Below are 111697 nucleotides of genomic sequence, written 5' to 3' on the forward strand. Positions count from 1 at the left end.
ACAAATTTTATGGATTTTTTGTCAAAACATTTAAGATATTCATTGCTATCGGGATGTTAACAGCATTCCATGGATATAACAACAAGTGTTTCTGATATAAATTACCGACCCAACCTTTAATGGTCAGGTTCCTAGAAGAAAAAAAACAGCAGCAAAAGAGAAAGACAGGGGCAAAGGCTACCTGTCAAATTAGAATAAATATACAACTTAAGCCAGTGGTGGAAAAGAACTCAGATCCTTTAATAAGTAAGTAAAAGTCCTACATTTAAAATGTTACTTAAGTAAAAGATCAGGCGGATTACCAGCTAAATGTACTGAAAGTATAAAAGTAAAAGTTGTCCTTATGCAGAATGGCTCCAAGCGTCGCATTCATTTTAATATATTATTCGGTTATTAACACTTAAAATTACATAAAATAAGTGTTCTAATGTTGTATGTGTATATCTATGAATGTATAAATTTGGAACACATTTTGGTCCAACCCAGTATATTAGTATTGTGTATTTTATGTAAAAAGTTACATCTAACTACAGCTGTCAAACACATGTAAATATTGATCTCTGATAAGTAGTGAGTAGAAGTTTAAAGTGGCACAGAATAGATACTTGAATAATAATGATGAAATTAATGCTTTAATTAAAAAACAAGTATCTCAAAGTTCAGACTTTCTTTCAACCACTGACAAAAGTCCTTTTTTAATGAGAAACAATGAACTTAAGAAAAGAGATGTTACGTAATTAGTCTTACAACCAACCTGATCATTCTCTACACATGTATAAAGAGGTAGAAGGAAGCACTTGCCCAGAGTTAGGAAAGCGTTAAGAGTTGTGAAAGTGATGAATATGTGCTGTCGTCATGGTGCTCTGCAGCGAACCACTCTGCATACCTGCGCTAACCTCCACACTGTCTCCCTCTCTTAAGTCTCAAGCACGTGTTCAACTGAGAGAACACTTGACTGCATGACTGTGTTCTGCAAACAACATCTTGAGGTAGCAGAAGTCTGCCTGGGAACGCACAGCCTCTTCATATGCATCAAAAAAGGGAAACTGAAATGCCCAAAAATAAAATGATGGTACTAAAGCTTGGTCGACTGGAACACTCTTTTAACCCTCCTGTGGTCTTCGGGTCAAATCTGACCGATTTACTACTTTCATAACTTTTTGGTTTTACATTCGATTGCATTTAGGCTTTATGATATCCTTCACAGTAGACCGTTAGTATGCTGTCAAATGTATTATCTCTTCGATTTACACACGGCATCTATTGCACGTCTGTCCGTCCTGGGAGAGGGATCCCTCCTCTGCTGCTCTCCCTGAGGTTTCTCCCATGTTCCCTTTAAACTGTGGGTTTCCTCTGGAAGTGTTTCCTTGTACGATGTGAGGGTCTAAGGACAGAGGGTCTAAGGACAGAGGGTCTAAGGACAGAGGGTCTAAGGACAGAGGGTCTAAGGACAGAGGGTGTCGCTTTTCTCATACTGATATTCTGAACAATCTGTGCTCTTGTATTTGCTGTAAAGTGTCTCTACTGTAGGCTATTTTTATTACATGTACAGCACTTTGGCTCGACCAAAAATCGTTTCTAAATGTGCTATATAAATAAAACTTGATTTGATTTGATTTAGACATTTGAACATATACAATTGCTGATCACCACTTTCATTGGATTTTGGATGATTTAGTCAACTGTGTAACTCCCATGGTGTTCCCGGTCAAAAATGACCGCCACAAAGAAAAGGAATTAGTAACCACCCGGATCAGATAAAACACACACACACACACACGCACACACACACACACACATAATAATTAATAATAATAATTCCTTATATTTATTATAGCGCTTTTCCAGATGCTCAAAGCGCTTTACAAATACACATTACACATATTTTGTATACATGCAATGGTCATGTACTGTACCATGTAAACATCACTTCAGGGGACATTACATTGACTTACATGCATTTCCTGGAGACTTATCCTAACCTTAACCATAACCAACACATGCCTAACCCTAACCAAGTCTTCACCCTAAATTAATGATCCCCCTTATGGGGACCTCCAATTTGTCCCCATAAGGGAGGCGAGTCCCCACACGTGACTGTGTAAACAGATTTAGGTCCCCACAAGTATAGTAATGCTAGGCCACACCCCCCCCCCCCCCCCCCCCCCCACACACACACACACACACATACTCTAGATGTGTTCCCCCCCATTATGTGCCCATCCCCCCACATGGATCACACCTGGCACATGCAATACATGTTCAGTGTCTGTTCTTTGTATATTAACTGCAGTTGTTCATGTATACCAGTAGTCTGATACAATATGTACAGTTTGAAAGGGCGTTAAATGAAATGTGGTGCTGATTAATGGTTTTAATGGATTATGGTGTTAATGTAATAGCAGTTAAAACAGGACCGGTCACATTTGAACGAAGACAATAGGAGCGTTAAAGTCAATGTGGATGCACTTTAGTATTTTAGCGCAGAATGATCTGTAAAAGTATGGAATTCTTAATATAAAATATAGCATAGAAATTCAGTTGGATCTAGCAAAGGTTTGAAATGTGTGTTATGTAACCTTGTGTTGTTGTGTATCTAGTTTACATGTGCATAGCCGGATCTGAGCATATCGGTCAAGTTACACAAGGTCTGTTTGATTTAATCTACATTCAGGGAATAAATGTTCACGGAAACTGAATGAACCCTCACTCCTTTTGGACATACTGGAACTTGTGACTTTGTTTAAGCAGAGGATCAGATTCTTGTTGCAAGGCGCGGACGTACATGTGAACCTTAAACCTTGTTATATATGTAACTTCCTCACGCATACACATAGATGTATCTTTTCATCTTATCAGTCTTTCCTAGTATGTAATCATGTATGAGAAGCATGATGCAATGCACAGCTCAGCAGAACGGCTGATAAAGTAAAAAACAGTTTTACTTTACATTGTGTTTCATTGAGCTGATGCTTTTGTCCAAAACGACAATAATAAAGCATGAAGAAACGCAACAGGAAAAGCAAGACTCCTGCAGGTACATGAAGCGCTACTGCATTGGCTTCAAATACACCACACCTTTCCAAGTGCTATGAGATTTATTTATTCTATTTTTTTACTTATTGGCCAAGGTGCAGACAAAACAGAGGGTCTGCTAAAAGTGTCCTGAAGCTTACACCAGTTTATCAAAAAGATCTGGCCCTATATTTTTATAGGGCCTATATTTTATATTTTTATTATATATTTTTTTGATAACAATAGGGCGTAGTGAAACAGTCTGGAAGCAACATATCCCCAAAAAAAGCGTATACTTCTACTTCAACCCTATAATGCGGTGTATGTGTGAGCCCAAGTGTATATCTAAATCACACAATACAATGTTCTTACTATATGTTTGTGTATTCCTTGTGAGCTGGAGATTTACCTTGAGACTGCTTGTTATTCTAATATATCATCATTCATGAAAAGCATCTAAGTGGATTTTAGCAGAATACATTCTTTAAAAACATTAAAAAGGGTTCTGATACTGATACCAGTATATCAAAAAAGATGGGCTTTATAATACTCTCCTCGCACATAATGACCATTATTGTTCGACATGTGGTCAAAATATGACAAACTAAGAATACTTTTACCAACAGAGTAGAGTTTCCCATATCAACAGGATGTTTCTCAATCTGGAAACAAAATATACAAAGAAAAGTAAAAGACTAGGAGTGTACTTCAACGTACAGTTATATGTGTGTGTAAGTGTATATCTCTTAAGCAAACGGAAGCATGTTCTGACTGCATGTATCGATGTGAGCCCTGTCTGTTTGCAGCAGTGATCTGGAGCACAGCGCCCCACAGTGGCCGGCCCGGGACAGTTTCTCTCCCGGCAGCATCTCCTCCTCTCCGCTGCTCCTCTGCTCTAGGTGGACAGCACATTTCCATAAAGGTGCAACCCCTTTCCTCCAGTGATCATCAGCACTGTTTATCGTTTGATCAGCTATGATTGATGCTCTGTTAATACAAATGTAACTTAGCGTATTTTCCCTGCCAAGGGACCCATGAAGAGGTTCAATTACAAAGCAATCTCATTCATTCGAGGGCTTGTTACGGAGAGAGGACAGCAGGCTTTTTTTTAATTCTGGAATGCAGATGTGTAAGGGACATAATTAGTAGATAAGAGTCCTAATTGGATCCTGCTGTGTGGCTGCAGAGGGTGTAGCCCTCGCTATGTTTTACAAGTTCCACGGTGTAGAAGAACACTTTTCTATAACCTGCTCGCACACACGCACCATCCGTCACACACAATGTGGGAGGGGACATCTCGTCCCTGGTCATGTTAGCTGAGGATCATCTCTGCAGACCTGTGATACCTGACAAACTTTCCCTTTGGTAGTTGGATCTACATAACTGCCATTTGCATGTAATGGAAGTACACTCTGCTTATAAAAGAGCCTTAATTTGAGAGGTTTGTAGAGTTGAGCAAAGTAATAGAAAATACAGCACCGAGTCAAGTGCACATGTTTTTCTGGTTGACAAAGAATGCAGGGTGTAAACATCAAACGCTCCTGTGCCTGCTTCGCAGCACCGCTGTAACGTTTTTACGACACAGGTTCTTTTTCCCGGCCTCCTCTCCTAGGCCATGTAAAATGTCAGAGAGGTGGAGGGCTCCGCAGAGGGGAATCAAAAGGCCGACCCCCCCCCCCCTGGTCCAGCACAAATAGCCGGCTTCATTGCCCTCGTTATGGCCGTGTTATTTAAGCATGCCTGTCTCTTGGCCTCTGTGGGGGCAACCAACGCAGCCGCCCTTCTCTGAGGGCATATACGAGCCTCAGCACGGTGGTCCACCCACGTCTGGAACTCCCACTCTCACCTCCCCTTCTGCCAGGAGTGAGCGCTGAGCAGCAGTGGCACAGCAGGACTAGGCAGGAGCAGGGGAGGAGGAGGCGGCAGCTGGGTGGAGAAGGGGGGGGTGTAACTTCAGCTCTGGGTGGCGGATCTCCCCCAGCTGTGCCCATCTGAGGGGAAAAGCGGCCCAGAGGAAGCTCCATTAGTTACAGGGACGGGCCTGAGTGGCCGATGGCAGCAGCAGAGCAGAAACGATCCCTCTCCTCCAGCACCAGCCACCCTCCACACTCAATTACTTCTCTGGGAAAGAGGTCCAGGGACAATGAACACAGCCTCCTGAGCACTGATTTACACTTTACACAAGTTTCTTCTTGTTCTCAATGAAATAAGCTTTAAGGGAAAAGGTGCACTGGAATTGTACCTGAGACGTGATTTACTTACATGTTTCTCTTTCATGTAGGCCACTGACTGTGAACGGTGTCACGCTTGTACTTTGTTCAAAGTATTGTATCACTAAAAAAGCAATCAGTGGAGGAAGTGTTGCCACATGTCTACACAACAGTGAAGCTAAACTAAAAGTATCTGATGACTTTGTCCTGTCTTCTGCAGGGCAACACCATTACACGTGTTTAAAGCTCATAGTTACTACTTACTTTGTATGTATAAAAAGTTTAAAAACACATACTTTGCTTATATTTGATCCAGTACTGCACTACTAATCTACCCAGTATTAAACAAAAGAACTAAAGCGGTTTGACTACTACAATATTTAAAGGATATGACGTGTATTTGTTGGTGATATAAACTGAAGAATATCATATATTTCTCTAATACTGGGAAAAAGCCATTCTGCATTAGAAGTACTTTCACTTTTGACACTTGAAGTACATGTTACTGAGTATACTTGTATTCTTCTACTTAAGTAACATTTGTAATTTGTACTCAGAGTATTTCAACACTATTTCTACTTGAATAAATGATCTGAGTACTTCCACTACCTCGAGTATTATGAAGCTGATCGGTATCAGTATTATCGAAGCAGTCAAACTTCTGGAGGACAACATTTGTCGCGCCCACTTTCATAGAAAAGGATTGTGTTAACATCAATGCTCTCTGAAGCCCCCTCCCCACCTTGCCTGCTTCTCCAGAGGTTGATTCATTCCCATTGGGGTGTTTCTTTAGATGAAACAGAAATGTGTGGAAGATGAGACTTCTCTTCCGAAAAGCAAAGGAGGAAACAGAACAACAGAAAGGTCCAGTTGGCAGGCGAGGCCTCTGTTGCTCGCTGACCCACATCTCTGTTAATTACAGATGGAGTTTATCTCTCGCACCCCCTGTGTCCTCCCCATAAAACTGGACAAGGAGACAGATTTGTGTGAGCTCCGTGGCCTCACGATGACACACAAACAACTTTTATCTCACGTCTATCTGTCGCCCCCGGAGATGTTGTTGCAGTGTTGTACATGTGACGCTGACACTAGAGAGCGTGTTTTCTTTGTGCTAAATATCATATTTTCGCAGCATCTCTTTCAGCCTGATGTTAATGATTTAATCCTGATTTTCTTCAAAGGAGAAACGCTTTAAAGTCAGCGGAAATTGATTAATTGTTTTAGTACTTTACATGCAACCAATATTATGATCTTATGATAAACATCTTTCAAGGGGTCAGGACATTTAACCCGTGTTCCTTTGAAGGCAAATCACTCCAGCCATCTTCTTGGTTTTATTTGTCCGTTGCTCGTTTTTTTTTCCTCGCGCTTGATACCCCCTGCTTTGGCTTTGTGTCCGTGTCTCCATGCTAACTCGGTTTGTGTGTGTGTTTGTTTATGTGTCTCGTAAGTCTTGGCCAAGCAATCTTGGCCTGGGTTCCTGCTGTGCTGTCTGTCATTCTCGCTGCCATTGACATTCAGACTGAGCAGCTGTGCCTCTTCATGTTTTTCAATTAGACATCACTTCAAACCACCCTGTTTGGAATATAAAGGGCTCACGTTGCTTGTGTGTACACCCGAGCACTGTCGGAAATACAAATCTGCGTTCTTGTGGAATTGTACTGTACTCTGTTTCCTGATGTTTGCCTGCCTTTGGTCTCGGGAAGAAAATATATTGAGACACGCGTGAATTACTGAAGATGAGCTTTGGCAGTGGGGAAAAAAAGCACATGTGATTTGGGAATTTATTTCTAGAGGTAGGCTATCAGTGGCTCCGGGTCGGGGGTTAATATGCTAATCTGCCAATCAGTGGTTTGATCCCAGCCCTTGCGGTCAGTCAACATGTCGAAATAATCTTTGGCAAGATATCGAAATCCAAACTGCTCTCAAGATTCAAAGGCTTTATTGTCATAACGTGCAATAGTTTGTTTTGGCAATGAAAATCCACTCCTTCCACAATGCAACATAAATATATATAAAACTATACAAATAATATCAAGAAGAATCAGAAAGAGAAATAAAATAGGGTAAAAGATTGTTGCAAGTGACTATGTTCAAGAAAATGTGAGTTATTTTTTTTAACAAAATTTAAAGAAAAAAAAAAAGATTTAAATTAAAAACTGCTTGTTGCAATAACAAATACATATGTAGACAGATGTATAAACATGTGAAGGTAAAGGCACCTATCGTAGCTCAGGAGTTTGGCAGTTGTATTGCCTGTTGCTAGGTACATGTAGTATTGGAGTGTATGTCGCTTTGGGCAAAAGTGTCAGCAAACTATCATGTAATGTAAAAAAAGTGCCTTGTGTTTAACCACTTTTCTAAAGAAAGTAGCAGCAGTTGATCCGACTCATCTCAACAGGTGCCCTGGGAAAAAAGGCACCCAGAAGTGGGACTAAAGAACCTAAAAGTCTCACGTTCTTTTCCCAATCACAACAGAGGTGTCATTTAGGTCCCCGTCACCAGGCGTGACCCGGCCCCAGACTGAGCCCTGAGGAGACACGCTATTGATCCACACAGCCAAGAAAGCCAGCTGCCATTAAAGCCATGACAGGGGAACTGTACGGCATCGATCGCCAGCCCCACCATATTATTTATAGAGGAGAGCTCCATCCACCACTCTCTTATGTCTGATAATTGATGGCAAGTGGGGCCTTGCTTCCTACCCTGACCCCGACAAACTGAAAGTCAGATGGATTACACCTAACACAATTATGATTGATATTATCAGATTACGCCGTGCACGGCAAGGCATGCCGGGTGAGCCGCGCTGAGGTATTCACTCTTTCGGGTTGTCTCACTTAATTCCTCCTGTGGGAAAATGGTGTGTGAGCGGTGGAGAGGTGAAGGTGCACGGGTTGTTTGTGTGTGCAGGCAAGTAATGACTTTGTTAGAGGTCATGATGAGCAGAATTAAGTCCTAAATATAACCTTATCAGCTTTCTAACTAAAGTATGGAAGTCCTAGAATATATTACAACCGTGAAGAAGATATGCGTTATCACCGCTTAGAGTTTCCTGGTCCGAAAGCGTGGTGATGATCTTGTCTGCAGAAGGTGTGAAAATATCCTCGCTTGACTCGAGTAAATAAATAGTCTGCTGAAATCTTAGTTGGTGCATTCATTGATTTATTTCCACCACATATGAACTTCCCAAGTGTAATGATTGAGCGCTTAACATTTTCTTTCAGCTCAATACGTTAACATTGTTTTATGGTTTTGTGGTTTCCTTTTACTGTAAGGAAATGAGAGGTCTGACCAGGGGCGCCGTAAGGGGGTGAAAAGTTAGGACGATTCTAAGGGCCCGTGACGGACAGGGGCCCAAACTATTTTTAGAACATTAAAGGTGGGGTAGGTAAGTTTGAGAAACCGGCTCGAGATCGCTAGAATTTGAAAATACACAACCGGAGAAAATCTGCCACTTCCTTACAGAGCCCCTCCTCCAACACACACGAACGCGCACATGACCAATGAGGGCACGAGATCAGTTTGTGCCCCGATGGAAGGCTGACAGGCAGTCCAGTTACTTTAGCCGGGCCGGCTCAGATGATTGGTCGTGCTTTTTACAGCGCCACGGCTTCCTCAGATACATTTTTTATGGATTTTTTGTCAAAGCACTTCAGATATTCTTTGCTATCGGGATGTTAAGAGCATTCCATGGAATATAACAAAAAGTGTATCTCGAGCCGGTTTCTGAAACTTACCTACCCCACCTTTAAGAAAAAAATGTTTAAGTAACCAATGTGATATCTTTTCATGGGGCCCAAAATCGCTGGCGGCGCCCCTGGGTCAGACACTCTTGCATCTGTAATATCATTTCCTAATTTCCCGACTTCACAATCATAAATAACTGCTCTAATAATATTAGTTTAACTGGAACTCGAGGCTGTGAAGGAACAGAGTCTTTCACACGCAGAGCCTGAAGTTGACACTTAATTCTGTATGTTTTTGCTTACAGTTAGAGTGTGAGGGGGCTTGTCCATGCTCATTGTAGACGAGGCCGGCTCAAAGTGGCACATTCAGAAAGCTGCAGACACAGAGCCTTCCTGTCCCATCAATGACCAGCATACTGCTCTCAATCCATTTCTTTATATGTTATTATTACGTGGTTTACTTGCATTTTTCCTCTAATCCGATTACTCCGGATGACTATAATGCAATTTAGACATTGTTTATTATTCAATTACAGGACATATCTCTCCCTCTCAAACATGCAATGCTTGCCCTTAAAGCCTCTCTTTATGGTTCAGAAGTTTCTGGAGATCATCGTGATCGGGAATTGAATTAACGTGACAGAAGGAGGAGCTCCTTATGAGGTCTAAATTGTAACGACAAGCCAGTTAAAATTCATTTTCCACTCTGATTGGATTTAATGTTATCGTCAATGCTTCACAGATATGTCTGTTATTCATTCATATTTGAGAGGAGGGGAAAACATGAATCCCACAAATTGGCTGCTGTCTCTTCTTGTTAAAATGATGGAGATTTATGGCTCGAAAGTCTGGACCTTCATAAATACACCAACGGAAATATTTCATTCTCCAACATCCACGGCAATTGTACCCAATTAAATTAAATCTGCATCTGTCTCCTTATGATTTTATGTCCAATTAATTAGCAAAACTAACATTCTCATTAGATACGAGAGGGGAGCACTTGACTAAATGTCTGCTGAGTGTTTTAATAGGAAACATGTTGAGTGTTATAATAAGCACTTTCAATAAGTGCTGGCCTCCCAATTATGGACTTATGGATATGTGTGTTTTCATTTCACTACTTCCACACTTTTCCAACGGGATCAGTTTAGATTTTAGGGTCCATTTTATGGAAATTAATACTTTATGGTAAAACCCAGTTTAATGATTTTCGGTAATTTATGCGCTAAACTAATCGCTATCGTAGTAAATCAAATGTTTGTCTTTTCATCTAGGATGGAAGAATAATACCAACTTTTAACTTAAGTTAAACAGCAATACTACATTGTACAAATACTCTGTTAAATGTAGAAGTCCGTCATACTCAAGTTAAAGTATGAAAAGATACTTTAAGTACTTAGAGCAAAAGTGTCAGTTATGCAGAATGGCACATTTCAGATAAGTTAATGTTACATCACTTCAAAGGGGCCTTATTCTAATAATGTTCAGGTTGATATCAGTATGTAGTGTCTCTACTTTAAAGAGTCCTCTCCTGCTGATGTTCAGGTGTATATCAGTATTTACTTTAAAGAGTCCTCTCCTGCTGATGTTCAGGTGTATATCAGTATGTAGTGTCTCTACTTTAAAGAGTCCTCTCCTGCTGATGTTCAGGTGTATATCAGTATGTAGTGTCTCTACTTTAAAGAGTCCTCTCCTGCTGATGTTCAGGTGTATATCAGTATGTAGTGTCTCTACTTTAAAGAGTCCTCTCCTGATGATGTTCAGGTGTATATCAGTATGTAGTGTCTCCACTTTAAAGAGTCCTCTCCTGCTGATGTTCAGGTGTATATCAGTATGTAGTGTCTCTACTTTAAAGAGTCCTCTCCTGCTGATGTTCAGGTGTATATCAGTATGTAGTGTCTCTACTTTAAAGAGTCCTCTCCTGCTGATGTTCAGGTGTATATCAGTATGTAGTGTCTCTACTTTAAAGAGTCCTCTCCTGCTGATGTTCAGGTGTATATCAGTATGTAGTGTCTCTACTTTAAAGAGTCCTCTCCTGCTGATGTTCAGGTGTATATCAGTATCTAGTGTCTCTACTTTAAAGAGTCCTCTCCTGCTGATGTTCAGGTGTATATCAGTATGTAGTGTCTCTACTTTAAAGAGTCCTCTCCTGCTGATGTTCAGGTGTATATCAGTATGTAGTGTCTCTACTTTAAAGAGTCCTCTCCTGCTGATGTTCAGGTGTATATCAGTATGTAGTGTCTCTACATGTCTCCATGCTTTAATGTTCAAAAAGTTCTTTATTCTTCTCATACTGCCTGTGCTACAGCACCTCTTTTCACCCTCTGTCTGAAACCAGAGCCCAGTCTGCTCTGATTGGTTAGCTGGCCGGCTCTGTTGTGATTGGTCAAACGCTTAGAGATGTTCCACCTCTTAGCCTATCACGTGCAATGTGTTGGAGCGCTAGCCAATAGGAGCGTGAGTGTTGCGTAGTGCTGTCACTATGTAGAAAGCTGTGAGATAAATGCAGTGAAGTATAAAGTACATTATAAAACGGACAAGTCAAATCAAGCAATCTGATTGGTTCTTAGCCGTGACATACTGAGCGTATACCACGGGTAGAATTGTAAGTTACTTTTCACAACAAGTCAGTATCCCTCCGCGTCTGAGAAAAACAGTATCTGCAGGCAGTTTGCTTCGCTTCGCTTCGCGTCGCACCACGCCCCTTAGCTGTGATATAATGAGCATATACCACGGCCTGTCGTGAGCTATTGCTTAAATATTTGCCAACAACATGTTGTGAATACACGTGTAACACTGCATGAGTTGGAAATACTCAGAAAAGTAGTTCAGCTACATCTCCGTGTTGTGCATGACTGCGTGCTGCGTGTGAATGTGTGTGAGTTTTGATGAGACAGCATTGCATTTTAACCAGGTTTTACCACCTGGAGTCCTGGCCAGGCCCTCTCCAAACACCCCACTAAAATGACTTGTTAAATATCTCAATAGAAGCAATTCACCTGATGAAAAAGAGAGAAGGAGGGGGGGGGCGACATTTGAGATATTAAGTGTGAGCCAAACACAAAAGTCCCGTTCAAAGGGTGGTGTGTGTTACGCTGCCGTTAGTCCCTATCATCTTAATTTAATGGCCTCTCCTCATTTGTGATATTTGATTTCATTTTTCACTTCAGCAAAGAGAGGAGATCTTAAATGTATGGTCAACATATGGCACATATTAGATTACTCATATATTGTGTTTTGTTTTGGCAGTATCATCTTTCTCACCCAATGGTTTCATGCAACATATGTTCTCTCCTATTCCTCATATCACACCAGCTATTGAAGACTATCTGCTACCTGACACCAGCTATTATAGTACTTAATATCTGCATAAAGGAACACTAAGCTCTGAGTAACTAACAGGTGGTTTGTATTTCTATTAAAACGAACAAGTTGGCTGTGAACTTGTCATGAACATGGGGGCTAGCTGCATTCAACTATCCTCTCTCACAGTGTGGAGCAATTAGGCAAATTAACTGGAACTACTGGGACTCCGTGCTTTACTAAGGAGCACTTGAAAGGTATTCACGGAGAAAATCTTCTTAACAGTTACTTTTAAAAAGTTGTAGTACATTTATGCTAGCAGCTTTGAGGCTTAGGCAATGCTAAGAACTGCACGCTAACCGTGGACATAGTCTCTGTGATTTCACTCTTAAAGGGGACCTATCATGCAAAATGCACTTTTTGATGTCTTTTATACATAAATATGTCGGGGAACTCACGCAGCGTCAGAAAATAAAACCCTTTCTCTTTTCCTCCGTACCCACATCTTTTAAAAACAGGGGTACAACCAAGCCCCCAGGAAGTGCGCTGGACTCAGATGAAAATATTCATGGTGGCCAAACGGCGGTACTACACTTCCGTTTGGTTGCCAGGCCCGGAAACACTTTTTCCCATTGACTTACATTGGCCAATCGAATCATATGCCAGTACAAGCTCTAGCCAATCAAACCGCGTGCTTGTGTGTCTGGGGCGGGAGATTCATGTGATTGGTTGTTGGTCGAGTTTCAGACACGCCCGCCGGCAAGCGTCAACGCACGCCGCTGTGTGGACGGGCCGTCAGAGCTAACCTGTACTGGAGAGCACATGTGTTTAAAAAGCAGGAAATTCAAAAAAAGAACTCACCTTGTGATAAACCCGCAAGAGAAAAAGCATTTGAGCTCCATACTGTTTCAGAAATAATCCTTGATGTGGTTTAGAACAGGATGGTGTTTTATCACAGCAGAATTTAACTTTATCTCCGGTAGAATTCTGATCAGGCATTAGCTCCGCCTCCTCTTTTTTCTCATTTCAAGCTAAGGACCCAAAATCTAACAGGGCTGAAACAGAGGGATATGAGGGATGTCTAAAATACATGATCTGTTTGTATTTTGAGAAACATCATAGACATGTTTTTGTATATATCTGAGACCCATAATATATGCCTTAAAATAGCATGATAGGTGCACTTTAAAGTTTCTTTCTGCAAAGCTGTTGTGAAGAAGTTGTGAAAAGTGGGTGGTTTTGGTCGTCGGCATAATCTGAAAATGGCCAAAGAGGAAGATTGGTCGACTAAAGGCGGGCCAAAAAGACGCAGCATAGCACAAAGCTAGCAGCTAGCAAACCTTTGACCGTACCAACCTGCTACTAAAAGTGGCCACACCCTTAATTATACATAACTAAAGGCCTTCATATAATTAAACATGTTTCTTTCTGCTGTAAAGTTAAGCATTTTAACATCAGGGTTCTCTGGGACTCAATTTTAGCCCCCGGTGGCCATTCAGGTGACTGCAGTTTTTAGCACTTCCACGTTGGCTTAATTTTCTGAACTGGAGATTGCTGTTTGATGCTAACATACTACTCATAATTAAAATGCTAACATGCTGATGTTAAGTAGCTATTCGGAATAATGAAAGAAAAATCTGATTTTTAAATCTACGACTTAAGGTCATTTGTAGCATTGACCCATTTTCTCGTACTTTACTAACAAAATGTACGAGTGGTAAATCCAGTTAAGGTCATGTGACCAAGACATGCATACTGTTCTTCTGATTGCACTTTAACATGGCAACCTTAAGTCTGAATAAGAGATTCTTCTCAGATCAGATAAATCATTATATTTCACCGCTGTGGTGTCTGCTGGATAAAATGACAAAGCCCCTCTGCAAAAACTCTGATCATCAATCTCTTTTTAATGTTCATTCAGTGAGCATCAAATGTGAGTCCCAACTGAACGTCCTGTCATTCAAGCTTGTGCACTGTCACACTTTATAAAATAGGCACCAGATGTGCTCTCTAATGATGAAAGGCTACAACTATAAGAGAAGATTCACTGTGAGAAGCGTCCCTTGTGCTCATGGTTATTAATTAAGACCAGGTGCCAAATATTGTCCAATCAAGCCGTGTGCTCTTTGTCCTGTCGTGTCTTCATAAAGCCATCACTTAAAAAGACAAGTAAAGCAAACAGTGTTATGTGTCCAAGTCTGAAAAGGGCTATAAAAGGAATAGTATGCCTTTCTTCGGGGAAAAACAACACTGATTTGACTTTAAAATCCTTATGGCGTCATCTAAATGAATTTCTAGTTTTAGTGGGATAACGCTTTTAAAGAAATACAGAGAGGTTTAGGATAAAGCATGACAAAGTCTAAAAAGGGCACTGGGGCTTGAAGGTGACATCATCCTGACACCACGAGCTTCCTGTTTTTTCCACTCACAAAACATAATGACGGTCTGTCCAGTCTTTGTATCTCTCCTCAGGAACAGGAAATCCATGCTGAAGGCGAGCTGTGGCTCTCCAAAAGAAAGTGATGACTGCAGAGAAACACACACACTTTTCACATGAACACTGTCATCGCTGGTTACGGTGGAACTGCTGTGACGTTGTCGAGCAGCATGTAACAAAGAAATATACTCAATCGTTCATCACTATGATTATCTTTTAAATATTGAGTTTGAATTTTAAATACTTGTTTGTATCATTAGTGAGAAATAACATTATGTTTCTGCGATGAGTTTTATTTTCCCTCACCGTGTCTCATGCTCGATGAATCATCAATTGTCTCGTGTCTCTGTCTTTATCTAAATTGTATTATAAACTCAAAACGCAGCACTATACATCTTCAGCGCTGCTATCACTGCGAGTAATTGAACGTATCAGTTCACAGAAGCTAATAAGCCCCAGTTTTTTTAATGTAGGAAGTGTACATTGACAAACGGAGTGCATTTATTTCTTCCTGCCTTGCTTATTATCAGTAACTTGTAATATAAATATGCAAATCCACTGCTTGAACTTTACAATCCTCCCGCTGAGGCTATTCATCTCCTTTAAAGTGTTCATTTACATGTGGAGAGCCCCCATGCATCAAGCCGTGTCATTTTGAAAGCAAATATTAATCAATTTTGCATTGTGGATTGCCCCGGAGCAGTGTGTAATACATGCGGTGTCTTTGCAGGGATGGATGTGTGCAGACTGCTGGTGATAACTGGAGAGGCTTCACTGTTACGAGGACAATCACTAAGCTTTATCATATTAGGAGCACACATGGCCTCCTCTGACCCACGCAGGCGCCCCTTTCTCATATCTTTATTTACTGAGAGAAGCTAATTCCCCTTATCCCATTTAGATGCGCCCAATACATTCGGTTTTTCTCAAATTCAATTTAACATTTAATTTATTTCTGCATTTACCTGCATAGTATTCTCATTCGCACAATTCTCTTGCACTATTTTACATCTTGTGTTTTAAACATATTATATGTTGTAGTGTTGGATGAGTCTGGGCCTTAACCCTTAGATGCACGAGGGACCAGTGTGCGAAATACCCGTCAATAATCGGGGGGGGTCCCCATCTCCCGTTTATTGCGCAATATACCGGTCGAAGATTTCTCAATATGTAGTAGGCCTCCTATACAATATTCCATGGATGCAAGCCAAGACAATCAGGAGTCTATAGCAGCGTTTCTCAATCGGGGCGCCGTCTGGCGTCTTCAGGGGTGCCGTCAAATAATTCTATATTCTCACGTTCATATGAATGAACGAATACGTGACCGTTAAAGAGCCGTCTGTTTTGGATTCTATGCGAGGAAATTCTTTTGCCAGCCAAAATAGAAGATATTTGTGAATAAATGTTTTGAATTATGAATACTGGACATAGGAAGCTTAAAAACATTTTAGTGACCATTGCAAGTGACGAATACATATTATAATTTGAGACCCCGCTCAAATTTAGCTGTTGAGACTTTCAGGGGGGCTCAGGTGTTAATCAGGGGGGTTGAGCTCCCCCGGACCCCCAGTATTTCGCACACTGGACTGGACCCAAAAAGGACCCGTATTAGAATAATATGTGTTTTTATGCCATTTTGGTCATTTTGGTTAACAAAAATCACTTATAATATTATATTTTAGTTCACACTAGAAATATTTGATGTTTAATTTTTCACTATTTATAATTTTAGAAATGTTGTTTACATTTTGAAAAAAAAACTAGATCCGATAGGAAATGCATGCGAGTCATTTTTGACCCACTTATGGAAGCTTGCGGTAGTAATACAAAAACTACAATTTCTTAAAATTTAAATTTAAAATGTGAATGGCACAATATCCAAACATGTTTTTTGAGGAATAGCTGGAATATGAAATCATAAACAAATGTAATTACAAAGATACTTCAAGAAAACCACCTCACCGGGTCAAAAAAGACCCACTTGTGCATCTAAGGGTTGAAGGAACCCTAACCCTATTTTAAATCACAACAGAGCCGGCCAGCTAACCAATCAGAGCAGACTGGACTCTGGTTTCAGACAGAGGGTGAAAAGAGGTGCTGCAGCACAGGCCGTATGAGAAAAATAAATTTTTGAACATCAAAGCATGGAGACATGTCCCAGTAGAGACACTACATACTAACATGAACCTGAACATTAGCAGGATAGGGCCTCTTTATTATATTCATTTGCGAACTATGCTGTAGCCAGAGGTGGAATAACTACACACATTCTTTACTTAATAAAAGTAGAAAACACTATGGTCTTAAAATATTTCATCACAAGTAAAAGTCCTGAATTGAAAATGTTACTAAGGTAGAATTGCAGAAATATTATCAGGTACCAAAAGTAAAAAGACGCTACACAGTGGCAACATTTCTATAGAATATGGATTTTTGGTGTTTTTATCAACAACAAATAAATGGAAAATCATTTAAATGTGTAATGCTGTTTGTACATTTTGAGCCTTAAAAAAAAAGATACTGGATAGATGAATTGTACGGTACTGCATCGTATTTATCGTGTGATTTTTTTTCATGTATAAAGGAACTAGTAACAAGCAGGGGCGGACTGGGACTAAAAATCAACCCGGGAAACTCGGTACCACAAGTCAATTGTCAACAGGGGGCCCACCGGTAAAAAACTCCCGGTATTCCCAATGGCCAGTCCGCCCCTGGTAACAAGTAAACAGTACAATTCTATCCTACAAAATGTATGGAGTAGAAGTCTATTTAGCACGCAATGGAAACACTCAAGTAAAGTACAAGTATGTCTAAAACAGTACATTACAATACTTCAGTAATTCACAGCGAAACCTTTTAATCTTTTAGAGTCTTGAATCCATGTCCTGTGATTTTGCGTGTACGTTACAGGAAACGCTCTTTTGAAAGTTCCAGATATGACTTTTCTAATGGATGTTAACAAAGAGTCTGCAGAGCCAGCTGGCCCGTCGGCTTACTGGCAGCGGTGCATGTGTTAACTGACATCCAATCATCCATATCGCCTCACCAAGACTGGCACTGCCTATTTAGTACATAATACCTGCTGAGCCACTCGCGATAATCTTTCATACACAGGCTGAAGTTTGTCTGCGTCATGCAAACCGGTGTGTTTCAGCCGACATGGTCTGTAACTGTTAATACCAGTCAGAAGTCATTAACCTCACTCCGCTGGGCCGCAGCATGGCTATTCAGTTTCACAGGAAGCTCCATCAGTTTCACTTGAGTGCAATGCGTTGGGATAATACTGTGACTTCTTGTATTCTGGCTCGTCGCCCGTGTGATTTGCCTCTCAGCGTCATAATGTTGCACTAATGAGCTCCCAATGTTGTGTCATGTTTTCATATGATGCTCATATCTTTGGTCTTGTTAGAGAGCTTTAGAAGCAGAGATGGATTGAAGTTCGTGTTTGTCCATCTGCTGGTGCCGTATGCACTGAGCTCCTCTGATAATGGCTTAGCTTGGAAATGTGTGAGTCAGTTTTGGGCCTATCTGTTGTGAGTTGAAAGATCTTTTGAATATGGTAATAGCACTTTTTGTGTATGTAGGGACTTCATTGTAACTACAACTGTGGCCCAGTCAGAGTATCCCAACCTCTTCAAGGTGGATTTGTAAACAATTTTGTATAGAAAATCATGGTTTCCAGATTATTCATTTGAGGTTAACATTTTTCTTTTTTGTGTGAAATGTCTTTTAACAACTATTGGATAAATGGTCTTGTTATTTATCTTACTATACATAAAGAATAATATCCAAGGTGAAATAATTATGTATTTTATCTTAAAGGTGGGGTAGGTAATTTCGGAGAAACCAGGGCTGCAGTCGGATAGTTTAAAAATCAGCTCCTAAGTTCTAACCCTATCGTCTATTCCTTGACCTCTGAGTGAAACGTCACGGGGTTAAGGGATAGTGGATAGGAGAATTTAAAAGGACTTAGGAGAAGAGACTGCGGTACTTTAGAGAATCCGAATGCACTTTCACTATCCGACGTGTTTATGATGCGCCAGCGGACGTCATTGTGTGCGTCTGCTGCTGTGGGGAAACTATGGAAACCACAATTTTCTATACAGCGGACTACAACATGGATGTTCAATAAGAACGAGGGACTACTGTGAACTCATCTGGAGACTCTGCACCGTGCTCTGATGCTGCTGCTTTGCTTTATGAACGTGGACAACAGAGAAACATATTCTTCAGGACCAAAGTTGGAATTGAAATAAAAAAGGAAAGTGAAACTTATGCTCGTCACCCTCTCCCTCCGGTCCACATTAATACAAATGATCCCAATACGTATGATTGTATGAACTAAAGATCTTAAAATCAATACAGATGTATTTTTTATAAACGTTAGTCCTTACCATCTATCACTGTGTATATCACCATTCAAACATCTTTTAAAAGTTGAACAAACCCCACACAGCTCAGTAAAGACTGAAATGTTGACTTTATTTGATAATTTCAGTGAAAACTAACGTTCATATTTCTCTTTTTGATTATAATACTGATGAACGTTCAAAACAAAGCACTTTGGCAACTTACCACCTATGTTTTAAAATGCTTAATAAGCACCGTAACTTTCATGATATCATTTCTCGGTCATAATCGGTTGTTTCCGTGAACGGCCGAGACTCGAGTGACGGCAAATGCTGCGGCTGCAAGGCATTGTGGGGCAGCATTTTCTCTCTCTTTCGGTTAGTGAGGTCCAGTGGTTCCTAAGCTAAAGGAGGTTATAAAGGAAGTTTGAAACCTCCTTTCCTATCATTCTCATCATTCTAGAGAATTCGAACGGCACTTATCATGGCTGCCACTGAGGGACTTCCGGGTCATTTCACTCCTTTAGGAAGGTTCCTAAGCTAAATGGACTATTCGACTTCAGCCCAGCTCGAGTGCGCTAGACTTAGAAAATACTCAACTCAAGCCACTTCCTCACAGAGCCCCTCCTCCAACACACACGAACGCGCACATGACCAATGAGGGCACGAGATAAGTTTGTGCCCCGATGGAAGGCTGACAGGCAGGTAGGCCATCCAGTTACTTTAGCCGGCTCAGATGATTGGTCGTGCTTTTTACAGCGCCATATTGTCAAAGCACTTAAGATATTCATTGCTATCGGGATGTTGAGAGCATTCCATGGAATATAACAAAAAGTGTATCTCGAGCCGGTTTCTCAAACGTACCTACCCCACCTTTAAGCGTCTTTGAGCATTAGGAAAAGCGCTATAAAAATCCCATGTATCATTATTATTATTATTATTATTTAACAGTAGGCCTACGTATGCAACACAGCAAACACATAACTATCATAAACACGGTTGCACTGCATGTTTGGCCAATCAAAGTGCTTTATGTTCATGTTTTCTGACTGAGTGTACATGCAGCCAGGCCTCACAGAGCAGCCTTGACAAGCCATCATACTGACTAATACCGCATGAGTCCATGCTGCTGTTTTCATAGACAGCCGTGTAACAAACCTTACCAAGCGATTTGACAGGCTGGAACAACAACGCTGATAAAGCCAAGCTAGCAACTAAGTAAAAACTGAGCATACAGCAAATACAGCAGCCTGCCCCCATTTCCCTAAGGGCTCCCTCCTACTCAATAGCGTCAGGCGCGGCAGACAAACGATGATAAAGTGATCCTCTCATGACTCTGACAGGCCGACAGACAGCAGCAGGCCGCCCCCCGCAATAACGCCAGTCAGCCCGGCTCAGAGCACCGGGACACGCGCCTCATCTGCAACAATGCAGTCAAAGTAAACACCTACGCTCACAGTCATGCTCCTAATTATTGCCAACAGCTTGTTAATAAATAAAGGCATATTGCTGCTGTCAGATCAGTGGCACACGCCCCGAAAAGGCTTCGAGATTAACAATCCTGTGTTTCTGAGTTGTTTATTGTGATTTCAAAGGATTTATTTAGGGTTATGAAATGTTTTGTTGATGTTCACAAACCTCGAAACCCAAATAAAATGGATTGTTCCGGGTTTTAATCCCAAATCTTAGTTTTAAACTGTCACTAAAGCAGTTACCTTGTTTTTTTATATGTTCTGATTCGAACACAAATCATGCTTTTTTTTTTTTTTTTCTGCAATTGAGAAATACAATAGGTTCTTAAATGTAATGTCATTCTTGGACACAGTTAAAAAAAGGAAAGTGAAAATATGCAGCTACAATTACACTGCGATTCAGGACAGTCTAGTTTTTCCATGGCTTTTGTTTGATATCTAACGACCTTTTTTATGTAAATCTGACTTTTCCTCCATTGTTTCCATGCATACTTTGAGAGGAAGCCAACAACAACCGCACAAACCAAACAGTATTATCCAAGGTGAAAAAGAAAAATATGAAAATAGTGTTTTTGGGTCCAATCTCTGTCTCTGTTGGCCAAGGCCACCTGAAAGCAACATATTTGATTTGAAGACTCTCAGGAAATGTAACAAGGCCACAAGGAGACCGGTACAGCCCAAAAAAGGTCAAGCAGGCAACATAAAGGAGAGGGCAAACAGCCTCCATTTCAACATGCGCCTCGTTTAATTCTAGTCATATTGCTGTGTCCAAGTCCAGCGTTCCTTAACATATTCTTTGTTTTGAGTCCTTTTTGTCTCAGGTAATGGAATGTCAGCTCGCTGTGATTCCCGCGTGTCGCAGAGTGTTGATCAAAGTGACCTCTGCACCCCTCTGCTCTCACAAATCAATACACACAGCCAACGGGAGCTGACAGGGCCGTGCACAACATATAATACATGACAATTCGCCATCACAATGGCAAGAGCATATCTGACAACTTCTGCTCATGGCAGTAATTTCCATGTGATGCCAAGCTGTTATGTTCGAAGTGGGATTCATTTGCCAGGACTGTCTCACACAGCTGCTGATATTACAAGGCTGACTTGTAAGCACCTCATCCCCCAGTCATACGTTCGGACCGAAGCTGTCCCGGCCAAGTGCTGACAGAGGCTCCGGCATTACAGTTGTTTCTCTTTTATTGTTGTTGTCTGTCAAAGGGAGCTTATATTGAAAGCAATTTTCCTCTTAAGGCAGCAAATTGCTCACAGAAAATTGTAACTGCCATCGCTTGGAGATGATTGGCTGCATCTTTTGGTGTTGGCAGCCAGGGATGGAAGGATTTTATATGCGGGAGGGGGGAGGAAGACGTTAAAAAAAGGAGCAGTGCATGCATATCAAAAGATGTGTTGTGAAAAATGAGCGTGAAATGTCACACGCTCCGGATGATGGAAATGGCTGTTGTTGTGCCAGGTGGAGGGGAAATAGAAATGTGATGTGTGATGTGCAAAGAGGTAGAGGCGGTGTGCTGGGAGGTTTGGAGATGCAGGTTTTTATTATAAGCTATACGCTGTGGGACTGTCAGAAAAAACTGACACTGTCCATTTCCCTTCATGTTTGGCAGCTTTGTAAGGATCAAGAGGATTTGCTTTCTGCTGGCAGCTTGCCCGTCACCTGAAACAGAAAAGCCAACTGAAGGAGAGGGACTCGTTGGGCCTCGTCAACCGAAACCATGCCAATCAATCAATCAATGTGTATCTATATAGCCCAGTATCACAAATGTTACACTTGTCTCAGTGGACTTCACAGTGTGTACAGAATATCAGTATGACAATACGACACCCTCTGTCCTTACACCCTCACATCGTACAAGGAAAAACTTCCGAAGAAAACCCACAGTTTAAAGGGGACATGGGAGAAACCTCAGGGAGAGCAACAGAGGAGGGATCCCTCTCCCAGGACGGACAGACGTGCAATAGCTGCCGTGTGTAAATTGAAAAGATAATACATTTGCAACATAGGTAGTCCAAATGTTTGGAAATGCATGCGTGTATAATAGGAAGATGAATCCAGGACCGATGATCCAGGACCACAGCCACGACTCAAGATCCAGGACACAGGACCGCAGCAACAGGATCATCCATGACTCCGGATCCCAGCGTATATAGACACCAAAGAGAAAGACATTTGGGGAAGCTGGGTTAATCGGAACATGAGAGTACACAGGTACAGACAGAGAGAAGGAAGAAGTAAGATGTCCCCCGACAAACTAAGCCTATATCAGCAAAACTAGGGGCTGAATCTAATCAGCCCTAACTATAAGCTTTATCAAAAAGGAAGGTCTTAAGCGCACTCTTAAAAACGTTTTTTTTTTGTGTTTTTGGTTAGATACTTTAAAATAATGTCTTACAAGTAAAATGAGTGTTCATGTTTATGTCAGTAAATACCTCACTGGTGAAGATCCTAAGCTTAAAGTGGGTCTTTAAAGTTACTAAAGAAGACAACGTCATCACGGCGAACATTAGCCGCCTTTAGCTTAGCGTTAGTGAGGCACACCCATGTGACCTCGTCTAATGTTAACTTTTCACTTCTGCTGGCTACATTTATGCTTTAACTGTTCAATTAAGTGGTGTTAATATGTGGAGATGATCCTGCTGAACAAAACGTGTAAGTGTCATAAACGTGGGATTGTTACAAATCTAATTTACTGCTAAATTCCTAAAATTAAAGGAAAGATCGTATTGCTTTGAGTCAAGGGAGTCCTCGCGGTACTATCTGCAAAACGACGTTATCACTGTCTAACACTCTCTACTTCTGCATGAATGTGTTTTATGATACAAGTTTACCTTCCACTGTTCAAGACCGCGGGACATCGCCACCACTTTTGAAATATAAGCAAAACCAAAAAGTTCCAACAAGTCCTCCAACTCATACGACTAAATGGGCCGATTGTTCAAGCGCTTAATACGTCCTATAATTATGTTTTAAAGTGTTCGCCCTCTGGTGCTCCCGTTGAATGCAAACGTTGCAGATGGTCGTTTATTCACAAATAACCCTCTCTGTAAAATCCTAAATTGTAGGATAGTTTGGCCTTAAAACGCTTTTTGATTAGATTTCTAGCGAGAAGTGTATATTGTACTTTTAGAATCCACGTCTAGTCGATATGTAGGATCTATAGTTTGATAGATATTACGAAGATGATTTGAGGTATGCAGGGTGAAAAGTTACGGGGTGAAAACAGTATTTCCGGTCTCGACGTTTTCATAATAAAACCAATGATCAAATGATTTAACAGTGATATCTGCACTACTCGTCAACTACAACACATCAGTTTATCCTAGTTAATTATACGACATTTATTGGTTTAAATTCTGTACAATGCTTTTGTGTTTTTCCCATAGGTTTTTCTCTTTCGATTCTGAGAGACACATTTCTTCTAATTGTGGGAAATACGAAAACGTCTTATAAAGACACGTGCCATAGAACATGTTGCGAAACACACAATAGCCAGCAAGTGTAGTTCTGGGGGGGGTGGGGGGCTGGACCCGTCCAAGTCCAGTTTTGGATAGTCTGGCGTGGTTCCATTCCATTTCAAAGAGCTGTTTGACGCTCAGCGTAACCTTGTCGCACTGCCACTCCAACATCCAATCACAGAGCTTGATGACTGATCACGGGGTTTGTAAAGCAAGGCGGATGTTGTAGTCCGAAACGATAGCTGGGGATTCTGGGTAGTGTAGTGTCTTCGGAAACTGTCGTGTCTTAACTCCAAAAAAACGATTTGTTTCTCTGAATCGAAGGTTAAAAACACAAAAGCATTGTACACAATTTAAACCAATCAATATTGTGTAATTAACAAGGATAAACTGATGTTTTTTAGTGGATGCAGATATCACTGTGTAATCATTTGACAGTGAGGGGAATACTTCCGGTTTTATTATGAAAACGTCGAGACCGGAAATACTGTTTTCACCCTCGCTAACTTTACATGGAAGCTGCCCACGTTCTCCTGGCGAGACCTCAAATCATCTTCGTATATCTATCAAACTATAGATCCTACACATCGACTGGACGTAGATTCTAAAAGTACAATATACACTTCTCGCCAGGAATCGAATCAAAAAGCATTTTAATGGCCAAACTATTCCACAATTTAGAATTTTCCAGAGAGGGTTATTTGTGAATAAACGTCCCTCCGGAGCGTTTGCAATGAACGGGCCGCGAGCATGTTGTTTCTTACACGACCACTAGAGCACCTCTAGTGGTCGTGTAAGAAACAACATACACTTTAAAACGTGTCTCTGGGTCGTAATAAGGGCATGAACAATCTGGTCGTTTTTTGCAGGAGGACAGGCTGCTCTCTCTGTTGCTGGAGTCTCACTGTAGTTGTTTCTGCTCCATCTCTGTCTGTTCTCCAGTAAGCCCCCCCCCCCCCCCCCCCCCGCCCCCCCTCTCACCAACAGGTCCCTGCAGCTGCAGCTAATTGCCCAGAGCCTGACATGTCTCTTACTATGGACATAATGAGTTATGAGTGTCAGACCTCTCTCTCTACACACACACACACACACACACACACACACACACACACACACACACACACACACACACACACACACACACACACACACACACACACACACACACACACACACACACACACACATTCATACACACCTTCCAACACATCCCAATAAACCTATTTGTTTAGGGGCTGGCTTTCCCCATCCATTAGTTGTTATTGTTTTCTCTAAACATGACATTGATTCAATTTACCCCCAATCAATTTCAGATGGTTCTGACATTCAGATATGACCTTAAAGCAGGCAGGCCAAGAACTATGGTTAGGATTAAACTTTAGTTAATGAGGTGATTTCTCTTCACACAGGGGGCGTGTGACACGATTCAACAGGACTGGTCAGTAAAAATTAGATCAATTATTGTGAACGAACCCGCTTTAACTCGATTACCCTATGCACCCGCTTGTGTAATTAATAACCCCCCTCTCAGCTGCAGAGCAGTTTATTAATAACAGTCTGTATCTGTGCTCCTTAATGAAATGGCAGGCGCCGGGCCATCCGTTCTGCAGGTAATGTCATAATCAATGGTGTCCAACACACATGTTAATTACCATAGTTATTAATTGTTACAGTTGGATCTGAATGCTACATGCTGTCAGCCCCTTTGTCGCGCTATGTATGGCAATCAGTGGATTGAAAATGGCAAATCTAATTAGCCATTCAGCGAGCAGCCTGGGAATCCAAATGAGACGGTATCAGCAGTGACAGCTGGCAGCCGAGGCGCCGCTCACACTGGGCCGCGAACAAAACCAGCATTATCCACTGCCCCGGGAACAACAGGAAAAGGCATGTATCGCAAACTAATAAATACATTCACAGCAGCGGCCTGCCATATCACACAATGGTCTAAAGAAATGCCTGCTTGATGCCTTTGTTTGGGTACAAGGAGTGTTTATGCATTTATCTGTACAGGGCGCCCTCCAGCAGGCAGAGGAGAGTCATTTCAGAGACACATTAGAACAAAGATTCAGGATACACATATGTACAGTAGAGGGATGAAATGCCTTCTTCTAATTGTTGTTATAAAATATTTTACTCGAAAAAAGATCCAGATTTCTATAAGGATGTTTAAGATATTATAACATGAGGTAACCAAATGAACGTCATGCACACATGTCAAATATGAGAGTATTTTATTTAACTCTTATTCCATCTGCTTGTATATCTTGGAAGTATGAATTCATCCTGTTTTAGCATATCTCTTAACGCAAGCTAAATAAAGCTTCCAGAATAAAATGTTCCCCTCAGAATTGAACTGTCCTTTGATCCACATGATGTTTTGCTCCAGATAACTTCAGGTCCCTTTGAACAGATCTGTCCAATCTGACTCTCGAGCAAAGGGGGGTTATTAAAGGTCATTGAACAGGACGTACTTTTACTTAAGCCTAATCACCCTCACGGTTGTGTTGTACTCATTACCGGAGACTATCATAGAGAGTACAATATTTAGCTTGAATGTCAAAGGCCACATACTGGAAAGATTTGATCTGGACTTAGTATTTCTGTGAACATTACGTGCTGCATGATATCCCAGCTGCCATGGGATCTACAGCGTTAGGACATCAAATAAGTGACTATTCATAGGTAGAAGTTCTCTGTGCTGTACAGCCTGTAGAAAGTGCAACACACACACACACACACACACACACACACACACACACACTAAAATAGGTCTGTTTTCAACTTTGTGAAGCTGCATTTTCTTCAAATAAGTCAATGCTTTTTATTTGCAAAACGTATGGGAAAAAAAAGTATGGCACTTTAATAACATTCATTCTACCTGTGAGTATGTGTTTATTTTAAACCTGCCTCTTCAGGGCAGGATAAACACGTTGTGAACACAATAGTTACTTGTTTTACATCCAGCCGTAGAGCAACATTATCATTCATTCAGAGTTGTGTTTGTGTCCATCTGCTGAATATAATTCCTGTGTTCACTTTATTTGTAGCTCTGTCTTTGGTCTCCTCCAGCTCCTGAGGGATACGTGTGGCTCTTTAGGAGATTAATGCTCCACCGTGTTCTCGGCTCGTCTCTAACTGCCTGTCTGACGCTCGGACTGGTGTCCAGTGTTTCAAGAGGTTTCATCTGGACACAGTTGCTTCTCTTAGGTTTCACATTTTACGATATACTGTAAAGTTGATTAGTCAGGTTAGGGCTTTTTTCTTCAGAACTGCTTTTATTCTTAGATTGTGTTGAAATGTTTTGGATTTTCAGGATAGTTTTAGATTTGAATCTTAAATATCTTACCTCCAACATCGTGTGACTACGTGGGAAATAAATGTTCACTTTGACATCCTATTCTTTAAATACTTTCTTTCTTTGTAGGATAATCCAGACATAAATACAATCAATATTGTGTTTATAAAAACATGAATAATAACCACTGGAAAAAGCAATATTAGTAGCATGTTAGCTAACATACCCTAGCTAATTTGATGACTACTACCAATCATCTACCAATCATACTGTATCTGTAAATGCACGTTTGAAAACTGATTGGCAATACCAAATCACAAAGTTAGTCTTAATAACAACATTAAAAGATAGATGTTGTCATTTCTGTTGCTTGGAAACACTTCACCCATGTTGAATTCAATCTTGATGGGGTTTATTTTCCACTCAAACTCACAATTACGGCTTGACGTTTATCTACTTTAGAGTCTGGTTTCGAAAAAGAGAGTTTTTATTAGTGGAAAATGTCTTAGTTAGGATGGAAGGCTAATCTGCAAACACACACACACACACACACACACACACACACACACACACACACACACACACACACACACACACAACCATCCATATTTAAATCAGACAGCAGCTTGTGTCTCCATCCAGAGAGCACCTGTAAATAATGCAGTGTTAAAGGTGGCAGCCAGGAGAGAATTAGAGGGCGAACAGGTGGAGATGGGACCCCTCCAAATCCACCCCCCCCCCACACACACACACACACACACATTCTCTTCCTCTCTTCCTCCCGTGCACCCACCCACCACGACACACGCCCCGATGCCAAGTCTCTCAGTCCTCCGCAGTGTGAACACCACAGGTGCTGAGCCACAGCGGGCCCTGGGGGGCCGCCGGCCTTTCCTCTCGCCATACTCAAAGCAGTGATGGGCAATAAAAACACTTCACACCTTAAGTGAAAGATACGACTTTAAATATTTTACACACATTCTGCATATGCAATTTATCCACACCTGGCTCTTAGCAGCAACAACATCTGCTAGCTGTTGCTTTAGAGGCAATTAATTTCTCATCCGAGCGGCCAGGGTCCTCTCGGAGAATCTGGGAGAAGGACTTATGGTTTCCTTACTGTAGATGAGCACACATGTAAAGATTACAATGCAGTTAGGACTCGCTTCCCACGGGACAAACCAAACTAAACTTTCGGCATTAACATTTAGTTTTCCAGCAGAAAGTGTTACATTGTGTCATTCAAATGAATACATATTTATAACTTGTCTATTCAAATGCATTTCGTTACATTTAGAGGGTACAATGAAGTAAAGGAAGTGTCTTGGTGGATGTGGCTCAGTGGTGTAGTGCACCGATCTTTGGATCAGGGGAGAGCAAGTTCGAGTCCCACTGCACTCAGCATGTTGTTGCGTCCATGGGTTGGAGACACATTGCTCCCGTTGGGATGACCGCAGCACCGAATGGATGTTAGTCGCTTTGGATAAAAGCGTCTAACAAGTGACACGTAATGTCAAGTTTTGGGGCGGTGGTGGCGAAGTCGATAGGGACTTGGCTTGGCAACTGGAAGGTCACCAGTCCCGGCAAGACCAAGTGCTACCGAGGTGTCCCTGAGCAAGGCACCGTTCCCTACACTGCTCCCCAGGCGCCGTTCAAAATGGCAGCCCACTGCTCCTAACACTAGGATGGGTCAAATGCAGAGAAACAATTTCCCCACGGGGATTAATAAAGTATATCAAATCAAATCAAAATCAAGTCTTACTGTATCTGAGTGCTATTGCCTATAAACACATCAGAATGCTTTCCTTCCTGATACTTAATCGTATGTTAACATGAGTTTTATTTCACAAAGAAATTGATAAATATCATTGAACATTATTATAAGTCGATCAAATATGAATTATCGTATGTTTTTGCTGGCTTCTTGGAGTGATAACATCTATGGATGCCTGCACACACAGATTTAAAGAAGTGAGCGACAGCAATGACAGCAGACAGAAATGCTGATTGTGTGTCCTGACATCGTGAAGGCCAGAAGCGTTTGTGTCCCCTTTACTGACGAATTGGGCAGAAAGCTAAATCTGTGTGTGAACGTCATCTTGGACGGGCATTTAGAAACAAGACGGATCTGGGTAACGATGAGAAACAATTGTCTGCTGAAGCCTGCAGAGAAAAACTTTTGATTATCAGATCGCTCACAGAGAGTAACTGCTGACTTAATACTTTTGGCTATAAACATTTAGGTTGATTACACTACTTTGACTTCATCAGAAACTGACCTTTGAAGACAGTAAATACGACTGGTTATCATGATGGAGTTAAAACAACACCTAAGTAGTATATTGAGTTAGGACTGATTGGCTTAAAAGCGTTTATTCTCCGCTCTTTTTCATCTTCAGTGCCGGAAATCACTGCCTTCCTGTTGTCTTAATGACCTCAGACATTTACCTCCCCTCCGCACTGATAGGATTCCTTTGTTTAGTGCCGTCTTTTCCCATGGGAATGAAAGTAGGTGAGAAACTGTCCTGCATTCTCATAGTGGGACACCATATCAGTCTCCAAAAACAGTTGCCTCTCTCTTTCATGCAAGCAACCAGTCGTGGGAAGTAAATAAAGTACATTTACACACGTCTTAAGTAATGTTTTGACATATTTGTACTTTATACTTCTACTCCAGTACATTTCAGAGGCTAATATTGTACTTTTAACTCCACTATATGTATTAAAACTCACAATTGCTTTATATAAAAACACACAAAATGCTATTATTTTGTATTACACAGTTTGTGGTGAATTTTGGGGGGATTTCAGGGTTGATTGTTTAATATCTCAAATGGCATTCATCTGGGGAGATCTGCTTTTTTAAGTCACTTTGAAAAACCTTATTGTTTAAGAAATGCTTTTATAAGATTGTATTTATGTTTTATTATTTCCTATTTGTTTTAATGTGTATTTGATGTGTTTAGACACTCTTGTTCGGTTATTTTGTTCTTATTTTTTGAACTAACTATGTTTAAAAGGTGCTATGTAAAAACATTTATTATAATGATTTGAATATTTTTGTTTCTTTATCTTAACATCCATAAATCAAATCCATAAATCTTTATTTAAAATGTTTTATACAGCGATTAAAACCATACACCACAAGTAGTACATTAGCTAGCTTACCCTAGTTAAGCTAATTTGGTGAACACTTCCATTCATCTGTCCTCATCTAACATGTCACAAAGACCTATGACATATATTCTTATATATACGGCTGTCTTTTCCCATGGGAAGCAAGTGAGAACTGTCCTGCATTCTCAACGTGGGACACCGTCATGTGTTTACTATGACCATACAGCCTGTCTGCTGCATGGATGTGAGAACCACAGCAATGAAATGTTGACAAGGATATAAAAGAACAAAACAGTCCTCTGTCAGTGGGAAAGAAGAGGGAAGTCAGACAGGGAAGTGTTTCTGTTTTGAGAAGATTTCACAGTTTAAGGTCAAGGAGGTAAAACGTGTTGTTGTGTAGAATCAGCATGTACATTACGGTGACTCTGGGTTATAATGTACTTCCTGTCTTCTATTTGTTTGGGTTTCCCTTCTGTGTGGGTGAAAGGAGAGCGTTGCAGGTGAGGTTAAACCACTGTAATCCTGTTTCCTGTCAGTGTGTGGAGGGCGGGGTTAAGGTGTTAGATGGACACTGGTTGTGCTGGCTGTTTATCATAAACACAGCCTAGCCCAGAGAGGTCCATCTGCTTTGATTTTATTTAGTGATTCCCCCCAGGGGCCCTGAGCTGGAGCGGGAATAACAATACTGGAGCCCATCTGTTCCTGTAGAACCAGCCCCGGCTAAATTACCACACGCTACGAGCGGCTGGCATATGCTGTGGCATAAAGCTACAAGAGGGCATTGTGTGCCAGCTGTTCTGTTGACAAATACTTATCAGGCACTTCTGAAGTCAGCTTGATAAGCTGGTTTCAAGTTTGACTCAAAACTAAACGGGGTAAGGTGTGGAGCGGGGTTCCTGTGGGGGAGACGCATGCATAACACACACCGATGTGTCTGTCGTTGTCAAGAGATTGTCTGGGGAATTGGGTCACTGTGTGTGGATGTAATCTGGATATATAGGCCAGATACCAAGTGGTCACAACAGACCGCGGTAATCTTGCTTCCTGTACGCATAACAGACTGTGATCATTGTGTTTATAAATCAGAGGATGATCGCCGTGTCAGGAGCTACATTGGGCTCGATCATGGTAATCCTCTCAGGAAACAATACGATCTGGATAACACACAGATAAACACTGACAGTCACACCAGAAAGCCAGGTTTACAGGGATTTACTGCTGACGCCTCTGTGCACTCAGGAATAAGAGCTACTGTATATGATAATAATAATTATGATATTTAAATGATGTCGTATACAGTGTCATTTTTAAGACATGCACTAGAAAAGGACACATAATACTTTAGCTTTCGACTTACTATACTCTGACTTTATGAGTTCTTATTTTAAATCAGATATTTTTGACATAGTATCATGTAACTTTTTTCGACATACTATACTATAGCCAGGGTGGCGTGTGGCGCAGTGGACTAGGCGTTGGTGTTTGGCTCAGAGGTACAGGTTCAAACCCCACTGCAGTCAGCATGTCGTTGTGTCCCTGGGCAATACGCTTCACCCCAAATTGCTCCAGAGGGGATTGCCCAGTGTTGAGTTTGTAAATCAACATGTAATGTAATAGCCTTTTATCTGATATTTTTTCACATAGCTTAATATTGCTTTTTTTCCCAACAGACTATACTGTGTTGTTTTTCTCTGATCTTACATATCTTTCCGTCTTTTATCTATTTCTTATCCTTTAAATCTACAGGTAACCTCATTGAGAACAGGCTCCTTTTATCAAACCTGTGAGTTAATGTTAAAGCAATATTATATAGATAGATAGATAGATTCAACTTATTGTCATTACACAGTACAGGTACCATTTAACGAAACGGTTTCTCTGCATTTGACCCATCCTAGTGTTAGGAGCAGTGGGCTGCCATTATGTACGGCGCCCGGGGATATGAATACTGCATGTAGAAGTTGTAGCTTAGCATCACAAGTTGTAGCTTAGCATCACACAAAAGGCAGTTTCTAAGTTCCTTTCTCTCTGGTGCCTTCAACCCTCATGTCTCAGCATTGTGTTATTTCAAATGAATGTATGCCTTTCTCTCAACATTGCTCTTTCATCACACCACTCACAACGTGCACCCTTCAAAACGGGCTTTATTTTGTTAACATTTACAGGAACATCACTGACATTAATTTTCCACCCGTTACATATGTAGATACTGTACAGATGCAACAGAAAAAGGAAAACAAAAATCAAAACCGCGAGGCTCCAGTCAGAGACGAGCTTCAGCAGAAGGAGTTCACACAGGAAGTCCCGACAGTGGAGACGACCACAGAGCAAAATGGAAGCGTCAGCTGGAACCTCATTTATTAAAAAAACGCCCGCATACTTCACACTTTAGTTTTATACTCACAACTACTTCAATTTTCAAGTTGTGATTTGGAAAAATATATATAATGCTGATGCCAACATGTGCAGTTTCTTGGTTCAATCCAATGGTTTGTGATATATAAAAACAACTACTTCTCATGGTATGCTTTAGGTACTTTTAAATTGGATTACAATGGAATATGTAAATTTCTTTAAATACTTATATATTACGCACAAGGGTTACCAGCCTTGTGCGTCATCATTTCAATCCTTTGTTAACTTTACACTGTTCAACGTGTTACCATTAACTTTCAGTAGTTGCTTTGAGAAAACTACAATAAGTCCTTCCACTGTGAGAAGGGACGAGCAGTACCCAAAGCAGTATCACCAACCCGGTTTCATGTCCTTAAAAAAGGGATAACACACAGGTTTATATTAGGATTAGAATATAATAAATAATATTGTTTAGTTATCTGGTGAAACATTGCATGTCACATCTTCATGGAAGGCAGCAAAAGTCAATACTTGCCGTGATGGGCAAAAGAAAAAAGGCTTTGTAAACATAAAATATAATTTATATTTAGTCATCAACACAAAGAGACACTTAAAAACACTGCATGTGAAATTCCTCACATCATCCTCCCTTAATTGAAAGAAAACAGCCAGGCTCTTTCCAGGACTTCACCTCGTTGACCCCGTGAATGCATGGAGTGCTCTACAACGGCAGCCATTGTACGAGTCTCCCTTCATGCATTTATCTGGCATCTCCGGGCCATTTGCAATGCAGAGCGCTCTTTACCGGGGGAGAAGCACATTGGTATTCTGCAACACAAAACTCTGATGTCTCCCGACCAACAAATTAGCACTCGGTGTGACTTCCAATGGGAGGGGAAAACTAAATGCTTCCTGATAGGTCCACGTGGGGATGGAGCAAAACGTGCAGCATTGTTAGAGCGAGATGTGCAGTACGACACTTCTGCAATGGCTACTGCTATCTGCAAAGAAACATGTACTGGAAAGACATCTACACAGCATGATTTGGGACACACACACACACACACACACGTCTCTAGTGCTGATGGTACTACCTCAGGAAATCTATGCTACTAAGAGACGCTTTCTGAGCAGAGCTGGACGAGGCTTTGCGCGCTGCATGATGTGGAGAAGCCCCCGTGTGTTACAGTGATTAAGAAAAGCACGACTCCTCTTATCTTAAGGTAAGTGAGGTGGAGGAGGTCATCCCACGAGCTCCACTTGTTTTCGTTGCACGTGTTTCGTCAGTCGCGGCAACGCAAGCATGCCCAGTGCGCCTTCATAAGGCCTCGCTCCATCGTCCACCCCCGACGCTCAGCAGGGAGACGCAGGGAAGCTACGTATGAAGAACACAACGCTCCACTGCACAGTGCAAAGAGGCTTCTCCCCCCCTCTCGGTTTCATCTCTCCCCCCGTCAGAGAGGAGAGCTGGGCTGGAGAGGGTTAACTTTGTTCTGGGAATCTCCTGCCCTTGGGGAGGGGGAGGGGGAGGTGGGGTGGCTGGGGGAGAGGCGTTCTACTTGTACAGGCTCATGGTGGGGCTCTGGTACATGCACATGTAGGCGTCGCAGAGCAGGCGGCGGGCCTGGCCCACGATGCTCTTGGGGTCCAGGGAGTGCAGCTCCTCGGGGCTCATCTTCAGGTACGCCTCCACCTCGGGGCAGGGGGACACCTGCGGGATGTTGAAGCCGTTCTGCCCTCCTGCAGAGACACCAGCACGGGCATTAGACACATCTGGAGCTCTTAGTGAAAACCATGTGAAAAGGATTTGATGCGCAAATCAAAGCATTTCCTTTTTTTTAATAAACTCCTTTTTCCAGCAATCATCACACACACACACACACACACACACACACACACACACACACACACACACACACACACACACACACACACACACACACACACACACACACACACACACACACACACACACACACACACACACACACACACACACACACACACACACACACACACACACACACACACACACACACACACACACACACACACACACACACACACACACACACACGAAGAACAAATATGTTATGCAGTCTCTCAAAGTCTTCACATGTAGCACACGATGATGAATTTGGTGCTTGAATATTTCTGTGTCTGATTCACGACTCCAGCATCTTCCTCAGCGAGGTCTTATAAAACCATCAGTGTGAAACTCTGTCGCCTCTGTAACAAAAACAATGTCCTGTCCCCGTGCGAATCCACCGGGTCTCGTTGCAGGGATTAGTTTGGTGTCATAACAACAGTTTCACGCCACAGGCCATAAGACTGTTACACACGTGAACTTTGGAAAGAACATCCGGAACATTCATCCGTTTGCAACTTATATATATATCAATATTCCAATTACTTGTAGATAGACTTTTCTGCACTATTTCTATTCTATTCACTTGCACTGTTGTATTGTGTTGCTCTGTTGGAGGAGGAGCCTGTGACCCAAGATGCTCATTGTGATAACTACACTGTAGCTATGTACGCATGACAGTAAAAGCCTTGAACCTTGAATTCATGATACAAAGGTTTCATTTTCATACGCACAAAAGCAGCAGTGTAGTTGTTGGCAACGGAAATGCCAACAGTGCGACATTAACACATCAAGAAAACATAAAGAAAGAAATAAGGAAGTAAAGTAATGCAAGTACCTCCCTCCTTTTTCTTATTTGTTTCATTTATTTTAAGTGTATTTGCACCATTGTACAGACAACTAAATAACCCTGGTCTGACTAGCGAGATATCATGCGTCAGAAGGCCGTGATGACACCCACCGTCGCGGTCCGCCATGCTGTCAAAGAAGAGCCAGGAGGAGTCCGCGCTGCCGTACTTGACGAAGGCCACGTAGTGACTGGTCTCGATGCACAGCACTGCGAACAGCTCCATCCTCTGGCGGGGGAACGAGCCCTGCCGCCCCGAGCCCTCCTGCAGCTCCTTGGGGACGGACAGCTTCCCGTGCCGGTGGGATTTCCTCCTCGGGTGGAGATGGACCTGAAATCAGTAAAAAAAAAAAAAAAATAGCATCGCACTGTCACGTATGAGCGGTGTATGTCTAACATGTAAGGGATTGAGTAGAATCACTGTAAATAGAGGGGGGGGGGGATAGAAGCATGTGACTGAAGTGATAGTATGAACTATACGTCTCTCAAAACTCACTTAGCTCAACTTAACTCACACTTGGATTAGGACTACCGTTTGTGGTTTGTTTTCGTTGTGCTGTTTCGTGTAAAGCGTCTTTGAGCACTGGGGAAAGCGCTATAAACATTTAATGCATTATTATTAAAACATGTAAAAGATAGAGGAGAGGAATCACTGTAAATAAAAGCTTTGAAGTACATGTGAGGCTTCATACCACCAGATGGGCTATTAAGCTATAAATCCAACAATATTTCAGTATATTATTATGTGTTTATAAATCAAGGCAATGCATAAAAAATACATTCGTCTCAGAAAGAGAGAAGAAGCCAGATTTTGCTTTCCATCTGTAGTCCTCGGGCACAAAACAATAAAAAAAACAGTAAAAGAATGGTGTTGTCACTAGCACACTTAAAACATAAATATATATAAGAAATACAAAACAGACGAAAGTACGGATGTATAAAGTATTAAAACTGGCTTTATAGCGGAATAATTATAATCAAATAAGTTATTTCCACTCAAAACTGTCAAATGTGTGATAATCAAGCCGCTTAATATACTTTTGTTTGCACTATATTGGTAAAAGAGTGGTAGTCCGTTCATGTTTTAAGTTGGAAGCATATTCCGATGCTTGATGGCCGTAAATCAGAAAGCATGAAAGAATGTGTTGGCAAATAAAATGAAGCACCATGTGTTACAACCTACTGTAGAAGCTGCAACATAACTGCTGCTCTGATTCCTTTGGATGTGGCGCCCCCAAGTGGACGATTTTAACTAACGCTTAAAGGTCCCCTATTATACGGGTTTTCATCAATATATTACAGGTCTCAGATATATACAAAGCATGTCTCTGAAGTGTTCCAAACACCAAACAGATCATTGCAGCATTACCCATAATCCCCTCTGTTTCAGCCCTGTTTCCAAAGAGCTGATTCTCTGTCTGTTACTTTAGACCAGGGGTGTCAAACTCAAGGCCAGGCGGCCAAATCCGGCCGCGACTTCATTTTATGTGGCCCTGCAAGAGCTTGCAAAGAATATAATACGTTTATTATACGGTTACACGCCACTTTACAGAAGCAGGTTGGCCATAAACTACATGTCCCACAATGCATCTTGTTTTGTGACATGCGCACTGAAGAGACTTGCAATTATTTGCCCTGGACTTCTGCTTTCAGACGTAGTTCATTACCAAGTTATTATCCTGTCCGATAATAATCAAATTCAGAGGCAATAATGTCATATATATATATAATACATTATTTTATATATTTATATTATATATTTTATTTATATAGTTACAACCGGCCCTTTGAGTGCAACCTTTAATGCGAATGTGGCCCGCGATGAAATTGAGTTTGACACCCCTGCTTTAGATGAAAATAAGGAGCCCCTCCCCACGCCCCTCTGAGAGATATTTGGTTAAAAATAACACAATGGTGCTCTAGGAGGAGATTCAGGTGATAAGGGGGGGGGGGGGGGGTTACCTTGGTGGTGATTGGCTAATGGTTACTCAAGCCAAAAAATCGTTATGACATCACAAAGTGGCCAAAATCTGATCAGCTCATTTTCAGACAGGTTTTTATAGAAATGGATCAAAAAGAGAGAGAATCTTTATTCCTGAAACTTTCAGAGTCTCTTTCCACAGAGGGGACACATGTTGATGTAGAAGAGACATGAAGAAGAGGGGACACATGTTGATGTAGAAGAGACATGGAGAAGAGGGGACACATGTTGATGTAGAAGAGACATGAAGAAGAGGGGACACATGTTGATGTAGAAGAGACATGAAGAAGAGGGGACACATGTTGATGTAGAAGAGACATGAAGAAGAGGGGACACATGTTGATGTAGAAGAGACATGAAGAAGAGGGGACACATGTTGATGTAGAAGAGACATGGAGAAGAGGGGACACATGTTGATGTAGAAGAGACATGAAGAAGAGGGGACACATGTTGATGTAGAAGAGACATGAAGAAGAGGGGACACATGTTGATGTAGGAAAGACATGGAAAAGTGGATTTTGCATGATAGGTGAGCTTTAAAATGTCAGCTTCCGTTGAGCTGGTGTTGCAGCAATGCTCCGTTACTTACCTGCGTATTGCACTTTTCACAGAACTGTTTAATCTTTCCTGCCGTGATGTCCCCGTCCTCATAACAGTCTCGACACTCGTACAGAGCCAGGCCTCCGCAGATTCGACATTCCCTCGGAGCTGGATGACAAAGACACATTTATTCTGGCTGCACAAAAGTACTTTAAGACACAAGAAAGAAAGAAAGAAAGAACGAAACAAAGAAAGAAAGAAGGAAAGAAAGAAAGAAAGAAAGAAAGAAACAAAGAAACAAAGAAAGAAAGAAAGAAAGGTGTTCCTTCATCTCGGGTGAGTAGCAGCGACAGCTCAGAGGGATTTCATTACCAAATGCCACGCGGCTCTGAGACGCCATCGATCGGAGAAACACTTCACACTTAGACACTGGAAAAAATGATCAGCCACAACTCACTGTCTTCAAGAAGGTCTGTGATGTCCAACTCGAGAGACGGGAAAATCTTGTTGAACATTTTGAAGTCTTTGCCAAAGCGAGGCATCTGGATGATAAGGCAGGAGGGGGCCTGAGGTCAGGAGACACAGAGAGGAGAACACTTTACTTGGACATCATCATAGTGGATTGGATACATCAGAAGAGCTCAGAGCAGAACACTATGGACTGATGTTAAACATACATTCCAAAAACTCACAGTACGATATTATCGCGATAACAAGTCCACGGTACGATATTTATCGCAATATTGAAAAATAAAAAGGGAAAAACAATTATTTTGACTTTTTTTTTTTTTTTTTTTACTTGAGAAAATGTTCTTTATTAAATAATAAATCTGATTTCTACAGCATTTTAGTAGGATAGTAGTATTTTAAAAAGTGTCAACAATATAATAATCAGACCCGGCAATTAAATAAATCAAGTTTCACTTTAGTCTTTCAAGTAACTCAACTCTAACTCACTCACTCGGCGTCATCAAGGTTATCTTTTAGGAATATGAGCACGTCCACATTTCGAGGTAGAAGCTGGGATGTTTGGGCGTTTGCAAAATCCCCTGCTGTGGAAACAACTCTCTTGCTTGGTACTGATGTTGCTGGGACAGAGAGCTATGCTTTGGCCATGGGTGACAGCAGTGGGTCAAACTGTGCATTGTCCCTCCACCACTTCAAAAACAATACAGTTGTTGCCAAGAAGGTGAGGCTTATTGACGGGGCGAGATATAAATATACTGTTGGTACTTGTCAATGTCATGTCGAAGTCGAATAGTCCATTTAGCTTAGGAACCTTCCTAAAGGAGTGAAATGACCCGGAAGTCCCTCAGTGGCAGCCATGATAAGTGCCGTTCGAATTCTCTAGAATGATGAGAATGATAGGAAAGGAGGTTTCAAACTTCCTTTATAACCTCCTTTAGCTTAGGAACCACTGGACCTCCCTAACCGACAGGAGAAGCGAAAATGCTGCCCCACAATGCCTTGCAGCCGCAGCATTTGCCGTCACTCAACAGTCGGCCGTTCACGGAAACAACCGATTATGACCGAGAAATGATATCATGAAAGTTACGGTGCTTATTAAGCATTTTAAAACATAGGTGGTAAGTTGCCAAAGTGCTTTGTTTTGAACGTTCATCAGTATTATAATCAAAGAGAGAAATATGAACGTTAGATGTTAAGGACTAACGTTTATAATAAATACATCTGAATTGATTTTAAGATCTTTAGTTCATACAATCATACGTATTGGGATCATTGGTATTAATGTGGACCGGAGGGAGAGGGTGACGAGCATAAGTTTCACTTTCCTTTTTTATTTCAATTCCAACTTTGGTCCTGAAGAATATGTTTCTCTGTTGTCCACGTTCATAAAGCAAAGCAGCAGCATCAGAGCACGGTGCAGAGTCTCTAGATGAGTCCCTCGTTCTTATTAAACATCCATGTTGTAGTCTGCTGTATAGAAAACTGTAGTTTCCATAGTTTCTCCACAGCAGCAGACGCACACAATGACGTCCGCTGGCGCATCATAAACACGTTGGATAGTGAAAGTGCATTCGGATTCTCTAAAGTACCGCAGTCTCTTCTCCTAAGTCCTTTTGAATTCTCCTATCCACTATCCCTTAACCCCGTGACGTTTCACTCAGAGGTCAAGGAATAGACGATAGGGTTAGAACTTAGGAGCTGATTTTTAAACTATCCGACTGCAGCCCTGCAATAGAGAGGCGAAGTCCCGCCCATCTACTTCCGCCCCATGGGACCTTATTTCGGAAAAATTATGTATTGAAGTCAATGGAGAGAGAAGGATTATCTTTCGATCCCGTTTGAATTGTGCCACGAATTCCACATATGATGTTTGTCAATCTTAAAAAATAATTTCCATGTCAAAAAAGTCACAGTTTTGTCGTAAAAACTGTTGAAATATAAGACTATGAAAAATACGTAACTCGAAAGACTACAAATCCCAGAGTCCCGGTCCCGCATGCTGGCTCTTAGGAACCGACTAACTCCCCTTGTGTGTGTGCACAGCTCTCAACGCGCCCAGACAGAGTGATTTTCACCTCTTTTAATACTTTTCACTTCATTCTGAAAGAAAGAAGTGAAATGTTCAACGTGACGGCCGTCTTGGTGTGTGGTGCGAGATGGGAGATGTAGTTCATTGAGCGGTTTCACACAAAAAAGTGTTACTTCAGTTTTACGACACATTTGAATTTGTTTGACTCGTAAAATCATCTTTTAAATTGACAAACATCATATGTGTAATTCGTGGCACAATTCAAACGGGATCGAAAGATAATCTGTCTCTCTCCATTGACTTCAATACATACTTTTTACAAAATAAGGTCCCATGGAGCAGGGGTTCCCAACCTTTTTTCCCAAGAGCCCCCCCAAATGACTCGCGCCCCCCAGGTTGGGAACCACTGCCATGGAGGTCCCCCGGAAAGAGAGGGACTTCGCCTCTCTATGTAGTTTCGTTTTTTAGAGTTGTCTCCCTGCTCAAAATCTCTACTCCAAGTCTCTCTCAACACCAAAGGATAAATCTATTTTAATACACTTTGTTTAAAAAAGGAACAATAACTAAGGCACCTATGTACCCTGATAAAAAACTAATAACATGCTATTAACACAAGGGGGAGCCATTACCTTTTCACACACTTGAAAAGATAACAATTCCGTCGGTGCATTTTAAGATGAATTAGGTGTAAAATGTATTTATTTTAGTTTGATAAGAGTAAGACCCCAAAGCCATCCAGAAGTTAATAGCTTATAGCACACTATGTATTTAAATATGTACAAAACCAGGTCTGCTTTTATTGAATAAATACATTCAAACATTCAACATAATTAATACTGCAACTTATCGAACGAGACTTTGGTATTATATTCGACACACAAATGATGCCTTGAAGACATTTATTTTAAACTCTTTAAATTAAGATAATGTTATATATATTACTTTATGGGACAGTTAACCTCTATATTTAAAGAATCTCAGTGTGTTGTGATTAATCTTGATGTCATATTTTATTTTGAAGGGAACTGCTACTTTAAGTCTAACTAAAAACATCGGGTATTCAAAAGGAAGCCATTTCCCCATGAAGTCATTTTGTAGCACAACAACTTGGGAACACAACCTGGGTGGCGTCTTAACTTTGCGTAGATTAGTGTATGCTCAGATTCTTATAAAGGGTTAGGCACCAAACTAACAAACTGTAGCAAAGATAATCAGACAAATCACACCACGACATCACCAATCGTTCTACTCAAATCAACTCACCTCTGCAAACTTGAGGTCGCTGTTGATGAAGGACCACTCGAGCAGCTGCTGGATTGTGGGAACTCCCACTTTGTCCTTCTTGTCCATAAAGATCTGATAGAAGTAACAGTCCTGCACCTTCTGCCCGGCTGACCTGCAGAACAACACGAGGCTTTGTTCAAGTTCACATCCTTCTCAGTAGATTAGGATAAAACAACAACTACAGTCTGTGCCGATATTAAAAGCATTTCCTGTTGTAACCAAGTGATAAGTATCTCCAGGGACGTGCACAGACATTTGGAGGGGCTATTGCTCTCAACTGGAAAAAGGGCCTCCCCCCGAAAAAAAACATAAGACCTTTTTTTAATGTAAAAGAAACCAAATGATTATTACATCAACTAAATTGACAGTAATTCACATCTCATAACAAAATAAGCTAAGGCGACTACTTGCATTCGGTGACTTAATTTAAAAAATGAAAATCAGGGACATTTTTTGTTTTACGGCCCATATCTCATTCAAATATCTAATGTTAGTAACTATTAAAAGACAAAATGGGGACAATTCTGTTCTAATGTAGTTTGACCATTGTAACTGCTGTGCAGTCCAGACATACTGATAAAATAGGGCCTCTCACCAGGGGTTAAATTGGCACATAGGACGATGCTCTGACGTCATCGCCCTTGCTCATTTGTTTAAGCCATAATGTCAAAACATCTCTCGTTCTTAATATACACCATCAGGGCCGGTTCTAACCAATTTGCTGCCCTAGGCAAGATTTTAGCTGGCGCCCCCCCCTGCCAGAAAATCGTTCAGTAGAACAAATAAAAGTATCCAAGGAATACACAATAGAATATATAAAAAATAAATGAAAAATCTCTACAAAAGACCAATGCACTACAAAAACAGAAACGTATTGACATAGGTCATATACATCAAAAAGGCTTCAAATGTATTCAGTATTATATGAACATGTTTTAATTGGGGTGAGGACATCACATCCTCTAGGGGGGTCCAGGGGTATGCCCCCCCGGGAAGAAATGTTTGAACATTTAAAGTAACATGCTTCAATCTGGTGCACTTAGAGCACACATTACTAGAGACCTGGTCTAGGGGGTACAACTCTAACGGCCGTCCACACAGCGGCGTGCGTTGAAGCTTCCCGGCGGGCGTGTCTGAAACTCAACCTACAACCAATCACATGAATCTCCCGCCCCTGACATACAAGCAGCGGTTTGAACATTGCTCAACTTTTGCAGCGAGCCACACCAGCAAAGTGACGTCACCCCATTCAAAGTGAATGGTGAAGCTTGCAACGCACGCTGCTGTGTGGACGGGCCGTAAAACACCCATATGAAAAAGATTGGTTTACATTTTAATAATCAAATAAGTATGTGAACATAACCAATAACCTACCACAGCTAATAACAAATAAATGCAACTTATTTTATTGTGGTTGTTCATTCATATCTTATTTTACCTAGTTAACATTTATTTATGCATATTTTTGTATCTCTCAAGTTTTAAACGATATTTTTGGTTTACTGTCCTATAGTATACATTGAAATGATTTCAAACCTGTTTACCCCAATAATTATAAAAGAGTGCCTTGGAAATATTTGTTTACATAAATTGCATTTATCTCTCTCGCTCGATCCCACACCCACTTTGGCTGTGAGCTGCGGACGCCTGATAAGCCAACACCCCCCACTTTCATCACTTACAGCGCCCATCGTACAGGGGAAATGAAAAGTGTAACCGGGGTGAAAAGGGTGTTACCTTGACTTAATTATGAATGTTGTTACATCAAGGCTGAAAATTAGGATGAGCGCAAACAGTCAAAATGTTTTTTTCCCTCCCAGAGCTGCCAGCGCAGCGCGCCCCCCCCCCCCCCCCAGATCTGGCGCCCTAGGCAACCGCCTATGTCGCCTATGCCGATAACCGGCCCTGTACACCATGCTAAATGTATGTCTGCATGGCCATACTCACGCAGCCCTACAAATGAATTGAGATTTCCACACAAATGTTCTTTAGCAAGTGTGCAGAGCAAGTTGATTTAAAAAAGCAATTTGAAGGTTGGATATTTGTAAACCTTTTTTTGTGTATATATATTCATAATTTAATTTAAATTTGAATTCCAGTTTATTTGTAGTACTTTCTATTTTTATTGTGACATTTGGTGGCATCAATGTGTGCATTTCATACAGATAATGGAGCAGTTGCTTTAGGGCCACAGTGTAGGCCTATATCCCTTAAGGTCAAATAATGAGATCCTCGACCTCCCCCCCCAACTTAACCCCTGCTTCTAACTAATTAGGCTACCTTAAATAATCTCACTAATTAATTAAACCAGTTCAATACGCATTATTCTTATCATTATGAGCGCAGCCAGTAACGGTAAGGTATATAATTACTTATTTATTTAGTATTCCGTAACTTAATAACAGAGATGGTCAAACTAAAGTGGTAGAGACATGGCAGAAATTCTACAATGAAGCGGGACAGTGAAGTATTCACCCATGAGAAGGCGATCAAGAAAAGAGAGCGAGCGGCCCGTTGAGGGAGTTTACAGATGAAAAGACACACAATCACAACAAGTAGCTATATTTAGGTGTTTTTTTGTAAATAACCAACGGTATCGAGAGGAAGTAAAGTCCCCTGGTTTGTCCCTTATTCCCTAACTGCCATGAGACAACTCAAAATCAAGTTCCCAAAATCCGACACTGAGGTGGTCTTAACGCACCGGAAGATGACAGCGCTGACAACAACGTGTGTTTTCCGCAGCGAGACGCTTCTAATTGTGGGCTTATCGTGTTGATTCGGCCACAACAGAACAAATACAAATAAACTCTCGCTCTCTCCAGAGGGGCAGGTCAGCCAAAAAGGCCTAACGGGCCGTTGCCCAGGCAACATTAGCCCGTACCTGTGCACGTCCCTGTGTATCTCACTGGAATAAAAGCAGATCTGTTCCTAGCTTATTGTTACTAGTGTGCGCTTGTGTGTGTCTCTCTCTCTCTCTCTCTCCCTGATTGTCTCCAGGTGCAGCCTCTCCCTCAGGTGCTCCCAATCCCCAATCAGGGCCTCCATAAAGGACCTGAGGAAGGCTGCAGTGGCTCTCTCCTTCTCCTCTGGCTGCATGTGTGACATGTGCATCATGGTGTCTGTGGCCGTTTCTCAATCGTGAGTACACATACTGCAGAGCAACTATCCTACGTCATAGAGTGGCGCAGAATGCTGGGCATTTAACATGCATTTAGGCCCAATCCCAAACCACTCCCTCGACCCTACCCCTCCGTGACGGAGTGAACTCCATCTGTAGCCACACTCGCAGCTCAACGAGGCTCCCTCCTGTCAGATGGAGGGAGTAAACACAGCAGCAAGCTTTGGGACGGCCTCCCCTCTCCGGCAGAAACAGGAAATGCCATAACTGTATGTAACAACGGTTCAAATCAGCATCTCTTAGACAAAAAGTTTAAATGAATAACTCAAATAAAACTCCAAACATCTTTCATTGTGTTTCAAAGCTCTTTTAGTTTTAAACCTGATGTTTATAAGCTTCTTAGTTTTTGCAACGGTCTGTAAATATACACAACTTTATAATAGAATGCACACATTTACCTTTTTCTAGACTAAACACAGGTTTGATCCTAAGTTAAAAATATATGAGGTTATCCTGAGGTTGTTAACATCGCAGTTTATCAGTGGATGTTTGCTGGAACTACTTGTAAACAGCGTGTTTCCTGACGGACACACACAGCGTGACTCCGGTCAGGTAGAGACCCGGGCTGCAGTCGGATAGTTTAAAAATCAGCTCCTAAGTTCTAACCCTATCGTCTATTCCTTGACCTCTGAGTGAAACGTCACGGGGTTAAGGGATAGTGGATAGGAGAATTCAAAAGGACTTAGGAGAAGAGACTGCGGTACTTTAGAGAATCCGAATGCACTTTCACTATCCAACGTGTTTATGATGCGCCAGCGGACGTCATTGTGTGCGTCTGCTGCTGTGGGGAAACTATGGAAACCACAGTTTTCTATACAGCGGACTACAACATGGATGTTTAATAAGAACGAGGGACTACTGTAAACTCATCTAGAGACTCTGCACCGTGCTCTGATGCTGCTGCTTTGCTTTATGAACGTGGACAACAGAGAAACATATTCTTCAGGACCAAAGTTGGAATTGAAATAAAAAAGGAAAGTGAAACTTATGCTCGTCACCCTCTCCCTCCGGTCCACATTAATACCAATGATCCCAATACGTATGATTGTATGAACTAAAGATCTTAAAATCAATACAGATGTATTTTTTATAAACGTTAGTCCTTAACATCTATCACTGTGTATATCACCATTCAAACATCTTTTACAAGTTGAACAAACCCCACACAGCTCAGTAAAGACTGAAATGTTGACTTTATTTGATAATTTCAGTGAAAACTAACGTTCATATTTCTCTTTTTGATTATAATACTGATGAACGTTCAAAACAAAGCACTTTGGCAACTTACCACCTATGTTTTAAAAAGCTTAATAAGCACCGTAACTTTCATGATATCATTTCTCGGTCATAATCGGTTGTTTCCGTGAACGGCCGACTGTTGAGTGACGGCAAATGCTGCGGCTGCAAGGCATTGTGGGGCAGCATTTTCGCTTCTCCTGTCGGTTAGGGAGGTCCAGTGGTTCCTAAGCTAAAGGAGGTTATAAAGGAAGTTTGAAACCTCCTTTCCTATAATTCTCATCATTCTAGAGAATTCGAACGGCACTTATCATGGCTGCCACTGAGGGACTTCCGGGTCATTTCACTCCTTTAGGAAGGTTCCTAAGCTAAATGGACTATTCGACTTCAGCCCGGCATAGATATATATATAAACACTAGATGGCTCATGGGAGATTTTCCAGCGTAGCTGACTGGCCGCCATCTTGCTACAGTCAACAGTTACTCTGATTCGCGTTATGGTAGCTGTTGTCAGGTGAGTGATCTGCACAAAAATACTCTTAACTCGCTGAAATCTTGACTGATTTACAAACGGTTTGGTTTATTATAAACATTATTGACATGTTGAAATTGCAGCTTTTCTTTGTGTATGTGGTTGTATTTATTAGCTGGCTAATAACAAGAGGCTGTCAGTGAGACCTAGTATTACAAAGTTCACCCAGCAACTTTACACCAGTGGGAGAGGCAGAACTGCTCTTTCTTTTCAACACAACTTAAGTTACACATGATTTCTTCCAAGTGGTTTGGCTTGTTAAAAACATCTTGCATTATGATACAGGAATTTGCTGGCTTTGTGTTTACAGAAGTACCTGACTATGCCGGACTTTTGTGCAGCCTACGGATGCTCTAATCACCGCAGTCTGCAAACAAGAACCCGTGGGATCACCACATATGTTTATGTTTGCTCAGTCTAATAAACCCATAACATGGTTGTGAAAGAATACCAAAGCTGAGGCTGGACGATGATTGATTGTTAGTGTGCCATGTGTCACTGTGTGTCTTATTGGTTTTGTGGTATACTGTATTTTATTTTATTGTGTGCAAGACACATTTAAAACAAATAACCTTGAACCTTGAAGCCCCATCTCTCCCCACCTGCTCCTGCTTCCTACATCCCCTCCACACCACACCAAGTTGTTCTTCTTAATAATAATAATACATTTATGTTGGGGGGCCGCCTTTCATAACACCCAAGGACACCTTACAGGGGCATAGGGGCAATATAGGGAACAATTTAAACAGTGGATTTTGTGATATATCAGCCGGGATGAGACCACAAATGGACTACAGAAGGACATATGGTACAGTTTATATTATTCTTGGTCTTTTTTCAATAACATATTTCAAAGGTTCTGGATTTGTTTACAAATCTAGAAACTAAATACAAAACTAGGATGATATGAAGATCTCATGTCAAAAATAATTGTGATAGATTAGACAGAACTGGCCTGTCTGTGAGCACATTTTATGTTGGTTTGGTTCTTCTGATAAAGGTGTGAATATCTAAATAATATACCAACATATGCTATTGTCATTAGTTGTGTCCCTGTTCTTCAAGCTAAGGCATTGCTCAATTAACAAATCTTGGTTTACAGAGTGGTAACATGAGACCGATTTTTATATATAAAATATAAATGTATTTTAATTTTATAATTTATTTATAATTTATTTTAAATATTGACAATATAATAAAATAAATGGAAATATATACACCGGCAAATATTTAATATAAATACCTTGTGTGTGTGTATAGCTATTGCTTTATCTGATTAATGTTATTTTCATATGAAAGTCCATGATTATAAGTATGCAGTATCATAACTACATCTTTGATGTTTATAAAAAACCAAACCGTTTGAAAATCGGTTGAAAATTGAGCAAGCTATGGTTATTTAAATAGTAAACCATAATGTTATGAATGAGAGCACTGCCTGTAGCAAGATGGCGGCCAAGTGGCAACGTCGGTCTCCATTGGCCAGCAGCGCGTGTGAGCCATCTAGTGTTTATATATATCTATGGAGACCGGTCTCAAGTCAGCACCGCTGCAGACTCGCTGTTTGAGGGCTTGATAGCCCACTCCCCCTCCACATCCGTTGCTTTGGAACAGCCCTCAATATGGCGGACCCTCCGCGTGAACGCGCAAACGTAGGGGTAGGGTGTCGGGGGCGGTTTGGGAATGGGCCTTAAACAGTCCTTCGTCCCCACTCGATGACGTATACTTGAAATAGTTGCTCTGCAGCAGTTTTACTTGCGATTGAGAAACGGCCTCCGTCTCTGTGTGAGGCCTAGTTTAACGTGTGTGTTGCTCATGTTAGGAGTACCTTGTTTAATGTAGTCACTTTCTGTGTAAAGAAAGTTGGCAAGCTGGCTGGTGAGCCCTTTTTCTTTGTTTAATTAGTTGTTCATCTTGTGGCTTCACAAACCGGTTTCCTCTCCTTTTTCTCTTGCCCGGTTGTGTTTTGTTACTTCTCTTTGGTTCCCCTAGTCCAGTCGGGAACGTAACACTTATCTTTTAGAAATTTGATACAAAAGAGTACCCTATCTACATTTTGATCAAACCTGTAAATTGATGTACAGACATTTTCAAAAACGACATTTCTAAATAACTTGTTTGGACTTATCTAAGAATTGGATATACAGTACATGATCTAACTAAATAGCTTAATCAAAAGCAATCTGGTGTTTTATTTTTTTATTTTCAAGCAGTTAAAGTCAACCTCACATAGTGATGAAAACAGGCCGCTTAATTTAACAGCTCGAGATATGATCACCACAGTTTCTGTCACATCTGCATCCTGTCACTGATAAACTGTTGCGCCAGATTTCACACTGCTCAAGTATTTATTTTTAAACGAGGTACATGTTTCAGAGGAGTCGTGTTAAATGACAGTTTTAAAACTGTCACTGCTCGGCTTTGGCATAAAATAATTCCTATTAAAACACTAATGCACAACCTTTTAATTCAGTAGACCTGCTTCGGCTCATCTGAATGGCAAACATCCTGAAACATGACCTTAGAGGGAGTTTTTATAACGCGATCAAAGAAACTCCTACAGTTAAACCACAGTCTGCCACTCCATCTCCATCTGAGCTCTGCAGCAGAAGTGAAACTTAATGCCCCGGTTAATCTGCATACTGCAGATTTAAGAAAAGGTCTGGTTCTGTGGTTTAGCGCTGATGTGTTTGTAAATATATTTGCAGAGTCTGCAAAGCAGCGTAAAGCAAAGAGATTTCTTCATTACGCCATGAGGTACAGGGACTGTGTGTATCACATGGCTTCTTCTCGGGTAAAAAATGCCAACATTATTTCTCTTTTAATTTAAAAAGTGCACCTATCAAGCTATTTTAAGGCATATATTATGGGTCTCAGATATATAAAAACTAGGGCTGTCAGTCGATTCAAATAGTTAATCGCGATTAATCGCACATTTTATCTGTTCTAAATGTACCTTAGAGGAATATTTTTCAAGTTTTGAATACTCTTATCAACATGAGTGAACAAATATGCTTTATGCTAATGTTTATTATCATTTGAACAATGACAAATATTCTCATGAATATTAAACACAACAACCTGGAACCTCTCTCATACAAAGTGTATGTGTGTGTGTGTGTGTGTGTGTGTGTGTGTGTGTGTGTGTGTGTGTGTGTGTGTGTGTGTGTGTGTGTGTGTGTGTGTGTGTGTGTGTGTGTGTGTGTGTGTGTGTGTGTGTGTGTGTGTGTGTGTGTGTGTGTGTGTGAGTGAGTGAGAGAGATGGATCGTTGGAGCTATGTGCAACTCAAGGCATATGCTCGAACCGGAGCTGTCTGGAAGCTGCAATCATGTGTGCCGAGTGTGCTGACTTCTCCTACAATGTCCCGCTGTCTGGCTTCCTGCATAAAGTCAAGTGCTTTCAGCATCAGTTTGTAGATGGTATTTTAAACTCGATGCGCTTTGAAACTACGGGGCGGCCGAGGACAAAAAATACACATGCGTTAATCGCGTTAAAATAATTAGTGCCGTTAATTTTTTTTTGCGTTAACGCGTTAACTTGACAGCCCTAATAAAAACATATCTATGATGTGTTTTGATCAAAATACAAACATCATGTATTTTAAAAATCCCTCATACCCCTCTGTTTCAGCCCGTTAGAGAAACGTGGATTTTGGGTCCTTAGCTTGAAAATAGAAAAAAGAGGAGGCGGAGCTAATGCCTGATCAGAATTCTACCGGAGATAAAGTTAAATTCTGCTGTGATAAAACACCATCCTGTTCTAAACCACGTCATGGATTATTTCTGAAACAGTATGGAGCTCAAATGCTTTTTCTCTTGCGGGTTTATCACAAGGTGAGTTTCTTTTTTTATTTCCTGCTTTTTAAACACGTGTGTTCTCCAGTACAGGTTAGCTCTGAGTGTTAGCGAGGCTTGCTAACGTAAACAAAAACGAGATTACGTCCAAAACACGTCAGGCATTGTTTCTGAGAGCAACTCTCTGTGGGTCCGCCATCCGAAATGACTACTATCGGCAGCAAATCTGTGTCCGTTCGTTGTACCCCCGTTTTTAGAGATTTGGGTACGGAGGAAAAGAGAAAGGGTTTTATTTTCTGACGCTGCGTGAGTTCCCCGACGCACAGAGGACACATATTTATGTATAAAAGACATCACAAAGTGCATTTTGCATGATAGGTCCCCTTTCAGACTGGGAAGATACATGGGGCAAAAACAATTGAATAAGAGGAACAAAAGAGAAAATAGATATATACTTTTGCATTTTCCCAAGAAACGTTTGCTTCCCGTTGCGAAAGACTTCAGCTAAAAAAATGTACGAGATCAGGGAGAGGCTCGTTTTATGGACACATTTTATTTTGAAATTGGCCCAAGACGTTAAGACATCAGTGCTTGACTTTTTCATTTCCAACCTTTGAGTTTCTTCTCCACCGTGTCTGTCTGTTACTTTTGTGTCCTTCTTCACATTATTTAGGGGATTTGAAACTAGCGCTTACCTTAGCCTGAGCAGCGGGTCCACCCTCAGTATGTGATGGAAAAGGATATTGAGGAACTCCTCAGGATCTGCAGAACAGCATGAACTTAAATGAGATCTCCGTCTACATTGCGGTGTTTAAATCCAGTGCAGACCGTAGGAACTGAAAACTCAAGAGCATGAATGTGTGATATTTTAAATATGACTGCCAGCATTTCATTACATTTTACAGTTCCTAAAGAGTTTGTTTTATCCTCAAAAAGGTATTTTGATGTTACAAGTATAGCAGATAATTCAATAAAAGTAAAATCTAAATTCAGATTCTCCACCAGTACACAGAAGATGAGATGTTCAAACCCAATGAGTGGAAGAGTAAGACACATTTTTAAAAAGACCACTAAACAATTTACCGTCTCATTCTCCTACCTTTTTCTTCAGATGTAAACCCAGAAGCAGCTTCTACTTTCTCCAGGATCCTCCTCAGCTTCATCACCTTCGTGGCACACACATACCCATGTCTGCGGGACAAACAAGAAGCAAGTTACAACTCAGCAAAATAAATAACATTTGGTTTTCTAACATCAGTTCTGCTAGTGACATTCTGCATCAGATGTTACTTTACATGTCACTTGTAAGTCGCTTTTATCCAAAGCGATTTACATACTCAACACTGTGGACAATCCCCACAGGGGCAATTTGGGGTGAAGTGTCTCGGGGACACAACAACATGCTGACTGCAGTGGGGTTTGAACCTGCTATCCCCTGATTCCAAGTCCAGCACACGACCCACTGAGCCACAGCCTCCCATGTTACAATCAGGGTAACATGATGAACTAAATAACGCAACCTACAGTATTTCACATTCTGGTTTTTTTCATGTATCTGAAAGCATGTGCAAGCAATTTAGCATTCTATTCTAGAACAGCTTTTAACTAACAATAATACAAAACGTTTAAAAATGTAAAACACAAGCTTATAACGAGCCAGCCAAATCTTTTAATATATAAAACATATTCCACATTATATTAAGTTTAATTTATCTGATTTTATATTATGTGAAAGATCTTGTTTAAAAGTCCCAGAGAAACTTAAGCTTTCTGGTTTTGAACAGTCTTAGGTATCCTGTATACAAATCTGAACAACAAGCCTAAAACAGACGCTTCAAATCCTACAATAAGTGGCATCATTATGTTTGCATTGAAGGACGGTGACTCACATGCGCAGCGGGTTCACGATCTCTGTGCGCAGCAGCTCTTGGGTCTCTCGGTAATATTCCACATCGGTTTTAGATCGCGGCCTCAGGAGAACCGTGTCCAGAACGGAGCTGAAGGAGAACAGACTGCAGAGCACGACACACAACAATCATTATTCATGTTTCTTTTATCCATCTAAGATAAATTAGGATTGACTACGTTCATTGGCTTTTTGCAATTAAAACACTTATTATTGATATATTATTTTGAATATAAATCCATGCTCTAACAAGGAGAGCTTCCCTGCTGATGGACGGACGAAGGATTTCTAGAGTGGTCCAAGTTAAAGCTAAAAGACTCCCTGTCGTTCGGTGGAGACGTTTAGGTTGACTGCTTTGTTCATTGGCCCTTTGGCAGAGTTGGCAGTAAGCAACAGATCTGCCCACTGCTCTCAGCGGGCATACCCACTCCTGTGAGAGCCAGTGGGCAAAGCCTCTGCCTCTGGGCAAAGTCAGCGCCAAAAACCCAATCAATAGAATGACACGGCATGCACTGCAGCTCATCTACTAAAACACACTGACCAGAAGAGTGTTGAGTCCAGGTAGCAGGAGTTGTAGTGGCCCTGGATGCCTTTCTTTTTCCCCACCATGACATCCAGACCGTCGTTCTCTGTGCGTGGAGGCGTGTTCTCGTGCACTACTTCACTGAGGTACCCCCCGAATGCTGCAAAAACACAGAACAGGTTTAAACACATAGGTCCCCCATCATGCTGTTTTTCATCAATATATTACAGGTCCCAGATATATCCAGAACCTGTCTCTGATTGGCTGAAACACCAAACAGATCATTGCAGCATTACCCATAATCCCCTCTGTTTCAGCCCCGTTTCAAAAGTGCTGATTCTCTGTCTGTTACTTCAGATGAAAATAAGGAGCCCCTCCCCACGCCCCTCTGAGAGACATCTGGTTACAAAGAACTCAATGGAGCTCTAGAGGAGATTCAGTTCAGGTGATAAGGGGGGGGGGGGGGGGTTACCTTGTTGCTGATTGGCTAATGGTTACTCAAGACAACACATCGTTATGACATCATAAAGTGGCCAAAATCTGATCAGCTCATTTTCAGACAGGTTTTTATAGAAATGGATCAAAAAGAGAGAGAATCTTTGTTCCTGAAGCTTTCAGAGTCTCTTTCCACAGAGGGGACACATGTTGATGTAGAAGAGACATGAAGAAGAGGGGACACACGTTGATGTAGAAGAGACATGAAGAAGAGGGGACACGTGTTGATGTAGAAGAGACATGAAGAAGAGGGGACACATGTTGATGTAGAAGAGACATGAAGAAGAGGGGACATGTTGATGTAGAAGAGACATGAAGAAGAGGGGACACATGTTGATGTAGAAGAGACATGAAGAAGAGGGGACACATGTTGATGTAGAAGAGACATGAAGAAGAGGGGACACATGGTGATGTAGAAGAGACATGGAGAAGAGGGGACACATGTTGATGAAGAAGAGACATGAAGAAGAGGGGACACATGTTGATGAAGAAGAGGGGACACATGTTGATGTAGAAGAGACATGAAGAAGAGGGGACACATGTTGATGTAGAAGAGACATGAAGAAGAGGGGCCACATGTTGATGTAGAAGAGACATGAAGAAGAGGGGACACATGTTGATGTAGAAGAGACATGAAGAAGAGGGGACACATGTTGATGTAGAAGAGACATGAAGAAGAGGGGACACATGGTGATGTAGAAGAGACATGGAGAAGAGGGGACACATGTTGATGAAGAAGAGACATGAAGAAGAGGGGACACATGTTGATGAAGAAGAGGGGACACATGTTGATGTAGAAGAGACATGAAGAAGAGGGGACACATGTTGATGTAGAAGAGACATGAAGAAGAGGGGCCACATGTTGATGTAGAAGAGACATGAAGAAGAGGGGACACATGTTGACGTAGAAGAGACATGGAGAAGAGGGGACACATGTTGATGTAGAAGAGACATGAAGAAGAGGGGACACATGTTGATGTAGAAGAGACATGAAGAAGAGGGGACACATGTTGATGTAGAAGAGGGGACACATGTTGATGTAGAAGAGACATGAAGAAGAGGGGACACATGTTGATGTAGAAGAGACATGAAGAAGAGGGGGACACATGTTGATGTAGAAGAGACATGAAGAAGAGGGGACACATGTTGATGTAGAAGAGACATGAAGAAGAGAGGACACATGTTGACGTAGAAGAGACATGAGGAAGTGGATCTTGGGGGACCTTTAAGGGACACAAACAGGTGCCTTCTATCGCCTCCTTTCTGCTGCTGACTTACCGATGGAGTTGCAGCGCTCGATGGGGTTGGAGGAGTGATGCAGGGACGGGAAGCGGGAGTCGGGCCGGCAGCACTTGAGCTTCACAAACAGAGCTTTTTTGGGAGGGCAGGTGAAGTACCCGCGTGCCTTTGAACGTGCCGTCAGTGCAACCGGGACACTCCTCCTCCTGCGAGAGAAAGTCAAGGTCATGCCGTCGCACTACTGTCAAAATGTTGGCAGAAAAAGGCATCGACTGAAATGTATTCTGACTTTTTCCAAATGCTTTAGGTCTAAGGATACTTTGTAACTTTGATGAAAAGTGATTGTGACGAATATCGTGCATTTAACAAAATGTGGCCCATTTGTCATCTCAGTTACCCAAAATATAAAAAATATATTACATTTGTTCAGAAAACTTCAGACACACGCGATGTGAGAATGCACTGTGCATGCAGGTGGTTGTCATTTCACTGAGTTTCCTGAATTTAAACTAAATGTATAGGACAGGGTATCTGCAGGAATCCTGAAGTCACATGTAAAACCTTTTAAGGACTTTTTTAAGACCCTTCCCATACATTTTAAGACCTCTTAGCCACTTTGAGTTCTAACCGGTTACCTTGGCGACACACTTTACCTCACATTCACTATACACAGTATTGATTGTCCTTCCTCCTTATCTTCCAACCATTTGGACGCAGACTTGCATTTCCCCATAACGATGTTGCTTAGCAACCGGCGTAAACGGTTCAGAGGACGTCAAACCCAACGGGATGCCATCAATAAACTACACAGAATCACACTACACACCTACGCCATGATTACATTCAGGCAGACTGTAGAACACAACCTCTTTGGACAATTCATATACTTATTGAAAACAAGGTACAAAATGTAATACCTTGGAGAATGCCGTTTAATAGCCTTAAGTTTCGCTAAATTGATTTATCAACTTTTAATACTTTTTAAGACCCCCCCGAGATGCTTTCAAATGATCTGTACATGTGATGGAAGGGTCCACTGCTGAACACAAGCATGTCACAATTTAATTGAATGGGCAAACTATGGCCATGCAATAAGACTTTGTATTTTATGCATTTCTTCTGCCGAAACTATTAAAAGGATAATTCTTTGAGGGGTAAAAATCCCTGTCTTAAATTCCCTTGGAAATTTCCCAAAAATTCAAGGGACATTTCATTACTTTTGCAACCCTTTCCACCAGTCGGAGTTATTAGTAGCAGCATTTAGCAGCTGTACTTCAAAAACGGAGTGAAGGCTGAGGTGGGGGGTTCAGGTGCAAGGCTTTCTGCAATCACTGCTCAGAGAAAAGCAACCAACAGCCGCAGTGATTACGAACAGAAAGAGCTTGAACTGACCATATCAAAAGAGTGGTGCTGATTGACACTGATAATCACTCGATACACTGACGATGACCAAGCGCTATATAAATCAAATGTATTATTATTATTATAATAAGCTGTTCGCTGTGGCACCAATCACATTATGGTCCTGCATGATGAAGAGCTCTAGGAATACGTTTAGATGTAACTGGTCAGAAGTAACTCAAGATCAAAAGTACCGAAAAAAAATGCATCGAAAATGTTTGGAAAAACAATAACTGGCGATACTAAGTCCGTACAACCCGTCTTATGTCAATACGACACCAAGTCAAAGTCCTCGTACGTGTCAACCTACCTGGTTATAAACCCGTTTCTGATTCTGATTGATGTTCATATTGTAATTTATTACATTAACTTCTTACGTGTATTAAATTATCCACTTCCAATTAAATCTTTTATTTGTTATTTCCGTCTCAAACGAAGCGTCTGCTCACCAGCTCCAGCCCAGCGAGCGGCTCCAGCAGGCCGGGGGGGAGGCCCACCCAGCGGATGACCCCGCACAGAGGGGGGTTCTCCTTCACCTCCACCAGAGAGCCCACCTCCAGACCGGGCTGTCCTCGGGGGGGCGTCGAAGGCCTCGGCGACGGGGGGGCGGCGGGCGACGGGGGCTCGGGCTGCTCCCCCATCACCGACTGCACGGACAGCGACAGGGGGCCGTGGCTCATGCTGTCGATGGGGCCCGTCTTACGGTTCAGGCTGAAGGGGAGCGAGTGGAACTTGTTGTCAGTGGACAGCGTGGCGGGGGGTGGGGCTCGGGAGGGAGGGGGGACTGGTTGAAGTCGGGGGGGGGTGTCAGTGAGCGACTTGGCGGGGTCCTCCCCAACTACAGGAGGGAAAGAAACAAGCAGAGGGTTTTAGTGTAAAGACACAGCAGGGTGTCTGGACACTGTTGTGGAGATGTTAGTATTGTTATTTAGCTTCACAACTATTTCAAACATTAAAAAAATAAATATATATTACAAATGTATATATTTTATTTTTTTGGCAATACGGTTTGTCTTTATGTTCTTGACAATAAAGCTATCTGAATTTGAATATAAGTTTAATCAAGATAAAAATCACTATCTTACTGACATGTACCACTAGAGGTCAGCAAAACTAGATTTCCATGGCGTTTAGTTATGCTGTAAAAGGAAGAAAGGAGTCTGCACGCTTGAGGAATGTGGCTTTAAAGATGAAATACATTTAAAAAGTCTTTGTCAATGGACATCAGTTCTTCCAAACATGCATATCAGGCAGATTGATTTTAAGAATGTATTATTTTCCTTAATTCCTGAAGATAAAGCCACCATTGGGACTTAAGTATGTGGGTTAAGTGTGAAAATGCTCTTCATTGATACGAGATGTCTGGTGTGCAGACTCCTTCTACCGACAGATGGTATTCTGCAGAATGCAAAAAAATAGCTATGAGCACTTTTTAATGTTGTGTACAATTCACAAAACTCTTTTAAAACAATGTGTTAGTGAGGGGTGTGCCACTCCACCATGACATGAGTGATTTGGATACATGCTTACTCTGACCAATCCTGAGCGAAGTGTGGAGGAAAGTCTGATGACTTTGTGACAGAAATGAAAAGCACCATACCCACACCAAACAATAACCCAACATGTGGAAAGGGACCCTGAGGGAGATGACAATGATTACACATTCACAGGATGAGTAAGCAGTTGTGAAAACATCCCATCAATTATTTATGACTGACCACTAATTATTCCATTAGTATGTTTTAAATACCTTTACAGGCACTCCGGTATTCTGTTTTGTCATAGCAGGAGGCAACACACATTTGATTCATGATGTTGAGATATGTCTTTGTTCTGCTTCTAATTGGTGGATGTGTGAAGTGTGAATACTGTAGCAGATATACATTTTTGTACGATATATATTTTCCAGAATGTGAAAACGAACAGAATAATTAGAGTTAATATCCAGAGTGCTGTGAGCCTCCACCATCTTCACTACAGGAGACATTATGATTCACAACTGGCACGTATTGGTGATGACATGAGCAAAGTGATTCCCCGCTTAAAAAGAAAGAAAAATGACACAATGGACTTACTGCACCAGTCAGGGCCGACACTAGAATTAAAGGTATTTAATAATGCTTTGGAGTGCAAATAGACAGGGTTTCCGCTAGGGTTTTTTCTCGCCGGTCAAATGTCCGGGCAGAATTTATTTTACCGGACAAATTTGAAACTTCCCGGTCATATTTCAATAATAATAAGAGTTGTGTAGCAGAGTTTCCGTAAGCAGGTAATTACCGGACTATGAGCGGATATGCTTCAGTTTAAAACTCAGTTCACGGGGCTCATTTTTATATTGCTTCAGTTTATAATCGTAACAGATCGAAAAATTCAGATTCATTTTTCAATAAATGATTCCACAAACAACAAACAACATAATTATTACATTCAAACAAACTACTTGTAGTAGATAACGTACATTATTCAGAAGTTTACATTACATTTGAATAATAACACGGGAGAAACGGATCCTCTCTTTTCCCCTCTCCCTCCCTCTCTCTCCTGACAGCACGTCAGTTTCTCATGCAGCTCCTGCAGCCCGCTAAACAGAGGGCGGGGCTTCAGGTGATCATGCAGAGCTGCGTGTCTCGGTCAGACTCAGCAGCTGATCTGATCTCTCTCTCTCGCGTCTGGTTATACTTCACTCGCGTTTATGTCCATATCGATCAGATCCAGCTCTCCTGATCGGCCTTTATAGAGAGCACCGATCAAACTATTAAGAGTGAATATCGGCCGATAATGACCGGCGGCCGATCGATCGGAGCCTCCCTAATTATTACCAGACATTTTGACCGGCAGGTTTTGAATTTACCGGTTTTTAAGCAATTTTACCAGCTAAAAACCGGTAATTACCAGCTAACGGAAACCCTACACAGATATATTCAAACTGTGGCTGAAGCCAGTTAAGGAGTTATTTGCAGCGCTGAGCATTTTTAAAAGCCTGAGGGCGACACCGATTACTCCATGCAGGTGGAACACCACAGTCAAATGGTGATGAAGCACAAGGGTGGTGGAAAGGTCTTTTATAGCAAGCTACTGCAACAAGCTACTGATCGTTGTTTTTATGCAACCCACCTATGGGGCAGACTTTTTCATTTATTGTATCCCACAATACAGTACATAACGTACTACACATGTTTGCAGTACGTTTACTTATGTATGGAACTCTATTTCTCCCACTTGGTAAAAATAAAGGGAAATTCAAAATACAAAAACACTCTTTAATGGTAGCTAATAAAAAAAAAAATCATATTTATACTAATCTCCCTTAAATCTAAAACGTACCACTTCTGTAAGCTACTGAGGAAGTATCTCTGTTCACAGATCGGTTGTGTTGGTGGTATTTCTTATACTAGCCAGCGAGGTGAAGAAGGATGGTGGATTTAGCACCAATGCTTTGCTGCTGAAATGATAGTAAAGGAATCAAGTCAAGTCAAAGATATTTCATAATGACGCACTAAAGTATGTTAGGATGCTGTGCCGTGTAATTCAACCTTTAACTAAATGAGAAATAGACTAATGTATCAATATTTAGGTAAATGATAAACTAATAATAATAAGAAGAAGAAATGGGAAAATAATTGCTTCATGTAAGAATTCAAAAATTCGGATTATATATTTTATATATATGTTTTTGATTTCTACAGAATTACTTTTACATTGCTGCTGATGACAGTAATGGTAATTATAAGCCGCTTTGGATAAAAGCGTCAGCTAAATGAAATGTAATGTAATGTAAATACACCTTACTACTGTTGTGTTGTCTATCAAAAAGCAGCAGACAAGTAGCACGATGGCAATGTCACTTTGTCAATAACGCAATAGTTAATGCTTCACAGCAAGTCAAAGTTGTGTGAAGCATTATTGTTTAATGTGTTGAAGAATTACACAAAAGTATGACCTCTTATGTCTGTGTACAATTATTTATTTTTTAATGTTGGCAGGTTTCTGAGAAATAAAACGGCAGCTAGTCTTAGCCTGCCAATTTCAATGATGTAACGGTACGTCCACACGGTTCCGTCGCGTTGAAGCTTGCCGGTGGGCGTGTCTGGCGTGCGACCAACAACCAGTGGCGGTGCCAGAGTATTTGTGTTGGGTAATCTATGGTAGGGCTAACACATGCATGGGGCTCAAGTCAGTATTTGCAATGTAATTGCATACACGCTATATCGCCCCCCTTGATAGTGAAACGCCACAGGATGAGTTTGTGTGTTGTGGACACGACCCGTATATTTTCGCAAGCCGTGTTCTCAACATTTTGCTTATTATTTAATTTAATTTGCTTACTTTAACATCATTTTTCATGGTGGGGCAAAGCCATTTCTTGGCATGGCTGTAGCCTACCCCGGCCATACCCTGGCGCCGCCACTGCCAACAACCAATCACATTAATCTCCTGCCCCGGACACACAAGCACGCGGTTTGATTGGCTAGACTAGAGCTTGTACTGGCATATGATTTGATTGGCTGACGCTTCCGTCGAAGCTTCAAAAGTTGAACTTTTCTCAACTTTTGAAGCGAGCAAAGCGAGCGAAGCTTAGCGACGGAACCACAATGCAGTTCGGCAAAGCGTGACGTCACCCCATTCAAAGTGAATGGGAAGCGTCTCCGTTGAAGCACGCGACGGAACCGTGTGGACGTTACGTAACAGGCAGCGATTTTATTTTATGACTTCAACTTGTTATTCTTTAAATCAGTGATGATTTTGAAATGCTAAAAGATTTAGTGTTTATTTGTGCATACTCAGCATGAATACATATAACCCTTTGTCTTGAGTTAACCTTAGTTTTTTAGCATCAGAGTGGATGATAACTTTTAATAATAAACACAATGATATTATACACACTTAACTTTAGGTTTTAAACTTTTTGGATACTATAGGAAACTTGTTTAAAGTAACCTTTTTTTTAACTAGTTTTATAACAAACCTTATTCATTTATTTTGTTATTATTAGATCACAAAACTCCACTTATCATTAAAACATTGCTATGTTCCATGTTCCTTTAGGAGGTGGGAGAGACAGGTTTCCATATACAACTTTTATTTGCCCTTTTGGAGAACATTTCTATTAAGAGCAACCCAAAGAACCAGAAAAGATGTGTCTTTTAGTCCAAGAGTTACCCGTCATCCTGCCAATGTTAGGAATTTAAACTTTAAAGCACCAATAAACATGTGCTTTAGTGATTTGGATTATCAAATAGCTTGTTGTAAACAGTAGCTTGCTGTAAACAGTAGCTTGCTGTAAACAGTAGCTTGTTGTAAACACTAGCTTGCTGTAAACAGTAGCTTACTGTAAACAGTAGCGTGTTGTTAACAGTAGCTTGCTGTAAACAGTAGCTTGCTGTAAACAGTAGCTTGATGTAAACAGTAGCTTGCTGTAAACAGTAGCTTGCTGTTAACAGTAGCTTGCTGTAAACAGTAGCTTGTTGTAAACAGTAGCTTGCTGTAAACAGTAGCTTGCTGTAAACAGTAGCTTGTTGTTAACAGTAGCTTGCTGTAAACAGTAGCTTGCTGTAAACAGTAGCTTGCTGTAAACAGTAGCTTGTTGTTAACAGTAGCTTGCTGTAAACAGTAGCTTGCTGTAAACAGTAGCTTGCTGTAAACAGTAGCTTGCTGTAAACAGTAGCTTGTTGTTAACAGTAGCTTGCTGTAAACAGTAGCTTGCTGTAAACAGTAGCTTGCTGTAAACAGTAGCTTGCCGGTGAGAGGGTTGACGTCCCATGAGTTCCCGTTTTTACCTTCATCAATGTACCATGTGCTTTTGGATTTGGACTGGGCAGGGGGGTCAACAGAGCTGCCATTTAAAGTATAGTAAAACTCAGACTTGCTTCTACTGCCACACTGATGACCTAATCCTGTAAATAACACAAGTACATGAAAAAAAAAAACCACAGAAAGATAAGAAGAATATGTGTGTGTGCTGTAAGAAAAGCAGGGTAGGGTAACCTATAGGGGAAAATGGCAATTAATCAGCAACTGGAGGCAGTTTTTCTCCATAAAAAAAAAAAAGAGAGAAAGCAATCAGAGAACAGATTCACATCAAATGAATGAAACTGCAACGGGAGTTTCTCATATATTGAGCAATATGGAGTAAAACCGTTATAATGATTATCTTTATAAAAAGGGACTTTCCATCACAACTCTTCTGGAGGTTGTTATTCCTAAACTACTTCAAATTTGACAAACAGTTTCAATGAGTTCTCTAAAAGAAAGAAAATACTTCCTCTTTCCGGAACTAGCCTCAGAGGGATCTTCAGAACTGGCAAATCCCAAATTGTGACATTTCTTTTTGTACCATCTGTACTAAATCAATTTTGTTGGAATGCCCCTTTTGTCAAGAGTAATCATCACACCCAGAGGTGTGCGTGTCAGTGAGGTGAGTATCGTAACACCGGTGTACCTTTGCTCTTTGGTTTGCTTTGGCCAGAGGACGACTTTTCACTGTTGGTGCCTCTGGGGGCAAAACTGTGCTTTTGCAGCCTTTGGTCCTGCATGGAATAATCTGCACGGCCCAGAAATACATCCACATTAGAGCCACGACACGCTTATCAGCCTGCGAAAAACTACCATGCAGCAAAAGTCTTCACAGCGCAACTGCAACTTGTGTGTGAATTTACATTGACCTTATTCCATTTTACTTCATGGCTTTCAACGTGTCACTGCGGTTCAACACAAACAACTTTGATAACACAATTCAATATCCAATAAGAAGTTTAAAGACCCTATTTTAATTTCCTTAGCTATACTTTTAAGTTATGACACTGAAGTCATAACATAGCATTCAACACTTCATTGACAATGGATGCTTTATTGCTGGATTGCTTTAGTTAGGGTCCAGAGTCCAGACTAAAGATGTTTATTTAACTGAACTTTTAAAGTGTTTTTTACATTTCACTTTCAAAGAGGATTGCAGCTTCGAGTATCACAAGCATGCAGTGTTGGAAAGTAAGTAAGTTTACTCAAGTCCTGTAGTACTATTTTATCATACTTGCACTTTACTTGAGTATTTCCATGTTATGCTTCTTTATACATTTTGGAACAAACATTGTACATTTTACTCAACTACAATTATATATTTCATATTATTATTTTTGATTTGATATAAAGCAGAACTATCCTACCAATATAGCTGGTACAAATAATCAAAAATGGTCTCAATATTTACAAACTACAACATTTAAAGGCTATTATGTATTTGTAAGCGAATAATATAAAAGTATGTATTAATATAATACTTTAATAACAGAAATTGTGCACAAGGGGTGCTTTTACTTTTGATACTTTAAGTACATTTAGTTGACAACACTTCTGTACTTCTACTTAAATAACATGTTGATGTCAGGACTTTCACTTGTCTTGGAGTATTTCCAGACCAGTCTTTCTACTTCTGAAAGCATGACACAGAAGCATTAAAACATTTGATTTGGGTGTAGTTTTGAAACTAGCTGTATTCAGTAATAACACTTGACTTCATGTATTGCTGTTTAGAAACTGCAAGAAGAAGGTTTGAAAGGAAAAATGAATTTGCTAAATAAAGAATCCTAATGTTATAAAACATCTGTATGCATGACTGAAAAGTCAGAGAGGCGTCAGTCGCACATATAAACATTCAATATGGCAACGTGGAGAACAAAGAGCCCGAGTATCTCCCTTGACTTTCAAAAAACAAGAGAGACATCAACACAAAAGGCTCTCTGTTCCCGCTGCGAGCAAAACACAAACTCAGAACGCTCAGAGCTGGTTCGAGAGAGGGACAGCTCAATGTGTTCAGAAACAACGCTGGAAGTTTTGTTACAAATTCTACGTGACTCACCTGGCATTACGTCACAGATAGGTACGAGTCGAGTGTGCTCCAAACTGGCAAAATTACACAGCAGCTTCCCATCGATCACACCATCCCAGTCCCCGATGGGATTGTCCTGAAAGAGTTGGAGACATGAGAACCATGTAAACTCTGCCAGGCGTCCTTCATCTCTGACACACACGTGCTTCTTCCCCTCCTACTGTCTTCTTGATGCTCTGTATTGTTGAGATCCAAACTGCTCACCAGATGTTCCCCCTGACAGCTCTACTTTCTCCACAGCCACACTATTCTCCGCCCTCAGCTTAAGAATCCAGGACTGGAGGATATCCTACGTGAGCACGGTGCCACTAGCTAGCGAGGGCAGGGCGAGGCTGGACGCAGAGAGAGGCAGAGCAGTGGGCTCTCCTCACTGCTGGCCCTCTGCCATGCTGTTGGGTCATACAGCACTGAGTCTTTACCTCACTCCCCGCGTGACTGCCTTGCCTTTGTGTGGGTGGCTCAGATGCACTGAGTGGGGTGCTGCTGCTAGTGCTGCTAGTGCTGCTAGTGCTGCTAGTGCTGCTAGTGCTGCTGCTGCTGCTGCTGCTGCTGTTGTTGTTGTTGTTGTTGGTGCTACTGCTAACGATCAGCCGTCAAATGCCTCAGTTATGTGTTTCAGTTTCCCTGTGACCACAACAACTCTCTGGCCTGACAACAGTAGTCATAGTTACTAGCCCTGCTCGATTTGGAAAACATAACTAATTGAGATCAGTTTGATAAATAATATTGCAGTTGTGATATGATTCACAATATTGGGGAGAGTTGAAATGTTGTGCATATTAAAATATTATATTAACAATGTAAGAGGATCTGTAGCAAACATAAAGTATATTCAAAGTCTGTAGAATACAATTTGTTGGCCAGGATATCAAAGCAGCTCTAAAATACTTCGATAAAGATTGAGCCTTCCCTGTGAATATAGCACTGCTCGATGTTGCCGTGTCGCTAACAGTTAGATTAGTTATGCAGCCGTCGTACAGTAGATACCAGACATACTGTCGTGCCACAAGGCACAGAAACATGGTTGTCAGCAAGTCATGACAGAAGATATTCAGTTACATAATTTGCCTCATCTGTTCAAACTGAAACTTGCATGGTGCTGCCCTCTACTGAGGCGAGCAACTCACTTTAGAAACAGACAATGTAACACTGACCAGGTGATGAGATTTGAGTTCTTTATGAAACACTGAAAGCTTTAATTATGTATGTTTCCCTCCACTTTGTTACAAATAACACCAACTAAAACACTGTTGTCGTGTGAAAGCAATTCAAGACGCTCACAAAAGTTACTGATCGCTTCCAAAACATCGTCAAACAAATAACTCCACCGATAGTCCAACTAATAACCATAACAAGTTCTGGTTTTAACACATAGTTGTCTTTTATGCTACATGAGTTAGCCTAGCTGTTGGGCCATCACCTTTTATTCAGGGTAAAAAACATGAAGGTGGTTTTCACCTTCTCCTCTTACTCTCAGCAGGAAGGCAAATAAGTATACTCCCCAAAATGTTGAACTGCTGTTTTAGGGAAACAAGTCATCTAAGGGACAGCTTCACCCCACAGGCCACAAGACTGATAAACACCTGAACCTCTGAAAGAACATCTGTTTGCAACTTATATATATCAATATTCCAATTACTTGACTATAGGGATGGGTACCGAGCCCCGGTGTTAAACGGGCCCCGGGGCTGAATTATTAAAGACCGTGGTACCGTTAAGCTCCGACGTTAGCGGTATTTTTATCGGGAGACATGTAAAAAATATATGTCATGTGTATTATTGCTACACAGACATTATATTGCAGTTTTAGTGTCGCCAACTCCGTTTCTAACACGCAAAAAGACTGCAAAATGCTTCTATGATTATTTTTAGTATTTTCGATCTCTCTCCCGTCTGTGTGCGAGGGGGCGGGGCAGTTTACACACATGCAGCTGCTTCATGCAGCAACACACACACATACGGAGGAGATGGCGGAGAGAACGCGCTCCGAGGTGTGGTTAAACTTTCCCCGTCTCGATGTGGAGAATGCTCGTTGCCAAAAGTGCAATAAGAGTTTAGCATGTAAGGGCGGTAACACGAGCAGTTTGTCTAAACATTTAGCAAAAGTGCTCCAGATCCAGACGGAGGAATGCACCGGGTTCCACTGTCTTTCTAGCAGCTCTGTAGCCCCGTCCACGAGCAACGTTTCCACGTCAGGTGTTATGTATGCTAGCAGCAACACACAGAGTTAACTCCATTATACAAACATGGGTTATGATTAGAGGAAACAGAGTTATTTATTTTGTTAAAGTTTCGGCTATTCTGTTTACAGTTCCGTCATCAGATTATTTAATATAATTTGTTAAAACACTGTTAATCTAATTAACTAGAGGTTTTGTAATTAATTAATCGAAATTAATCGCATTTTTAAGCAAGTATACATATTTGACCTGAGAACAGTGAGAAGCAATTTTCACATGGATGTTACTCCAAGTGGTCGACAGTCGAGTGCAATCCAGTGAGCCAGGGAGCTGGTTATTTTCTCAGACGTGGACTTACTTATCCTGGCCCTGAAACCAGTCGTCTGGTTGAGTGTGGGTTGGGTCAGGGCGTGGTTCCTTGCACTCGGAGTCGGGCTAACGTCCACGCTAGCTGCTCCATGCTTTGCATTTAGGTGATGCTTTAGGCTTGATGTGCTGCGGTGATATGCAAATTCTTTTTTGCATAATTTGCACACAACCGTGCTCTTGTCGACGCTTCCATCCGTCCGTTTTTTTAAAACAAAATGTCCCATCCACGGGGCCGACCAAAGCGGTCTCATCAGCTTGTTCGTTCATGTTTGACTATTGTTCACCGTGCTTTGTTGTTGTTTGAAGTCCCATGCTGAAGTCATGAACGTTAGTTGGTGCTCCAGTATAATCGGTACGCCTGAAACTCATCCAGTGAAAACCGTTCCGCTGTGCAAAAATAAGTGCGATTAAAATGCGTTTAACGCGTTAATTTTGGTGTAATTAATTAATCTTAATTAACGCATTAAAGTCCCGGCCCTATGTGAAATATTATTGATTTAATTTAAATAAAAAGCAATGTTAGTTTTGTTCACAATTTGTTTAGTTAGTTTACCTTCATTTTTGTCTCCAAAATAACCGATAAGAGTACCGTTAAAAGACCGGACCGATAAGCGCTATCGATAAAAGTAGTAGTACCGTTAAAACCTTACCGATACCCATCCCTACTTGACTATTCTGCACAACTTCTATTATATTCTATTTTATGTTATTTACTTGCACTATGATCTGTTTTATTGAGTTGCTCTGTTGGAGGAGGAGCCTGTGACCTAAGATGTTCATTGTCATAACTACACTGTATCTATGCACACATGACAATGAAAGCCTTGAAACTTGAAGCAAAAAGTTTCAGAGCTTAATTTCTCAAAGTTCACTGAACAAAAGCAGCAGATCTTTGTGAATGTGTCTATTACTTGTCTCTAGTTATTCAGAGAAGGCGTGACTTACCATGTCTACTCCCACATAGTAGCCCAGGCTCTCATTCCCGGGCAGCAGGTCACAGAAGATGATGGTCCCTCTCTCCGGCCCGTCCCGGGTCTGCACCAGGACCCTGGAGTTGATCTCCAGAGGAGGGAAGTCCTGGTCGTCTTCCACCAGATGCACGTGGTCCACCTCCAGCTCACCCAAAGCTTCGTCATCGTCATCCTCCCAGAGTTCAAGCTTGTCCAGGGCCACAAACACACCGCACTCATCCTCACAGCGGAAGAGTTGGCGTCCCTGGTAGGATCCCTCGGTGAAGCCCTGGCCCCGGCCCTCCTCCTGGGAGAAGGAAGTAAAGAACAGGTAATACACTTTTTCACCAATGATTTTCAATGACCTTTACCTCATTTTCCATGACCAAAGAAAGTACCGTGCTTTTCGGACTATAAGCCGCTACTTTTTCCCCCATTTTTTGTGTACAGCTAACGGCCACTAGGGAACCTCCTAGATCTATGGATTTTACAGGTAAAATTAACCACCTTAACGCTATGGGCTCTATGACCGGTCCGCGCCCGCCACCTCTAAGCGGCGGGCTCCAGCAGGAACAGCTGGAGGCCGGAAAAGAGTGAGACAGGCCAAAGTAAAGGTGGAACCGAGAGACAGAACGAGAGCAAGACAGACGGACCATTTAGCTGCTGCGGCTTATATGCAGGTGCGCTTTATAGTCCGAAAAGTACGGTACTCTTTCTCAGCGGTACCACTGAAAATGGTTTATTTTAACATGGAACAGGAAAATAAGGTCTGCAAATGAAACATGTCGTGCCGATCTAAAACAAATCAAATAGCTTACTAGCTTCTACGCGCTCAAGCCACTAAAATCTCTCACCAGCAAAACACCTCGTCAGTTAAATGCCATTTTACGTTTCATTACGATACAGTATTTATTATCATTATAGTATTACTATTTCGGCGATTAAATAAAACATCAATTATATTCGATGCAACTTTAGTTACATTTCCATAACTTGTCCAGGGCCTGGAATTAGCATTTTGAATTCCCATGACTTTCCCAGGTTTCGAATGACCGTAAGAACCCTGACAGAAAGGATGATGGGAAACGGTGTAGAGAAAGAAGAGGAGCAGCAGCATTGTCATAAAAAGTAGGGCAGGTAGCGAGGCTGCTTACTCAGCATCCTTCAGGGAAGTCAGCATCAGAGAGAGTGTGATCGATTGCTGCGGCAGGGATATGACTTGCTGCGATGATTCAAAAAGCTCGGGCACAGATGTTCTCACAACGCGTGCCGTGACAGATCGTGCTTCTTTCCTCACACGCAGGCTTTACAGTCGATGGCGTCAGTTCCATTTGGTGAGGGCATAGAAACAGACATGTATCTGAAGCATATGTGCTGCTCTGAGGCTGCAGCTACTGTCTGCCCACTCAGGAAGACTCCAGCTGGACTCAGGAGAATAACAACAACTTTGTGCTGCGATAAGCAACCCTTTGTATTGTGTTACTTACTGTGCAGCATGAATGGCATCACATGCAGTATTCAGATAAAAGGAAGAGGAACTCAAATCTTATCAAAACTTTGCTGGATCAGCTTAGTTCGAGTCTTCTCTGAAACAACATTTATATTTGTCGATCTCCACATTTAAAGGTTACAAAAAGACTGACATTCGCGACCAATGTGAAGGACATAACCCACAAACAGCAGCCCGATGCTTCGACACCTACGTAATGTAATCCGGCGTTTTCCACACGTCCAAATAAACATGACGCACGGGGTGATGAGACGGGACATTCTTATAGCAACTGTCCCACATGTGAATATGTAGCCTTTCATTCTGCCATGGAAGCTCTGCCTTGTGCTGCTGCCGACAGAAAGCTCCACACAGAAACCAAAATAGCTCCACAATAGTCAGCAAAACGATTTGTTTCAGGGTTGTCAACAACAATAACAGCAAGAAGTGCAAGCTGACAGCGCAGAGATGAAAGCAGAGAGACGCGGAATAAATCTATTTGCACTCTTTGCATGTTTCCCCCTTTTAGATACTAAAGTCAATTGAGCCTAAAATAACAGACTCACACTCCAGGAACGTATTGGTTGCTCACAAGAACACATACTTCTCATCTGCTTATTTATTAGGTACAGAAGTACAAACTCTTTATCGCATTGCTATTGCCCTGATCCCTTTTCCAAGTGAAGGCGATGGTCAGAACCGGTCTCTGGTCAGAACCTGTCTATGGTCAGAACACATGGTTGCACGTGTGTTACTCATAAAGACAGCATAGTGTGTTTTACTTGCAGGACTATGTGTCTGATGCAGCTTTAATCATCAGACACAATATAGGAAGTGTGGGCCAAGTAGAATCACCCAGTCTTGTGTTCCCGTCTCCTTCATTTGGATCCGAGACAGCGAGACAGCAATCTGTGTCTTCACTGGGTTAACGGTGATTAGTAAGATCAATGTGATCCTTCACGGCCCGTCCACACTACAGCTTCAAAAAAAGCTTGGAGCTGGGCGTGTCTGAAGCTCGACCAACAACCAATCACATGAATCTCCCGCCCCTGACACACAAGCAGCGGTTTGATTGGCTCGAGCTTGTACTGGCATATGATTCGATTGGCTGACGCTTCCGCCGAAAGCTTCAGAAGCTTCAAACGTTGAACATTGCTCAACTTTTGCAGCCTGACACGCCGGGAAAGCTCCGCTCTGCTTCCCACAATGCAGTTCGGCGAAAAGTGACTTCACCCCATTCAAAGTGAATGAATGACCGTTTTTGAAGCTGTCGAAGCTGTAGTGTGGACGGGCCGTCAGCTGCTTTGACGCGATTAGTCTCCCGACATTAAAAACTCAGCGCCGCAGAAGTGTTTGGTTGTAAAGCTGCTTTTGTTCCTCTGCACATAAAGCTGCACAAAGCGCAAGTTGAAAATAATTAAGTTGTCGGTTTTTGGCTAGTTTCGTGTCATTTTAAGAGGAACAGTGATTAGTTTCAATAATCAAGATTTACAGAGGGATATTTTCCAATTGTTTCTATGCAACTTAAACAATGATATAATATGATGTTATATATACTGTCACTGCACGAGAGGTCTCTTCCACTTTCACCCCATTACATGTGGGGTTTGTTTGGAGGTGTTGTGAGGAACAGAGGGTGTCCTATCCGTATTCATATTCTGTACAAACTGTACGGTCCCCTGAGACCAATGTAACATTTTCGACATTGGGCGATATAAATAAACTTTGATTGAAACCTCGAAACACAAAACACCCTGGTCTACTTCTTAATGAAAGACACAAGTTCTCACCAGCAGCTCTACTCCGAACCAGATTCCAGAGAGCGCTCTGTCGGGCAGCAGCGAGCCTTTGAAGCGGACCACCCCGGGCAGAGGTTCGTCCCCCGAGCGCAGCTGGACCCTCACCTTGGACCCACAGTCAATATCACGCACTCGCTCCAGCCGGGACTTGTTGCAGAGCAGGGCGTAGCGCTCCTCGCAGTTTGTGATGGGGAACAGCAGCTCTGCCAGCTTCTCGTCCAGCTCCAGGACGTCCCGCTCGTCCAGGCTCAGCACCACGTTGGTCTGGTCCAGGATGCGGAGACTTTTCTTGCCCTTGTTTGGAGGCAGCGTTCTCCCCAGGCTGTTGCGCTCCTGGCAGGCCTGGCCGAGGCTGCCGCGGGGGATCCTCAGGGTCTTCTGGGGGGTCTTCTCCACCGTACACTCCTTGATGACCATGTAGAAGCGCCAGTCCTCCCTGAAGCCCCCGCTGGGCTTCTCCTGGCTCCACAGGGCGGAGCTCATGGCTGCATGCTAGGCAGGAGGTCCAACATCAAGGCAAGCTTGACCTGCGGAAATTATGAGAGGAACATTTATTTATTAGTTTGCTTGATGACTTAAAATGCGTTATTCCTCAGCCCTCTGCATGCACATTTGATTCCAAAACAAACGATACAAATTGTTATCGTTAAATCTGAGATAGAGGGCTCCACGATTCAATAACTGTCAATTCTAAAATTAAATACCGAGTTCAGTCCCATATTAAATGTACTTGAAAGGGTTTTGAACATATTGTCTTCTGTGATTGTAATGTTCTGTTCCCTTGTTTCTTCTTTTAAGTATTTTTCAGTGTTAGTATTGCATATATATGGAGCAGCTGTGATAAAAAACCTGACAATTAAGTAATATCTTATCATATTGTATTCATTGGAATGTATAGTTAACAAGCCATGCTGAAATAAACTACTAATGGTTTGATTAATGAAGGAAATATTTGTATCACAACCTGATAATGATGAATGGTGAGTACAGACATGAAAGGGTGAGACTTGTGCATACATATCATGAGAACTTGTGAATCAATAATACTACCATAACGCCATCAGATATTTTAATATATAAAAGTAACTTCCAATTTTCCATACAGCTTATTCTCTCAGTAATCTGATTGGTTGTTGTTGTTGTTTGTGATGAGAAATCTAACATCTCATGGTGATCTCTACAGCCCAGTCACACCTGCTCAGTACACCTGTTTTTCTTAGCAAGCCCTGTTGTGACATAATTACACACATCTACTGATTTGATTGTCCTAAAAATAGTGAGCAGACGGTTGACATTTTCTCACAACCAACTCTACCTCAAACACCAGACAATTGGATTTCCCCTGATGACACCTCAGATATGATGATGTACCACAAGACACAGTCAAGGAAGAGCACACTACATCCGTCCTTTGTTCCAACAATGCTAACTAACTAATTCAATTATTATACTGCTGTTTTCAATATGTTAACTTTGATGCAATTACATGTTAATATTGATGCAATTACACCGCACAGTGCCACACAGGTAGAACACTGGAAGTAATTTCAACCTGATATGGGCTAGCTAACCCTGACATGTATTTACCGTGTTTATTGAGATGACAACATGTTTACTAAAATGTTTTAGGATCATGTTCCCTGACAACCAGCAGTGTGTCATCACCAGGCAGAAGCTGTCACTCAAAGGCCCTTTAAGAGAGGGAAGTAGCTAACGTAGGATAAAATGCACCAAATACTAATTTACTTTCAATAAAAACGACATGGAAATCTTACCTTTGCTGTGCGTCAGTTCAGCACGAAGCTACAGATGACATGCCATTTCAAATATCCATCTTATTTAGATCCAGGCTTCTGAAAACAAGCTCCCGTAATAACCTCTGATTAGCTGAATGGCTAGCGTCCTGAGAAGCTAAATATCAGGCTAAAGTTAGCATAGCGAGCTGATAAACAGCAAACATGCTGGCAGAAAACTGTCACCCTCCACAGTGAGATTTCAGCATTTAGGTAAATCTACTCTCCATGGGAAATAGGTTGAATAAATACAGTGTATCGCTACAGAAATGAGTTATATTATTTACAGGAGACGACCTCACAACGCCATGCTCTCCCCAACGGACATTGGTCAATCGTTTCATGCTCAAGCGCTGATTGGCTGTTCATTGTGTTTGTGTAATCAAGTCCCACCCTCTGGGGTTTTCCCATGAATGGCAGCACACGTAGTTAGGTTGAAGTGTAGATTTCAGGGCAGAGGATGCTGTCAGTGGTGGAAGAAGTAATTACTGTGCTTCCTTTTTGTTCAATTGTTTAAAATGTGTACATATACGGCACAGCTTAACGACATGTTAAGTATACGTATTTCACAGACTGAAACTATGTCCATGTGCTCTGGAAATACGCGTAAATGATGGCAAGATATTTGTGGATTTTTCTTGGATAATGTATGTAATAATGAATGTTCTACTAATCAACTTTTTTACTGTTCAACTCAATACATGAATAATTGTATCCCTTAAAACATGTACTATATATTAAGACAAGCAAACACATTATACATTATTAAAACTGTGAGATTGTGCTTAAAATACTTAATTTATAACTTGTAATATAATGTATTTAATGTAAAGTAAGTTCATTTGCGTTTATAATATATGTGTTCCATTTGAAATATTGCAGTATTTTACATGATTAAATTGTTAACTGAAAACTAAACATTTAAGTATTTACTGTAATACATTTACTTAAATAAAAAGGAATAATACATTGTAAAAAAAAAAAGCATTATGTATTAGCAGTCTTGCATTAAAAATGCTCGATGTGCAGAAATGACTTCCTTCAAAGTATTATACATCATTTCATACTAGGTTACATATTGTATTATTATTATTAGTGATGCATTCATGTAGCAGAACTAATTGACCACTCCTTTAAATACTGTTGAGATCATCACATGTTTTGGTTGAAAGCAAGCTGCCAGGCCATAAATGTAGTGCAATATAACAAACATCACATATTGAGCTAAAGTATAACGTAAAATAGGATAAAATTGTACCTTCCAACCTAAACCTAAAAAAGAAAAAACAAGACACAAAAAATTATTTTGTGTATTTAGAAAACCTAACCAAGAGCTAACACATTTTGTTCTTCACATCTTCACATAAAATATTTCATATAATAAATAACAACACAATCGTAATGCAATACAAACAGCTATTGTCTAACTTTTTACAAAATTAGAGGATAAGTCTTGACTCCCGTTGTTTCATCTCCTCTACTTCCTCCAAACTGAGGTCATTGTTTCTCAACCTGCAGAGTAAATACAAAGGGACACAAATCGATAAATGAAACAGCCAGTTGCACATCCAGTACGAAGGCACAACCAGTTTGGAAATGGAAATGAAGCTTAAAATCTAAATATCAAACATTGAGCCAAGTAGGATTCAGTATCAACAGCCACATATAACCAGTAGCCTATGCCTTGGCCTTAATCCAGAATGTAAACAACCACCAGGCATGCATGAGTTAAGCCACAGAATAAACATTACGCACCACACTGATTTCACATGGGTGTTGTGTTGCATCGCTTGAATCAGACTTTCCACTCCTGATCTGGTTATGTGGTTCTCTGTCAACCTTTTGAAACAGGAGGGTGGAGCAATGTAAATACTACAGTACTAATGACACAATTAATATTGTGTGGATACACATTTCATTGTGTTGTCAATACAAGTATAACTTGTCTCCAACACTTACCACAGCTCTTCCAGTGACGTACAGTTCTTGATGATGTTGGAGAGGGCACATGCTCCGGCACTCCCCACTCCATTGTCTACCAAGCTGTCATTACATTGAATTAGAGTTATAATCAGATAAAGTAGTCCACAGCTGCAGGAACAGGGACTGCTTAAAACATGCTATATTTGAAATATGTTCAGACTTTTAACTTGCAGCCCTTTCCGAAAGGGGATAGAGCCGTTATCTGTGCTACTGTAAAGCCGCCAGACTCCATTAACAAATAATATACCTTGCAGAACATGAGGGGTCTACCGCTGCCTTGTTATTGAGTGAATTTGGTGGTCCGGAATAAGACTCTATTGTCACAGAATAACACAAAGTCACTTATCGATGAAGTCAGCGTTAGACCAGCAACTTCTGTGTTCTGCGAGTTCAAATTGTTGCTGGAGTTTGGTTGCTTTAAATAGAGCAAGACCATGGATCGTTGATAATGGAATGTTGTTTTATGTGGCTGCTTCAACAAAAGTACATTGCTCTGCTTTTGTGTTATTACTCCTTTTCGTTTCTGAACATCACCTACTGTAGATGATACACTCTGGATAGGTACCTTATACCACTCCATACCAAACCATCCAAACTACCCCTTTAAATGAACCAAACGTAGCGTTACTCAAAGCACATGTTACCTGAGCCACACCAAGGTTTTGCTGTTCTCTAGGGCAGTGGCGAGGGCTTCTGCTCCTGCATCTCCTATCTTGTTGCCCCATAGCCTGGGGATATAAGGAGTGTAGGTACGTTTATAGAAATATCCCACCAATGAGATGCATTCACTTGTTCAGGAGGACTTTTACCCTAAATACTGCAGTGAGTGGTTGCATTTCAGTCCCTCTGCCAACTGCTTTGCTCCTTTTTCTGTTAGATTATTGTTGCCTAGCCTGGAAGAAAATAGAGAAGTTCCTTTTCCATCCTTTTTACAGTAAATGTACTGTATGTGGTATTACGTTACATTTAGCGTCACAGTTAGTGTGTATGCGCTGACCTCAGAGAAACAAAGTTCTGCTTTATCTTCAGAAGGCGAGAAAAGTGCTGTGTGCATGCATCCGTTAGATTGTTGTTGAAGAGCCTACAGACATACAAATGGTCATGAAATGTTATTGTTCAAACATCACTTGTGATTTCCTGATCATCTTGACATCACTTACGCAATTTTCTTGAAGTTTTCACACTGGATAGTTTTAGCAAGTAGTTTGCGGATCCCCTCGTCTGTGATGTTATTATTTCTGAGGCTGAAAATTGAAGTATAGAGGAAACTTGAGTAGTGGTGGAAGAAGTATTTCGATATTTACCGTAACTTAAGTAAATGTAGTAATACCATCTTGTCGAAATACCACAAGTCCTGCATTCAAATTGAAAGTTCAAATGTTTTGGCACCAACCTAAAGTAAAAGTGCTAAGTATTCTGAACGGTCAAATAAAAAAAACAATATTCAATCAGTATATATATATTATCCATATTTAATGCAATAACGATTATGTTCATTTAATATTGCGGCTGGTAGAGATGATGTTTATTTCTTACTAATTATAGTGCACACTGAATAATTAACTTAAAGGTGGGGTAGGTAAGTTTCAGAAACCAGCTCGAGATACACTTGTTGTTATATTCCATGGAATGCTCTTAACATCCCGATAGCAATGAATATCTGAAGTGCTTTGACAAAAAATCCATTACAAAAAATTCATCTGTAGAAGCCGTAATACTGTAAAAAGTACAACCGGCTAAACGGATTGGATGGCCTACCTGCCTGTCAGCCTTCCACCGGGGCACAATTTATCTCGTGCCCTCATTGGTCATGTGCTCGTTCGTATGTGTTGGAGGAGGGGCTCTAGGAAGTGGCAGATTTTCTCCGGTTGTGTATTTTCAAATTCTAGCGATCTCGAGCCGGTTTCTCAAACTTACCTACCCCACCTTTAACATGGTGTTAATATATGATTCTACGAAAAAACTACTAACTCAATGTGTTAAATCTATGTGTGGGCATAAAAATGTACATTATTTTCTTCTGAGATTTAGTGGAGTTGAATTATATAGTAGCATGAAATAGGAGTATAAGATCTTGAGTAAATGTACGTAGTGACTTTCCATCATATCACTTGAACATGACATGTATTATTTCCTTTAAATAATGCTTTTGTGGAAGCTTTGTTCACAAAACTGTACAGATTGAAGGGCACATTTTAACTTGTCATACTCACTATAGGGAATTGCAGATGTGCATACAGGGGAGGAGCTGCTCCACTCCAACGTCGCCCACAGAGTTGTTGTCCAGCTGCAGGCCGACAGGATTCCTTAAATGCTGCAGCACGTAGGCTAGAGCCGTGCACTCTACAGGACCGATGTTACAGTAGGTCAGTTTCAGGTGGTCCACCTCCAGCTTACTCATGGCGTCTATAGCAACCCTGTCCTCCTGCATCTCATAGATGCATTTGATAAGCCAGACGAAGCCTGGCATTGCATGCATGCTCTTCTTCTCCCCCTCTACGGGCCGAGGGATGGACTTAAAGTGTTTCTGCATGCCTTTGGATAAGCACTTCACCACCTGTCTGACCCTCTTCTCCATCACAGCGCTGGGGCAGCAGTGGAGCCACAGGTTTCGATGGCGCTGTGACAGAAGTCCAGACACAAAGGTGGCTGTGATTTGCCGATTTGGCGTTTCAGCGGCTGCAGTTTCCCCCCCTGAAGGCCGCTGTGGTTGGTCAGTAGAAGGCAAGCAGGCGATGAAGCATCTGCTGCTCTGACCTGCCTCCTTCATTTTCTGCGTCTCAAAGAGCTTCGGGATAGTTGAGCGGTCAGTGTTATCCGACAACACGATGTACAAAGCTGAAAAGAAACATTGCATAGTCAAGTGAAGGAATTCATAACCTTCAGTGTGGGTGGATATATCTTTACTCCGCACGAGAAAACCCATGCAGATGTCCTTCTCAGTCACACCACATGTCTCCAAGTCTGTGCCTGAGAAGATATAACAGGTTGCTCCTATCCCATCAAAGGCAAGCTTCCCAAGATGCAACACAGTTCGCAGATGCTGCTGAAGCCAACATAGCCCTGTAGTGTTCTTCTGGGAGCTTTGGTGCTGGAAAAAGTGCTGCAGGATCATTAGGTAAACGTCTGTGATTGTTGTTAGGCTGCCCTCTCCGCAGCCTAGCAACTCTTTATGGCACTGTGAGACGATCCAGCACAGGACTGGACTATGACACAGTCCGAGTAACGCAGTGTTTGTCCGCAAGGACTCCAAAACCTTAGCAGCCACATGGGCGTCGCTGTGATGCTTCCTCACAAAACAGTCAATCCCACTTGGGGAAAAGCCTTTGAGGAGGACCTCTTTGCAGAGATGTTTCTTGAGCAAAGGGCCCACCGCCTCTGGGCGACTGGTCACCACTTTCCTCACACCCTTCATTAGGGAACCCTGGATTAAGTTGAAGAGTAGGATGTGAACAGGAGCACGCTGGGTGGGGCAGCAGAGTCTGTGCTCATCTGAAAAGCTCTGCTTCAGCTCATCCAGGCCATCGAAGGTGAAGAGGATGAGGTGTGGGTGGTCCAGGATGAACTGGAAGATCTCCTCCTGCTGTCTGTCCGGCCAGCAGCAGTGCTGAAACAGCAGCTCCTGTAGAGAGAGTTCCCTTTGCTCGGAGTTCAACCTGCGACAGCTGAACGGGAACAGAAGGAGGAAGTCCTGCAGCGCTGCCCCCCGAGCCCAAAGCAGGTGCAGCCTCTGGAGTAAAGTGCTCTTTCCTCCGCCCGCTTCCCCCGACACCAACACCGTGTCCGCCTCCTTGTTCACTGTACCCACTGCACCCACTATGTCCTCCAGGCCCAAAGGTCCATTGACATCCACGCAGTTATGAGCGAGTTCCAGCTGGCCGTCAGTGTAGATGTCGTCCAGAGACATGTGGCTGGTCCCTCCATAAGTACTGAGGAAGCAGGACTGAGCGGAGATTGAGCTGCTGAGCTTCTTCTGATACTTTAACACCTCTGTGACAGAAAGCACACATAACATAAATTAAGTACATAAGGCATTGCAAAATGATAAGGTTTTCTTTCTTTTCGGATGTGTAATTAGCTAGATCATTTGTTTATATATCATTTGTAAGTCAATAATATTGTTGATGATCTATTTGACACCGTTTGTACAGTATAATCATTCTCATGTTTCATTTCATCATTGTTATTATTATTTTGTATTATTGTTTAACAGGTCTGTATATCTGTGTCTAGTGTTAAATGCTAACTTGTATTGTGCTAAAGAGTTTTTCACACGTTATTTTTCAACCCGGTTCTATTTTGGGAACTTTGACCACTTCCCTATATTTAAAAGACCTCTGTATATTTTGTAGATTTCTTACAAATCCCCCTCAAGAACAGGGACGCACATCTGCTATATTTAGCTCGCATGGAATCTCCTTTTACAGTCATCTTTAAATGTATAATTACATTCAGTTTATTCACAAAGTTAGTGTTCAATCATAAGAAAGCATTGAGTTGTTTAAAAGGGGAAAACCAGACTTGAGATTAGGGGCCCTCACACACACTTAATATAAAGTATTTTAAATATATTTTACTCACACTTTAAGAATTTGGGAGATTTGTATTCTAAAGAAACATTTACAAGCTACAAAACGAAATACCATGATAACTAAACTAACCCTTACTACTAAATGGCCCCAACACATGTATTCCATTAGTTTCAATATTGGTAATATGAGAAAGGGAAAATAATGGTTTTTGAAAATGACCAAGGGCGTTATCTTTGTGTTTAGTTTGTTTGTCTGTCTGAGTATGAAGCTAAAACTACAAGCTTTCCTTTCTGTATAACAGTTTTCAGCATGATTATAACAATGGCATACCTTTGGGAGGAGTCAATTTCTCCTGGCTCAGTGGAGATACAGGTTCCTGTTTGTGCTGAATGAACTGTAGTACAACCTTTGCTGCAGATTCTCCTTTTGATCTGACATGGTCCAGCAAACGCCTCGCCTGCATGACAGATATGAGTGGTATCAGATTCATTGATAAAGTACTTTAACAACTTGGTGGGGAAAACAAGTAGCCTATCAGCTTACTGAGTTGTGGGATAAAAAGGTTGAAATATCCAACCCAGTCTCACGGCATTTCGTGTTCACCAACACGATTTTTAATCTATTGATTCGTGTTCACCATCACGATTTGCCCCTTTTTTTCGTGTTGCACAGCACGATTTTAAAAGCAATGTATTTCTACTAGTAACGGTGTTTCGTGCCTGCAGGCTGCAGCACGTCTTTTTCTCCGGTCGGGTCGTGGAAGACCGGAAGCTGTGTGGTTCATAAAAACATGTTCTTACTCAATATCAAGCCACAGTTATTGCTTTTATTTTAAATCGTATAATTTCGGACTTTTGTTGCCGTCTGTGAGGAAAATAAATGGGGTTCAGAGCCTCAGGATACTGAAATCTGTATGGTTAAATATTTGTTTCCTTCTAATTTGTTATTCTTTTCAAAATAACACACTGTTATTTACTCACCAATAACACACAATTATCCTTGCTTTTATTTATTGGTTTAATTCCATAATCTCTGGCTTTTTTGGTGGCCGTCAGGAACTGAATTTCAAAATAAAAATAACCGGAAACAGACGTAGGCCTATAAGGGACATTTCGAGCATCATTGCGATTGTCAACATTTCTGAGTTTAGGATGGCCGAAGACACTACACTACCCATAATCCCCAGCTATCGTTTAGGACTACAGTTCCCGTAAGGTTACGCAGAGCGTCAAACAGCTGTGTGAAATGGAACGAAACCACGCCAGACTATCCAAAACTGGAATCGAACACCCCCCAGAACTACACATGCTGGCTATTGTGTTTCGCAAAATGTTCTATGGGACGTCTCTACTGAACGTTTTCGTTTTTTCCCACAATTAGAAGTTGCCAGTATTAAACACATTGGTGTTATCAAATGTAAAACATATAATTAATAAATGGGTGAAAATCGCTTGTGTCCATAATGCGCAGCATTATATTAATGCCGTATACCCACATGACAGCTCATTGCTACTTTGTAATTCTACTCCACTACAATTCAGAGGTTAACCTGGTATTTTTACTCCACTGCATTTATTTGAGTTACTTTGCAGATTCTGATTAATTATGTGAAATATAAACAACCCTTAAATCAGACTTTAGTTACACCTGAGTAAAATTCAGGTAAGGTGATTGTCAAGTGCCAACAATCAGGAGAGATATTTGATAGTTGGTGCTTGAGAAGACTAAACATGTATCTGCAATTGACATGAATGGAAACAAGTAATAAAGTATATTCATTACTCGTTATTCTCTACTAATAGTTCATTAAAGACTGTATATTATGGCTATTTTGCACATCCCTTTCAAGATTTCAAGATTTTAAAGGTGTATTGACATATCATTTACACAACTACGGTGTAGTTATGCAATGAATGAAAAACTTGGGTCACAGGTTCCTCAACAATGCATTACAAGACATCTATCAATATGTGTGTACCTCCACCATTAAACTGTCATATTCTGCACATTTCTTATTATATCTACATACATAAGAGTATAATTAATGTGTATAATATCAGTTAAAATAAGTGCTTCAACATAGTTAACATTGCAGGAAAGCAATATATTAAACGTTAATTACTTTGTCAGGCTTAATATTTAATATTTAATGTTTAAATAAAGGTTAATCCGTTTTTCTGTTTTGCACCTCCTCCTATCTGTGTACATCCTGCACTAAACTGTTTTATTGTAGAGATCACTTATAGTATCTTCTTGATTTTTTATATTCTATATTTCTATATTTATACTTTCCCCCTATGAAAGTATGTACTCTTAATATTTTTTTAATCAAATATAACACATAAAAACAATAATTCAATAACGTGCTTTAACCACTAGGAGGTGCACACAAGGTACACACAGACATAATAACTTTGTATTATTAGTGTGTATGTACAACATCTGAAGATGTATAGTTTTATGCATGCTTTCACATCATTTTACAGCATATTGCTATACTATTTCAGACTCAGTATTTACATTTAAAAAAAATCAGTAATATCTTTGAAAACTACAGTCCTTTTCTATCAGCTGTGCACCGTTATGGTGTAAATATAACCTATCTATGAATTAGATCAAATGTAAAAGTCAGCCGAATTAGTGTTGATACTGCAAGGAGACGTATTGTGTGAAGAGAAATTGAAGATGTTGTTTAATTGTTGATATATTTATGATCCACGTCAAGTATTCAGTTTCGGCGCCATTTCTTCCAGTTTTTCCAAAGGTCTTCTCATCAGGGCTCTCTAAATAAGAACTACGGCAGATCTGTAATATGTAATTCAGCCGAACCGTGTATTACAATGCCGTTATGTGATGACTTTCAAAGAGAAAAGCAAGAGCACTCGGAATTAAGTATTATTTTATACTTTTAAAATGTTTTCCGGATTTCATATAATATAAACACCAAATCCCAGCATGCATTGCGGCTAACACATCCAATCAGCGAGCTTAAAACCATAGCTGAGGATCTTGGGTAATCGGTCGAAATGCCTACGTCTGTTTCCGGTTATATTTATTTTGAAATTCAGTTCCTGACGGCCACCAAAAAAGCCCGAGATTATGGAATTAAACCAATAAATAAAAGCAAGGATAATTGTGTGTTATTGGTGAGTAAATAACAGTGTGTTATTTTGAAAAGAATAACAAATTAGAAGGAAAAAAATATTTAAAAAATACAGATTTCAGTATCCTGAGGCTCTGAGCCCCATTTATTTGCCTCACAGACGACAACAAAAGTCCGAAATTATACGATTTAAAATAAAAGCAATAACTGTGGCCTGATATTGAGTAAGAACATGTTTTTATGAACCACACAGCTTCCGGTCTTCCACGACCCGACCGGAGAAAAAGACGTGCTGCAGCCTGCAGGCACGAAACACATTACCAGTAGAAATACATTGCTTTTAAAATCGTGCTGTGCAACACGGAAAAAAAAAAGGGGCAAATCGTGTTGGTGAACACGAATCAATAGATTAAAAATCGTGTTGGTGAACACGAAATGCCGTGAGACTGGGTTGAAATATCAGCTATGTTAGCAACTATGTAAGCTAAGCTAAGTGTAAAGCTAGCACAAGCAGACAGGCAGCTTAGCTTAGCATAAAGACTGCAAACAGGGCGAAACAGCTAGCTTGGGGCAGTTCAAAGGTACAAGATGGCACCTCATTCACTAATTTACATACAATATCTGTGCGTAAAAAGACACATTCCCTGGTGCTATTGCTGGTAAGTGTATGTTTGCTGTTTTCCCACTTTCCTATGCTTTTTGTGTTATGCTAAGCTAACAGGTTGCTTGTGTTAGCTTAATATTTAATGACATGAAAGTGGAATTAATCTCTTGAAAATTAAACTATTACCTACTGTAAAATGAGCACAAAGGCATTTCATTAAAGTAGCCTATAACAGGGTTGCCAACTTTGGGTACCTGGCTGGAGTGAGATTTTGATATCATGGGTTTAATTACACATGCGCACGAAATGACTGCTATTGTGTCAGTAGCGGGACCTTAGCATATAGCTTATAGGATATACAATAATAACATAGCCTACTGTATACTCTAAGGCTAAGACTGCATTGCTGAGCAGTGTTGGGTGACATCAGGATATCTGGGACAAAAAATGCTTTTCCATGTTTAAAAATGAACAACCAAACATATGATTGCATTTCTTAATGTCCTTTACAATAAGCCATCATTTTGATTTGTCTGAGAAACATTTTAAAGACCTCTTTACAATGTAAGCCATGTCATTTCATTTCATTTCAAACCTTTATTTATACAGATGAAATCCCAAGATGTGGCATCTTGAAGAGTGCAGCTAAAAAAACAAGGGCATAACAGCAAAACTGGTTGTACCATGCTTTGACTCAGACTAAATATTTTCCCAATACAGTATCTCGAAGATATGGGACTCTCCCATTTTACTTGAAAACGTCAGTTAGGGATTATTAATGCGTTTGAACGTCCATATTTTTGTTTTTAGAAACTGTAGCAGAGATCCATAAGTTATACAAGTAAAACATTAAGGGAAGTGTTAAACATTTGTGTTAGTTTTCTTGAAAATGTACATCTAAAAAGCGTCACAGACTTTACCCACCGTCACCAGATTCAGTTCCTTTATAACGTCCCGCTTTGCCATTGAAAAGGGATGCACTTACTTTTTCCATTTGATGCCACTTTATACTTTTACTACATTTATTTGATAACCTAAGTTACTTTGAAGATTCAGATTTAGATTGTATTAGTGAATATTCATTTAATTGATCCCTGTGTGAAATGCACAAGCTGCAACACACATTAATGCAGCTATAATGATGATGCATATTATACTAAAATGGGCCATGCCAAATTTACTTTACGTATATTTTCTATAAAGTATTTCTAGGTTTTGCCAGTAAAGTCAAAGATCTAACTACTTCCCCCCCAAATCCAGACAATTGAACAGGTACACACAAAAAAAAACAGGAAGTTTCCAAGGCAACAGTTTAAAAAGATATACACAATGTACCTGCTGACAGGGTGTGTGGATAGGAAGCTGCACTTCACAGCAGTCTGCTGAAGTGAAGTGTCCAGATGTGACAAGATCTTCTAAAGCACCATCAATGCATCCTCGAAGTTTTTCTACCAAGCTCGGTCTTTGAGTCAGAAGAGTCTCAGTACACGTGCCCTGGTGTTCTTCTTTTTCCTCCAGAGTGGAAGAGCATCCTGAAGATGAGGTGCCAACTCCCTTTGCATCAGGCAGGACTCTTTTAAAAGCAGCAAAGAAGAGTCCACATGTGTCCTCTCCCTTTATGTAAACCAGATCCAGCAGCTTTCTGGCATTGCAGTGCAGCGCCCTACCTGAGACCTGTATGTTCTGGTAGTCCTCCCATGTGAGTTCCCCTTGAGACAGCAATATGTCCAACACCTGCTCCAGATGTTCTGCTGACCCGCTGCTGCACAGTGCATTCAGGATCTCTGTGCGTTGTCTCAGCACAAGCTCCTGTACAAACATGCTTTTTGCATGTCAGCGTCCATACTCAATGACATCTATTGTGAACTGCTTCCTGTATCACAACATGGAAAAGCACACGCCCACATGTCATCATGCTGCTACTAGTCATCACGACAGCCAGGGATTGGTTTGTTCTCATTAACATACATACACACTGATTTTGTTAGATGATTAACATGCAATACACAGTAACTAGCAACATTAGACATTGTTATATTACAACTCACGTAAGAGTCTTCACGACAGAGAGCTTTCTTTCTTCCCCTCCATCTGTATTTTGGGCAGAGCTTCTTCCTCATTCCAAGCTGAAAGTGAAACTATTTCTGCAAGTGAGTCCCTTCTATAAAATGGAAAATAAATCTTGCCAGGAAATTTAAAAACCGTCAACACAGTTCCTGAGATGCAAGCTTAAAGAAGATATTTTACTTCAACAGAATTAGCAACACTACAGTAAAAAAGGTCCTGCATTAGAAATAAAAGTATACTATATAAGTACAGCAGTTTTGGCATCAAAATATAGTTAAGGTACCAAAAGTGAAAGCACTTATTATTATGCAGTATTGACCATTTCAGAATCATAAATATTAAAGTACTGTTTGTATAAGCATCCATTAATGTGTAAAAACCACTGGTAAAGGTAATTGTATTCACTTTATGTACTGCTGCTAAATATCTTAACCTATAACAAATCATCATAGTTTTTAAATTCATGTTTATTTTTAGCCAATAATCTGAATCTGTAAAATATCCATGATAAAGCCGTCAGATAAATGGATTGGATGTAATTACCTATATAAGAAGAGGTATAACCTACCTTATAATATGTGATTATGTATTACTTGATTCATATTTTGTGCAAAGTAGCTGGTAACTAAAGCTATAAAATATATGTAGTGAATTAAAAAGGACAACATTTGCTCCAAAAATGTAGTGAAGTAAAGTATAAAGTAGCATATAGTGAAAATACAAGTACCTGAAGTGTGTACAGTACTGCATTAAATGTATTTCACACACCGGTGAGATTTGATGATATTTTCACATCCTCTTGCATGAGGTTTTGGCTTCAAACGAGCAACATCTCTTTGATTTATTGGACTGGATTTGTCAGATTCAAGTAAGTTTTTGCGATTATTACAATGTCTAGAACATGTACATATATAGTTTTTGTGGAATACATTAATCAAATTTGATTTTGAGCAGCTTATGTCTATGTTGTAATATTACAACACTGGGTCAGTGTGGTAGTCAAAATAGCATGTGTCCCTGTCATGGAGATTGCCCTTCTTGTATGTTCACATGTGGAAATAAAACACTAATAGAAATATAATGTCTTTGATAATTCACTATAACTAAGTTCTAAATGTGTCCTTTGTTAAGATTTTGAATTAAGACCAGAATTGAATAAATTAATACATTATTTCTGATAAAAGTATATGAAATTATATCTGTAGCAATATTTTAAACTCTACCTGTATCTTATCAGTTAATTAGTTACAAAAATACATTTAACTCTTCTCTGGTTCTGGCAGAAACAGGTCTTTCTGACATTTCTGTATGATAATTTGCCTGTTATCATTAGCCAGACAGCATTATGTGACTTGTTGAACTTGTTTAACTGCATGTATGGGTGTAGGCAGAGCCATAGAGATATAAGAGTTACGACACTCTTTGATGTCGCCGCCAGCCGGTCACGGTCCATCATGTGTACGGGCCGTATCTCTAGGGCTCTGGGTGTAGGTATTCCTTTTATTATCCTGTTAAGCCCCGAGCCTGTTTTTCCAACACATCCTCACTCCCAGGTCGACCTATGTTGACGTTATGTCAAGTCCCCTGTGTCGGCTTTTTCCAACGCAAGAGGGGGGCGGCCGTGTAGGTTTTTTCCAACGCAAGGGGGGGGGCCTTAGCGTACATTTTCAACTTTCCGGGATGTCCATAGCATCTTAGCGGCTAAGGCCCCCCCCCCCCCCCTCTTGCGTTGGAAAAAGCCGACACAGGGGACTTGACCTAACGTCAACATAGGCCGACCTGGGAGTGAGGATGTGTTGGATTTTCAGGTCTCAGGCTCGAAAATGACATTCCCAGAACAAATGACAATATCTTCCCTTTTTAAAAGGGGTAAATTAATCATTTTTTATCTCAAAGCAATGATAAACCTGTGAGTTGGATATAGAAAAGTCGGAATCAATATAGATTTTTTTATTTTAAAGTAAATTCAGATTGAACATAGTAAACAAATGTCAATTATAGTGTCCGTCCAAAAATAAACCATTACTTATAGTGAAAACCACCCTTGAGGGATGGGATGGTAGACTAAAAGCTTTGGGAATCCAAACTATAACATTTAATAAGTACCCTGTATCAAGATTGATGCAATACAAGTGACATTTGACATTTTTAGAGAGGTTTAGCAACAAATAAACACCTCTGGGGTCATTTGGGTGGAAATGGGTGTATTTGTCGTTTCTCTGGAACCCAATGGTCGATTTTGATGATTGACATATCTTTTGAACCGTTACATTTTGATCAGAAAACAACAGAGGTAAGACATATAGTCGTGTTGGCTACCTAATGCTACGTGGTGTGATGTCTTTGTTAGCTTCTCATGTCGCGAGTCCAGATCGGTCAGTAATGATACCAATACCTGTCGAATCTGTGCAATCTCAGCTTGCTAATCGATATCCTGTTTGTGCAGATACAATAAGTAATAAGGGTATTTTAACGTGAGTTTTGTGCTAAGTGTGTTAGCATTTTTTCGCTCAGGGCTAATTCAGAGCCTTTGTTATTACCCTTATGTTTCGTTTTGCTTAAAATTGTTAATATTATCTGATAGCTGAGTTTCTTCCTGTTAAGTGGGTATGACACATGAATAGGTTTTTAAATGTTAAGAAGCCCTCAGACGCTGTTTCTTGCAGATGTTGCTATTTTTCCCCCGCCCGCGGGGGAATGGGGTTTAACAGGTTATGATAATAGGCTAAGCCAGGTAGTATTGTGTGACTCAAGTGTACAATGTAAATAGTGTTAGGGAAATAATTATCCTAGACTCCTAGATGTGACATACAGGACCAACCTTGACGTCTGTTTATGTCCTTTAATGACACAGGCTGCTTCAGCCAATAATGTTATTGTTCCCATTCTGTGACCGGTCAATACTAGGTCACAGATGGTCTTTGTTGTGGGTGCACTGGGACACTTCCTTCTTTATTGTTTGAGGACTCCAGGGTATGACATATTCGAGGACATAAGTGGCGGAAGCAGGTAACTTGGTGTGCCCAAACTGTCAAAGCTATCTTATCAAAACATGTTGATACTCTCTGTGAAACCAGTTAAATGGGCTAGCGAGAGAGAGGCGCTCCAGAATTGACGTGGCAATCCACCCGTGCAGTCAGACCGTGACTGCTGTGATTGTGATGTGAATCTCTCCGGCCGAAACTCCAAATAAACCTCCAGTGTTTGACATCAACGCTCCTGCTCCTACCGTGTCTCCTTCCTGAGTCGGATTACTACACAGAAGTTTCCCTTACAAATAGGATTCAGATACTTGTTGCATCGGGACACCTGGAAGGGGTTGGTGCATGCATTCCTTTTAGTATGATAATAGGCTAAGCCGATTATGGACTATTGTGATGTTGTACCAAAATGCACACAAATCAGATCTTGCTCCACTCAACATAGCCTACAATAGACTATGCAGATTTGTTCTTGGTTGTCCTTTTCATACACATCACTGCACAATGTATAACCAACTTAAATGGCCTTCTTTAAATGTAAGAAGACACACGCATTGGCTTCAGCTGATATTTAAATTAGGGCTGTCAAGTTAACGCGTTAATCACGCGTTAACGCAAAAAAAATGAACGCCACTAATTATTTTAACGCGATTAACGCATGTGTATTTTTTTTTCTCGGCCGCCCCGTAGCTTCAGAGCGCATCGAGTTTAAAATACCATCTACAAGCTGATGTTGACAGCCCCGCTCCTGCCGCCCGCTTGTGGCAGACCACACTTCCACGCTCACCGGCAGGCACCGACTGGCTATTGGGAGGACCGGGAGGGTGTGTGTGTGTGTGGCCCGAGCGAGCGAGCGAGAGAGAGACCTTACGTGCATTGTTGTTGTTAGCATCTGGTGCTAGCTAGCTGCGCTAACGGATATAAGGAGCTGTTTAAATGAAAACAGAGGAGCGACATTTCGCCACAACTGCGCCGAGCACTTGACTTTATGCAGGAAGCAGACAGAGGGACATTGTAGGAGAAGTCAGCACACTCAGCACGGATAGTGCGCAACATGATTGCAGCGTCCAGGCAGCTCCGGTTCGAGCATATGCCTTGAGTTGCACATAGCTCCAACGATCCATCACACACACACACACACACACACACACACACACACACACACACACACACACACACACACACACACACACACACACACACACACACACACACACACACACACACACACACACACACACACACACACACACACACACACACACACACACAACATTTTTATTGTATGAGAGGTTCCAGGTTGAATAGAGGCGAATATTTGTAATGTTCAGAGGTTGTTGTGTTTAATATTCATGAGAATATTTGTCATTGTTCAAATGATAATAAACATTAGCTTAAAGCATATTTGTCCACTCATATGTTGATAAGAGTATTACAAACTTGAAAAATATTCCTCTAAGGTACATTTAGAACAGATCAAAAATGTGCGATTAATTTGCGATTAATCGCGATTAAATATTTTAATCGACTGACAGCCCTAATTTAAATGCATTTATCTTAACTATCCCCCATATTTAAAGCAGTATGTCGTACCCTACTCGTCAAATCATCAAGTTAGACATTCGGTTCAGATTTATTTCTCTGTCCCCTCTGCAAAAAAATGGATTGGCAGAAGAGCGTTCATGTTCAAAGCCCCAACAGACTGGAATACTTTACCTGCTGCTATTAGATCTCTTGCATCATTGGGTTTATTTAAACATGCATTATCATCTCACTTTCAACTGGTCTGCACTTGTTATTAATGAAACTGATATTGATGAAACTGATTTGCTCGACTGTCTCAAATTGTAATGATTGTATGCATTACTTGAATTTTACTTAACAGACGTACGTGGTTTGTCTTGTGTGTCATGTTTTGCATTTTGTCTTTTTGTTTATGTCTGTCTGTAAGTTGTTGCTATTGTCGGGACCCCCTTGAAAACGAGATGGTGCATCTCAAGGGGTTTATCCCAATGAATAAAAATGTCTATATATATATATATATATATATATATATATATATATAAGCCAGACAGAATGAACACTTGTCCCACCCATCTATTCCTTCAGGTAATCTATTACAATATAATAAACACATGTATTATTGATACATATTTATTAATTACGTTTTCCATTTCAGAATGCCATCAGCGAAGAGAGGTCCTCGTTTCAGTGTGCAGGATGTGATTGCTGCCATCTAAAATGGAGAAAGTGAGTTTGAGGTGGAATCAGAGGACAGTGACACTGATATGAGTGAAGACGAGGCAGATGAAGATGCCTGTGGCCACATGGACAAGGAAAACCAACAACCCAATGACCGCCCAGTCAGTGATTATGTGGACATCGAGCCCCAACAACATAAACCCACCAAGCCCCGTGACAGGTATCGCTAGCTGAAAAATATTTCATCAGTCCCAATACTGACTTTTCTGGTCCAGATACCACAGAGGATGTAATTGCCCTCCACACACCACTGGACTACTTCCAGAAGTTTATGTCAGAAGACATGATTCAGGCTTTGCCAACCTTCAATTTTGAAAATTCCCAGTTTATTCCCATAAATTCCCGTTAATTCCCATGGAAAGTTTCCATCTTTGAAAATTCCTGGAATTTTGCAACCCTCTTGGTCAGGATCTCCTGCTTTGCCATCTTTAGAGCTCTGCAGTCCCGCTTGAGGAGCCAGGCGTTGATCACAGCAAGGATGATGGTGTGCCAGAAGATGTACTCGTACCAGCGTCGGGACTTCATGGGGAACTTATTTGGCCGTAAACGAGTCCAACAAATCCACACCTCCCATGTACTTATTGTACGTAGCCACAATGGAAGGCCTCTCAACTTCTACGTAGGTTTTGTTGGCTTTGTCCCAGCGTTTAAAGGTCCCATGTCATGCTTTTCTGGTTAGTACCCGTCCCCTTGTGTGTACTCATTTGTGTTGGTTAGCTCTTCATAGGGAACTTAAAAGTTGGGGAAAGCATATTTTAGCATAATCTTGACTAAAACAAAGCGAGGCCATTCAAGTACACTTGAATATCCATGCCATAGCACTGCTTACTGCATGGCTATTGAGACCACACCCCCTACAGGCACTGTGCATTCCTCCATCACATGCACAGATGATTTCGAGAAGACTAGATCACACTTTTGAGCCCAAAGCACAAAACAAATGAAGCCACATCTTTTCATTTAACATTTTGAATGGGACTTTGTGGGGACTTTTGGATGGGGGGTGCATTTTTGTTCATTTTTTAATGAGTGGGGTTGGGGGGGATGAGTAATATTTAACTCAATTCCTGTTTTCGTTCTTCAATGAAACAAATAATTGTTCAATAAAATAATTAAAACTTGTTCTGTTCTACTTAAAAATTAAAATCTGTTGAAATGTCATGTTTTTTGTTTAATTTTGCATAGCATATTTCCAAAATTCCCCAGCTTAACTTCCCATGGAAACTTTCCGGAAATGTTCCGCCCCTTTATAACCCTAACCAGGAGACAGTTTCAGGCAGATCTAGCATCCTCTCTCAGCTGGTAAGAATGCATTTCTGCTATTTGCCGTTTGTATATGCTACATACTGATGTAGGGCTAAGTAAGCAATCAATCCTGCAAATCAACCCTTAGTTTTTCAATATATTTATTCAGACAATGTGAGTAGAAATACATTGACATCAGGACCGCAGAAAGCCTGCACATCTTCCGGCGCGGACTGAAAACTCATCTCTCTCGACTCCACTTCGAGCGATAGAACTACTAACAAAGAACTGCTAACAGAGCACTTACATACTAATAAAGGACTGGCTTATATAGCCAGTTGAGTAGCACTTGAAATGCTTGGCTCTATGAAACCTGATGTACTTATATGATTCTGTTTTCTTTAAGGTTCTGTCTTCCTGGTCGAATGTACTTATTGTAAGTCGCTTTGGATAAAAGCGTCAGCTAAATGCAATGTAATGTAATGTAATGAGAGGACGCTGCAGACACTGCAGTAAAGGGTACACACACACACCAATTGTGATGCCCGTCTCTGCTTTTCTGACGATAGGAACTGTTTTTGGGACTACCATGGTATTCATATTTAATAAATGACTATTCATACAAAATATTACTGATGTGTGATTATTATTCATGCTATATACTGATGTAGGGCTAAGTAAGCAATCAATCCTGCAAATCAACCCTTAGTTGTTCAATATATTTATTCAGACGATGTGAGTAGAAATACAGGAATTCTGCTCCCACCAGCCCAACGTTGCAATATTACAACATTTCGTTAAAAACGTACCAAAATGCGAAAACTCTTTCATTTCTGCTCCAGAGGCTCCCTACAACAACATCTGAAAGGTCAAATTCTAATGTTTTTAAATTTGTGGGCTTTGTTAACAAAAAAAGGGAATTACATATTTTGTTCAAGCTGAAGCTCTGGCCCTATTGTGGTTCTTTTGAGGCAATTACGTTAAAGCGACAGAAATAAGGGGAACACTGCAGGTCCAGGTTGAAGACCCTTACAGATTGCAATTTGCTCAAGCAACCACTAGGTGGAACTATTGCATAGATAAACCTGGTGAGTTCGAGAGGATGTTTAACTTTCTTCCCTTTTTTATAGATATCGTTATTCCTCTTAAATCTTATGAATTAACATCCATTAACTTTATTCACTTAAAGTTCATTTTGCAGCATAAACAAATCATATGTGCGAACAAGATTCATTTTTTATTTGAGGTAAATCAAAATGAGCTTTGGCCAAGTGAGTGAACACGTTTCAATCTATAATGAAACCATCTTCCCCCGGTATGAAAAAAAGTATACTGATTGTGAAAAAACTCTTCAACCATTTGTCTGAACTTGCTGAAATGTAATCATTCGCATTAACTGTATTTAAATAGTCCTTTTTAATAAAATTAAGTGCATCAATTCAAAGCCTACATTGTGTCTTTCTCCTCTGAACAGACTCCAGAGGTCACAGCGACTTAATCAGCCTGTGATCCCTGACCCCGTGCCGTATGGAAATGTGGTAATGTATTTTCTTTCATAACTTTGAAAATGAAGATACTATTATCTGTATTTAAAGGTCCCATGTCGTGCTGTTCCGGTTATTACCCGTCCCCTTGTGAGTTATGAAGGTTTTTCTGCATGTAAACGGTCTGCAGTCACAAACCCTCAAAGTACACCCTGTAGCGAGTAAAACTTACACAGAGAAGATCTGTCTGTGCTGCCCCAGAACGCCTCGTTGGACATTTCTCTTTTTACATTGTTTTCTTCCTGGGTGCAGTGACGTGCTCATACCCAAATGGACCAATCCGTGGAGCCGTTACGTTACGTCCGCGGAGCACACACACTCAATCTTTTCTCAGCTGCAGCGCCGCAGATTTCTCCTCCCTGCGACGGCGGGACGCGGCGAGGCTGTGAGTCGGTGTGTGAGGACACACACAAACTCCCAGTCAGGCTGCGGGTGTGTGTGTGTGTTCGGGATGGGTTTCGCTGTGTCTCTCTGCCACTGGGCTCATAGGGGGGGGGTACACACTACACAGAGATGCTGTATGAGAAACCAATGTGATTTTGGAAAATTGCACAATATACATCTATTCTAGTAGACTTCAACAATGGAATTATGATCAGTAGAAATGGCCATGCCACGGGACCTTTAAGAGTAATATGATAGGTGTGGGCTTTTCTCCGCCTTAAGCATCTTTACTGCTCTCCCTCCTCTGTTCAAAGAGTAGTTGTTATCTATTCTCTATTAGAGGGGGGACAGCAAACAGCAGTGTGATTTTGGTTGGAGTACGACCACCTTGGACAAAGTTATAGGGGGTGCCAAATCCGGCAGCACCAACACCTGGTCTGCCACATGTGGAAGCCCCTCTTTAGTTTTTCACCTGCTGGGCCCAGAGTCAAATGCTTTGTTGTGCTTGTTCTATTGTCATTGCCTTTTGTACTCGTTCACTGATATCATAGCCGCTTCTGGAGTACCATGATTAGTTTAGGACTTACTCTATTAATCCAAGCGGGGAAATTCAAATGTCCCTCCAGTTTTATTACATAAATAAATACATGCATGCACAACCTTGACTTACACATGCATCCATGGAGAGGTGAAGGGGCTGCGATGTTGGGGGTTTGGTGCTTTGCTCAAGGACACACTCTGTCCAATCGGGGCTTGAACCGGTGACCCTCTGGTTCCAAAGTCAATTCCCTTCAGACGGATCTTCTTGACTGTTTCTTCACTGTGTCCTGTGGGGGAAAAACACGCACAAAGGCAGAGTAATGAAACACAGCCTGGAATAAAACTTTCTAAAGTGAGTTTCTTTCCTCTGAGAAACAGGCACCGCCACCAAAGGGAGTGAAACGCAGAGTGCTCTCCGTCAGGCATCCAACGCTAACTTTCTGCCATCCAAGACACAGTAGGGGGTCCAGACAAGTTTGGATGGGTAACAGAGAAGGTACGAAATGGCCAATAAAGGCATAAAGAGATATGCTCCCAAAGGACGTTTCTATCTTCAGTTGCAACTCTTCCCTTGTGTCACTGCAAGGTGAATGCTGGAGGCGGCTCAAACTTTATCCTAATTTTCTTCAGCTAAGAAACACAAGCTTTTTAGAGATGCTGTAAACTCATTGGGATTACGGACTAATCATTATTTGAAAAAGTCTGAGCTAGTATTTTTGGATAGTCTCTTATCTAGCTTTAAACCACATGTGTCAAACATAAGGCTCGGGGGCCAAATCAGGCCCGTGGTGGATTTAATTTCGGCCCGCAGGATAATTTTTAATTACTATTCGATCTGGCCCGCCGGTATATTGCACGCACACCTTCACTCCATCCTGAGGGTCTCCTCCGCTCAGAGCCTGAGCCCAAACATTGATGACCTTGCACCCGAGATGAGACGCCAAGTATCTGAACTAGCATCACAGAGCAGCACACTGAGTTCAATGGATGTTTCCTTCTGCACTTTGTTTCTTGAGACAACAGGGCATGTTTGGTTTGTTCTTTGAGGGAAATAGTTTTTTTTAAGCTGTTGTTGGCCTGTGAAGAAATGTACTCATAAGAAATGACTCTGCAGATTAAGCTGTGTTAGTTCCAGGTTTAATATGTGCAATAAGTTCATTTCAATACGTTTTGCAATAAACATTGAACCAGTCCGGCCCTCGACTAGTACCCACTTTTTTATTTTGGCCCACTGAGTATTTGAGTTTGACACCCCTGCTTTAAACCTTATATCCCCAAAGATTCTGCTATCTAGCAATAATACTAATTAATTTAATAAGATGGATTTAGAGAGTGCAATTTTTGTAAGCAAAACAAATGTTTTAGCATTGTGATGGCAGAGGCTGCAGTGCCTTGTCATGCTGTGCTTAGTCTTGATTGAATTCAAGTTGCAACAACTAAGCTACTAATTGATTAGTTCATTGACAGACCGCTTTTATTTTTGTTTTTCATGCAAACATCGCCAAAAATACTGCTTTCAGATTCTCAAAAATGTAGATTTGCTGTTTGTATCCCATTCAACTTTATACATTTGTACTAAAAGTAAAAAGTCTCTCTTCTGTCCGTAGCACTTTCTGTCTGGCTTTAAGTGAAGCGAATGCAGCAGCAGTTCAATCTGATCGGGCTTAGATGTACCGGCACGATTCTTGCTTTTCAGTTTGTATCTTTGGATAAAAGCATCAGCTGAATTAAAGGTAATCTAAGTAATGTAATGATCTGGTTTTTACCAAATGATATATCCATTAATCTAGAAAATGTATATACGAATTAAAATAATGTAAGATGCAGCCTTAGATTGAAGTTTGACTGAATAATTGGCATCAAACATTAAGGTTGTTTTTGGTTTGTTGTTCTTCCAGATTTCAACATCTGGGTTTTTTGATCAAGATGTGTTCCTCTACTCTAAATCCCTTCACAGACAAGCAGCTCAATATTTGGATTTGTCCACAACAGACACACAGGTAGGTAGACCTAAGCTTGGTCAACATATCGAAGTGTTGCCTTTCAGTTTAAATCGGGGGTGTCCAAACTACGGCCCGGGGGCCAAATGCGACCATTTAGAATCGGCCCTCAGCAATTTCAGAAAGTATAATGCGTATGGTCCACAAATGAAACTTGTGCTTGTCTTGTATTGTATTGTACTTCTTAAATATAGCTTAACAGATATTACACAGTATTCATGTGTTAAGAGGCACACTTTTCAAACTAATTCAGTCAATTAAAGTTGAACACATTTTCTATCAAATCTGAGTTGATAAGAAAAAAACCCAATAACTTATTTTCACAACACGCTTGAAAGACACCCTTCCTATTTCCTCTTATTAGCAGCAATCTGAGGCTTCTGTTTTAAGGAATGAGCTGCTAACAAAGTAAATGAAACCCCTTTTGAGAGCTGTGATGCAGGCTGTTGTTATAGTATTAAGCATCATTTATAAACTTCACCTCACCTCAGTGGCCCAGCCCTTCGTATATTTTTCTGTATGTAGCCCTCTGTGAAAAAGGTTTGGACACCCCTGGTTTACATGAACATTAAGTCTCGCTCCATATGGAGAAAGTCCAGCACTGCGTACAGCACTAAATAACCTTGTCCACCCACGTCAGCTTTAAACTGAATGTCGATGATGGATCCACCCCTCTATCATAGAGATGGCTCACGTCATCTCTGTGCATTCTTCCTGAGCAGATATCAAAAGCACATGTGGTGATCACATCGGTTGCTTAAACATTTTTTTATTAATGTTCTAAAATTGTTGTGATCCTTAGAATCGTCCTAACGTCCTAACTTGTCACCCGCTTACGGCGCCCCTGGGTGATCTCAGTGTGCGGCCAGGTGCTCGGAGGCAGAGATATGAAACCCCCGGGAGGAAATCTGCACGTCTCATATTCTGTGAGTTCTGAGGCTGATCCTATGTGCTGAGAAATCATGTTTTAGTTTGACATCAGATTCAGAATTGTGTTTATGCCAGTTGCTCTGTTGTATCGGTGCACACATAAACATGAGAAGAACATTCAAATTGAAAAATTAGGGCACCAATTATATAACATAAATGAATTCGATATAGCAGCAGAGAGAAGCTGTGCCGTCTTTTAAGTGGTAATATTTGACAGAAATGTGAAAAAGGAGAACAAGAGGAGATATAGTCACAAGCTTTTAAATAATTCACAACCATAGCAGAATTAATATTGAACAAAATAAATTAAAACACAATCAAAGACACAGTCAGTCAGCCAAGCCAAAACAAATCTGTCCTTGTTAGCAAAACTGCATATGACTAACAGAATACAAATATCTTATAAAGCATAGGCACACATTTGCTCAGGCAAGGGTTAGCAAAAAAAGCGGTTATCAGTGTTAAGTACATTGCCTGGTTTAAGTATGAAGTTTAAATGTTTTAGTAGTTACACTACTTACAGTTACATCACTTAAAGTTGGGGTAGGTAAGTTTGAGAAACCGGCTCGAGATCGCTAGAATTTGAAAATACACAACCGGAGAACATCTGCCACTTCCTCACAGAGCCCCTCCTCCAACACACACGAACGCGCACATGACCAATGAGGGCACGAGGTAAATGTGTGCCCCGATGGAAGGCTGACAGGCAGGTAGGCCATCCAATCCAGTTGTACTTTTTACAGTATTACGGCTTCTACAGATGAAAAACATTTTATGGATTTTTTGTCAAAGCACTTCAGATATTCATTGCTATCGGGATGTTAAGAGCATTCCATGGAATATAACAAGTGTATCTCGAGCCGGTTTCTGAAACTTACCTACCCCACCTTTAACCTGTAAACCTTTACATTTGCAATCCATCTTCCTCAACCCAGGATGATATATTGTGATTTGCAATGGTTAGCCACAACTCTGGGAGGCGTGTGGCGCAGTGGGTTGTGCGTTGGTGTTGGGGTCAGGGGGTCACAGGTTCAAACCCCACTGCAGTCAGCATGTCGTTGTGTCCCTGAGACACTTCCTCCCAAATTGTGGGGATTGTCCACAGCATTGAGTATGGAAGTCGCTTTGGATAAAAGCGTCTAACATGTGATTGTAAGACAATATTTCGATGAATTAACGTATTAATTATACATTGAGCAAACGATAGTGATATTTCCCCTAAGAAAGGATGTAGTAAAAAAATATCTTTCTATGAATCTAGTCTTCATATACGCATCGAGACCTTTATGATTGTACACATGCAGAAAATAGAAGTTGAGAAGTTGATGAATATCAAAAGAAAACAAGTTAGACATTCACAACCTGTAATCTCACGTCCGTCTGAGACAATCAAAGGTGGATTCCCTCTGTTCCCGTGAATGGAGACATTAGCCGTCGAGGACAGCAGGAGACGCTGCCCGTGCCAGCAGAGGAAGAGAGGTATTCACAGGAAGTGCATGGCATGACCACAAGCGTGTGGGTGTCAATCACCATTTAATTGAGGAGAAGATTAAAGCTCACTTCTGAGAGGGGGCGGCCGAGTTGCAGGAGTCTGGTTCGGGATGCCGAGCTCAAGGTTAGCGCGGCCCCCTGCTGGGCGCGCGCTGTCTGAGATGGTCCTACTTGTTGGACATTCATTATCAATCTCTGTGTGCTCCTTTCATCTGCAGCACTCTGCAGCACTCAACGTAAACTACAGAGGCACCTTGCAGCTTGACATCTCTCCGTTCACTCTGTACCTTAAACAGCAGGCTGCCACATCAAAGAGCCGCGGCAGCCTTTGATGCTGCCAAAAGAAAGGGCTCCAATGATCTACTCAAAACCACCGCAACTTTCTGGAGCCTTGTTTTATTCTTTTTGCTATCTCCAGAAGTCTGGAGTCAGCCTCTAGAAGTGCAGAGAGACGATTTTTCATAAAGTTGATCTCTGCTCTGTGCAAAGTAAAGTTGTTGAACAACGAGTGAAGAACGACCTTTAACATCGTGAAGGTGCATCTCCTCTCTTCTTGTCATATCTTGCAGCCTGGATAGGAGTTCTCCAGTGATTAACGTTGAGAGACTAACTGAGCATCCAAACTACTTTTGTAAAAGTTTCTAAAAATCTACGTAGTTTAGGGATGGGATAATAATATGAAGTCAGCTTTTAGGTTTCACACAAGCAGGAAGTGGCGCCATTGGTCCCGATCAGACCAGTGTGGACTGGTAAGTGCCAGTTCACCTCCTGGTCACTGCCGAGGTGCCCTTGAGCAAGGCAATGAATGAATGATGATTTGTGTTTGCTGTGGTGGAAGAAATACTCGGATTCTTTACTTTAGTATAAGTATACATAATTGGGTCTGAAAATACTCCATTACAACTAAAAGTCCTGAATTCAAAATGTCACTTGAGTGTTACTGTTCACAGTAATTTATTATCATAGAATATAACATGTTTTTTACACCAACACATACATGATGTTGTGGTTTCTGAATGTGGAGCCAGTTTTAGATACGTCGCAATTGATGGGTTGATTAGTTGTACAGTACTGCATTGTATATAACACGTGTGTTTACATTACATTGCATTTAGCTGACGCTTTTATCCAAAGCGACTTACAATAAGTGCGTTCGACCAACAAGATACAAAGTTGAAGAAAACAGAATCATAAAGTACATCAGGTTTCATAGAGCCAAGCATTTCAAGTGCTACTCAACTGGCTTTAGATAAGCCAGTCCTTTATTAGTATATAAGTGCTTTGTTAGCAGTTCTATCGCTCGAAGTGGAGTCGAAAGAGAAGAGTTTTCAGTCTGCGCCGGAAGGTGTGTAAGCTTTCTGCCGTCCTGATGTCAATGGGAGCTCATTCCACCATTTTGGAGCCAGGATAGCAAACCCACGTGTTTTTGCTGATGGGAACTTGGGTCCCCCTCGCAGCGAGGGTGCAGCGAGTCGTTTGGCTGATGCAGAGCGGAGTGCACGTGCTGGGGTGTACGGTTTAACCATGTCCTGGATGTAGGAAGGGCCAGATCCATTCGCAGCATGGTACGCAAGTACCAGTGTCTTGAAGTGGATTCTAGCAGTTACCGGAAGCCAGTGGAGGGAGCGGAGGAGCGGCGTGGTGTGGGAGAATGTAGGAAGGTTGAAGACCAGACGAGCCGCTGCATTCTGGATGAGCTGCAGAGGTCGGATGGCACATGCAGGTAGACCAGCCAGGAGGGAGTTGCAGTAGTCTAGGCGTGAGGTGACGAGAGCCTGGACCAGAACCTGCGTGGCTTTCTGGGTCAGCTGGGGGCGTATCTTCCTGATGTTGTAAAGCGTGTATCTGCAGCAGCGGGTTGTAGCAGCGATGTTTGCAGTGAAGGACAGGTTGTTATTCAGGATCACACCCAGATTCCTTGCAGTCTGAGTCGGGGAGACAACAGAGGGGCCGATGTTGATTGTCAGGTCAAGAGTGGGACAGACACACAAGGTGACACAGCACCTGACCAAATCGGAAGATGGGCGGCTGTGGCTCAGTGGGGAGTGTGCTGGACTTAGAATCAGTGGGTACCAAGTTCGAGTCCCACTGCAGTCAGCATGTCGTTGCTGTGTGGGGATTGTCCACAGCACTGAATGTTAGTCGCTTTGGATAAAAGCATCTAACAAGTGAAATGTAGAGATCTCTCCCCATGTTTCTAGCTGGTCTGGCAGCACCACAGAGTCACAGCTGGCCTGTGCTCAGCGAGGGCAGAGAAACCGATAAACTAGGTCAAAGTTATGGAAATATTTCCTCAACATAAACGATTATGAAGAGGAGTAAAATGTACAGTGTATGCCCCTTGAAATGTAGTCAGGTAGAGGCATAACATGTACATACATTTAGTTTGGTACTTGAGTAGATGCACTGAGTTACTCTTGCATTATTTATGTTTTGAAGTATTTATTTAAAAGAAAATGTACACATATTTGTAGGGATTGATGTCATAAGTCAAATATAAGACCACCAGATGAATGTCTTCTACTCGTTTGCTCCGGCCGTGAGAATTTAACAAAGACTTCTCTTTCACAACAGATTTAACGCTGCTTTTAATTTCATCAGATAAAATGTCGACAGTAAAAAGTGACATTGGAAGCAGGCGGCTGCAGAGACGGTGAACTGTAGCTCTGTTATTTTGTTTCCTAATTGAATGAACTTGACAATAATTGGAGTGTTTTATTTTTGCCCTTCTCGTCACACATTAAAGACTGCCATGCCAATTAGCTTTAATTCTCCCTTACACCCCCTCTCTCTTTTCATGCTCTCGAGTAGGCAGGAACCGGCATATTGGGATCATTTGCATTATCCAAAGTGAATCTGCTTTGAAGTTCGGAGATTCTGAGGCTCCACTTATCCCACATGAAAAAATGTTCAAAGCTCACACACTCACTGGAACAGATGTACATTATCATTGGATTTGCCTTTCTCCCCCTCTCCGCTCCGTGTTGGTAATAGAGTTCCTCGTGTCCTTCCCGGTGTTTAGCATCTTGCCGTTACAGAAGCTGGCCCCCTGCTGAGCCAATCCTCACTTCAAAGCTCTCTGCCTATCTGCTGGAAACAAAGCACACACAACATATTATGGCAGCTTCTCATTTCCCTCTGTTGAAGTCAATACCGTTGATTTACTTCCACTCTTCCATTTCCAAAAGATCCTTCTCTGTAACCCTTGTTTCAAACACAACACGGTGCACATGCACAGCAAGTTGTCCCATTATAGTGGCGACTATTGTTGCATTTTTCGACACAAGTCATTCATCTCTTCATGGCTTTTATTATTTAAAATCTAGATATGAGGCTATTATTCTCGGAATTAACACATTAAACATGTTATTTAGTCCTTTATGAATGAAAAGCAGGAACATCCTGCAGTTTTGAACTTTTCCCAGACAAAGAAATGCGTTGGTAGATAACGGAGCATACAAAAAAATAGGAAGATCAATTATTATATTAATATAATTTGTTTTAATATGTAAAAACTATTTCTAAACTACTCAAATATATAAACATATATTTTTGAATAAAATTACAAATTCAAATGTTTACATTGTATATTAATGAATAAAGCAAAAGGGAAATACTAATAGAACCTAACGAGTTCATTGATAAATTGTTACCTTTTATAAAACTTCACAATTTATACTGACTATGAAACAAATAGTATATTTGTATAGGCATCATAGGCACTGGTAAATGTATCAAGTGAATACAAATGTTTATATTTCAGTTTTAAAAACCTCTGTGCTGCTCTTTATTCTCCGCAGAGTAAAGTCCTCTGAAGGATCCTTCTCACAGTAATAACTCTATTTAATTTCTGTGTGTTAGCGCTCCTCTATAAATGAAACTACTGAGCCTCGTTCACTCTTCTGAGAGTTTAACAATCCACCATCACCTGTTTAGTCTTATGTTAGATAGGACTTTAAGCATTGACTTCTATTGGTCTTCAAACATGCAACAGATCACAGAGAGGGCATTTCAACTTTGTCACTAACTTTCGGAAGAGGCCAAAGAGAAAAGCTTGGACTACACTGCAGCAAAGAATACATAAACTAAATGACAAAATAATAACTGTGTCACAAGACAGCACATTTCAGAATTAGAAATCCTTTATCTGTCAAGCGACGGGGAAATAGACATGATTACAACAGCTAAACAATATTTAGGTGTAAATGTAATACCCTTTGGTTGGCCTCTCAAATAAGGCCTGATAGGAGATAATGATAATATGTATTTTATTTTAAAGTAAACTATTGTTGATCATGAAGTACTCATGTCACATACGGGGTGTTTCTCAATGCTTGGTAGCACATGTCTTCCGAGTCACTTGCTTCAGAAGCGAGGCAAGAATCCTTCCTGGCGTTCGGAAAGCGAAGAGTGGAACAGCCGAGCAAGTGTGCAGGTGTGCGTCACATGAGAGGCCCCGCCTTACATTTTGGGGAAATTGGTCCGTGCGCAAAGCATTGTGGGGATTTTAAGACCGCGGAGTCTACACATGTGCAGCCTCGAAATTTCTCGCTACGAAGTACGCCGGGCTCGGTAGAATTCCAAGTATACTGGACATTGGAACAGTCCTTCGGCGGCACTCGATGACGTAGCATGCTTGAAATAGTGGCTCTGGAGCAGCCTTCCTCGACATTGAGAAACACCCACAGCCTAGCCTTCTAGCATGCAACCATCTGCAACAAAAGAAGAAACCTTGTAATTTGCAGTTAGATTTTTCACATTCAGGTTGTGTTAAAGTCCATTTGTGTGAAAGCCGTCTTATGAACAATGATCGTATCTATTTCTCTCAGAAAACCGAATGAAGGTGATGTGGCTATGTAGCACACAATAAGAAAAGTTATTACACCCAGTAAGTAGCCTACCATTATGTCATGTACACTAAGGTCTGAACTTCCAGCAAAACAGAGTCCTGAAAACTATAGATGATGAAGTCGCAGTTCGAATATAATGTAAGCAAATGAACATGATATTTCTTTAAAACTCCAAAGCAAGCGTGTGCTACCTTGTAATGTATGTTCCACACCCGTCACTCTGTTACCTGACACACTTCATGAACAGTATGCAAGACGTACAGAAGAAGGACGGTCTGCAGCGCTGTCGTTTCAAAAGGCGCCGTGAATGCATTATCCAACTGCTACGCTGCACTGGAGGAGAACATCTCCATGAACACCAAGGCGATCACCGACATGTGTGAGGAGTTGAAAGGAGTGCAGATCAAAGTCCAAAGAGAAACGGAGGGGAGAGCAGAGGATGCAGCGGGATACGGGAGGAAACGCCGCCTCCGGCTGTACCGCATGCAAGACTGCAATGATGAAGCAAGAAGTGTGTGAGCATTTCTTAAAGATTACTGCAGAGGACAAAGACATCCAGTCTGACGTTCATGCAACAGTAACATCACTTCTTAAAGGAAGAAGATCCTTACTCTAAATCGGTTATTGCTTGTCTTTAGAGAACTCGGGGTGTTCAACTTTATTGATTTGGCCTCCTTCGGGTTACGACTGTATTTCTTCTCGCTGCCATGGTTTCATTCGTCATGGCGTCAAGGCAAAGCAGTTTCATGCAGAGCGAGCATGGAGGTGGCTAGATTGGCAAACATCTTATGAAACAGTGCTTTTTCTTCCTTTGAGAGACTTCACTGTCTCTGTCTACTTCCAACAATGCAAACACAAAGCTGTTGGTGAGCAAGTTGGCTGATCTCTGCTGTGTGATGTGGTCATGCTGAACATGTTATATCTCATTTCAGAAAGTTTCAAACAGCTGGCGTTGACATTTCTAAAATCACACTTTTAAAGAGAATGCCTAGCCCGGCCGGGGAGTGTGGAACGTAGTCACTGACCCACTCCTACCTCTGACAAATTCAGGTTCCAATGGGGACCTTTTTCCCTGTGTGTGCCTTTCCACCTCTGTTTCCTACTTCTTACTTGCTACCCTTTTCCCTCAACCTATCCTAAGGGAGTGCATGTATGTAGAAACGTTAGTTTAGCTGCTATAGGCTTGGACTGTTGGGGGGGGGCACCTTACTCCGTCTTTCTGTCTGTCTGTACCTGTGTACTCTCATGTTCCGATTAACCCAGCTTCCCCCAAATCTCTTTTTTGTGTCCATATCTACGCCGGGATCCTGAGTCGAGGCTAATCCTGTTGCTGCGGTCCTGTGTCCTGTATCCTCTATCCTGAGCACGCTTTGCCGAACTGCATTGTGGTCGCGTTGCTTCGCGTTGCCTCGCGTTGCTCGCTTCAAAAGTTGAGCAATGTTCAACTTTTGAAGCTTCGGTGGAAGCGTCAGCCAATCCAATCATATGCCAGTACAAGCTCTAGCCAATCAAACCGCGTGCTTGTGTGTCCGGGGCGGGAGATTCATGTGATTGGTTGTTGGTCGAGCTTCAGACACGCCCACCGGAAAGCTTCAACAGATGGGAGATACCGTGTTACCCAGGAGCATGGGGGGGGGGGGGTAATACCATGCTACTAGATAATTATAATATGGTGACTCCAGGAAAACTAGGTGCAACGTTAACTATTATGTTAAACATTTGGTTGGCCGAGGCGGGAGGAGCCTTACATTTATTGAACCTCTGGCCACCGATGCTCTGGGGAGTCGTGTCCTTATAGCAGAGACCAGAGAAACTGTTTTCCTGCAAGCTGTAAATATGTATATTTGTCTCTTTCTGTTTCTGCTGTGATTTTGTTTTTTGCACTTTTTTTTGTATATAAAAAGCACTTCAATACATTTTCTGTGGCAAACCATGTTATTATTATTTCCTTAGACATTTGTCCCGCAGTAAAACACCTCTGTGGATGGTTTCCATAGCGCCAGTGTGTAAAGCAGCGGTAATAATAACCTGGTAATCTGTGTCCCGATAGAAACCATTTGTAATGATGATACAGGTTCTGTGGGTTCCACAAATAGCCCGGCTGGTGGGAGGCAGGCGTATCACTCTCTGCAGTGTGTGTGTGTGTGTGTGTGTGTGTGTGTGTGTGTGTGTGTGTGTGTGTGTGTGTGTGTGTGTGTGTGTGTGTGTGTGTGTGTGTGTGTGTGTGTGTGTGTGTGTGTGTGTGTGTGTGTGTGTGTGTGTGTGTGTGTGTGTGTGTGTGTGTGTGTGTGTGTGTGTGTGTGTGTGTGTGTGTGTGTGTGTGTGTGTGTGGAGAGCAGCTGTGCTCGGACAGATTTGGGAGCCCTCAGTGACACGGCGGTGAAGATACAGTGACAGCATTACTCACACACTTTCTGGCACCCTTCACATCAAGACAGCTGAGATCCTGGAAATTAGGGATGAATCAGGAGATCAGAGGAAAGGACACACTACGGGGTTTCACTTAATAGGTGTGAGCATGTTTTGTTTGTGAACGGATGACTTGATCCACATAGTTATCTAAAAGTTTCTAATAGACAATGAAAGACATACATCTGAAAAGGAAAGAATATGTTATAAAAAAAGGATAAAAATAATGTAGGTAATAATGTATAATGTAACATAATAAAAAGCTGTTTGATTGAGGAAGGAAATGACTTAGGAGGCTGATCAATCCTCTCATCCTGCACTCGGCAAGTTAACTCCCCAATGGAAGTCCATGGGACCTGAAGTTGAAAATAAAATGATGAATGCCGTTTTCATTTTGTTAGAAACTTGCCTTTTTCATTATAAAAGTGACCTAAAAAATGCTTGACCAAATGGAAAATTAGGCTACTTAGTTTTCTTAATATCATTTGACGGTGAAGAAACAGTTTGAGAAGCTTCAGTCACACGTTTCTGTTATCCTTCACATCAAGTCGGCTGACATCCTGGACATTAGGAACACAAAGGACAAAGGGGTTATGGGAAGTGGAGTGTGACTGTCGGTGTGAGCATGGTTTGTGTGTGTGAAGCCAGAACAGGGTAACACCGTTTTTAATAGAAAGCCACACATAGTAGATATTTCTTAACAAATGATACTAGGAAGCAAAGATCTAGGAAATGTTATGCATATTTATCATAAAAAGCTTCCGGTAGGTTTTTTTCCACTGAGGGACGGTGTAGGTAGGCCATCGACTGACTCCGTGCACCAATTCAATGTGCACGTACATCCTAAAAAGGCTGATATAAGTGGATACAAAGTGCATAAAGAAAGATCCACCAGTGGCAGTGTATGGAAGTCCTCAGGTACAGAAGATGAAAATGAAATATCGACAATTTCTTTTGTTTTGTTAGTTGCATTTTCATTTTCATTGTGACTTAAATAATGCTTCACCAAATGAAAAGCAAGGTTATATTGCTTTCTTGCATTTTAAATTAACAATCAAATATTATCTACATGAGAGAGGAAGTCATATAAAAATGCTAATGTGCATTTTCATATTAATTCTAGCTCAAATTGCCAACATATGTGCGAATATGTAAGTGTGTATCTGTGCATATATGTGTATGTGTGTGTATGTACATGTGTGTATATGTATATATGTCAATCAACAGGTAAAGCAGATTAATAATAATAATCACAATAATAATTATTGGAAATTATAGATTATAAATAAATCATTTAGGGACAAGGGGGTGATAATTAAATAAGTTATACTTCTGCTCACTCCTTTTCGAACACTAGATGTGGGACTGTGTACTGTATGTTGCTAATGCTGCTGTTGTTGTTGTTGTTGTTGTTGTTGTAAATGTCATTTTGTATGCACTGCAACATTTTACTTGTTCGAAATAAAATGTATCAATTAATCAATCAATAATCAATCATCATAAAGCAATTGTGGAATTACACTCTAGTTAACATGATCATATTCATACGGTCCTCATCGGCTTCTGCACATTATTAGATATGTGTTTTTGTTTGTAATTCATTGACATGTTGTGCTTAACCCTTTAACTGCCAGCACCACCATTTGGTAGAGCACATTTTGTCTTGATATCTTGTTGAAATAAAAAAGGTTGAACTTCATCTGATTCAGCCAGCTCTACCCTTTGGTTGACATGTTATGCACAAAGCAACCTCTAGATGTCGCTGTGGTTCGAACAGAAACCCTTCAGCGAGCTTCCACTGAGGAAGTTGGTCAACTTTTGTAAGGTAACCATCATGTTTGACAGATCTTAGCGGCAGGGCACGGACTGAACATAATTAGATAACTTGATGCACAACATTTTTTTAACAAGGGTGTAATTATTTTTTTGAAAATATGCTCAACCAATCGGTCGAATTGGCCTTTTACGGTAAGCTAGCAATATGACTTTTTCAGAGTTTCAGAGAAGTTGTACAATAAAATATGGTAAATAAATGGCTAGATTTATGGTAATATTACTAAATCTAGTTCTGCCTTATGAGTGTCAGAGTGATAATAATTGATATAGCACCTTTCATGCATGGCATTCAGCCCGAAGTTGCACACAGATGAGCAAGTTAGGCCAACACAGGATATAGACATTTGCTGTTAGGCCAGTGGTTTCCTGTTAGGCCAATTCAGCATATACAGTAAGATGAGCAAGTCTTTTCTTTATCATGAAAAACACTTTACAATTGTAATGTATTATCTTTTATGAATATATCTGGTTGTATATATTGCTCATTTTCCATACAAGACACAAATGTATTTGAGTTTGTGTTTTATTTGAGTTTGATGCATACACATGCTGTACTGTATATGATGATTGTTGAAAATGTACTTTTACCGTAGAAGGCCAGCTCGACCAGTTGGTAGAGGCTCGTAAAAACAAAACTGCGTGGTCAGTCAAAAAAATTAAAATTGTTTGTGCTTATTTGATAAGAAAATGCAAACAAATAATTTCCAAATAGCTTTTTCCTTGTCCGGAAGTTAAAGAGACAATAATAGTACACTGAAGGCAGAGTTTATAAGGAACAGGTTCATACTTTAATAAAAGGGTGTTTTCCCTTGGCACAGATCTGCTATCAAATAAATAAAGCAATTAATCAAATACAATCTATATAAACTAAACAAAGTCATGAAAAAACATTAGGCAGAGGGGAAACAGCTAAACAACTTTCTTTACAACAAGCACCAAGTGAAGGTGTGTCTGCGCGCCGAGAGAGAAACATGTTGAAGTGAGAAAACGACCCGCTGCTCACGTGGATATTAGAGAACAGCTGACAGTTCATAGATTATAAATAAGCCTTTTAGTCTTTCTACATGATGCTGGTTATCCTTTCTATACATCAGGTTTAAAAGGAGTAATGTTGGTCTTACAAAGCTGTGCAATACATACGGTGTTAACCAGGAGGCGTGGCTGTGAATATTGTATACATTACACAATAGGAGAAAAGCTTGTGACATGATTTGTTACCAAAATAATTTCAAAAACATTTTTGGTAGATTTACAGAGATGACTGAAAACCTTAAAAGACACATTGCCGTGGTTTAGTAAAAGACAGAAAGCCGTCGGCTAAATGTGACAAAGGTTTCAAAAGCAACGTGGACAAAACTGAGAAAAATCTGATTTCCCAACTCTCAACAAATGCTGTAAAGTGCTCTTGAGCAAGGCATATCACCGTGTATGGCAATGTCTTTTAGTGGGTGGTTTTCTGATGTGGGTTCAAGTATTTGTATGAATGTGAAGCAAGGCATTAAAACAAAGGAGTTCTGTCTGTTGAATAAAACTATCTTGCGGTAAAATAAGTGTTATTTTTCGCCTTTTTCCATTAAAGCATTATAACGTGGCGCAACACATGGAAAAAAAAGTTAGCTGGGTTATTTAAAAGTGGGATTATATAAAATATTTGCTGCATGTCATGTGTGTGATTTTGGTTTACAGACTGTGGACATGATTATTTGTAATGTCAAAGGGATCCTACCAACTGTGTTTGGCCAATATTTTGTATTAAAACATATTTTGTGTTTGAGCCCGTGTTGTCATTTCACTCTTTTTTTGTGTCCTTTATTTGTATCTCTTAATAAAATGGAAAAAAAATGGATGTTTAGACCGTGCAACCTGACTGAGGCTTCCACCCACATTCTTCGAGAAGCCCCCGCCCACCGCGTCCAATGGGACCACCGTGCAGGACCACACGCATGCTGTCTGTTTCACACGACCACTTCGACACTTCTTGTATTTGGCATGTTTCCTGGTGAGATTAAAGGTCCCTATTGTGCAAAATCCTCTTCTCCATGTCTCTTCTACATCAACATGTGTCCCCTCTTCTTCATGTCTCTTCTACATGAACATGTGGCCCCTCTTCTTCATGTCTCTTCTACATCAACATGTGTCCCCTCTTCTTCATGTCTCTTCTACATGAACATGTGGCCCCTCTTCTCCATGTCTCTTCTACATCAACATGTGTCCCCTCTTCTTCATGTCTCTTCTACATCAACATGTGTCCCCTCTTCTCCATGTCTCTTCTACATCAACATGTGTCCCCTCTTCTCCATGTCTCTTCTACATCAACATGTGTCCCCTCTGTGGAAAGAGACTCTGAAAGTTTCAGGAACAAAGATTCTCTCTCTTTTTGATCCATTTCTATAAAAACCTGTCTGAAAATGAGCTGATCAGATTTTGGCCACTTTATGATGTCATAACGATGTGTTGTCTTGTGTACCCATTAGCCAATCAGCAACCAAGGTAACCCCCCCCCCCCCCCCCCCACCTTATCACCTGAATCTCCTCCTAGAGCACCATTGAGTTCTTTAACGCTCTCTCAAACGCAGACCCAGGAGTTAGCATCGCAAGGGATTCCTCGTCAAAAAGCAATTATATTTTACTATTGGATTTAGGGATAGTGTTGAAAATATAATATGTATAATGCTCTGTGACAAAAAAAAAAGTATGATGCTTATACGTTTCATTCTGCGGGATAACCGCCACGTATTAACTCAACTTATAAAATATCTGATCACAAAGAACATGTCTGCTGCCTAGCTTGTTGTTGTTGTCATGTTTAAAGCAGCGCGGTCACAGGACCAGCAGACCCTGGAGCTGGCAGCCGAGCAGCAGCAGTGAGTTATGGGTGAGTTGTGGAGCCTGCGGGCCGGGTCCAGTGTTATCCAGCACCAGAGGAATGAGACAGCTGAAAGCAGCCACAGACAGAGCCCTGCTGGCTGAGCTCTGAGGACACATGGCGGCACGCTGAAAGACCCGCTGAAAGACCTGCTGACAGCTGGGGGAAGATGACGCGGCGTGACCCCGGGCCAGGACGAGGGCCGGAGGACATGTGGATACGACTCAGTGGCAGAGCAAGTCTAGAGAGCGTAAGTCCAAGATCAGCTGAGCAAGTTTGAGTATGAGGAAGCTAAACATTCCCCTGCATAACTGACCAAAGGAGGATGCCGTTGACATCACATGTTGTATCTGACAATCATATCTTGACAACGTATAACAGCTGTTGTATGACAAACTAGCATCAACCCCGTTTGTGGTATATCGGTTAGACATCGTTTTTTTTACCAATACAACCAACCGTAAGTAGCTTGCTCTCACGCTGTCAGCTTCACCGCTCAATATTACAGCCGTATAGCGAGGAGGACAATCCACATTTGTAATACATGTCATTAACTTATTATCAGCATCAACATTCAGGTTGTTCTGCTTCAACAAATTCGCTTTTTCTGATAGTTTTCGTCTTATTCTCCAACAGGAATGTCACCGGCGCTTTTCTGAAAAGTTGAAATATGTTCAAGTTGAAGTGCTCAGAGCGGTACAAAGTTCATACTGAAGAAGGAACCTCTAACTGACTGGATGAAACTGGATTTATAATCATGCAACAGAAGAATGGAGACTCTACTGGAGACCTGATGTGAAGATAGCACTAGTTCTGTTTTTAAGGATCATGGGACTTGGACATTTTGTTTTCGGTAGTATTGAAGTATTTCATATTTTTGCAGAACCCACACACTAGTACCCACAGTACTAGTCTTCATGAATAGCATGATGGCCATTAAATATTGAATGAGAAGAGATTGTATTCTGGACATGATGTTCTTAATCAATGTGTAGCACAGTCAAGCCTAAAGTCTATAACACATCTGTATGTGATGTCGAGCTCCTGAACAGCATCGTTGAGAGTTGGGATTTCAGTCGTTCAGGCAAAATAACCAGATCACTGTTAAATATCTAATCACATGGCGGTGACGTGGACACAGATGGAGGATGACAGAGAGTTTGAAATACAGTTGTACATTTGTAGTCATAATGAGGCTCCTAGTGGTCTTATAAAATGCGGCGGCTGTGAAGCAAAACAAAACATAAAAGCTTCAGATAGTGAATGCAAAGATATCCCGTTATCAATAAAGCTTATCAGATTGATAACCATATATACCGTATGTACAGTCAATGTTAGTTAATACAAGTAAGGAGCTTTCGAAACTTCAGAACGGCAGATTATGATTTCAAAAAAGTGTTGAAGTAATTTTAAAATAACCGCTGAATGCTTATTCAAAGTATCAGAACAACAATTAGGATACAATTAGAGGTAGCAGCGGATTTTGGGATCTCTGTTCTTTTTAACATTCCCCTTCCCATTTTTGCTTACGGGGTATTGCGTGATTGAATCTGAATCTTCATTTTCAT

At 41.1% G+C, this 111697-nt stretch overlaps 2 protein-coding genes and 1 long non-coding RNA gene across 3 annotated transcripts; all 3 read right to left on the reverse strand.

Moving 5' to 3' along the window:
* Window positions 1-32428: 32428 nt before the first annotated feature.
* Window positions 32429-72837, reverse strand: cyld (cylindromatosis (turban tumor syndrome)). The gene is given in 18 exon segments (XM_034077311.1): window positions 32429-34459; window positions 35548-35764; window positions 38004-38122; window positions 38412-38520; window positions 41715-41847; window positions 51172-51238; window positions 51576-51667; window positions 52366-52488; window positions 52924-53065; window positions 54679-54796; window positions 54798-54845; window positions 56490-56878; window positions 61818-61934; window positions 62480-62581; window positions 63893-63998; window positions 67417-67728; window positions 70701-71236; window positions 72485-72837. Coding segments are annotated over 17 exon segments (2871 nt in total). The 5' UTR covers window positions 71193-71236; window positions 72485-72837; the 3' UTR covers window positions 32429-34274.
* Window positions 72838-73472: 635 nt separating this feature from the next.
* nod2 (nucleotide-binding oligomerization domain containing 2) lies at window positions 73473-84840 on the reverse strand. The gene is made up of 11 exons (XM_034077300.1): window positions 84773-84840; window positions 84060-84597; window positions 79348-79474; window positions 76699-78475; window positions 75646-75729; window positions 75483-75566; window positions 75295-75378; window positions 75130-75213; window positions 74462-74545; window positions 74258-74341; window positions 73473-74014 (listed from the first exon to the last, which is right to left on the reverse strand). Exons 2-11 carry the CDS (start codon window positions 84543-84545, stop codon window positions 73942-73944), a joined length of 2967 nt encoding a protein of 988 aa, XP_033933191.1. The 5' UTR covers window positions 84546-84597; window positions 84773-84840; the 3' UTR covers window positions 73473-73941.
* A 5120-nt stretch (window positions 84841-89960) lies between these two features.
* LOC117441118 (uncharacterized) lies at window positions 89961-97279 on the reverse strand. Its single transcript, XR_004551368.1, has 3 exons — window positions 97199-97279; window positions 93878-94034; window positions 89961-90008 (listed from the first exon to the last, which is right to left on the reverse strand). It is a non-coding gene; the product is annotated as an uncharacterized lncRNA (long non-coding RNA).
* Between the last annotated feature and the right edge of the window lie 14418 nt (window positions 97280-111697).

This window comes from Pseudochaenichthys georgianus, chromosome 3 (genome assembly GCF_902827115.2).
Source record: "Pseudochaenichthys georgianus chromosome 3, fPseGeo1.2, whole genome shotgun sequence".
NCBI lineage: Eukaryota > Metazoa > Chordata > Actinopteri > Perciformes > Channichthyidae > Pseudochaenichthys > Pseudochaenichthys georgianus.

Excerpts from the sequence above, each read along its gene's own strand:
- nod2 (XM_034077300.1), bottom strand. The coding sequence starts at position 84,545 with ATGTTTGTACAGGAGCTTGTGCTGAGACAACGCACAGAGATCCTGAAT. Across the intron at positions 78,476-79,347 it reads GAAATTGACTCCTCCCAAAG|AGGTGTTAAAGTATCAGAAG; the intron begins GTATGCCATTGT and ends TTTCTGTCACAG. Across the intron at positions 74,015-74,257 it reads ACCCATGTGAAATCAGTGTG|GTTGAGAAACAATGACCTCA; the intron begins GTGCGTAATGTT and ends TTTACTCTGCAG.